General features: G+C 35.6%; 1 protein-coding gene across 1 annotated transcript; it reads left to right on the top strand.

Annotated features, from left to right (window-relative positions):
* The first annotated feature begins 41,731 nt into the window (after nucleotides 1–41,731).
* On the top strand, nucleotides 41,732–88,110 carry LOC131065698 (uncharacterized). Its single transcript, XM_058000286.2, has 4 exons — nucleotides 41,732–42,123; nucleotides 85,636–85,985; nucleotides 86,274–86,360; nucleotides 87,556–88,110. The coding sequence occupies exons 1-4, from the start codon at nucleotides 41,766–41,768 to the stop codon at nucleotides 87,763–87,765; spliced, it is 1,005 nt and encodes a 334-aa protein (XP_057856269.1). The 5' UTR covers nucleotides 41,732–41,765; the 3' UTR covers nucleotides 87,766–88,110.
* Nucleotides 88,111–144,179: the final 56,069 nt, after the last annotated feature.

Raw genomic sequence — 144,179 nt, 5'->3', positions numbered from 1 at the left:
GCACCTTCCCCAGATGATTGTGTATGAAGATTTCAGTGTGGGGAGTGAGACTCTTGAAAAGGTAAATAATTTCATGGTGAGCACCTATAGGCTTAAAGTGAGTTAGGTACAAAATTTTGATCCTAAGGGTTACATCAATGACATAAGGACTAAATAATTGAAAGCAAAGGGCTATTCCCATCATTTTGATGAGCATGAGGACTTGATTAGGAATGCTAGTACTCCTGAGGCTATACAAAGAAGGAAGAAATGGGAATATTTGAAGAAATTGGAAAGAGAAAGGAGAGAAAAGGACCTTGAATTTCATGGATTTTTCTAAAATATTCAAAATGATCTTGACAAAATGCTACATAAAATGAGAACTTTTGAGGCCATAGTCTCCACTGAGTTGAAAAGAAGAGAGGCGGAGTAGCCAATAAAGAAACTTCAAGAAAGGCTTGTGGAAATTCCCCCAATTTCTCCCAAGACAAAAGGGAAAAAAAATTGATTGAAGGATCTTCATAGGATAACCCCTCATAGCCTTCTCCGCAAGAAGAGAAACCTTCAGTGGGTATGATTAGAAAAATTGAGAAAGGGAAGGCCAAAATATATGATTTTGTAGAGGTTAATGATTATGAGGTAGATACAAGTGTTTGACCACCTTCCCTTCCAAGAGAGACCTTCAAGGATGGTGAAGCAGTAGAGGTGCTTATGGACTTGGATAGGGCAATTATTCCAAGTGTTGTCCTAGAGGAAGAGGCTAAAGATGAGAGAATAATTGCCTCAATGCAATTCATGTTTGATGACAATTTTGTCAATATTCAGGAATTAAAATTCTTTTGTCTAAGAGAAAATTTGACGACTATCAGAAGAAGAAATTCAAAATCTTGACAAAAGCAATATCAAATACACCCCCCAAGAAGCAAGTGAAATGGTAAAAAATAATGGCATGTTGCTTGTCCCAGGGTGGGATCTAGAAAAGATTTTTGTGCTTGATGAAGTAATGAAGCAACGAGACCCAATATATGCGTAGGAGTTTGGGGAGCATGGGTTGGGTTTTAATCCAAGTGTAGAAGCATTTGCACTTTGGGCAAAGTCCCCAAATACTGATAAGCCTATTATTTTGTATGGGATTGAACTAAAGGTAGGGGATGTAATTGTAAGGACCCTAGCTAATGCAAAAGTAGTGGAAGCTACCACAATCTCATTTCATATTGCTCATTTTGCAAAGGTGACAACTAAGGAAGAGGAAAAGAGTCATGAAGCTATCAAAGAAAGACATGTTGCTCTTACTGCTAATCATAATCAACTCTATATTGAAAATTTCAGAGTAAGGAAATAGTTGGTGAAAAGGGACTCAATGTTCTTAGCAGGGCCAAAGCCTAGAGAATTGGAGAAATTGAAGGAAGATTTGCTAAAGGTAAAGGAAGAAGCAGAGAAAAGATATATAGAGATAAGGAAATCTATAATTTTGCAAATTTCAAATAGGGTGCTAGGAAAATTGGATGAAGCACATATTTCTTATTCTTTGGTAGCACAACTGTGTAATCATTTAGATGATATTATTTCATTGTTTCAACCTTTAAGGGTCACATGGTTCCCTAAGGCCACAAATTTGAGATAAATTCTTTTAGCTATTAAAAATGTGCCTAATTCACCCCAAGTTGTGGAGATGACGTGGAAAAATTAAAATTTCTTTATCAAAGAGCTCCCCCACATAGAAGAAGAAAGGAAGGCATTGAAAGAGAAAATAGAGTCATTCAAGGGTCTTCAAAAGTGGGACATCCCTACTATTTTGACTAAAGATGAATAAGTGAAAGATTTGGATAGGTGGAGACAAGATTTTAGAGAAGTAATTAATGTAGTTTTGAATTTATTGGCTAAGGATCCCACCCAACAAGATACATTTCATTTGATTATTGATAAAATCATTGATGTTGATTCTTTGTACCATAAATTCACTTTGGAGGCTACAATTGTACTTGCCCACAAAACAAAAGAAGCTATGAACAAGTTGGAGGATTTGAAATCTTGTTTGGCCCACTGATGACATAGTCATTTGCCACAATAAATACTGCTCTCTTGAGGAGGATCAACCCGAGGAGGAGGATTAGTCAAAGTCTTCTTCCATTTTTGTATTTTCTTTTTCTTTTTGTGTAGGTTTCCATTTTTGGATGAGCTGATATGAACTCAACTCCCATGTATCAACCCCCAATGCACCAGAAATCTAGCACCAGAGTCCACATTTTGACTATGATAGGTACTACAACAAAAGGGCATCCCAACATCGCTCCCATTAGACATGTAACTATAGTATCCAGAAGCTGCCATTATAGCCGCTCACATTTAATGTCTCTAGAGTGATTGCGTGCAGTGCATGAGGACAAATGCCCTAGGACATATTCTAGTCTTTGGAAATCATATTTTGACAAGTGCCTTACTTGGCTTGAAGCTTTTTTTTTCTCCCTTGTCCTATAAAAGGGAATTCAGAGCCACTAAGAAAGGATTCTGAAATTTTTGATGTAGTATGTATGAGGAGTTGAAAGTAATAAAGAAGAGTTTTCTCTGCAAATTCTATTGTGAACAGTTTTATCTGATGTATCTCATATATTTTGAAGATCAATAGAAAATCATTCTTAGTTTGCTCCTATCTTTTATGTATTTATTGTATGAATCATTGTATTAATGATACTATGATTTGTCTTCTCTAATTGGGAATGTATGTTCTTAGTAATAGGTTTCATTTCAAGTAAATGGATTAAATTTTGTTATGAGAGCATTGCAACATGTGTATAAGACAATGTGAGTAAACTTGTGTTGATTTTTATTAAACATTGTATGCAAGTCATAAATGTTAAATAGCTAGTTAGAACACTAGGATTTCACACTGTTCTTCATGGTTGATTTGTAGTTGGACTCTATTCTCCATAGGATAAGCACTGGACATATCTTCACATCTATTTCTGAATCATTCTTCAAAGTATCATTTTATTTTCTATTTTAGGAGTAGGATTAGTATAGAAAAACCAGTCCCAATGGTTGCATGAATGCTTGTAAAACAAGGTTGTAGCCAAAACCAGGAGTTTACTTATGTTTCCTTGGTATATTTTCATTAGGAAATTTTCTATAGTGTATAATGTTTGAGTATAAAAGGTTGTAGATCATCAAGACATTGTTGAGGGAGACCCACCTAGGTTTTGCAGAGCCTGAAGTACATAAGAGTTCAGTCCCAAGACTGAATCTTATTCATTGGCCAAGTCCTATTCTAAGTATGTTGATAATTTAGTGGCTATTTCTTTAGGACTTAAAATCTATTAATTTGTGAACCAACAAAACCTCCCATGCATATGAATTGATGAAGGTCATGCTACAAATGTGCTAATATACATAGGCCCTAGGCAAAGCAATTATTGTCCATGATCATTTGCTATAGTGTGCAACCACATCCAATCCCAAATCCACGAGACTTCCTAACAGAGCATATGTAACCCTGAATAACCCCTGCTAGAACTGAAGGGAGTGGATCACTCAATGCTAACATATCCCTCTAACTGGTTGTCTCTGTTAGGATAACTGGTGAACAACTGAGAGGGGGGGTGAATCAGTTGTTAACAGATTATGTGAATTAAATCACTTAAAACCTTATACCGGTATAACTAATTAAGCATTAAAGCATACATGAAATCAGAGAATCAATACCATGCAACAATAACACATAACACCATGATTTGTACATGGAAAACACAGTAAAGGGAAAAACCACGATGGGAAACCCTACCCACAGTTAGATGATACTTCTACAACAAGTATATGATTACAATAGGGGCCTACACATGTAGGAAGGCACACTGCCTAGAGCGCACTGCTCATCATAATGGAGTCTCACTAACTATAGATATGTCAACCACCTCAAGATATTTGGACTACAATCCAGAGAGAAGAACTGTCGGTGATAGCATCAAACATGCCATATTACAGTTCCGGTTAAGCTCAATACTAGAGGTCTAAAACCTCTTACATAAACCCAACTCGATCACCTATGATTGACCAAATCCTCTACACAAAATTATTATTACATTATTTGCTCCTTTCCATTCCCATATATGATCTACAATGAGATCTTACATGTATTTATACCAACTCGGGACCTAACTAGTTAGGTTGGCCTCCCAAATGATAATTCAATAAATCCATTACATAATCTTGAAATAAAATCATAACACATGTCGGCCTAAGGCCAAACAAATATCATCCAATCAATAAAACATCCCGGAAGTGCATCTGAGGATCCACCAACACGTTACATGCAAACCGGTCCATAACCTAGATAGCACCAGACCTAAATTAGATCAACACATGCCAAAGAAATGACACCAATCAGTCAAGTAACGAACAAAATCACCATCAGCATCCTGAATCCCTTCTAGAAGCTGCACCAACACCACTTATGCATTACATCAAAGATCTTCAATAAAGCTCTATCGATGAAACCCTTACTGGACTAATAAAGCAAGCTTACTAGAACATACAACAACATCTGATCATTAAGTTAATAACAACTAACTTAAACATATATCAAAAGCATATGAACCATCCATACAAACTTATTCCATCAACCAGATCATACCGGTGACAATCAACTGATAGTCTTCCCAATCCAATCCTTCTACCGGAAGTCGGTAAACAACCATAAACAACATGTGTTGACATCAATGACAAAACATCAATGCAACACATAATCAATTCCATCATATGGCCAACAATCTTGTCTCTCCTAATTGGAAGGTCCTCATCAACAAATACTTGATGCAGAGAATTTGCATCACCATTTTTATTGTAGACAAACAGCTCACCTGCTATTAATATCCTTGTTATCCTCTAGATGTCCTCCAATGTAACTAACACATCCCTAGTCTAGAGACAAAATGAGCTATGCTTGTTCTACCATCTCTCAACCAACATAGACAACATGCCTAGGTTCTCCCTAATCTCAAGCATAAAGGCATCGTGCCATAATTCAACTGAACCCAACACCTTGTGGTCACCCTTGGTCAAGGATGGCTACATTTGTTACGTGTAAGAAAATATTTCTCATGAAATCAATGGTCTTGAATCAACCTACAATCTATTAGTCATCAAATTAACAAAACCCTAATCAACTAGCTAATTGTCAATTCTATCAATCATATAGTTCATCTTATCAACTATGCTATTTCTATCAAATACATAACATCATCTAGCAAATATGCATCATTATTGCAAATACATCCTTTTATCAAGCATTTACACATCAAAAAGCAAATATGCACCAACAAATTGACACATACGCATTAGGATTTTATATACACAACAAAATAATATATACGTGTTTCTACCTTGCATATACGTGTCATCAAGTAGATACGTAGCAACACACAACTAAATACGCGTTTTCATGTCAAATATGCAATTTTAAGCAACACATGCGCATCTCTAGCCTCAACGCATTTTTGAAAACCTAGGTTTTGACCTTATTAATGACACATTAATGCACAAACTTGACAAGAGGGATAGGTACATACCAGCTCTCTTGCATCCTCTGACCTCTCATGCCATTGCACTTGCTCGAGTCGGTGACCATGAGTGTAAGTTCCTACCATTTCCTCTACTCTAGGCTCAAATTATTAAAAGTGATGGGTGTGAATGAGGATAAATGACCCTCCTAGATCCTATTTATAGATGTTGTAACCCTAATTTCTTGTCCTAACCCACCTCACTCTCGCCATAACCTTTGTGACCTAATCTTGGTCTTTTTTTCCAACATAACTAGTGTTTTTTGCTATTTTCTGTTGGCATTCTACATTCTTATGAGAATAGTGGTGTTGTCATTGATGGCAACCATCTGGAACTCATCTAGTAAAGCCACTGATAGGCATCGACACCAGCATAGACATCTACATACACCGACAGACACTTCACCGACAGAGGCAACAATGCATACCGGCACCCCAGCCGATAGAGAATAAAATTGTGTTTATTGTATTTAATTGTAATTATCTTTTGTAAAGCCGACATGGCATATTGTGAAAGACTCATGTATATGTATGAGATCTTATAGGTCATTTTAAGGAGTAGATAGATGCATGGAGAGAATATATGGATGATATTTTTTATGATGAGATATAGTTGACAGTGAAGGTTTTGGTTATAGAATGAGCTTAAACCGGTACTGAACCTGGCATAGTTGATGCTGATTTGAAGTAGTACATTGTATTGGATTTCATAATCCACTTTTGTAGTCAGTGTGACTCTTATTGAGCAGTGAGCTCTAGGCAGTTGGCCTTCCTACATGTGTAGGCCCCTCATTGTAAGTAATATTTATTCATTGGCCAGTGAGTGAATATTGTGGGTCACAAATCCCACCAAGGTTTTTCCCACACCGAGTTTCCTTGTTAAAAATCTTGTGTTATGGTGTGTTTTCTATGTTGTTCTTATTGTTCATGTTCATTGCATTAATTCTTATTTACCGATACATTGTTTTAAGATGCAAAGTTCTTAATAAGTCTAAATATTCTACTAACCAGTTAGATATTGATTCACCACCCCCCCCCCCCCTCCCTCTCAATATCTTTGGGACTATCATTAATCCTAACAATTGGTATCAAAGCCTCATCCTCTATTTTCAAAATCCTAACAGCTTGAGGAAAATTTTGACACCGATACAGATGGAGAATTTAAGAAAACAATTGGAAGGAGCTCTTGTAGACTATGATGCAGAGAAATTAAAGAATGTCAAACTTGAAGATGATCTAAGGACTCCACAGGAATTCATTCAAGGACTTTAGGAGAATCTTACTATAGCTCGAAATAAAAGAAAAGAACTTCATGAGAAGATGCAAAATGATAATGATGAAAAGGAAACTCTTAATGAACTTGTGAACAAATTGAGACAAGAAAACAATAATATGAAGAATGAAATGCAAGATATGACTATGAGGTTTTGTAAAGACATTGAAGATAGAAAGAAGAATGAAGATGACTTGACTAGGAGACTCAATGATGTTGGAAATGAAAATCTAAGACTCAGTCATGAAAATGATATGTTGAAGACAAATCTGATTCACATGCAACATGATAAAACTAAACTTATGAGACAAAAAGGAATTTTGGAAAATGAGTTGGTTGTTGCAAATCAACACAAAGAGAAATTCAAGAAAAGTTCAGAGGAATTTGATAATATGCTGAAAAGTCATAAACCTAATGGAGATACTAATGGACTTGGATTTGAAGTTGGAGAAAGTTCTGGTACTACAAACAATCATGATCACAGTAAATCGGTAAGACAACCTAGTGCTTATAAATTTAATGGGAAATGCTTTAATTGTAACAAGTATGGTCATAGAGCAAATCAGTGTAGATTTAGAAACAATCAGAACATCAATGCACCCACCGGTCAATGTTCCAAATGCAACAAAGTTGGTCATAATTCAGAAAACTGTTGAATGAATGTGAGATGTTATGTTTGTGGAAGACTTGGGCACTTATCTAATCAATGCAGAACACAAACCGACATAGGACATGGAAAAGCTATTTAGAGGAATAATGTGACTTGTTATGCTTGTAACAAAATTGGACATATTGCAAAATTTTGTAGAAGCAAGACTTCACTGACAAATAATAAAGGACCTAGTTTGAAAGGCAAAGAAAAGGTAGATGAGGTAAAGAAAGAATTTTCAAAACAATGGATTAGGAAGACAGATCAGAATGTTTATGAGACCATCTCTTCACCGATAGAACAGAGTATTACTCCACTGACAGGAGATTCTTCATCCAACTGAGAAGTAACCCTTTGGGGGTATTGCAACAAATTGAATATCATGCAGATTACCCTCGGTTGATGGTGATAAGATAGATTTCTTCTTTACCGACAGATGTGTTAAGTTTTCACTTAACCAACGAGCATTTAATATGGTTGTTGAGAGAAATTTCATTATAAATAATCAATTTTCCCTAATTTTTGATTCACTAAGCATTCAAATTAGCAGAGAGCACGAAATCTAAGTGAAGGCATTCAAAGCGAAGGAGTGAAGCGATTTATTTCAAGCATTCAGACATTATCAGGCAGCTAAAGGTATTTTTCAAATGGCTTCTTCTTCTACTCCCGAATTTATTGTGAACCCTACTATTATGGAAAACATAAAACACCCTAGGCCCGTGTTCAAAATTATTCCCCAAGTAGCTAAGCAAGATGATTCCATAGGAGCATTTTTTAAGATTCCTAAAGGTGTAGCTTATGTTGAAGACCCTAGGATATATATTCATTCCAACATTGAAGAATTAGGTTCTAAGGAATTGTAAAAAATGTTTTGAACCATAATTTGTGATGAAAATGGCATTGTTAAACCCGAGCACAAGATTATGGAGACTTTACGTTTTGTTGAGATATTGAATATCCCTGAATTTTTGGAAGAAGTAGTGAGAATTGTCCTAAGTAGGGCACATGGAGAATTTCTATGGTTAGACTATGTCTGCAAATTTACTCGGCAAGCAATTAGGGTAGTAACAAGTTTACCCTCAATTGACAGTAGACCAGATAAGACAAAGAAAGTCCCTAACAAAAAAGTAATGACCCTAACTGGAGCAACATCTGATAGTAGAACTCTAAGAGTGAATGACATTAAAGACATCAATGTGAGATTCATAAGTATGGTTTTAGGTTACACGACTACTCATGCAAACAGACTTAATTTATTTTCTAGTCTTTGCATTAATAGTGCTTATGAAATGGTGAACAACAATGCAAAAATAGATGTGTGTGAATGGTTGAAAGATGAACTCATATATAATTTGAAAAAGATTAAAGGTGACAAGAAAGGGACATTTCGTTTTGGTAATCTCTTAGTATGCTTAATGTTGTATTTCACAAAGGAAATTCCCGGTATAGGACATAAAGACTTTGGATATGACATATCGGTAGGAAAACAATTACAGGAAGCTTTCACCGGCATGGGTACTGCAAAGGACAGCAACATCACTGAATACTTTAAAGTTTTTCAAACCAAAATGAAAACTAGAGAAAGACTACCATAGAGTGTAGTGGATAAATATGATAAAGAAATCTATTTTGTAATCAAGAAGGATGAGACATGGATGGAAGCTGTACTTCCTAGAACTGTATGGGTAACATAAATGGGCTATGAGGTAGATCTCAACATAGTTGAGACTTATGCAAAAGCTTTGTTAGATGCACCAAGAGAACCAACAAAAGAAGTTTTTGGTAGTGTTGAAACAATTGAAAGTAATGTGAAAACAATGAAGCAAAGGAAGAAAAGAGAGAAATATATAAGAGATGCATCAAAGCAGGTAAAGGAAACCAAAGAAAATGTTATGAACATTACTGGTATAATGGCTAGTGAGCTAGAAGGACTACAACCAGAGGCACACATTTCACTGGTTGGCACATCTTCTGACAGTGAGATACCAACTGAATTCAAAAGAGTTGAAAGGAAGAGAAAACCTTCACCGGTACCCTCTCCTCCACCCAAAAGAACAAGGACCTTAAGGAAGAAACAACAGGCAGTAAGGCAACCGGCTAAGAAACTGACTCCCAAGAAGAAACAAAAATTGATCATACCCTCATTAGATTATTTGCTAATGAAATAACTGATGATGGTAATTTGGCTAATGTGAGTAAATTGTATAACACATTCAATGATTCAGAAAAGGAAAGCATTGAAAACAATATAATTTTACATTTGGATATATACAAGAAAGTTTTAATTGAAGTAGTGGATGACTTGCCTAATGAACTATATAGAAGATTAAATGCAAAGAGGATTACAGTGATGGAATTGGACAAGAAACTTAAAGTTGAAAAACTTCTAGCTGTACACCCGGTTAACTCAAAAGAGGAGATTGATGACCTGATTTGTGAGGCTAACAGATCCATTTTTGCTAGTGGTCACTGGCAAGTAAGTTTGATGGCTAGTAGAGTAAATGAGATTGCAAAGGAAACTGCTGATAAATGGGATATCTTCTTTGTGGAAAAAGAAAAACAAGAGGAATTGAACATACCAAAGAAAACATTCAAAGTTTATCAGAAGGATAAAGACAAAGGGAAAGGTAAAGTTGGTGGAATACCGAACATCAAGATAACTAATAAGTTGCCACCACCTTTGGATACTGCACCAGTACATACTGATGATCCACTGGTTACTGAAAGTGAAGGTGTCACACATGACAACACTAATCCTAAATCTGCAATACTATTCACCATGAATGTAGACACTTAGGAAGTGAATATTGTTATGGATAAGGATGGTACAAAGGCTAAGGATAATAATATTGACAGTGGCAACATTTCTGATAAACCGGTAGAGACTGTTGAGGTTGAGATCCCAATTGAGCAAACATTACAAACAGAGCAACCATTGGATACTGGAATGAATACTGAAGGTATAGATGCTGGCACAGAGAAACCCACTGAGACTGAGACACCGACAGAGAAACCTACAGAGGCACAGGTACATATTGAGGTAGTCAAACCGGTAATCACTGAGAAACCCAAACCTTTACTGGTTGAAATGCAAACTTAGACTGAACCACTGGAAGTTAACACAAGCAAAATGGTTACAAATGTTGGAAGCATAGAGGTAATTAAGGTAGTTGGTCAAACATTCGGTATTTGATCAAGTGAATTAAGGCCTACTAATGTAACAGAGGTACTCCTGGACTCTATCAAGAAGATAATTGACCGTAACGCATTGGCTTACAAGGCAATTGATGACACCATACCAATTCTTTAATTAATTGCACCAAAATGTAACATAGATCATGTAAAGGATTCTTTAGGTAAATTGGACACATTGTCCAAATTTATTACTGACAATGTAATAATGGTTGATAAGGTGAATGAGGACACCTTCAAAGAGAAAGTTGAAAAGGAAAAGGATAAATTCTTTGAGGATACAATAAAGAAGCGCACAAAACACATAAATACACTATTACTGGCACTGAACACTACAATTTTGAAATACAAAGAGTTGTACAGAGAAACATGCAAACCCCATCTTTTGACATAGGACATAGAAAAGGAAATAAACAGAGTACAAAAAGAAATAGATGACATAGTTGATAAGATAATTGGTTCATCTGAACCTATATCAGTTATTGAGCAGGAAATAGCAGGTTTTGAGGTGAAATTGGAGAAATTTGAGAAAGAGAAGGCAAGGATTAAGGCTAATGCTAGAGAACTTAAGTATAAACTTGGTCCCAAGTTGGACAACCTTATCTCTTTGACAAATGAGATCTCCAAGGCATTACTTCAAGGAGAAAGATCACCGGAAGGGCACATGCATCATCTCACCGACACGATCCAACAGACTGAGGCAACCTTAAACGACATCAACATATTCATGCAGAGTTTAAATTTGGTTTTAGCAGACATATTCGAAATTGTAACCAACCGGTTACAAACTTTGAGGTGAAATTTTTGCACTCGTTTGACAATTTTTGACAACCTTTGTCATTGATGTCAAAGGGGGAGTAGTGGACAGAGAAAAATGATTAATCAGAGGAGATCATCTGCTCAGGGGGAGCACATATTTTTGGTATATTTTATGTCGCTTCCACCTAACCTTTCTTTTCTCTTACTATTGAGAGATTATTTGAACCTTTTTCCTGATTTTTCACCCAATCTCTCGAGGGGGCATATACCACCTTCCAAACTGAGGTATGTATCAGTTGAAATTTTATTCTTTGAAATAACACGATAAAATGCATTGTCTCAAAGAGGGGCAAAATGTAGACACTAAAATTGTCCTTTAATTAAATAAATATTTTAATTTATTTAATTAATTCACCTAGCCTCTTCTTTCTAATTTAAATAAGTATTTTATTTATTTAATTTATCTAGCCTTTCCTCTATTAATTAAATAAATAATTTAATTTATTTAATTAATTCATTTACCTTTTTCTTCTCATGCAAATGACAACACATCTCCCTAAATTACCTACTCTTTAATCTTAGCCCTTAATTTTAAATCAACCTCTTAATCCTATTCATTCTTATCCTTCACCCTTCCACCTCTTAATCTCCTTCCTTCATCTTTACCTACCCTCAAATCCTATTCATTCTTTTTCACCTATGTGTTTCTAGCCATTCATAATCCCACCTCTTAATCTAAACCCTTGATTATATTTGAGATTTATATAGAAGAGGATTCTTCCTTCATTTTTTTATGAATTAGAAAATCATACCTACATTATGCCAAAATCATTCTAGCATACTTCATCACACTTTTAGCATACATCATCACAACCATATTGTTCTTCCTTGAGCTCTTGTGCAAGTGCAAGCAAATCTCAGGGCAATATTATCTAACACAAGATCATGGAGGATAGGAGAACAATAGAGACAAGATTATTGAAGAAGTGAAAGGTATACTTTGTTTGATTTCATTAGTATTTGCATGTTTGATAGATTATTCATTGATGTTGTATTGAATTAATTTGTAGATCTAGGTTTAGTGGTTGGCTTTATTAGAGTTTACAAATAGGTTCAAATTCAGCATAAACATTACTTATCTCATGCACCTTTTTCCTCAAAGATTGGGTGGACAAGCTATTAAGTGGTTTTCATACTTACCTCATGGGATTGGGCCCTTTCATAAGTTGGTAGAAAAAATAATTTCACTTTCCTTAAAACATTGAAGATCAAGTTTCTATGAATTACCTATACAAGATAAAACAAAGAAATGGAGACATTTGCTTCTTTCCTACAATAATGGAGAAATCTAGTAAGTAAATGTTCTTAACATCTCCTCATGAAACAACTTGTCAACATATTTGTTCAAAAATTAAATTCAAATCCATCCTTTCACTTTAAGATCTAATGTTTTAAAACTTGGATGCAATTACAGAAAAAGACATCACCATTGAAAAGGCCCTCATTGCTAAACATCTTGTGCATATTCACAAAGATGATAAGGATAACCCTTCTACATCTAATGATAAACCTCACCTTTAGGTTATAAATAAGAATGATGTCAATGATGGTTAGTGTACACTAAAGCTATTCAAACCCCATCCAATGCTAGTGCAAACCCCAAAAGATACAGTGCAAGAAAAAAACAAGTCCTCTCAACTAGATAACTGCAAATTACCCTAAAATCCAACATAATGTAGCACCAAGGAGATCAACCGACATCATGGGAACTACATAGAGATATTCCTAGAACATCCACCAATAATTCCAGATACATCTTTCAATTGTCAAGCCAAGATAAGCTGACAAAACCAATTTGAAATATGAACTGAGACACTACATAAACATTATAAGCATGTCCTCCAAGATGCAACAATAGAAACATCAATGCAAAGCATTCTCTGAACTAGAGAAACCACCAAACTGCCAACTTACAACATTTACCAAAAATAATAACTCCAACAATAGGGACCTAAAAAGACAAGAGTGTAATGTCCATAGATAATACACATTACATCTAGAATCACAAGACCATATCACCACATGTAGCGGAATGTGGAGCATTCTTCCAAATTGTCTTCAACATACTTTCGTGCATTCACACACTTCATAAAATTTCGAAGACCAGAACACCTTGTAGCACCAATTTCTCATTCAAGAGAAACACGAAAGGCATTACAATAGCTTGTAGCAAGTACAAGGCCATTAACACTATCAAGAATATATCCACTCTATCATCACGCTTCTAATCCTCATCTTAATACTTCTATTCCTCAACTTAATGCTTCTAATCATCATCTCAATATGATATCATCATGGTAACATCTCGGCAACCACCTTCACTCTTTATCACCATCATAACACATCATCACATCAATAGCAACATTATACCAAGTATAGATATCTATGACATCGAACACCTTCAACCATCAACTATCTACACACTCATACGAATCCACAACACCTTATCAACATATCAACAACATACCATAAATCTCATCATCATCATATCATTAATAAAAAAACCTTGTCATTAATGACAACACTTCCAACAATCTCCATCATAATAATGCACACAACTGCACCATGTAACAACAATCACCATATCATCAATGACACCACACAAGCTAAGGGTTGACATCAATGACAACACTAAACATCAATGACAACAACTACCAACAGAGCACTACTATAATTTTGAGAAAACATCTATCATTATAATTATCAAGCGTCAATCAAGCAAGCTAGAATCTATCAATATTCCATTACCAAGCATCAAGCCTTCATACTATTATGATGATATTAAAGTCATGCAAAAAATTCTAAGAGCAAATCTACATCAAGCATTTAATTATTCATTAAGAAATAATGAAGCAATCTTAGGTATTTTCTATGGTATTATTGTTTACTATTTGATTTTAGCATAGATCTTAGGCTTTATTGTGTGATTTTGTGAATGTGAGTTTGGATCTTGTTTTACATTTTTTTTGTTATTTCAATTCACATTTTCATTATTCATACCTATTAGTGCACTTTGTTTAGCCATTAACTTGAGGATAATAGTTAGATGAAGTATTCACATAAACATAATTTCTAATGGCCCAACCAATTATCTTTGTCCCTCAAAAAAAGCCAAAGCATTGTCTAAAATAATTAAATAATTTTAATTATTTAATTAACCCACCAATTTATTCTTCTCATGCACATTAATTAAATTTCTTTATTTAAATAATTCATCTATTATTTATTTTAGTCCATTATAATTAAATAAATTTAATTAATTTATTAGCTAATATTTATTCCATAGTCATTAAGCATTCATCATTATTGTGAGGCTAAATCACATTGCTATGTCGCACTTGAGGCCAACCAAATAAGTTCGATCGAACTTAGTTCGGTCAAATAAGTTCGATCGAACTTAGTTCGGTCGAATAAGTTCGATCGAACTTAGTTCGGTCGAATAAGTTCGATCGAACTTAGTTCGGTCGAATAAGTTCGGTCGAATTAGTTCGGTCGGTCGAACTTAGTTCGGTCGAATAAGTTAGTTCGGTCGAACTTAGTTCGGTCGAATAAGTTAGTTCGGTCGAATAAGTTAGTTCGATCGAACTTAGTTTGGTCGAATAAGTTAGTTCGATCGAACTTAGTTCGGTCGAATAAGTTAGTTCGATCGAACTTAGTTCGGTCGAATAAGTTAGTTCGGTCGAATAAGTTAGTTCGATCGAACTTAGTTCGGTCGAATAAGTTAGTTCGATCGAACTTAGTTCGGTCGAATAAGTTCGATCGAACTTAGTTCGACCAAAATAGGTTTGACCAAACCTATGTGGCGGTTGCATGGCACCTAAATGGCACAATAGGTTCGACTGAACCTATTTTTTGCACAAAAAAATTAGTCAAAATTAGTTCAGCCAAATCTATTTCCGCCAAACATGTCTATGTGTCATGTGATGTGGCAACCAAATCACCATTTTCTGCATTTCTAAAACTTTCCACTTTTGCTATATTTTTCTTCAAGCATAATATTTTTTTACAAAAATTAAAAAATACGCTTTTGTAGAGCTCGAAATCACAAACTGGACATATAATTTTTTTAATGTTTTGATTAATTTTAATATGTTTTATTTTTTTAACATTGCAAGTAGGTTTTTTAAGTTCGAGAAGAGGTTGATTTGAGATTAAAAATATATATATTAAATGATATTAAAAAAATTTACAAAATATTTTTTTCACTAGTTGAGAGAATCTTCTCCAAAAGGGTATAATTTTTTTTTTTGATAATGATAAATTTAATAGACAAAAGGTGACACTGAATGAAAACTACCAAATTCAACTATGTTGGATTTTAAAATGTTATTACGAGAAAAATATACATCAAAATTTTAATTTTCTTTTTTTTTAGCACTACATATATATGTCATCTATTTAAAAAATTAAAATCAAGAAAAAATAATTTTATTTTAATTTTTTGGGTGATGCCAACTAGAATCCCTGATTTTCAACATTTTCCAATAATAAAAAATCTCTTTGAATATATAAATAAAATATCAAACTTTAAAAAGATAAAATAAAAAATAACAGACATAAATTTCATTAATATTTTTACATTTCATGAGTTTACATCAATTTGAAATTCAATTTAGAAATGTCACTTTTATACGTTCAAAGTTAAACAATTTTAGTTGTGTTGGCCACTTCCTTTATAAAAGTGTGACACAAGTTTGTGCTTTTACCCAGTGAACATGCAATCATACCATTATCATTGTGCAATCAAGGTTATGCTATTGTGAGAGAAATCCACATATCCACCATTTCAAATGCATATGATGGAGTAATACTAAGGTTTTTTTGTGTGAAAGGTATAATTGTTTATTATTTTTGTTTTCATAAACTAATCTTATGTTTTTTCTAGTGATTATTGAGTGTGAATTAGATTCTTTCATTGAAATTTTTCTTATTTTTTAATTCACATTTTCATCATCCATAGTGATCATTTTTATTCAAATTCTAAATCAAGATTTGTATCTAGAATTGATTTGAATAGTTGAGCTTTGAGGAAGATCTTAGGTTCAACATCTCCAGAACTAAAGATTTATTGGATTCCTAGAGGTATCACCTTTGGATGTTGATTGCGAAGATTATTGCAGACAAATGTGAATGATCATCACATGTCCTTGTAGTGAAGCACATTGTAGGAAACTGTAGTCTTCATATCAAGGTCTAATGGGGTCAAGTAGGTTATCTTAAATTTGAATGGAGTTAAAACCAAATTTAGGGTCTAATATAGGGATGAAGTTGATATTCAATTAAACATGGTTGACTATTTTGTAAGGTGTACAAATAAAAAATTAGAAGAGTAAAAAGACCTCAGGGAAGAATGCAAATGTCATGAGTGTCACCCATTCACACCTCCTAATGTCTTAAAGGCCTTTACAACTAAACAAGGATCTTTGAGAGTGCAACAATTACATAGGCCCAAGAAGAAAACATGTGTCATCATTCTGGTAGTCAACATTTTATGATAAGTGGGACAATTCATTCCTTAAGAGACTTAATAAAAACATGGAATATATTTTAAAACCCATTTTAGTAGTATTCAACTATAGACTAGATTTGATATCCATTCATTCCAAGATTTGGGTGTATAAGGGAAATTTAGATGTAAAAGTAAATTAGAGGTAAGGATAATATGGATTCTAATTATATGTCTCATTATGTTTGGAGTTTGGAAATAAGAATATTAAACCTAATGTAATGTTTAACTTTTTAAACCCAACAAATATTAATAATTAAGATCATCAAGTGTATTAACATGATAAAATAAGATGTTTTAAAAAGAAATAATTTCACTATAATTTTGCATGAAGTTTAAATAGCTTTTGAGGATGTTAGAGTAATCATGACATACTTGTGATAATGCAAAAATATAATAAGAGCTCTTGATTTTAGATTCTAACTTTTTTTCCATATATTCTAGTTGTGTTAAAATGAACTAGCATACTTATATTAAAAAAAATCTCAGTAAAATATGTTGAGATATATCATTCTCGAGAAGACTTAACTATTATTGTAACTAAACCCTTACCCTAATCATTACCCTAATTGACCAGTAAACCTAATTTTGATGTAAAACTAAGCCTAACCTTACTTGATCCATTATTGTGAGTTTCTAGAAAATATGAAAAAGACATATCTTTATAGGACATCCCATCAAAACACAAGCTATGAAATAGTTATTACCACAAGCCAAAGGATGCATATATTAGAGCACATTGCATAATCAAATCTATTTCCATCCACCTTCTACTATGTAAGAATGGATTCCCTCATTAATGAAATATTTTAGTATGACCATTTTTTAAATTAACATGATAGTAGAAGATGTTTTATAAAGAAATAATTTTACTCTAATTTTACACAAAGTTGAAGTAGCTTGTGAGGATGTTAGAATAATGATGATGCTCTTGTGACAATGCAAAAATATACTTAGAGCTCTTGAATTTATATTCCAACTTTTTTTTATTTGTACTAATTGTGTTAAAATTAATTATAGATTGTTATTTAATACAATATCTTACAAATAATTTGAAATGTTTCATATTTCAAACAAATACACAAAAATTAATTAAAAAAAGACAACAAATACCCATTTAAAATAACTAGCAATTGCACCTTTGTGTGCAATGGGTATGTCGAACAGGCATGGAAGGCCAAATAGGGAAAAATTGGGTCTATTTTTTGCATAAATTTGTGTAGTACATGAGATCAATTGGTAGACCATTTAGAAAATGATGTTGATTGTGGAACAAAGAGAAGTGATAACTTCAAATCCACTTTACATCCACTTACAATGATCCAATCATAACTAAAGCAAAATCTTTGAAGTAGATAGATAATCATGTTCCATTACCAATAAACTCATGTTGTGTTTGCAATAGGGTGAGAGGGAGAGAGAGGTAGTGATAGGGATATAAAGAGGGATATAAAGAGGGGGGAAGATCAAGAGAGAGAGGGGTAAAGAGATAAAAATAGAGATAGAGTTGGAGATGGAGAAAGAGGAGAGGAAGATGGAGAAAAGTAGAGAGATGTGGAGAGATAAAAAGAGAGAGGAGAGAGGATTACATAGATGTGGATGAGAAATAAATAGAAGAGAGAGAGGGAGAGATAGAAAGATAAAGATATAGATAGGAAGTGATATATATAGAGAGGGATAGATATATTTGTAGAGAGAGATAGCAAGATAACTAGATAGAGATAGAGGGATAAATGAAAGAAGAAATATAGAGAGACGGATATAGAGAAGAAAAGAGATGTGAGTATAGAGTTCTAAAAAGTGGGAGATGGATGGATATAGGGAGACATATCTAGAGATAGAGGGGGAGAGAGGAAGAGGGAAACAATAAATAGAGAGATAGAGATATGTAGAGGGAGATATAAAGATAGAAAGATAGGGGGATGCCAAGGGAGAGATAGAGAGGTCTATAGAGGAAGAGGGAGAGATAGAGAGATATATAGATGGTGAGATAGAGTGATAGAAAGATAGAGAGGTATATAGATGGTGAGATAGAGTGATATAGAGATAGAAATAAACAAATAGAGAGAAATAGAGATAGAAAAATAGAAAGAACTAGAGGTGGAGAGAGGGTGAGAGAAATAGGGGGAGATAGAGGAAGAGATAAACATAAATTGGAAGAGAAAGATATAGAGATAAATATATACAAGAAGAGAGAGAGAGAGAGAGAGAGAGAGAGAGAGAGAGAGAGAGAGAGAGAGAGAGAGAGAGAGAGAGAGAGAGAGAGAGAGAGAGAGAGAGAGAGAGAGAGAGAGAGAGAGAGAGAGAGGGCATAGAGATATATGGATATAGAGATGAAAGGGTCAAGAGTGAGAGAGAAAAAAAGGTGACAAAGACAAGTAATAGAGAAAGGTTTTGAGAGGGGAAGATAGATAAATAGAGATAGAGATAGGGATAGGGAGGGAGAAACAAGGATTGTGCTTGTGTGTATAAGTTAGAAAGTGAGGATAAGTCGATAGATATAAAAGAAGAGAGTAATGGGGAGAGATGGAGCACTAGGGATAGGAAGAGGGAGAGATACAGAGAGATAGTAATAGAAAGAGGTAGAGATAGGGATAAAAAGGAGAGATAGAGTAGATATAACTTGTGAAATATAGAGGGGTGAGAGAGAGGGAGAAATATATATAAATATATAAATATATATATATATATATATATATATATATATATATATATATATATATATATATAGAGAGAGAGAGAGAGAGAGAGAGAGAGAGAGAGAGATATTAAAAAATAGATAGAGAGGGGGAGAGAGGGGAAGAAATAAAGAGAGGCTAGAGAAGTAGATAGATATAAAAAGAGCAAGCGATAAGAGAGAGGGTCATAGAGAGGGATAAAAAGAGGGAGATATAAAAATAGATACAATGGGAAGGATGGATGTGGAAGAGAGGAGATACATGGAGAGGTAAGGTGATGTAGATAGGAGAGAGAGAGAGATGTAGACAATAATCAAATGACATGCTACCCTAAGCATAACTCCCCAAGGACACATGATATCCTTAAATTGTTGACATGAAACGAGTATTCAAAAGTTGGTTTCTCTCTCTTGCTCTCTCGCTCTAAACTTTTAATTTAGGTTTTAAATTGAAATTTATTTTTTATCATATAAATAGAAATAAAAACTTATATATAATTATTCTACAATAAATTAAATTTTAAGAAGATGAAAAATATACATTAAGTTAATTTTAATATATTATAATTATTATTTTTAATTCTATAAAAAAGACAAATAATTAAAATAAAATTATATTTTAATGAAAATTAGTCCTCAAAAGAAAAATAAGATGAGAAAAATAAATTTAAAAATAAATAAAATATCCTTAGAAAACAAGATAACATTAAAATATATTCTTAACAAAAGAAAATAGTAACAAAATACAATTAACATTTTAACAAGACAAATAATTATAAATTAAAATAATTCTAACAACTTTTAATTATTATTAGTAGTTCCATAAAAAGACATAAATAATTAAAACAAAATTTAAACATAAAAAAAGTTAATCTTTAAAAGAAGAAAAAGCTAATTATTTCTTATTCATTTTTGAAACCTAGGAAAAAAACAAAAATCGTAATAAAAGAAGATAATATTAAAAGATATTCTTCTTAAAAAAAAGTAAAACATAGATTTTTCTTTAATGAACATTATTTTTCTAATCAATCTTCTTCCATCCTTAATTCTAAACCATTGATTTTTAAAAGTAGATTATATGACATAATTACAATAAAATTAAATCTAATCATTTCACATTATAAAAACAAAATAATTAAAAAACCACAATTAATTTATAATTATATGAAAATCTTATAAAATTAGAAATCCATGCCGACTTTTATTATTAGTTCATGCTGATAGGCAGGATGACTAATGCATTCATTCAATGCATTTCTTTTTTCAAGAAAGCCAATCATATGGCTGTATTGTTTATATTTTTCAAGCACTTGTATAGTCAAATTTAAGGCGCCTTTTTTTAAAATTCTTTAAATACTTTTTTCCTCTGTTCCTATTGGTCCTTTCTGCAAACAGTCATTGCAAAAAATGTATTTTTGCATTTAATTTATTTAGTTATTAGGCAATATTGTATTGACAATAATTTTTTTTGTCTCCTCCATAATGTAAAAAGGTCGTTGAATTCTATAAAAATCTTCTCAAATCTTATTTCATTGAATGAAATCCACTAAAAAATAATTAAATATTATATGATGGGATGTATTTCATTGACAAATAGAATGCATATTTAATGTTTTTTTGACAATTGTGTGTATATTGAATGCATTCCACTATTCGTAGAAGTACAATACACATATTTTATCTTCTGCCATATCCACATTCAATGTATATTTAATTGATTTTTTTGACAAATTTCTATATATTAATTGCATTCTACTATTTGAAGTGTACAAAACTGTAATAAAATATACCAAAAATATAAGATATTATATTGTAAGATTTGTTCATTGACAAATGAGATTTAATTCAGTGGAGATTTAATTGTATTTTTGACAAAAGTGGCATGTCTTTAATGCATTGAACTGTTTCAATAGTATAATGTACATAAAACTTCCCTCTCGCATTTTTCTTTGGACAGTACAAGTTGAATACTACTATTTTTTTAATTAATGCAATGGCTGTGCAGTTGGTCATCGTATTAATTATGGTTTGTCCAGTCTAGAATGTTCATTCATCTACCTCTATCAGCTTCTATGGCCTTTGTATTTGAGCACAACCATAGGTTGTTCTTTTTGTCTTCCCACTTCAGAAACCATCGAGTAGCAAACCTTGCTGTGTGGTTTTTGCTCCAGATTTAGGTAAAATGATTTTCTTCTGAAGTTGTTCCTCTATGTATACCTCTGATTCATATGTGCTTGATAGGCTAAAGTAATATTGTCACATTTGCAGGCTTGTTGAGGACCCTGGGTATTGAGGACAGAGATATCAGTATTTGAAGATCAAAAAAGGTATGCTTTCAAAGTACTATGAAACCATATAGCAGATTTGTCTATATTTTGTTAGTTGTCCAACCTGTATATCGTGTCAATTTCCATGGCTATGCTCTGCTGCCCAAATGCTTAGGGGTGGGATAATGAGCTTGTTGTGTGCTTGTTTTTGTTGCTAAATTCGATTAAGTTTGTTAATTTATGCAAAAATCAAACCCACGACCTCCTAGATGTTCTTTATCACTTGTTCTTTAGGGTCAAAAGTCTGATTTGTTTCTCCAACAACTTTCCTATTTGGTTAAATTTTCGTAGTAAAAAATTACATTTTAACAATGGTGTGGTGCTTTAGGACTGAGAGGGTAACGTTGAAGCTCCAGGTCTGCAATTCTAGTGACATGAATAAGAATACAAAAGAGCAGCACCATCTGTTGAACTTTATTTTGCATTTTGCAATTATAGGGTTCTGCTTGCTATCGACAGTCAAGATTGCAGCAAGTTTCTCTTGTAAAAGTAGAAATTGCATCCATAGATTCTGTCTTTTTTAATTCAAGGTGAGCTAGCACTCAAAAAAAGAGGGTTCTATCAAACTTTTAGATTTTAGCATCTCCAAAAGTTTTATAACTAAATGCTAGTTCTAATTTTTAGATTATGTGAGTATGAGGATCAGAGCACAACAAGTGTAGGATCTCTAGGGCAGGAAACCATCATAAAAAGTCCTTGACTTGCTCTCACATTAGAGTATGTTTGTGGGATTTTATCCCTTGCTAATTCATGGATTATTTTGGGTATTAAAAATGATTTGATATTTTTGTTCTGTCTAAAATGGTATGTCCTTCTGATGGGTTATGAAGTCTGACTAGAAACATCCATTTGGAAATCTTTGTACTATCTTTTTTTGAGAAATAATTGTTGTATCTCAAAACCTTTGAACACTTTTTGTCTAAGAAGATCTGTTGATTTCACTAATTGTAGGCTCTGGAAATTTCAAGTCATTAATCATACTCTTTTTATATGCAAAATGGTGGAAAATGAACATAGATGAGAAACTATAAGAAAGCATCTGTGTACTTTATAATAGAATTTTTGTCAAGCTTAGGAATTCAGAAGTCAAATATTGGTAGGTTTGTCATAAAAATCTGCTGATTGTTTCCTTAAGTTCTAGGGTTAGTTTTGTTTTAAGTTACTAGTGTGCTTCTTCATCTAATTTAGCTAACTGGCACTGAGCTACCAAAAATTACTCGAAAGCCCACCTCTGAATACAGGTAAAACGCATTTGGGTTTATGAGTAATATGGAATGAACCGAAGAAAATTAGTTAAACCTTAAACCCACCTCTGAATCCAAGTTAAAAACATAGAGAATCACGACTCAATAGCTTATATCTACAATAACATGCTATCAGTCAAGGAAATCTCATCCTCACAAAGGAAAGGGAGAAAAAATGCAGACTCTCATGCATAAGCTCCCTTTGAACAGACCCAAAAAAAGCCCAAACCATAATACCCAGAACCATGCAATGATTTCTTGTAAGCATGTACTCTTAATCAGTGGTTGAATTCAAGCATTAGCACTGTGCTGAATGAAAAATCTACAGAAGTTCAGAGACCACAATTCAAAATACAGACCTTGAATGAAGAAGAATCGTCAATGCCTATTGAAGAAGTCACATATTCTGCTCATTGCACATCCCATAATATAGGCCTCTCGATTTTGATCTCATTGGTGGCCAACATAGATTTAATGGGCAAATAATATTAAATAAATATTAAAAATAATTAAACTTAGATTTGGGATTAAACATGCAATAGGAGCTTAATTTTGATTAGAAAAATTGAGGGGATAAACATAATAGAATGTAGAAATCTGATGTCATTAATAGGTGATCAATTGAAAACCCTGGATTGGAGTTCAATTTAGTTTTTATTTTGATTTTTTTAATCAGTTTTTGTCTAGGTAGTTATTTTGTGTGGATTTGAAGCAGCGAGGCCCACATCGAACACTTGGATGTGCGAATGTTATGACAAGACAATGATAGGCTATGGCTATTGCTAGTGCAACAAAATTAGAACTAATAACATAGATTTCCTTGTAATTATGTCCAAGAAATTTGAGGCCACGTGTCCAAGTTATGTTGTTATAATTATTCTTACTTTTAATTGTGTGTTAAAACGATCAGTTTGTTCATTATTGATATTTAAATTAGGACTTAAGTCCCTGTTTTTCTTCTTCAATCTCAGTAAGCAAGAAAAGACAAATTTTGATCTGTTTCCAATTTTCAATATGGAGATCAAATTAATATCTTTTCACAAAAATGAGGGTACTGCTTAGATCTCCGGTACCAATATCTAAATACAAAGATTAAATATCCATGTCCTTGTCATTATAAAAAGGATTTCCAAGATTAAATAATGCATACTGCAAATTTGTTTGTTTACAAAGCAGTAGTGTTCACATTCTTACTCTTTATCTTCGCATTTTTATTAAAGCATACAAGGCGAAATTCTGGGTGTATCGAATAGTGAGCCAAAAAGGTGTATAGGTTATAAACATTATATATTGAATAGGTATGAAGGTGGTCTTCGAGCATTCACATCAAGTGACCGGATACAAGAAGGTTATGACCCTCATACAGACAATATGTAAAACGGATAAGCAATCCACGGCTTCTGTTCGTACCTCCGTAAGGTAATCACAACAATTGTGAACTATGAACATAATGAATTGTGGAAATGCGATGTCACTAAAAATATATTTATATTTCTCAATAATATTAAATTTTTAATAAATAGGATTATTTTTAATAGTAAATATTAATAAGTTTTTAATAAATATAATTATATTTGGCATTATATATTTATACTTTTTTATATATTTATTTTTAATTACTTTTTATAATTATATTACTTTTCTATAGTTCATGTGATTGTCCATTATATATTGATTTAATTAATTAACATATTTCACATTAATTATATATAATTTTGTATAGTTTTAATTTTATAGATTATGTAATTTACAATAATAAATTATGTGCTTGAATTTTTAATTTTTTATCTTTTTATAGTTTAATAATTATTATATTATATCATCTATAATATATAGTTAACTGAATCTAAGATATATATTATATTAAAATTTTAATAATATTATTATTGAACTCTTACAAATAGACATATATAAGTAAATAATAGTAGGTTTTTAATAAATATAATTACTGTTGATATGTTTTTATAATAAATTATATGTTTACCTATCATCAGTCTCAGATTAAATGCTAAAGCATATAATTATCAGTATTTTATTTCTTGGTTATTATGCACGCAAATTTTAACGAACCTAAAAATAAACAAGTGATACTAGCCTAGCATTAATTTCTTTTCTCTTTGAAAAGTTTAGGATACTGACATAGACTTTGAGCGAATTAGCTGCTTGAGTGAAACAATTTTACAAGGTTGTCCACCTTTTACTCATGTATGGAATTTAACTAATGTTATATATTCTATTGTTGATTACAATTTCCACTTCTTTTTCATTATATCATCTAATGGTACTTAACTAGTGCGACTCTATTATATCCTTGTTCAAATTTTGTAACAACATTAGTTGTTGACAAATTGATTGTTTTGAATTTAACTTATTCATTTATAATTGTTTCCAAGCAATAAAGTAATATATATTGTTTGAACTTCTCATTAATATTTCTTACATACGAAATCAAAATTTATAGACACATTTGTTTAATTGAGATAAAGATTTCTGAAGAATTTAATTTCTTTTGAAAATGATGGTACTTCAATTATTCTTATGGTATCTCTAATTACATATTATCACATAATGTACACTGTGAGAAGCAATAAGAGAATATATATTCCACCACCAAAATGGGATTGTCCAATTATTGGGCCAATTGATACGACTACAATGGCACACATCTTTCGTTTTCATTCTCCCTCCATTAAAGAGTGTTTGAGGACGATATTAGGTGAAGAATTCCTGCAGAATGCTTTTAGTTCAGTCTACTACAGTGATGTGGTGTCCTGTTTCCTGTCAAATTGCATGGATTTGGTCCAAGACCCAGAGTTTGTGGAAAAGTTTGCAAATTGATATATTCAAGACTATTTCACTCCATCAATTGGTTACAATGTAGCTATCAATGCTTATGATGCAAGTAACCATAATGGTCTTCTGGGGGGTATATTTTCGCCCGACACAATAGCACTATGTGATGCAGCTTCTTGTGTTTACAATGTTGTAAAAGTTGTTGTGAACAATAATTGTGAGTTGGTTTTTACACATGCCTTGAAAGAACACAGTGAGCACTTGGGCCATGATCTGACAAGAAAGCTTTCAAATGTCTTCAAGGCACTAATGTTCTTATACACACATCTTCCTCCTTATCCAGCTATTACAACTGCACTCCCCACACTTGCTTCACAAGTGTCTTCTTAATTTGCATGCACATCTTTGTCATGCACCTATGTTTATGCTTTACTAGTCTACTATAAAAGTTATATGTGTTCGAATGTTTACTACTATCAATATATTTCAGCCATAAACATACAACATTGTCACAAGGAAGTGTATATTTAAAGGTGTCATTGTAATTGCTATTTGAGATGTATGTGTGTGAAAATGTGATTTTGGTAACTGCAATCATGAATTGTGCATGTCCTAATCTTAATATGTCAGATCTGTAATCAGTAGACAAAGGAAAAACAACAACAATGCACAAAAATATCACTACCCAATCACTTGAAACAATGCAATATTCAATAAGAAACCAATACTTAATTACAACACATTAATTTTTGGTTGAAAAAAATGAAATTAATGTAACTATCTATTTTTACATATAACTAACATGTAAGAAATAATTTATTTGTCTATGTAAAAAGTAACAAATTTATGAGTTACCAGAAATTCCTTTACTATTCTCTTCTCTTATATTGAGTTGAAAATACCTCGTATATAATTTGAATATCATAATCAGCTTAAGTGAAATTGTGGGATTTTGCCAAGATCAAGAGGCAATGGAAAGCACAAATAGAGAGACAATAGAATGATAAGAACAAAACTGTATTCTCATCAATATGCAAAAATGATCAACTGGATTCACCAATACAATGAATAGAGCCCTGCATATATAGGCAAGGCCAAATGGATGTATGAGCACACAATTATGACATGTGGCTCAATGAGAAACAAAGGTAGGTAAGAAATACTAAGGGTAGGTAGGAGAAATAATATAATATTCCACAAGAGGTGGATAACCCATTGAATGTGGAGTGTAACAGCAAAATAAGACCACAAAAGGTGGAATTTCTCCTACAAGCTCTATCCCTATGTGCACACTTCCCTAAGTGTCTCAAATCCAAACTACGAAGAGATGCATTATCCTAAGTTAACTTAAGTAAGTGTAATAATATCCAAAATGAATATTTATTTACACCAACCCCCCCCTTAAGTGCAACTTAGGGGAATGAAGACTCAAGTCAACAGTGCAACTAAGCAATGCAAGATGGGTCCCAGCTACGAGGCCATGTTAGGTACCCATGTACAAATGCAAATGCAATCTCCCATAAAGCAGGGAAAGAGAGAAAAACCCAATGGGAAAAAACCCTCCCCCAAAAGAGAGATGATGAAAGCACACAATGCTCTTAATGATGAATGAGAAGAACAAACTATGTCCCCCCCATAAGAGAGAAGAAGAGACCATGAAGCCCACCCTCAATGTCAAATCTCTTGCAAAGATGGTCCAATGATGATGACCAAAATACCTCCCCATAAGGAAGAAAGAGAGCCAATGCTACATAAATAATGTCAAAGTGTGACAAAACCAGGTACCAAGTTGATGACGATGAATCACTCGCTGCAACAAAAAGAAGATCAGGCATGGAGACAACCTGCTGTGAGCATCATCTAGATACTCAGAAATAGCAGAAATACCGATACAATCCAAGTCTCACGGGAGCCATGCACAAATGTGTACAATCTAAGTCTCAACTGGAGCCATGCACCAAGTCTCACAAGATATTCCTAATCTACGTGTACAAGAGGATTACATCAAATATGTCAACAATGACAAGATACAAAGAGGTGTGGCACTTTATGATAGTGCGAGTACAACATTGCTCATGCAAGAGCATACAACATGATAGTACAAATCTGGAAACAGGAAGAAGATGCCACCAAGAAGCCCTGTAGAATACTGCAAAAAAAGACGCCTCCGATTGGGATGTGGCCAAGAGATATAAAGGAGCAAATCAACCCCCCCCCTTGACTGCCGGTTGGAAGCACTGCAAGACAGGTGTGAAGTGACAAGAAAAAGTGTTCCCAATTTGACTTATTAAATGATGTTTGTGTTTTTAAAAGATTTTAAAAATCTAAATAAAAACAATTATTATGCCCATGCAAAAAAAACTTTATTAAAAAATAAAGAAAAAAAATGCAAAAAAAAGGCGATAGTCATTTTTTTGATTAAAAAATGATATTAAAAAAAACTTTAATAATAATTTATTAAAGAAAAAAAACTTCTTAAAAAAAGTTTATTTTTTAATTATTAAAAAAAACTTATTTTAAACAAATAAGAAAAAATGATTTTTTTTGATTTATTAAAAAAATTAAAAAAAATAAAAGTACCCCCCCCCATGCGGGGAGGGGCCCGCAGGTACACTGCGGGGCCGCAAAGCCTGCGGTTACCCGCAGGTACACTGCGGGGCCGCAGTGCCTGCGGTTACCCACAGTGATTGCGGGGCCGCAGGTACATTGTGGTGTACCCGCAGTACCTGCAGCACGCAGCCCACCCCCCCCATTTTTTTTTCTTTTTTTGCGATTTAAAAACAAAGAAAAAAACACCCCCCCCCCTAATATTTAATTTTTTTGATTTTTAATTTCCGAAAATTAAAAAAAAGGGAAAAAATTTAAAAAATAATTTTCAGACCTATACCTGCAAGTCTGTACGGCGGGTTGGGAGGGGAGATTTTTTCAACTCGGGGTGACGGAGGCCGATTTCGACGAATTGACAGTCGATCTTGGGGTTTTTGGGCCTTCTGAGCGCAATGGTGATGATGGATTTGACCAAAAATGCTCCAAAATTGCAGATCGCTGCCGGGACAAGTCACCACCCTCCACCTTCAAACGACTCTAGATTTGGCCTCGGATGTCGGAATTGGATGAAATAAAAGGCGATTCTTACTTTCTCGAACCTCCTCAATCCAATGGTGACCTCAAATCTGACCCAACAAGCTCCAATAATAACCTGCAATAGAAAGCTCCAAAATGCAAACCCCAAAATTCTCTCAATTGGCAAACCAATGGCACTCTAATAGCTCTGATACCATGTGGGATTTTGCCAAGATCAAGAGGCAATGGAAAGCACAAATAGAGAGACAATAGAATGATAAGAACAAAACTGTATTCTCATCAATATGCAAAAATGATCAACTGGATTCACCAATACAATGAATAGAGCCCTGCATATATAGGCAAGGCCAAATGGATGTATGAGCACACAATTATGACATGTGGCTCAATGAGAAACAAAGGTAGGTAAGAAATACTAAGGGTAGGTAGGAGAAATAATATAATATTCCACAAGAGGTGGATGACCCACCGAATGTGGAGTGTAATAGCAAAATAAGACTACAAAAGGTGGAATTTCTCCTACAAGCTCTATCCCTATGTGCACACTTCCCTAAGTGTCTCAAATCCAAACTACGAAGAGATGCATTATCTTAAGTTAACTTAAGTAAGTGTAATAATATCCAAAATGAATATTTATTTACACCAACAGAAATAATGTTTGCGGGAGTTACTTAGCCCTTATGTGTACAAATTTTTAATTAATTTAATAGTTCCTTTATATAGTAATAAATTGAACGATGACTTACAAATATTCTTTTAATTGCAAATTTTAAGAAAATCAAAATAGTTAACATGACAATGAAGTAGGTTCTGACACATTATGTTCATTAGTTTTGTAGCAGGGTTCAAATAAGCCCAATTTTGCAAAATTCAAGGGAAATCAACGAAAATAGTACCTTGAGATTTGAGCAATATAGGTACAATTCACTTGTTTATTTTTTATGTACAAATTTCATATTACTGTGAACTCAACCTAGCATTGTAGAGATAATGTAGTTCCATTGAGAGGGAAAAAAATCTTGAGAATAATAAATGATCTTGGCATATTGTCACTGTTGTTTACATAAATGTACTTACTATTGTACATACAATGTAGTTCCACTGACAAAACAAAAAAATTATCAAAACACTCTTGATTTATATTTTGTACATGAAAATTTATTGTCATTGATATTCAATATGATATTGTTATAGAAGACACATTCAAATTACTAAACTCCTATACATTTTGTACAGGTCATGAAATTACATTGTGCACACGGTAGTAGAGAACTGAAAAATTTAAAACAATGATTCCCCCTGTCTACAATAGTAACTTCCCATTAGAACTAGGTGCTCTCTTTGTAGAGATGTGCATCGTATTTGTCATGCTTATGACAATACACGACACTCCTCTATTCATTACTTTATTGGCATGCAATGTCATAATATTCTACTACTTCTTTGCATTTTTCATTGTTTAATGGTTTTCTACCAAGGGGTTCCAGAAAGCTAATAAAAATACGGAGAGATTGCTAAAAAACACAAGACCTTTCTCATCTCTACCAAAAAAAATTAGTTAGATAGAGCAAGGAAAGTATAATACTTGTACATCTCGATGCTTATTTTCATATTTTGATTGTCCTCCTCATATTAACCATCTCAATAGCCCAATGTCTAGAGCAACTATTTACAATAAACCAGTCCTGTATCGTAATTCCATTGTACATAGTACCATAGACATTGACAATCTTAGTCAAATAACTCAAGAAGGTGATTGCATGTTGTCAACTACTTTACAACTGTTTCCATCAAATCCATTTACCCCAACACTGGAAAAGGCAAGCACAATAACTGCTTCCCCAGGTAGTGGATTGTTGAATGATATTGTCCACAAATACATTTTCCAGCCAACTGTTTGTGACATTATTAAAGGCAAAGGAGACAATTATATAGGTCTAATTACCTGTAATTGTTTCGAAAATTATAATGCTACACCTCATTTGTCAGCTCCAGCCTTGGAAAAAGAAGGACGCACAACTTCAAAGTGTGCACACCTACATCAAATAACTGGTATAAACCTTATTTGTAAATGATTTTTCCAATTTTTGGCATTGTTATCCAGTAATTGAATTCACTGACAATTTCTTCTGCTCATATATTGTAGAGAACAGTCAAGTTTGGCTTCAACAAAATAGTGTATGCCACAAAGCTGACAATTTGTCCACAGAGCTTCAGATTAAAGCTGACAATGTTTTAAATGTGGAAGGCATGTCAAAGAGTGAACAACCCAATAATGGCATATCAATTGAACATCAATGCAATGTCTACTATTCGTTGACACATAAAGGTTCGAGCCTGCCAAAGAAAAGAAAACATTGTTGTCAGCTATGTTCAAAAGTTCAAACTATGCACATATTTGCAAGACATTGTTAAGCATTCAATGTGAAGAGTTGTCCAAAAATATTATTACAGTTTGAACTATAACAAATTTTCACAGAATGTGCAAACTCTTTGCCAAGCCCCTTCTTTGCAAACATATTGAAAGATCAAATATGAAGGGTGTAAACTATTTCCACCCAAATATTTGTTCTAATAGTAAGCTTTATATGTTTGTATTATTTACAAATGCTATGCTTAAAGTTTGACTTTGTAAGATAATTACTAAAATAAAGATGATTTTTCACCACCATGTATATATAGTTAGAACAATATATACTTGTGGGATTTGTCACCATATTCAAGAGCCTATTAAAAACCCAACTTATATAAATAATTTATTTATTTATTTTGTAAACTAGAAGTGGCATAATAGATTCTAATCTTCAGTCTCTATAAATTTATCCTATTCAATTTGAATAGAAGAGTTTCTGTGTAAATGATCTGGTTGGCATATCAATTTTATTTGTGCTAACTGCATTATTTGCACCATTGAACGATGTAAGCCCTACAAGGTTCTTCTCAAGCATTGCATTGAAGGTTGTCTGTCTTATGGAAAGCTGTGTTGGCAGAAAATTGGATTTAATTATCTTTGTTTCACCAATGCACCTATGAAGAATTAGCGTCACCTTCTTCTTCAATGCATTTGAAAAATATTTGAAACTATGAAATGCTACCTTAGGTGGGGTTGGTGATGAATTTGTAAACAAGCTTTCTGCCAATAAACATAATTTGTAGTGCTCCCTTATCATCAAAATCTATAGAAAAATGCATAGTAGCATTTGAAATGGTTTATGCCTTACTTGTCGTTCATGTAGAAATTACATATACTTTTAACGACTATACAATATAACTAGTACAATCATATACACCTTGTATTCATTGTTCTCTTGCTTGTATGTATTTTGAAATACGCAATGAAAACCCATAATTTAATACACGAAATAATTTAGAGAAAAGTAATTTATACAAATGCAACTACTATGAATTATGAAATGTTATATAAACATTTCAAAATTAAAAAAATTAATTCATGGTTTATTGAATGCATTTGAAAATACATATATTGGCATAAGTTAATAATAATTATAGCTTTTGAATAGTGCAATTAATTAGGTACATTAAAAAAAAATTATATATATATATATACAAGAAAAGCATATTGTACTCACATTGTCTACTTTTCTCGCAGATATCGACACATGTATTGACAAACAAGAGATATGCCACATAATTAAACTTCACAAGCTAAGTGAAATACAATCTACAATAGCCAATTATTATTCTCCAAAACAGACCAAAATATTTAAATAATTAAAATAAACTGACAACGAAGAAATGGAGATAGTAGATGTTGATAGTTGCAAGTGTTCTGCTCCATAACAAATACAAAACATTGACAATGTGCTAAACTGTCATGGACTATACAGGGCACGTAATTTCAAGTACAATGTAGGTGATTGTCTATTTGACTCCTTTGAACTACTTTTGGAAGGAAAATACACATCAATTCAACTGCGAAATGGCACAATCAACTACTTTGAAACATGTCTTGCAAGAGGTGAAATAGAAGCAATCAATTCATACAACCTTGAACTCTATCCACCTACTCTTCTTGAACTACACAATGTCCCAGATCAAGAAACATATCTACGTAAGATGAGATTGTCTGCAAAACCATTTGCACCACCCACTGAAGTTGGATTATGGGGAGACATATTTTGTATACATTGGCTATCAAACTGGTTAAAAATACAAATATGTGTTTGGTCAACGACAACAGGGAAGATGTACTTGCACTACAACAAAACATTGCAAAGTCAACAATATTACATCTTGTTCCATGATGCTAATACTCGTAGTGGTCATTTCGAACCGCTATTAAGAGTTGAAAATGAACATGCAATATATCACCAAAATACACAATTATCCGAACTTAAAAGAATCATTAGAAACAAAAGAGAAGATGAAAATATAGACAGGGGAAAAAGGCAAAAGCTTGAAATTAACAATAGCAATTCAAAACAAGAATCTGCAAAAGAAATTACCAATAATAAAAGGAAAATAACATTACATGAACATAAGAAAATGATAAGAAACAAAACAGATGAAAAAATTATAGACCATGGCAAAAGACAAAAGATTGAAATTAACAATATCTGTTCAGAACAGGAAACTCGAGAACAAAATAGCAATCATAAAAAAAAAATAACATTTCACCAATTGAAGAATATGATTAGAAATAATCAACAACATGAAAACATCCAACAAATAGTGCAACAAATGTTTCAAACTAAGAATACAACTTCAAATGAGAATAAGAAATCACAACACAGGTAGAGTAGAATGATAAAATCAACAAAGTCAACAAGGACAAAATCATATTGTCCAATTGAGATTTACCAGAGAACAATTGAAGACACCCCTAAACATACATGTACAATATGCCACGTATTGCATTTCAGAAAAGATATGAGAACCATGAAAGGAAAACTCAAACAAATATATTATAAGTTAGTAAAATGGGATAATACTATATTGTTAGATTCCATATGTCGAATATGCTTTACTGCTTTGAAGCAATCGAAGTTGTCTAAGTATGCTACACCAAGTAATATACGAACAAACAAACCATTGAACTATGTACAAAATCTGTCGCTACTAGAAGAATGACTTGTTTCACTTAGAATTGCATTCGCTCAAATATGGGAGCTAGGCTATAAAAGATTCCAAATAGGACTTACAGGCTCTATTATTAATGTTCCTGTCAACATGAACATAATACAAAAAGCACTACCACAACCAATCAATAGTACAATGACAATAGCTGTATATCTCAAAAGACGCTTACAGTATAAAAATGCCTTCCAAAAGGGGATGATATGACCAAACATTGTCATGCAAGCTCTAACCCAATTGGTTGAAACAAAACTATACAAATGGAAAAATGTCCAAATTAATGACAACTGGAAAGACTGTTTACAAACTAAAAATGAAGATGAAAACAACAGTGAACTTAGTACAACTGATAATGAGACAGATAGTGAGAAAGAACAAGAACATCCATTTGAAACATTGATACATGGATTCACTGAATCTACATCTATACAAAAAATGGATGATAAAGTCATTGAAATTGTACCTGCACAAGATTTCTATCCAATTGGAATCTTCAAGGACACATACGCTGAAGAAATGAATTTTCCGACATTATTCTTTGGTAATCCACGTGATGAAGACATTGTTAAAAGATTTAGCCTCCAAAAGATTGCACAATGGGAACTGACAAATTCGCATAGACAATTTGCATACTACACAACAAACTTATTCTTTAAAACCATCAAAGTACTTATACGACAAGTTTTGTCCACAATGTGGATACGAATTCGAAAAGGGCAGCTAAAGGGAAGAAAGCTATATGCAAAGGATGTTAAGGAAAAGCCAAACCTAGAGAGATTGTTGAAATCATATATAGGTTACACCAATTTCAAAAGAATAAGAATATCACCAGATTACACACAACAACTTAAAAAGAACATATTTGCAATGATACGACAACTTGGACCTCCAACGTTTTTTGTTACTTTCACTAGTGCAGAACAAAATTGGGATCCCCTGACAAATACACTGCAATAGTTACAAACTTTACACCAATCAAGGCTACAAAACCATGAATCTTATCAAACAAAGGAAATTGATAAATTCCAATTGATTGAGAATGATCCAATAAGTTGTGCGCGATACTATAGGCAAAGGATAAATGCATTAAAAAAATTGATATTTACAGATTCCACCTTCTTTGGAAATGTCATAGATTATTTCTCTGTAACTGAATTTCAAAATCGAGGAAATGAACATGACCATTTCTTGTTATGGATTGACAATGCACCGATCTATGGGAAAGACAACTATACGGACATAATACAATTTGTTGACAAGTATATCACTTGTAACACAAAACACTTGACTCCTGATTTAGCTATACTACACAAACATCACCACACAAGGCAATGCAAGACATCTAGAAGATGAGTTTGCAGATACAATTTCCCCATTCCACCAATGCAAAATACTACGATAATGCAACCACTGCCAGAAAAAAATGAAACTCTAACTACAATTGCAAGAAATATAAATTCAAAATTGCAAAAAGCAAACTATGATAGTTCATATACCTTCCACATGTTCATAAATGAAATGCAATTAACAGAGGAAGATTACATATTAGCTCTTCGATCTACATTACTTAGATCGACACTACTCCTACAAAGAAAGCCATCACAGATCTGGAACAATAGTTTCTAAAAAAAAAACCCCCCTATGGAAGGCTAATACAGATGCACAATATGTCCTAAATGTATATGCTGCACAATGTATTGTAGTTCATACATGGCAAAAGTTGACAAATCAATGACATGTGCTTTCCAAAAAATTCGAAAAGATCACCAACAAGACAATATTGATGCAATCAAGATGATAAGTAAACTTGGAAATGCTTTGCTAAACCTCCAACAAATGTCATCACAGCAAGCTGCGCACATTGTTCTATCACTACCACTAAACTATAGCTCAAGAAAACGTGTATTCATAGATACACGATCTGATAATGACCGCACATTCATACTTAAATCTATGAAACAGATCAAGAAGGAACCAGATGAATCTGATAACATAATTTGCAAATCCATTATCGACTATTATATAAATCGACCCAAATCTATTGCAAACATTTGCCTTGCACAATTCGTCTTAGAATATCACAAAACTGGTAGACATATCGAATGTAAAAAAAAACCAAATATTATACGTTATATCAATTTCAACAAACATATAGATGAAGAAAACCACTGCAGAGAGCAATTAGTACTGTACGTGCCATTTACGACACATGAAAATACTTTGAAAGATAATTTCAATTCATGGGTAAGTGCATATGTACATCATGAAAGAACAATACAAATGAATCATTCAAAGTTTACGTACAACACTACTTTTGCATGGGGTGACATTGACGAAGCTATCAATGATGTAAACTTAGAAAATCAAAACACACAAGACGAGGCCTCTTCATTTACAAATTCTAAAGACAAGGAATTCTATGACATACAATTAGACATGAACAACAGAGCCCACCCAAAAATTTCAAGCAAATTTTTAACATCCTTTGAAATCGGACAACACCCACAAATAATGGATAACAACGAGTACTTCAAATTAAGGCAAATGCTTAATAAAAAACAACAACAAATTGTCAAGGACATTGTCATTAAAAAATTGAAAAATATGAAAACCCCATTGCACTTGTTTCTAACAAGAGGAGCTGGAACTGGAAAGACTTTCACTGCAAATGCGATATACGAAGCACTTATACGTATTTATAACACCTCTTTGGAAAACGATCCAGACAAACCAAAGGGTCTTAAAACAACATTCACTGGAAAAACAACATATAACATAGGTGGAATCACATTACATTCAATATTTCACATTTCATTTAACAAATCTGAATATCTTCCACTCAATACTGAAACACTAGACAAAATGTCAAAGCATTACAAACAACTCCGTGTACTTCTTATAGATAAAATATCACTTGTGGGCTCTACATTCTTACGGTACATTGACAAAAGGTTACGTGATATAATGCAAATGCCCACTGCACATTTTGGGAACCTTGACACAATCTTTGTTGGAGATCTATATCAAGCACAACCTGTACTTGACTCTAATGTGTTTGAAAATAAACCAACTCAAAAAGAATTGATGCCCTACAACTTTTGGAAAGAGAAAATAAGGTGTTACTCACTAAATTGTACAATGAGACAAAAAGATGACATTTTTATATCAATCCTCAATAGAATTCGCATTGGGTTACAAACAAACAATGATTTGCATTATCTGAATCAACATTGCTCATGGCCACCACCCATTGACCCAACATTTCCTTACCTATTTTATAGGAAAAAGGATGTTGACGAACACAACAATAAAATGCTATCTACCATTTCAGACAATGCCATTGTCATAGATGCAATAGATGAATATGAAGAAAATAATTTTACAATAAGATTGTACAATCATACGACTATGTTACCCACACAGATAAAATTGAAATGAAACATTCTTGTGGAAATCTATGCAGACAACTATAACAGAAAAGATGGTCTAGTCAATGGAACGGATGGAATATTTAAAGCATACACAAAATACAATGACATTGACATTGTATGGCTCAAAATAAACAACCCTACAATAGGACAACAAGAAAGGAAAAAACTAGCTGAATGCTACACAAATGACATCGATAAACAATGGGTACCTATACTTCGGATTGCTAGACCCATTCAAAAAATATCAATGAACAACAAAATAACGATTAGAAAACAATTTCCTATACAAGTAGCATGTGCAAGAACCATACATCGGTCACAAGGACTAACAATGGAAGGTTTAGCATTTGATCCCACAGCTATCCGACAACATGGTCTCACATATACCACACTTTCACGTACCAAATCAATGCAATCATTATTCTTGCTTAAACCTCTAACTACAAACAATTTCAAAATAAAGAAAAAAGTACATCTTGAAATGTCACGCCTTCAAACCAATGCAATATGGCAATTTGAAAACATTAATGTATGTTCCCACAATATGGCATAACTCTTGGTCTGCACATTAAACACTCGTAGTTTACAAGCACACACAAATGATATTCTAAATGACTATGACATAATGTCATTTGACATCATTTGTCTACAAGAGGTTCATACTGATCCTCATCAAAGTAACACTCTACTAAACCTTTACAATTTTGTTGCTATACATAACATTCATGGCATTATGACTTGAACTAAGAAACATCTACAAATATCAAAAACAAAAGAACACAAATCACAAAATGTAGAAGCAATCACAATAACAACACCACTCCCAAACAATGATCTCAATGTTTGTAATGTTTATGCAAGACCAAATGCTCCTATACTTGAAATTTTAACAATCATGAACAAAGTATTGTCCCACATTCCCCCAAAACAAATTCTATACATTGTGGGAGATTTCAATATTGACATGGCCATATAAAGCAAATGTCAAAAAATACTTGTGAGTTATATGAAAAAATACAATATACATTTCTTGTTAGACGAATCACACACTGTAAACAAACCACTAATTGATCACATCTGGTCTAATGCTTATAAAAACATATGCTTCATTTATAAAACAGAGGCATACTGGACTGATCATCTTGCTACTTTTATGAACATGCACATCACTGAATTTAGAAACTAAACTTCAAAATACTAAAAAAATATAACAAATAGAATCACAAATACATAGTGTTCAAATATAATAGAAATGCAATTCCTACAACACATATAAAATTTGGCTTCTACAATTCACAAACAATTCATCCATACATGCAAACAAAACACAATAATAATAAAATTTATTCCAATACTACAGATCTTTTTTTGCAAGAGAACAATGGAGCCGACAAAAAGATCAGGAAAACAAACACAAATCAATCAAGAACAGATCACAAAAAGGTATTGAACTTATCTTATATCAAATTAATAAATATTATGTAAAGTTAACAATATTAATGCACTAGTCTTATGATTCTTGCAGAACAAAAGTGAAAGGACAAAATGCCATATCTATTGAAAACTTGAATGCAAGGAAAACAGGCAACATCTTTGAAGGGGATGTGCTCGTTGTCTATAAAGCCACACTTGACAAAGTGAACAAATCAAGGCCTGTCCTCCGTGTAGATCTAACTGATTTGAAAGCTGAAATGACAATTACAGTTAATGTTACTGGTGACCTTGTAGAAAAATATGAAGAAAAAATAGTGCCAAATTCTGCAATTTGCATCTCAAGATTTGATATTGCCCCAAAGACAGACTACGATCGTGGTGACAGTGACTGTATTCTAATCCTCAAAGACTCAACAACAATTGAAACAATGCCATGCATGTGTGAAGAATACAATTTCATACCAAGCACCACAATAAAACAACTACGCTTCAGTACAAATGAGTACCCCATTGGAACAATTGGTGCCTTGGTAACAAGGACAGACAAACAAGGTTCACAATACACACTTGACATCAAAGATGGTGACAATGAAACAAACAAAGCATAGGTAAAAAACTTGTAAATTGTTTCCAAATAACCTGTTCCAAACTTCTGTTCAGTAGAACAAAATGCTTTGCATTCTAAAAGTTTTTACACAACATAACTAACAATGTTACTCTCCATAGTTGTACCTGCACCAAAGTTTTGGCCAGCAATGCCTCACAATAGAAGACCATCTACAAAGGAATGAAATCTCTGCAATGTTGTTCATAAATGTTGTAAAAAAAGTGGACCAAAGAATAACATTCCGCACAAGCCTTTCTACATTCATATGCAAACTCAACGACAAAAGAACATTGGAAAGGCTCAATGGCTTACTGAATACAACTTATGAGGTAACCATTTTCACAACATGCATGTCTTTATTTTTCAAATGCACTGTTTGCACACCACAGTAACATTTACCCATCTCTTACAGGTTGATGGTATCTTAAAAGTGGCAAATCCATTCTCAGTTCCATTCCATGCATTTTGCCCACAATGCAATTATAAATTTGAGAACTATGGCATGCTTGAAGACAACAGTGCTCACTGCACCAGGTGTCACAAAAAAGTAAACTATGTATACTCACTTCAGCTGAATACAATACTTACAGTAGAAAATAAAGAAACTATACAATGCTTTCTTGATAAGTCCACAATTGAACAATTGTTGCTAGCACTTCAAAATACTACATATGAAGATTATAAAGAAGACAAATCAAGAGTTATCTTCATTCTATGTGATTTTACAACAAAAGGCCACTTCACTCTCAACCAAAACAACCTCATTACTCATGCCTTTGTTCTTCACGAATGATTTCTACAAAAAGGTAAACATGATACATTACATTAACCTTTATACATTTCAAACATTTTTATTACCTCTATATTATAACAAATACTAATTTACAAACAATAAAACCAAATTTTGTTCTGCAGGAAGGAGATAATCTCTAAGGCATAAATCATGGATACCTGTCAAATGGAAGAACTCCTCTCAAATAGACTACTACTGGTTAACAAATAAAAGCAAATTAGATACAAATTTGCTTTCTCTGTTAAAACTTTATATTTATCTTGCACTCTACAAACTGTTGCTTACTGCACTCTAAGACTCAACAACTTTTTTAAAATATTGCTAATGCTGATAAGACAAATTTATTATATTATGCATTGTCCAATAAGACAAAATTTATTATACTCAGTTGTCCTTTTGGAAGACTGGATCTACTAATATGTGATTTAGGAAAAAAATTATATGCTCTATAAGAGTATATTTAATTGTTTGAAGAATTATTTTTATAGGCATTTCTTTTTATGACTTAGTACAGGCCCTATCAAAAGATGTTTGCATATTTGGAACACTGTTTCTGTATATTTATATTTATGCCAACAATATGTATGTTAATATCAGATTTCAATGCTTGCTTCACATGTTAGAAGATTGTTTCTCTATTTGTCTAACAATAACCCTGAACGAAGGTATGTCGAGCTTGTATGTATTCTTTCATGGAGATTAATCTATGAATCAAATTCTTACTATTATTCTCATGGACTTTAATTTAGACATACACAAATTGGTTCCACTAAAGTAATTACAATTGAACTGCTATAATGGTGAACAAGACCTGTTGTGACCAGTAAATGTAATGTTGGAAATGTTTTTTATTTGCATCTATCATATTTGTAAATGTAACAAGTTTCTAATTTCTATCATATTTATGTCTCATTTTTGAAAATTATGCTTTCAAACTTAGTTACATGTTTTTGTGCATGCTCATTTTTTCATATGTTATTTGTTTACTTATTCAATTCTATTATACTCTCTTTTATATTCAATTCTCATAATTGCCAATCGTTCCAAATCACAAAAGTTAAAACAGGCAGCGACTATGTTGGCAATGCTCATCGAATTTCGATTTACCATGGCAATGCCATTTCCTTCAAAATGTCAAATGCACTTCCAACAATTTTTATACTAATCAATAAACAACTCGACAGGAACTTGACGCTTTGCGTCTTTTGTTAAACACACGCAACTTGTACCATAATAATTAAAATAAAATAATAGATAAACGCTTAACCCTATCGAAGTGAGTTGAAAGCGAAGGGAAATCTGAATGGCATGAAATTTGAAGCAATACAAATTTGTTTAGTGAGTTTCGTAGCAGTAAAAAATTGGGAATTTGGCGAGGGGAGAATCGAGATGCCAAAGCGGAAGACAGGGGCGAGGAAGAAGGCAGAGAAGCAGAAAGCGAGGCAGAAGGGCATAAGCGAACAGCAATTTCACATAGAGCTGGGGAAGCATCCCTGCAACTCCCTTTACACGTGCGATGTGTGCTCGCGTGTGCAGAAGAATAGGGCCTTCTGCTACTTTTGCGCCTCCGTCACCAAAATCCCCTCTTGCGCCAACTGTGGGAAGACCAAATGCATGGCCTCCTCCTCCGACTGCCTTCTCCTCCACCCCGCTCGCAACGTTTCTGGTATTCATTTTTTTCACATTCTCATTTTTCATCCTTTTAAAATTAAAACCAGTGAAAAGGAAAACATATACTGATGATAGAAAAATTACATCTTGGAGTACAACCGTGATTTGACATTTCTGGATCAGGATCGCCATTCTCAAGTTTCATATAAAATAAATTCAATTGTAATGTAAACATAAACTACAAGCAGTGCGGAATTAGTCATCAATAACTGAAGAAAATGTAGAGTAATGAATAAGCCAATTAATTTGTTCCAGTAGGAATATTAGAGATGCCCCAGTTAAATGGTTAGATGTAAAATAAATCATTTTGTTGTCATATTTGGGTCCATAATTATTTGAATCTTCCTTTGCTGAATCAATGTTGTGATTTCTTTACTTGAATAATGTTTCTTGCTGTAATTTTCTAAGTTTTATAATGATATCAGAGCGGGATTGAGTGTGACTCATCGTTGGAGTGCCCAAGAATATGAGAGCATATTGAGTTCTGATTCTCATAGAATTAGAGTAGAGTATGATAGATAGAGTTTGTTGTAGAGTGAGTAGCATAGGCATAGGTGGTTGGTTTAGGAGCTCAAGGGTGTTGAATATATCAAAAGAAGAAGAGAGATCAGCTCAAAAAATGCATGTTTTCTATCATTTTCCAACAACAAGACATCCACATTTGGGGCAGACGAACAACTGAGGACACTTGTAATGCCCCCTTTATGTTAATACTCAAGAATAAGGGAACAATTAACTTGAAAGTCAATTGCAAGGGAATTCTTTCTTATCCAAACCCTAAAATTCCCTATGAACCTTGATAATCAATGCTTAATAGAATGATAACTGGTACCACTAAATGCAAGAATAATACCACTTATAATATATACTACTAATCAATAGGATAGATTATCACTGCTATCTCTGATATAACACTCAGATATATGCAAAGATGATCTTACATCGGATCTGCTATGATTAGCACAATGTAATTGTTGTCATTTTTATGACATCCTTGGTCCATTAGTGAGAATCGATCAGAGATATGTTCTATGGACCAGTGCTGCCTCAGTTGATCAAGGAAAGAACTAATGGAATCATGAAATATGAAGTGTTGTCTTCCTAGGTTTCCCAATTCTTCCCTTAATGAACCCGAAAACCCAAAATCCCAGGTTTCCCAATTCTTCCCTTCATGAACCCAAAAACTCGGAATCCAGGTTTCCCAATTCTTTCCTTCATGAACTTGGAAACCCAGGTTTCCCAATTCTTCCCTTCATGAACTTGGAAACTCGGAATACCAGGTTTCCAACTTTTGACTTTTGACTTGCGACACTTCTAGATGGCGTGATCAACACTCAAAGCTCTTTATGCTCCACCAACTCTTGCGACTTGTACACTTTCATTCATAGAGCTACAGGGGCGCATTTAATGTTTTTGCAGGATGGCCATCAAGTGGAGTACAGGGCCATGCATATTTATGGTTACTTGATGGCCGTCATGTCAAGCTTGCATGCTTTGACTTTTGTTAGGCCTGCATGCTCTGACTTTGGAATGTTAGGCAATCCACCTTTTAGAACTGCTTTTCTTCTTGGGATTGCAATGTCAAGGTATGGTCGGGTTGCTTGCATGTACACCATGGCAGGTTTGTGCACTTCCCTGCCTTCCCTGATTGGCATTCCTCTATGCACGCCAGGGTCAAGGTTTCTCTCCTTAACCATTGGTCTCTCCTTTGCAACCAGTTTGGTATATAAAGGCTGTTATGCCTCATTGTAAAGAGTTCTCTCCCTACTGGCTTGAGTTATTCTTTGCTCTTTCACTTCTCTTGAAGACTTGCATATTTTCTTGCATTTCTGCAATTGTAAGTTTGGCCATTGGTCTTATAATGAATTGAAATTATCGTTCTTGCCTTCCTTTAACTTATGCATGTCGTGTATGTTTTCCTTACCTTCATTATAAGTGTATGTTTTGCAACTTTTCTCTCATGTATATGCCGTGTTAACTTGTTTTTGAGTGTGACTTGTGGGAAACCTTCTCCTCTCTTGACATTCAACAAATTCTAACCTCCATACATGTGTTTGAGGCAATGAATCAGGACTTGGACTTGGCGAGTCCGAATGGACTCGGGACTCGGACTCGAGAGTCAAAACTCAGCTCGGACTCGGCAAAGTGAAAAACTTGAAAAATTTAGAGATTTTTAAAGATTTAAAACTTGTTTCATGCACTCTTTATTTAATACACCTTAAAGACACAATAACATCATCAAATAGAAGCTAATTTGATTACATACACAAGTATACATCAATCACATAATTATAAATGCAAATTGTAGCTGAAGGAAATAATAACATAGATATATAAATATTGTCAAATGCATACAATATTACAAAACTCATGGAATAAAAAATCCATGTCATCATATGATCAAATGAGATGCAAACTCTTCCTTTCCAACTCTTGATGCACCAAATGAAAGTATATGCTGTTCTATGGAATTGGAGCCTAATTAGACTCTGAGGTTAAAATTTTCCTACTTTTATCAGTGCAATTGTCCCCTTAATTTTATGATGGGGGTTTGGGGGTAGTGCCCCCAAGTTGGGGTCAATGCCCCTTGCGGGGTCCAGAGGCAGCGCCCTTGGCGCGCTCCCTATTGTGATACAAGGCGGGGTCGAGGGCAGCGCCCCGCAAGGCCAAAAGACTTATTATTTTATACAGGTGTCGGGTGTTATTTTTCTATTGTTTCTCCTCACAACTCACCTTTCTCCTCCTATTTTGCCAAATGAATGAAATGAAGTTCACTTTTAGGCTCAAAGCATAATATAAACAAAAAAAAATCAATTCAAAACATATTAGAAGTTGTGTTTTTTTTTAAAGTTAAAGTTAGATGCTGCCGATCGAGTTTGGGAGTTGGGACTCGTCAAAATCGGCGATTTTGGGCAATTTTTTGACCCAGACTCGTCTGAGTCTGAGCTCGAGCCCACTGGACTCGGCGAGCATGAGGCGAATCGGAGATTGCCCAAACTTGCCGAGCATGAGGTGAATCGGAGATCGCCCAAACTCGCCGAGCATGAGGCGACTCGGAAATTGCCCAAACTCGGCGATTTTGGGCGATTCTCATTTCTCTAGTTTGGGGTAATTCATGCAAATGAAGTTTGTGCATCTACTGGGTATTTTGATTGATTCTTTGTGTCACTTCTAGGTGGGGCGAGAAACATCTCTTATCTTGGTGCATCACCTCGTTTCTTTTTTGCATTTCCTTCTTCCCTTTTCCTCTGCAAGCTGTTAGGATAGGTTTAGAAGTAGAATTTGCAGTGTTGAGTTGCTTCAACACTTGCACTTGGATTGAGAAGGAAGCCGACCTTCTCCAAATATTTAACCCCTTGCGCAAGGTCCCACAATTCAGAGTTGTTTCCATTTTTCACAAGGTTGTTGAGTTGATAGCTTAGCAAGGGTGCAAACTTTTGTGACAATAGTTTTTGGCACGACCGGTGGGACTCAACCTTCATCAAGTTGAAAATTTGGTGTGTTCTTCAGTGTATTTTGCCTTGGCGGCAACATTTCACACACCAGGCGACTCTAAGAAGAAATCTAGTGGTCAAGCAATCCTAAGCCCAAACCAACTGAAGATTTGGTGTGTGTTCTTCAGTTCATCAAGCCTTTGGAGACAACATCTTTTAAGCACCTGGCAACTTTGCAATCATTTGGCGAATTTGTGGTATGTTATCAATCTCTGGTTGAATACATCTGTTTGCACTTTAAAATGAGTTCATATCATGGGTGTAACTTCTATTCACCCCCATTCTATGAGAATGCAAGCCATTTCGCCCCTCCTTACCAACTAGACCAAACTAGGACCGCTCCTAGTTTCAACCCAAAGAACTTCACTTCAGCAGTAGGTGGGTACTTTCCTAATGCTTGCCACCCACCCACGCTTGCTCGACCTTCTTGGCAGCCCAATCAACTCCAAAATGATGAGAAGGTGGAAATTACAGACTTGAAAAACATGTTGCTAAACTTGAGAGAGCAACTAGATGAGATCAAGAGGCAACAAGAGTGGGATTTGCAGCAAAAGGAGTTGGCCTATCAGGCTCGACTTTGGCTACAACATGAAGATTTCCTTGCAAGGCAGCTTGCCTCTACTAGGAAAGAGGAAATTAAGCAATTGGCAGCTATTGAAATGCAACCAATGTAGGAGGAGAGTTTTGCCCCTAAAGTACCCAAGTTTGAAGTCCCAAGCTTCAGGCAGGGTAAACCTCCCAAGCCTTCAGATGAGCCTCCTAGGTTTGAAATCCCAAGTTTCAAAGGAGCTCAAGCTGTTGTTTTACAAGAGCCTTCTCCTTTACAACCTCCCTTACAACATCCCCTATTAGATCAATCTCCTTTTCCTGACACTATTTCTCTCTTCAAAGGTGGACTTGTTGTCTAGAAAGCTGATTGGATTCATCATCAAGGAGGAGGGGAGGTGTTGTCTGCTAGTTATGAGCTTCCTTGTACTCAACAAGATCAAGCTTTAGACCTGTCGCAAAGGAAATTCGAAGATAATCTACAACAACAGGGCATTAAGCGAGGATGTGAGGACAACATGGAGGAGTCAATTAGATCAAGTCATGATGTTGATCATTTAGAACATAAGTCATCCTATGATGAGAATGGTGAAGAAGAAAATATCTTTGATGTCTTACCTACTTTGTTCCATTTTCGGAGGATAGGATGTGTTGACGTGCGTTTTGTGACTACGCCGCAACACAGAATAAAGTTTTTCAACTGTCACTTTACTCTCTCTTGATCAAAGTTCAATTGTATGCTAAGATTGTGATAAGTTCAAACAATTGACTCCAAGGTTTCGATTATGCAATGGACGTGACTCAGTTGGCTTTGATGTTTGCTGGTAATCCAAGGGGACTTACGTTTGGATCATTTTTTCACTTCTTTGCAGTGGTTGGAACTTCATCATCGAATATAGCAATTCTGTGATGCTTCTGCTTCAAATGAACTGGACTCGAATGGATTGAAATTAAAGGGGAAAGGGTTAGAAGGATCTAAATCTACTCCTAAGGGTAGTGATACCAATAGATAATGCTCTAATGGACGAATTCCAAATAAACCAAGTTCTGCTTTGCCAAGATCAACTACAACTCCACAAGAACTGGTGTAATCTTGCAAGGATGTTGAAGGATTTTCATATCGGGAAAGTGCATTTGAATACCCAAAATGGCGCAATCCAAACGACTATCCACAATCAAACTTAGCACAAATTTAGTGGCTCAGACTAACTTTACATGACAACTTATAATCAATAAGATGCAAAAAGTATGAACTTTGGAAATTCATCAAACACCATTACATTCTCCATTGAAATCAAAGCACTACTATACTTCTATTTTAAGTGAGGAAGGTGAAACCATGCAAGTTCTGAAAAATAACTTAAGTGGACACCATCTGTGAACAATTTTTCATTGTTATTATCGCAACAATTTCATACAAATCTGCTTGCTTTACAAATGAAGGGGTCACCCCCTTATATAGGCCTCCAACCTTGATTACATGCAAACCCTAATTAGGGTTTGACCCAAAAGATTCCACACACATGATGCAACAAGGTGGGAATAAACATTAAATGCCCATAATGCCTGCTTACAATTAATTACATTCCTGCCAAAACTGGCATCCATTGTGCATTAAATGCACCACTTCTTTCAAATTCGCCTAATACATCATAAATGCAATAGATATTCCTCCATGCAAAATCGCCCATGGTGCCATAAATGCACCATCATCTCTCGAATGCGACGGCTACATGCAAGTGATGCTCCACCACCTCGCCATGCATTGATTCAGCTGTCATTTGGTTAAATATTAAGGCAATGAATGCCACCATGCTGCCATGCATTCAATAGATTCTTGCCATGCAAATAGACCCCACTGTCATTTATAATTTTCCTGGTTGTGCTTCATTAATATGAAATATTCTCTTTGCATGTTGCTAACTCATCTTTTACAAGAATCTTTCTATTTCAGGTTGACAAAAGACGTTTTGGAAGATTTTCCTGCCTTGGAAGAATTTTGACAATCTTTTCTTTTGAATGATTCATGTACATCTAAAATTCTTGGAGAGAGAAAATTCTTAAAGAGAGAATTTTGTCCTTAAGGAAATTTTTTTTGCACGCTGTCCTGAACGAAGATTTTCCTGACCATTGACCATTTTCCATGCTTAAGGAATTTTGTCTTGTTCTGAGATTTGGAGAGAGAAAATCTTCTTACTTAGCCGATTTTCTTGGTGCCTTGAAATTCTTCACCTTGGGCACATTTCTTCCCTGAGGAAGGAATTTTTTCAATCCTTAGCCAAATTTCACATTTTCCAAGAATTTTGTCTTGAAGGAAGGAAATTCCAACTCCTAGTCAATTTTTCACTTTCTTGGAATTTTGTCCTGAAAGAAGGAATTTCCAACACTTCAATTTTTCACTTTCTTGGAATTTTGTCCTGAAGGTAGGAATTTCCAAGATTTTGAGCTTCAGAATTCACTTTCTTGGAATTTCCAACACTTAGTCAAGGAATTTCCAATATTTTGAGCTCCGGAATTTAGGAGAGAGAAAATTCTCTTCCTTGATCAATTTTTTTCCTTTCGTCTTGAAATTTCTTCATCCTTTGACAAATTTCCACACCTGAGAGAGGAATTTTGATTTTATTCCTTGACTGGGATTTCCATGCCCCTCTTCCAATGCCAATTTCATCACGTGGAGGAATTCCTCATCTGGAAGGAAATTCCTTCCTTGTCTTGTTTTGGCGCTATGCTTCATGTCTTGGGTGCTGTTTAGACCTCATGGAGGAATTCTATGCCTTGGACAAAATTCCGTCACCCCTTCTGTCTAGTGCTTTGAAGTGGCTTTGGGAGCCAATTCACCCCCATGGAGGAATTTCATGTCTTGGAAAGAATTCCTTTACCCCCCTTGTCTAGTGCTCTACCCTTTGATTGGGCTTGGAAATCATATGATGCAGAAATTCTGGTCATGGAGGAAAATTCCTCTTGACCCTCAATTTAGCGCTCATCACCTGACTTGGGCGTTGATTTGGGATGGTGCAGGGATTTTTGGGGGTGGAGGAAAATTCCTCCACACCCCCATTTTGGTGCCCAACTTTCTACATGGGCGTGAATTTGGCAAGGTGAAGGAAAAAGTGGTGTGGAGAAAAATTCCTCCACACCCTCAATTTGGCTCCCACCCCCTTGAAAGTCATTTTGCCTTGGCAAGGATTTATCATTGATTGCTCATCAGACAACCAATTTTTTGCTCATTTCTGGATCAGGATGTCATATTTGGAATTGAAGTGATTTCTTGCCTTAGGAGGATTTTCAATGCCTTTCCACTTTTGGAATGATTTCCACACAGCCATTTTTCGATCAATTGCCTGCTTTTTGATTTTTCGGATTTAGACAATCTTCAGGAATGTTCAGTCTTTAGTGTTAGGACCCCTGCTTGTGAAGAACCTGCCAAGAATAGACTTACTATAAATAGTAAGTACTTCAAAATGTTAAGATTAGGGCAAAATAGGATGAGACAACACTTACTAAAAATAGTAAGAATGATTTTCAATGAAATAAATACAATCCAGGAGGCAATGAAATCCCTAAAAAATAGGAACTTTCTAAAAATAGAAAGTTGCTCAAAATTCGCTAAAATTTCATTGGCAAGTTCCTTGGAGGGCTCCGATTCCAATGCAATGTTTAGTTTTTCCAAAACCCTAAAGGAAATGCCTCAAATACAAGTCTGAAGGGCAAAACCCTAAAATGGACAAAACAGGTTCTAGACTTAGCCAAATTTATTCAAACGACTCACATACTTGATCAAATTCACCCCAAAACACTTGCAAACCAAGGAGATCGAAGGACTACTGCGAAAAGACCCTTATAACCAAAACCAAATGACCAAGAGGACCTAAAAAGTAGAGGGTCCCTATCTGCAATGGGGCGATGTGTGAAAACGTCACAACAGGATGGAGATTGATGCTCCTTTATGTTCAAAGGATGTGGTTGTTGCTACACATGTTGGGTTGGCCACAAAAAATGATGCTATTGCTACAGGCAGTATGGGGAACGGATCATGCCATGAGCCTGAGGTCATTGCAACTGGTTGCCAAGATGAAGAAACAAAAACATAGAGACAATTTGAAGATTTGAGATCTTCCCATGAAGTGCCTCATAAATCTGAGGTTGGTGTTGATGAACTAAGTATTGACACATGTGATTATGATGTATGCTAGTTCTCCCATGTCCCGAAATGTGATGATGTTGAATATGAGGTCTTCATTCATGTTGAAGATGTTGCGTTTAGCATTAAGGACAATGTGCCCTAGCTTGAATGTTTCACTTGGGACTAGCGTATCATGGATGGTGATGTTGAGCAACAACATATATGTCAAAAAAGTATTCCCCTTGTTGCTCAAAATGATAGCATACCAGAGTTTCAAAGTTTTCTAGTTGATGTGCACGAGGAGCCCCCATGTGTAGGTCAAGACAGAGATATGGTATACTTTTCACCACCATGTGAGTTTGAAGCCTTTTCTTTTGGTTTCAACTCATGCTTGGAGGAGGTCGGCTATTGTGGGGAAAATACTCCCCCCTTGTATGAAGAAGGTGCCTTCTCTTTTGCAAGGGGTAGTTTTGTTGAGGCTAGCATACTCCAAAAATACTCCCCCTTGCTACTATATGTGTGCTTGACGCATCCCCAGATGTCTTAGGTGGCTATATTCTATGGCTTCCATATGGTGGCAAGGTGAATGGTGAAGTGTTATTTCACCATGAAAGCAATATGCATGATCAGATGCACACATATAAGAGACTTCAACTATTGCAATTAAGTGGTGAATGCAACAATGGTATGAAGGAGATAAGCTCCTTCTTTGATAGAGGCACATGCACCAATTGCCTTTTGTTGTAAATCAATATAAATATTAGATTAGAGGTTGTTTTGCTTTCATAAGTGCTTTTGCACTTGCTACATCCTCCTTAGGAGGGTGTGTGCCCTAGTTTTCGGTTTCCCTCTAGGTGTTGGCACACACATGTTTTGGGTTCTTCCAATGACTTAGTGCCCAATGGATGCTCAAGGCTTTTGGATTCCATGCTTAGAAGGCAAGCATCCTGCAAAGGTCGCCAAAATGTAGTCATTTTTATGACATCCTTGGTCCATCAGTGAGAACCGATTAGAGATATGTTCCATGGACCAACGCTGCCCTAGTTGATTAAGGAAAGAACCAATGTAATAATGAAATATGAAGTGTTGTTTTGTCGGGAGGCAAGTCTTCATGAAATTGGAAACTCGGAATCTCGAGTTTCCCAATTCTTCCCTTCATGAACTTGGAAACTCGGAATCCCAGGTTTCCCATATCTTCCCTTCATGAACTCGGAAACCCGAAATCCCAGGTTTCCCAATTTTTCCCTTCATGAAACCGGAAACCCGGAATCCTAGGCTTCCCAATTCTTCCCTTTATGAACCCAGAAAATCAGAATCCCTGGTTTCCCAATTCTTCCCTTCATGAACCCAAAAACCCAGAATCCCAGGTTTCCCAATTTTTCCCTTCATGAAACCGAAAACCTGGAATCCCAGGTTTTTGACTTTTGACTTGCGACACTTCCAGATGGCATGATCAACACTCAAAGCTCTTAAGGCTCCACTGACTCTTGCGACTTGTACACTTTCATCCATAGAGCTACAAGGGCACAATTAATGTTTTTGCAAGATGGCCATCAAGTGGAGTACAGGGTCATGCTTATTTATGGTTACTTGATGGCCTTCATGTCAGGCCTGCATGCTCTAACTTTAAAATGATAGACAATCCACCTTTTAGAAGTACTTTTTTTCTTGGGATTGTCTTGTCAAGGTATGTCTGGGTTGCTTGCATGTACACCATGGCAGGTTTGTGCACTTCCCTGCCTTCCCCGACTAACATTCCTCTGTGCATGCCAGGGTGAAGGTTTCTCTCCTTGATCATTGGTCTCTCATTTGCAACCAGTTTGATATATAAAGGCTGTTAAGTCTCATTGTAAAGGGTTCTCTACCTGCTGGCTTAAGCTATTCTTTGCTCTTTCACTTCTCTTGAAGACTTGTATATTTCTTGCATTTTTGCAACTGTAAGTCTGGCCATTGGCCTTATAATGAATTGAAATTATCATTCTTGCCTTCCTTCAACTTATGCATGTTGTGTATGTTTTCCTTACCTTCATTATAAGTGTATGCTTTGCAACGTTTCTCTCATGTATATGCTATGTTAACTTGTTTCTGAGTGTGACTTGTGGGAAACCTTCTCCCCTCTTGACATTCAACAAATTCTAACCTCCATACATGTGTTTGGGGTCATTCATGCAACTGAAGTTTGTGCATCTGTTGGGTATTTTGATTGATTCTTTGTGTCACTTCTGGGTGGGGAGAGAAACATCTCTTATCTTGGTGCATCACCTCCTTTCTTTTTTGCATTTCCTTCTTGCCTTTTCCTTTGTAGCTGTTAGGATAGGTTTAGAAGTAGAATTCAGAGTGTTGAGTTGGTTGAACACCTGCATTTGGATTGAGAAGGAAGCTGACCTTTTTTGGAGATTCAACCCCTTGCGCAAGGTCCCACACTTCGGGGTTGTTTCCATGTTTCACAAGGTTGCTGAGTTGATAGCTCAGCAAGGGTGCAAACTTTTGTGACAACAGTAATCAATGTTGAGTATGGATAGAGAATCTTGTTGTCTTTGATATGACAGCGTAGACTATGTTGCTTAGTTTGCTGTTTCTGATTAAGATTGTTAATGTATTCAATAGTATACTATATTGGTCTGCTAAGACCTTTAATCTATGAATGCTTGCTTGATATGTATGATGATGTAGTGATTCTATACGATCTTCAGATATGGATGGTTGCACGTTTTATCTCGTGGCTTATGGCAAATCTAATAGGCGATGCGTTTGATATAAATGTGCATCCAAAGGTTAAAGGCTGCTTGCTCCAAGTGAGCAAATCCACAAAGGATGAATAAGAAATAAAGATGTTTGATGATCTTTTGGAATGATTGGTGGATGTCCCTTTAATAAGTCTAGAAGAGACATGAATGAAGGGGTTGCAACACAGGGTCACATCGCACCTTTTTACTAACATTAACTAATAATTTAGTTAGTTCCTGATCTAACTTAGTTCTCCCAGCTATCAACGACTTCCATTTGTTATTTGACTAATTATTTTATGTTGAATCGATGCCCTCTCATTAATTGATAGAAGATTGCTAATAATCGCTGATGTTCAGGGAATGGCACCGTCTTCAATATTTCTAATAGATTAATTCCAAACCCCATACGATCGCATCCTTCCTTCCTTATCGGCTTATTCCTCATGTTTTGGTTTGTCAATCATTGTCTTAAGATCTTCGATGTCTTTTTTAGAGATCAATTGTTGCTTGCATATTTTCGTGTTCGGTGAAGAGATGCATCCTTTAGTGACATTGTATGTTTGTTCTCCATTGACATAGTAGCAGAGGTTTATGTGCCTGTCATCGGGAAGGATGGTTATCGTTTGTTTGGAGATTACCAATACTAGTGACAATAATATTGATCTCGATTACTACCTAGGAGGCTCAAAACATCAAATCGCCTCTAAGTCTAGCGTTTGAATCTTATTACCACGGTGCTTGAATACAAAGATATTATATTGGAAGATATAAACATTGTTTGCATTAATATTTCACAAGATAATCGTCATCTTTCTTCATAGACTGCATCACTGTCACATATAATCTTGTTTAGTCTAATCGCTATCTAAGTAAATAGATGTTTTGACTTGGTTGATTTGTCTCAATGATGGAGATGCTCTCGAAACTTAGTATGATGATCTTTATTTTTGGAATCTATCTTAGGAAATAGTCTCATTTATAATATTTCATGGTGTCCTCAATATATTTCAATCGCTATCTCCTTCCTTTTAATTGTCTTATTGAATATTATATTTTATTATTACTTATTTATTTATATTATTATTATTATTATTATTTTCTATATTCTAATTTTATTATTATTTATTATCCAATATTAGTTCAAGAATGGGACATTACAACATTGGTGCCCCAGGTGAACTAGGGCGCCCACCTTGGACACTAGTGCAATGCGTTGGTGTCCTCTAGGCACGCTAGTGTCCAGTGTCCTAGGTGGGCACCCTAGTCCACTTGGGGCACCAGTGTTTTCAGCTGTTCGTCGACGGGCTTTTTTGGTCCTCAAAGGGGGTTATCTCGTTCCTAAAAGTTGTCCATTGGGTCTTGGAGAGTCTAGGGAACCTTTGAGGTGGTCCATTTGTGTTGTTAGTGAGTTATTGTGTAGTTGACTGCATCGGTTTGTGTGATCGTGTTTGTAGGAAGCCAATCATTTTAACTAGGACCGAGGAGAAAGCCTAGTTTGCCGAGTTAAGTCTTGTAAGGGTTGAAACTCCATGTTGACCTTTCCTAAGGTGTTTAGAGTCTTCCACAATGCTTGGTTGATGTTTTGGAATCTGAGTCTTCCGCTTGTGCATTGTTGAGTTGCGACAAGATGTCGTAAGTTAGTGGCTTGAGCTAGTGAACTTTTGTAAGTTGTTAATGATTATCTCATTTGTTTGAAAAAAATTTATTCTACGTTTACTTATGTTTTCTTGGCTTATTCCTTTAGGGGTTCCTTTACATCTGGTATCAAAGCCTGTTACGATCTTGGGACCTATGGGTTACAGCCTTACAGGCTTCAAATTGCCAAAGTTTTGCAAGGTGAAAGTGCCCCATTTGCAGAGATGGCAGATATTTTAGTGCTGCAAATAAATAAATAAGGGCTGAATTTGTTGATTGCCAAAATAATGGATTCCTTTAAATTTTGTGGGAGGAAAATGTTTTTACAGCCATGTATTTTGTTTGGAAGAGAATAAAGAGGGAGTTGTTTGTGTTGTTGCTGTTAATGTTGACTTGTTGGGTTTGCAAGGTATGATGAAGAAGAAGAAATCATCCAACTATTTGAATGGCTGTAGATGTTATGATCATCAAAGCACATACAAAAAGGTTGTAAGAGGGAATATTCAAATATAGATTGCTCAACAGGCCTCCATTTGGATTTTGGAGGGGAGAATTGCTTGAGGTTTTAAAAGGGTGGCACTTATTTGATAGTTTAGTGGATGTTTGGCTTTAGGAAAAATGTTGGAGATATCTTAAGATGAATTAATAAAGTTTATAATATGTGGGAATATGTTAGGTGTCCAAGAAAATTTAGTTCTTATTAAGGAGTGTTGTTAGAATAATGAATAATCAAATTAAATGTATGTGAATTTTGTTGGAAATCTATCGAAGAGTTGGTGGTGCTAGAAGTTTGTTAAAGTAGGAGTTTTAGAGGTGTCCAAGTTAAAGTTTTTAGGTATTAATTAGTTTGTTGTCATGTTCATATCAAAGTTACTGGGAGACGGGGTACTTGGAGACTGGTATTATTGGTACTTGTACGGCTAAATTTTATAAAAATAGGAGACGGGTACTTTAAGACGCCAATTTTTTTAATATAATTTAATAATTTCTTATAATACTGATACCATAGCCAATCTAAGTGGCCCGTGCATCGGGAAGTTTTTGGTACCGGAGACGCATCTCAGGGGGTAGGAGATGGGTCTCCTAGTAACGTAGGTTTAGATCTATATTTATAGGAATCTATTGTTTGTTTGTTGTGCTTCTTTTAAGCTATAAAGTGTGATGGTGCTACTACTAAAAATATCAGGGAAAGACCAGCAGACACATATTTTCAGCACATACACCTGCTTGTTCAAAATATTGCATAGACCATTAGCTTTCTCCCTTTGCAAAGACATTCTTAATGTGTGGTAAGTCCCCCACCTCAATGATGGCTTGGGGGCTTGTGAATTGTCTTGGCTTGCATCAAGGCACAAACATGAAATCCTTTATCCCTTCATGTATTTTTTTAGACATCTTAAGTTAGACAAAATTTTCCTAGATTTTAAGAGGGATGGCTATTTTATTTTTCTGAGGGTAAGTAGGGACATTATTGAGCTGTAGCTCAGTCGTGGCACCCTTCCAAGCATAGGTGTTTAAGCATTTCAATATGCCCACATATTTAATTGTATTATTATGGTTCCCCTGTAATTTCCCCTTTTTGGATTGTCTTGTAATCAGGCCTAATTTCACAATATCCATATAAAGAGAATACAATGTAGTTAGAAATATAATCCTTACCCAAAATTAGGATGAGATAAACTTGTCTTGGAAACCTGCAATCAGATTATATGATAATATAGACATTATACGCATAATATAGCCACTTTAGGGTTAAGGAGAAATGCTCTTATACAAATGAATCTATTTGATCTTAAGGGCTCAATCAAAATAAGGTGGAGATAGGGGATGATGTGGTGATGCAGAGGACCCAAGGAAGATCAGAATAACAAAATCTAACAAATGAAAACAGGTTACAAGGCACCAAGACACATTTCTCACTTCCACTCAATTTTTCATTCACTAGGCATGATAACCCTTAACCCGGTTTACACCCAATTTAACTCAACTTCACAAGATGACCATGGAACCAAGGGGCAGGAATCTAGCATGCTTAGAGATGTCAAGAACAAGTCCCAAATGCAAAGGTGTGACCCCAAAACACTTCCTTGTATTGGCTCATACACCCTACTAGCCCTACTCAGAGAGTTTTTTTTTGCAATAACTCACAAACCACTGATCACAGACACAAAACGTAAACCTTTTCAGATACCCTTTTCAGAGTTACACAACATATATCAAAACCCCTATAGGTTTCTTTGGAACATAGGGCTCAATTATTGACTGGTAATTCTGTCCTAAGGCCTAATTAGAGCAGCAACGTGTGTATTTTGGCCATAACTTTCAAATAAGAATCGACCTCCCAAAAAGGAAACTTGATTCAGATACCCATTTGGACTTTATAAAAATATGTCAAAAGGGGGTAGGGTTTCTTTGGAAGGTATGTCTCAAAAATGGACTGGTCCTAGTCCCAAATAGGCCTAATTAGGCCACTTTTACAAACCAAGTGCCTCAAAAACAACTCACCCACACACAACTCCACTTTCAGTGGCAGGGGCATGTCCCAAATGAATAGATTTCACAGGTTTTTGCATCACCTTGCATTGTTTGGTCACCAAACTCCAAACCCTTCACCATACCAATGCTCCCACAGCCTAACACATGAAGATGTTAGGCATTCAACGCCTCAAAAGTGCCTCAAACTTGAACCCTGCAAAAAATGGACAAAAACCCATATGGAGGACTCCCTTATCTATCATTCCACTGATTCTTATAATTTTCCAACGGTGGAATGCATAGATATTGTCAAAACCCTATTCAAACCCTTTAAACTAGGGTTTTTGGGCAGATTTTAGAAAATTGCTCACCAATGCTCAAAACTTGATGAAAATAAACTAACTTGGTATCAATGGAAAGAGGATTCATAGATCTTTCAAATGGCACCGATCTCACATCCTAATTCATCCGCACTAGAAAGTTATGAACATTTTTGCAGCACTTTTTCAGAAAATTGCAGACCTTGTCTCCGTACAAAAACCATCAACAACTTTCCTCATACCAAAATGAGGCTATTTATCATCAACTCAACCTCTCCCAACAGCCTCCAACTGATTTGGGTCGTTGGGATTCAAAAATGAACTTGTTACATAAGAAAATTGCTAAAAGTTGACAAGCAACTTTTAGCAACTTTTGCCGTACTTGACCAAATGACTCAAAACTTGATGCCTACCCCTAATACATGCTAAAATAGACAATATAAGACCAATTACATCATTTCCACTCATTTGAAACACATTTTGAGTGGTTTGACCATAGTTGACCCAATCAGGACCTTATAGGTCTATGTGACATATATGGCATCAATGACCTTACAAATTTGTATGGAAATGATTGGAAATGACTACAAATGACTAAAAAGGTCCTTAGGACCTTATTACACCTTGACATAACACAAAAACCAAAAAACATAACAAAAGCCTTTTCAAGGCATCAGAGTGACCAAGGTGCTCTTGCACCATGTGGTGCCCTAGTTATCCCTAGCCCTAGGCCCAAAGGCAGAATTCTATCCCCCTTGGCCTCATGTGGGTACACTCATGTCATGAGGTGGTGTACGTAGCAGAGCTCGTACGCCGTTCTCCTCTATCATACCAGTCTTCTCTCCTCTTGTGTTTGGGTACCCTTAGCTAGTTTCCCTCCAACAACTAACCCCTATGGGGTATGTAGGGAAGAGTTGCAATAGGGTGCGCTAACTTGACCCTAGGCCCAAGAGTGGAACCTTTGTCCCCCTTGGCCTTATGTGGTCCTTAATCGTCCATGAGGTGGCATGCCTATTGAGCCCTTGCCATTCTCCCTTATTGCTCTTCCTCTCTGTCCCAATATGTTTAATTATTGTAAGTTTGTTCACTATCAATATATAGATATAGATACACAACCATTCTTTATATAATCATTGTGAATATCCAAACATATAAAATCTGTCTATTATGTATTTGTGTTTATTATATCATTATGGATATCTAAATATATAAAATCTGCAATCTGTCTATTATGTATTTGTGTTTATTATATCATTATGGATATCTAAATATATAAAATCTGCATATCTATCTTATTATGGATTTGTATTTAGTATATCACTATAAATATCCAGAACATATAAATCTGCATATTAATCTATTTATATTTATTTCATATGTGCACAAGAAATCCACTATACATATATACCAAGATGCTGTACTTATTGAACAATCTGCCTTTATTGCTGATGTAATTTTATGAGGATCTCTTCTCTAAGTCTGATTGATGCCTTAATCTAGTGCTGGGAGGCTCTCTTATATCACCTGCTAGGCATTGAAGGGTCATGATCCTTCCCCACTGGTTGCAATGTTCATGGAGGAGGTTTCCTTTCATAGTTTGACCGCTGCTTTTCTGTGTAAACTAATCAACGCGATCACACCTTTTAACTAATCCTTTTGATGAGTGTAACTGCTGCATGGTAGGAGAGAGTCGATCGTAGATTTAATTTTGTGCCATATCAACTTGATTTTATGATAGGTGATTTATAGTATGCTGTTCCAACTTTTGAAATTGTGAAGTCTTACATCTGTAAGACAATTTCATCTTCAGGTTCGTCATACATAGAATATCAGATCGGGGGCATGACAGCCCCATTAATGGCGAGTCTACTGGGTGCTAGGCCCTGCTTAACATCACATTGGTCTTTCACTTTTAAAAGCATCCCATTACCATTACACCACAGCCCAATGGACAAGAGGGATGACTACTAATTTTATATATAAACATTAATATTTTAATTTAAAATGCAAATAAACTGAAAAAATAACTTAATAAAATAAAAAAAAGTGTAAATTAAAAAAAAATACATACAAAGCAATAAAATTGCAACGCCAATCCATTGATCCATTTGACTTTTGTTTTCCATTTCATCAATTCATGCTACTAATTGTAAAGTTACAATTTCAAAAGAGAGTTGAAAATAAGAATTATGAATGAAATCAAAATACCAAAACAAGAAATCCATAGTTGCATTGAGCAACAAGCTTAGTAATCAAGTAATTATCAAATGGAAATTTCAAGAACAACTCTTAATTACTAGAACCGTTGGACTCAAGTGGCTCTTTTGATAGGATTCTAACCAACCTTGGGTGCAGATCGTGGTCCTCTCCAATCTCTGCAGCTTTTAAGAATAATCAACCACTCTAATGAACTAAGGGCCTTCATTACAAGCAACTATCTACATGGCTACACGCATACATGCAACATTGATGTGCGGACAGTGTCTAATGTTTGTACACATCCATTCTTTTGTTGCAATTCTGCTATATCTATGTGGTATTGATCTCTTAATCAGTAAATCAACCTTGGAATACCTTCTTTTCAATATTTTGATTCTCAAATTTGTTTCACTAGGATGCACATATGATGGACTTGCTGTGCATACCTTGGCAAAAGCCTCCTTTAAATAAGGAGAAGATTGAGCAATATGCACAATATATCATCAACAAAAAAGAACTTGCTAATGACATCATTTGCCTTGTCTATAGCTCACACATTGAACATATCCATAGCGAGGTTTGAAGTTGATTCTAAATCACAACATTTCATGTATCCCATGGTTCCAGTAGTCACCTCAAAGGTAGGAATTGCCATAGGTGAAGAGTGGAGAGCAGACGTGTTGGGAGAATGATGGATTTGATTGTAAATACTTGTCCTACTTTCTCTTTTTACCTTTACTTGCTCTTTGTTTGCTGCAAATGTAAAATTCAACAGGTTTAGGGTTTTAGAGACATTTAAAGTTTGGTTTGGGTGGGTCCACTGTTTAGTTTTTAAGTGTTTGTTTTTGGAACAAATTGTTTTTTTATAGTGACTTCTTGATGAATGATTTGTGGGGAACATATTATGTCCCCAAGACAGTCAAAGGACATCAAGGATGCCAGGGTGTGCTGGTTATTTTTCTGAATATTACATGAGGGAGGTGATGTTTTGTGAGTATGCAATACGCCCCTGTTTCCAGGAATTACTTAAAAACATGTTGGAGTTTTCCACTCAATAATTTACTAGTCCATATGATGATATATTTAGCTGCTTTGTGGATCATGGTAGCCTTCATAAAAACAATATTTCTAGCTTTTTTCTCAAATTTTCCATTTGGATCCTCTTCTGAATCACTATTCCTTGATCAACATTAGAATAGCTATGTTTACTAGATCAACCATGGTTCGCTATGTCAATATGAGCAGAGTAGCAGACAACATTAGATATGAGTTGTATTGAGATTTGAAAGCCCAAGTTCGTAAAAGATTTAGAAGAACAAAGCACCTTACATAAAATGGAAGGAATGAGGAGTGGGAATGTGCTGCAAGAGTTGTTAATCACTACCATGTAGAGTGGGAAGAGGTAGCATGCTTGCTTTCTCTCACACATTGAAGAGTAAAGGGGAAAGTGTGAGCTGACCACCTCTTTCTCCTTTGAAATTTGGATCAAATGACAAGCCTTGGGATCTGAGGACTACAGTATATAGGCATTAAAAATCCTTACCTCAGACCTGAAATCTCATATTCAAGGTAAAAAGCTATAGAATTTTCCTGCAACTTATATGTTATATAAAAGCATGTCTTCAATTAGTGGGCTCCATTCAGATTATGTTCTTTTTGTGTATCTTGTGGGCTGATTAGGACAAAATTTCTGGGTCCATTAGAAATTGTCCAATGTGCATGAGGCAAAACTAAAAGAGCTTAAGAAGGGAATTTAATATGTTAATCAAAATTTTGCACTTCAATTACTGGACCCCATTAGTATTTTTTTCTAAGTTACCGGTTCAGGTTTGGGCACGGGTTCGGGTTCGAAGAACCCGGTATGCCGGTACGGAAAAATTTTGAAAAGGGGTTTGGGTTCGTTTGTACAAAAACATGTAAATTTTATATATATATATATATTGATATTTGTGAAGCCTATAAGCATGAATTAAAATTTGCATGTCACATAGCATCATATAAACAACAAAACAAACATAATTTTGTTCACCCTTTCTTCAACTTGCTCTCATAAAACTTTTGTTTGCAACACAAATGAGGTGAAATGAGTCAATAAAATGTTTTAGAAGTCAATTTTAGGTTATAACTTTCACTTTTTACAAGGCGGAATTGAAAAAAAAATTAAATTTGCATTGTTTTTTGACTTTACGGGCCGCCCAGCCACCTGGGTTCGACTGGGTCTGCCCGGGTTCGACTGGGTCTGCCCGGGTTCGACTGGGTTCGACTGGGTCTGCCCGGGTTCGACTAGGTTTGACCAGGGTCGAATCCACTCTGGGTTTTTCGAACCCTGGTCGAACCTAGGTTGAACTGGACCCGTACCACGGACCCGGTCAAACCCGGACCCGTACCAAGGGGGCCCAGAGGCGAACCCGGTAACCTAGATTTTTTTTGTAAGTGAATCTTTTGGTCTGTTTGGGACCAGTTTTGTGTCCATTGGAAACTATCCCAAATGCAAGAGGCAAAAGAGCTTGTTGATTAGGTGAGTCTGATGTTGCACCTGTGGGGTCTCAAATTCACAGTTCAATAGCTTGAACAAAATTTGTTTAAGTTCAAGCAACCATTGAAGTGGGTTGGCTCCCATATCCTAACACACTATTAATTTTACTTGCCTGCTAATGAAAAGACTTAGAGACTACTAAAATGGAAAGGAAAAGGGGCATGCTTGATCTGAAAGGTATCAAAGTGTTTTAATGAACAAGATAATGTTTTGAAAATTCAGAAGTACCATCTATTTTATGACAGACAAATTCACTGCTTGGAAAAAGCATTTGATGAATTTGTGGTCACCCCGACAATTGCCATTATATGTAGGTGATTGGCCAGAACTGCACAATGAACAGTATAATAAATCAGTGACTGCAGAAATATTGCGGTGATGTTGCAAGTAATGGATTTGCTATGGCATAGACAACAGTAAGGGAATTTGAAAGGACATGACTTTAGACGCTTCATTTCCAATTTTGGAGTCTTCCAGTGCATAGGAGGACCATGCCACCAGGTGAGGATTACATTCAAGTTTCTTTGAAATTTTCCAGTTCACAGTGAACAATTGGTGTCTTTAGTTCCTCCAATTCATATAAATTTACAACGATTGGCACCTACTAAGCTGTTATTTCTCCTCTACACTTGGGTTTCAAAGGTGAAAATAGAGGTGTTAAGTGCATATGGTTATGTTTACGTTAGTTTCCGATTTATGTGAATATGGTCCTGCATCGAAGGAGTAGTAAATGACAGTTATAAAACAAGAGTATATTAAGTTTTAGTGATTTGTAATCCAGAAAGCATGGTTTTGTAGATGATTACAGATCATTCTGGTGTCAAACCAGAATAAATTAGTGGCAAAATAAATCAAAGGTGAATTTGTATGACAGTCACAAGGTCTTATAATGGAAAAGAGTTAATCCTAGCAAATTTATAGATTGGAACACATTGTAGAATTGAGAAATAAGAATGGGTGACTAAGTCATAACATTAATTAGAGAGTTGTATCTTAGAGAGTCACATAGAATAAGTAATGAAACACCAATAGTGGATCGCTCAACAACAAGAGCACATGGCCATACAACAAGCTCAAATGACTCAGGAGCAGTAATCTACCAAATACAGAGCATGAGCTCTAGCGAAGAAATATGGTATTACAGAGGAGTGACTATGACCGTCGATGTGAAGAAAGAAAAGTAAAACCTGAAGGAAAATATGGAACAACTCCATTCAAGATTTAAACCAAGGTTGATATCAAAACTTAAGAGACAAGTTAATGCAGAGATACTAGACACTTGGATCAAGCAAATGGAGATGTATTGTAGTGTCCATAGTGTGAGTGAAGCTTAGAAGATTTCTTTTTCTAGCTTGACAATGAGTTGACATGCTTTTGAATGGTGGGAGAGCCATCTTTCTTATCCTGTGAGAAGAAAAAGAAGCTAACAATGTACAATTGGGACTGTTTCAATGATTTGCTAAGGAAGAATTCCTATTGAATTGGCCATGATACCTGTCAAAAGATAAAGTGGCTCTACTAAAGGCAAGGAAGTGGTCAAAATGCTAAAATTACACAATTGAATTATGTAGGCAGTCCATGTTGCTTAGCATGGACTTGGAAGAAGAAGATATTCTTACCAAATATCCAGGTTGCATTTAAACCTTAGAAGGAAGGCACCACTACTAGGACAGCTGATTTGGATAAGGCTTGTGTATTGACATATTACATCAATGAAGAAAATAAAGAAAGATAAGGGAGAATCTAGCAAAAAGAGACAACAAGAAGATATGGAACAAATCTAGGAAAAGAAAGGCAAACCCTTCAACAAATAATAAGGGAAGGAGATCAATGCAAAGGTCTAAAAATAATTGTTCACATTGCAATATTGATGGTGAAATAAATTTGCTGGGAAATTTTTACTAATTACAGATATAAATTAGAAGCCAGTCCAAGAGATAATCTATTTCATGAAATTCTTTCGATTACAGACAGTTTCCTGTTATGTCTAGGGACATGCAACGAGGGTTCTCCAATACAATTTCCATTTATCAAAACTATAGCCAGGGACTGTATTAAGTTCCTATGATTAATCAATACAAGTATTGAGCATATGGCATACCAAATATTGCTCTAAAATCTGGTTACAAATCCCTGACATGTGTTGATCAAATGAGGCCCTGAGAATGGCTGAACACAATATGATTCGGTGATGCTGTTGATGTCTGATCTGTGAATCTGAATCCTTGTTCTGAGCGCTGCAAACCCTCCTAACAGGCTGCGATAACAAACATACTGATTTTGTTGCCTTCCAAACGCCAAATAAACACCTTCAGCCCTAGTGATAAAGCTTTGAACAGATATTTACTGCTTCCAGAATGAATTTTAATGCTGTTGCAGACCTGGGGCTACGTCCAGAACTGCTGGTAACAGGGGTTTCGTCCTGCTTGATTACTAAATTGCAGAGAACACATGAATGGAAAAAAGAAAACCATAATTATCATCAATGGTTCCAAATGTGGCAGCATCGACCTCCTTTTATAATGACAACTGAAGCTTCTTGAATCTTCCAATCTTATCCTCTAGGATCGACCTAGGTGAATAATGCATTAATTAATAATTATTACTTGTACCCCTATAACGCCCACCTAGGTAATATAACGTTGTTTTAAAAAGTGGCCCCCCTTTTATGACCCTCAATGAAAGATTAAAATAATTATAATCACAGCTATAGCTTTTTGGGGTGCACATTAAATAATTACTCATTCCCTTATTTAATTTATTAATTCTAGCCTGGGGAATGCTGCAGGCCAGAATTTGACTCCTTGTAGCCTGTCATCGAAGAGGGGACATTACAGATGGCCATAAAAAAACAAGTGTTGGAGGTTGCAACTTATGTTGCATCCAAAAACAAGCTCAAGGAGGATTCCAATAAGTCCATGTTTACTATCAAAGAAGAGGTGAAAATAGAGGACATCTTTGATTTTGATGGAAAATTAGATGCATGGCTACAAGGACCATCTTTAGATAACAACTACTAGAGGCAATGAATCAGCTATTCACTTTAAAACTTCAAATGAATAAAACAAAAGTAAGAGAAAGTGTGTTTTTTGGGAAACTTATGATCATCCTCAAGCTTATCCATAATATTGTGTCAAGATGAGTGTGCAGATTCAAGTAAAGAAAAAGTGTTGATTTCAGTTTGCTATTAGTGCTCAATACATATATGAAGTAGACGTGGATGTGATGTCACTTGATGCATTGGATATCGTGCTTAAGAGTCCCACAAAAACCAAAGGATGTTTCCTAAATTTTTTGTGAAGTAGGGACAGTTTGGGGATGTATTCAACCCATCCTCGCCTCTTTAGAATGTTCCTTATAGGAGACAAGGTTGGAAAAATAGAGGATGCATCCCCAAGGCACATATTGTGAAACCTTGATGTGAGTAGATCTAGAGGAGGCTTTAATACCAGTCAGTATCATTTCATGTACTCTTTCCAAAATAGTAAGTTCAGATTGATTATTAATCGATTTTATTTTCCCATGGGTTACTAGTAATCACGGAAAATAATTTATTTATTATAGAATTTAGTCTTAATATTTCATATTTTTTGAGAAGATTTCAATAATAAATTTAATATTATTAACAAGTGGGGGTGTTAGAAGTCTTCAAGTACAGTTGGCATTTATTCTAAATTTAAATGGTGTAACAACCAGTAACTAATAATAAAGGAAAACAGTGAACTAACTAATCATTTCATAAATAAGTTAGCAGCAAACTTCAACTTCAGCTGAAAATAATAATAACTAACTGCTCTTCATTGGAAAATGAAACTAGCTAATTCAACTGAAAAAATAGTTAAACTCTAAATGAGTGGTTAAAGAATTATACTTGATTTGTTTGAAATGAGAAAGAGATTTCAATAAATAATTTTACTTTATCAAGGAAAAAGATAAAGTCCAGAGATTACAATTCGTTAAGCTTCATTCTGGTAACTTGTAACAAGCCTCGACATAGTCTAAAAGAGGGAGAGCATCATCAAGGGCTTTTCCACTCAATCATAGACCTAACAGTCTCCTGCACATTTTCCATCTGGAAGCAGCCCTACCCTTTGCGAGGGTAGCAAACTAAGGACTAAACCTAGTTCCAATCTTGCCATCTAAGCTTGGTGTTTAGAAGCTACACGAACCTAGTCGACCGCACACTATAGGTGTTGTTTATCTATGGGTATTGCACTGCTATAGAATGTCTTCGGTTTGCTGAGTTTTGACCTTTTTTTTTATTAATTATTCGTTCACCTGATTTTTTTTTTCTTCCTCTATATATATATTGGTGGTGCCCCTTCACCAAGGGTCACCACTCTTGGCCCAATTAATTCAATTAATTATATTATATTATTATATACTATAATTATATTTATAATTATAATGTCTCAATAATATAATAACTATATTGTTAAAGATTACTCATCCACATATGGAAGTAATAAAATAATAAAATAATAAAATATCAATGTATGACCAAACACGCAATCGCATTATTCTGTCATGTCCCCTCCCAAATCGTTATATATATAAAAGCTGAATTAAATAATATTATTAATTTAATATTTATTAATGAAAGATTAATTGAAATTATTAAATACTTGTTTATTTATTAGATATTATTATTTAATTAGTATTCATTAATAATAATATTCTGAAAATATTCAAATAGAGTAAAACAATAGTATCATTATAAGCATTACATATTAATAAAAATATTATTATTAGAACAATGTTATAATATTATATTATTAATAATATTATTGTTTCATTTCATAATTCTACTGTTGTTCTTAAAATACTCTTGGCATAGTAATTAGTAATAGGCAGTGGACCAATTATATGAGGCGACGATTAAGAAGTGGATAATACGTTTCAAAAAGACTATAACCATTGTTAGACTATCCAAAAGGGGGTGATCTTTGCTATTCGTATATGTTAGTGAAATGGCAACCAAACACTATGCGGAGGGATGCATTACGAAACCCATAAGATAGCGATCTCTAATTAACGAGAGAGAGGTGTAATGAAGAGTTTTGTTTGAGAAGAGGTATGTCTTGTAAAGGAACAAATACCTCTCTTGGAAGGTATAAGAGAGGGATAAAAAAAGAGAAAGGGGGGAGGATGGAATGAGATAAGATATTAGCATTTATAAGAGATTAAATATACAGCAGTTCGATTCAATTCTGTAGTTGTGGTATGAGTTCCCCATACATGACATAATGATTACTATTTATATCTGTATACTACTGACTAGTAACGTATTGCCGTTTATGATTGTTAAATATAGCATAATGAATGTTATTTCTATCTGTTCATTGCTGATACTCATTGTATTATTGCTTATGACTGTTTAACATATAAAGGTATAGGATACGCAATACGAATGCACCAGAAATCATAAAATAAAGAATGAAGTGTTGTTTCAGATTTATATAAAGAATTTACGACAGACTTGTGAGAAGTCAGTGATTTGGTTTATGATAGATTTAAGAGGAGAAATAATGGATAAGGAAATAAGAAAAGACAAAGGTCTCTGTTATTATATTGTCTGGGAATCACATTGAGTATGAATCTGAGAATAGAATACTATTAACATAATATAGTATGATGCTGTTAACATAAAGTAATACTAATATGGTATGATGCAATTCAATACTATTAATATGACAAGGAAGTCACATAATCTAATACTATACTATAATATAATATAATATAATATAATGATGCCAATATAACATAATGGTGGTAATATAATATAAAACTGTAATATAATATAATTATGTTATTACATAATACAGATAACATAATACAATGTTGTTAATGAAATATAATATAATAATGTCATAATGATAGTTTAATAAATGCTTTCCTATAACTATAGTGTCCCTCTATTGTAATCACTATATATTAAAATTGTGATTCTAGGACACAATATTAGAGGGTCCCATTAAGGGACATTACATATTCAAAAAATAAAATCATTGTAGAAAGAGGGATATAACATATCCTCCCCCTTGTGAATCATCGTCTTTGATGATTGATTTATTATCATCCAAAGATAAAATATTAATTGTTCATTTCAAAATCTCAAATAGTTCGATTATTTTTGAAAGGATAAGATAATTTCTAAAGGATTTCTTCACAATCCTCCCAAGTGGCACTATCCTTGACATACTTGTCCCACTCGACCTTGTATTGTGTAACCTCACGGTTATGTAAGTGAAGCTTACGTACCTCAAGCACTTTGAGTGTTCGATCATAACCACCCTTGGATCCTACATCTGTAAGGTATTCCAGTTAATCATATGATCAAAATCTGCAATATAATTTTTAAGATAAGAATTATGAAAAACATTGTTCAATCAGGCAAGAGCTAGAGGTAGAGCAATTCTATAGGCTATTGGGTTGATAACCTCTAGGACTTCAAAGGGTCCCACATATCTTGGGGCTAGTTTGGAGGCTTTTCCAAATTTGATAGAACTCTTTTGTGGTTTAACTCTTAAGAGAACTTTCTCTCCCACCACAAGTTGCCTTGGAACACGCTTTGCATCCACATAGCTTTCTTGCCGATCATTAGCTTTTGCTAACCTTTGTCTGATCAGCTTAACTTGTTCTTCCATCTCAAGGAGCATCTTGGGACCGACGATTATCCTATTTTCTAGCTTGTCCTAGCTTATAGGATTTTTGCACCTCCTTCTGTACAGTGCTTCGAACGGCGCTACCTTTATGACTGATAGATATGAATTGTTGTAAGCAAATTCCACTAGAAGATGATAATTTTCCCATTTTTATTGCTGGTTCATACAATACATTCTTAAGAGATCCTCTAAGACTTGGTTCACTCTTTCTGCTTGTCCATCTATCTTAGGATGGTAGGTTGAACTAATATTTAATGGAGTTCCCAAAGAAGAGAACAAGATTTGCCAAAACTTTGATGTGATTCTGGCATCCCTATCAGATATAATATTCTCAAGTACCCTATGCAAGCAAAAAATCTGTTGAACAAATTTTCGAGCAATTATAGGTGCTCCATCAGTTAAATTTCCTGATATAAAATGTGCTAGCTTGGTGAGTCTATCCACTGCCACTAAGATTGCATTATGTTTGTTTCTTGCCATGGGTAAACCTTGAACAAAATGCAAATTGATGATCTACCATTTCCAATCTGGAATGGCATGTGGCTGCAGTAATCTCGCTGGATGTTGGTGTTCTGCCTTCACCTTCTGACATTCGAAACATCCCGCCACAAATCTTGTAGCATCTTTGTGACACCAGGATTTTCGAAATATGGTGCCGAATGAACCTCCTTCCAAACTACTTTCCTTAATTCAAGAGAGTTTGGAACATACATTCTTCCTTGGTATCTCAAAAGTCCATTTGACTCGATGCTGAACCCTTTATATCTAAGATTTTGAGGGTTGGCTTGTAGAGCCTCTTGAACTTGGTTGTAATAATCATCTCCTTTAAGATTTTGTGGAACTTGAGCTCTAAAATCTGTGTTCATAGTTATTATAGATGACAAATGTCTTCGACGATCCAAGGCATTTGCTACTTTGTTTTGGTTACCCTTGATATAACTGATCCCAAAATCATAATTAGAGATTAGCTCCAATCATCTTTTTTGGCAAACATTTAAATTAGGCTGGGTGAAATTGTATTTTAATATTTTGGTGATTTCACCTAAGCTCAAATGTTTCCCCCATTAAATAATGCTGCCACATTTGAAGAGCATGTACAATGGTTGCCAAATCTACATCATGAGGTACGTAGTTTTGTTTATAATTCTTTAATTCCCTAGGCTCATAAGCTATCACCTTCTCATCTTGCATAAGGACACTGCTTAGCCCTTCTTTGGATGCAATTGTAATAACCACATAATGACCTTCAGGATGTGGCACTTTCAAAATCAGTGCAGTATTTAACTTATCTTTCAGATATTCAAAAAGCGTTTTGACATTTTTCCGTCCATTCAAATCTTTTCCCTTTCGCTAAAGGGTAGTGATAGGCGTTGGATATTAGAATTGTTGGAATGTGTTGTTGTCATTGATGTCAACATATTCCTGTGTTTTTGTGCTTTGGTTTTGCAGAGAGTTGGTTTGATTGCAGATATGCTGATGCGGATTAATGGGTTTGAGATACTTATCTCTAGTTGATTCAGTAATTCATTATGCTGTGCAGATTTTGGAGAGTGTTTGGGACGTTCATGTGTGTCCTAAGTTTGGGCGGTTCATGATTTGGAACTTCACAAGCGTATCTTTCAGTTTGTTGTTGGTGTTCTTGAGCTTTGGTGATGAAATGATGATGATTCTAGTTATCCAAATTGTTGCGGTTGTTGCGGAGGAATTCACATTGCTTGATGTTCTTCGATCGTGTGCTATGCGTTTTGGTGGCCGGCATTGATCATGGTGTGTATTATTGAAGATTTTATTGGTCCGGAAGTATTCTTCTTGTTATACGACTTTCTGGCCGACCCGATGGTTGTTGCATGTTGCGAATGATCTTGGCGAAATATTTGGTGGTGTTGCGTGTTTGAGGATTTGATTTGGGTCCATGCTATGTCCTTGCCGACATTGTATTGGTCCGTAGATGGATTGATTTAATTTTGTAATTAGGTCTTATGAGTTGAGCCGACCTTGAAATATAGGCTGATGAATTGTATTAATGCATGTAATATTGTTTTGATCTTGAGAGAGGCATCTGCATGTGCGAATATTGTTTTGATCTTTTAGTAGCAGAGTAGAAAAGAGAAGAAGTGCAAAAGATTGTGCAGAAGTGCGAAGAGCAGAGTTTGAGTATATGCGCTTAACTAGAACTGTGATCATGCATTTGGAGATGCTATTCCTTTAGTTCATGTAATTCGGATTGTTGTTCGATCTTTGTAAGACAGTGAGCCTTCCCAGGTTGTAGCCCTTTGTTGTTTCTGAGTAGTGAGCTCAAGGCAGTGTGCCTGAATGCATGTGCATTCCCCATTGTAATATTTACACATACTACTGTAGAGTATCATATTGTGGGTAGGTTCCCACCATGTTTTTTCCCTTAACTGGGTTTTCTACGTCAAAAATCTATGTGTTATGTGTGTTGTTGATGTGGTGTTTATCTTTGTTATTGCTGTTATTGATCAGATTTGAAGTTGAGATTAATTTGTTTAAGTTTGGTGAAAACTGATTCACCCCCCCTCTTAGTTTTCCTACATTATTGTTGCCAACAATTGGTATCAGAGCTAGATCTTGTGGAAGGAGCTTGACCGTTTGAGGAGATCCGGGATGGCAACTGTTGTTTTCTAGGAGAGTCTGAGATTTGATGGAACTGATTACACTATATGGAAGGATCAGATGGAGTGTCACTTGAAGTGTCTTGGAGAAGATTATTGGAAGATCACAAAGAATGCCTACAATGTTCCTCAGAATGGTCCTATTACAGCAACTGAGATCAAGGATGTAGAACATAATATAAGAGCTAAAGAAGCATTGCTGAGTGCCCTGACTGATGCAGAAATGGCTAATGTGATGGGATTGCAGACTGCGCATGAGATTTGGGAGAAGCTAGAAACCTTGTATGAAGGAGATAAACATGTGAGAGTTGCTAAATTGCAAAGCTTGAAAGGAAAGTATGAGTTGCTGAGAATGGGAGAAGATGAGAATATTTCATCCATTATGGCTAAAGTGAATGATCTTGTGCTGAACATCAGATGTGCCAATGGAATCCTTGAAGAAGATGAGATTGTAGCTAAGGTGCTGAGATCCTTGCCTTCTGCTTACAAACACAAATTTGCTGCTATTGATGAGATCCAGATCGTGACAACTCTGACAAGAGATATGCTGGTTGGTAAGCTTGCTGCTTTTGAATTGAGCGAACTTGGTGAAGTAGTCATCGGCTAGGAGGGACCTCAAAGAGATCTGTCCTGACCGGTCAGCAAGAGTAAACGCAACGGAAACACAGGGACATGATGGAGGCAATGCAAAACAAATTGAATTATATCATGAAAACTGATTACAACCAACTGGTAACAACCGGGTCACAGAAATAGGCTCACAGGCCTGCTAAAACATGCTCAAAATACAGAACATGTCACAACCGGGACCTCCAATCTTAAGATCTATCTTCTATGCTCAGTCTAACTTCTTGATTACATTCTAATGCTCTATTACAATGATTTATACGATCCAAGGGGATCCGGTCGGCCCAAAAAAGGATCAAAACTTGAAGAACAAGACCTAACATGCAAAACCAACAAGGTCGGCCTCCGCCAAAGAAATTCCTCCGGAAAATCCAAAGGATGAAGTGTAGATCACGGGAAAAGGTCGGTCACACGCCAAGGAACATCGAAATCAACACTCAGGGCTCCGCAAGCCATGGAAGGGATCCGGTAGATCACCAATGCAAATAGGTCTAAGCAACTAGTAACAAAAAAATTGTCTCGGAAACTAGTAGCGATAAGTTGCAGGAAAATGATCCAAATGCTCCACGGTTTAGAAATAAGGAAGATAATCAGGTCTTCAAGCAAAATCCAACTCGACAAGTTCCAGTGAGCCAAATCTGAAACACATAGAAAGAAATGCTGAAACTGCAAACAAAAAGCAAAACAAAAAGGAAATATTTTTGGTTGATGCAAGATTGCTGTGAACTGGGGATGCTCCTGCATCACATGGGAAAGCTGAGTTTGCATTTAAAGCTACTGTATTCGGGAAGCAGAAGAATGATCTGGGAGAGAGTTCAAATAGGGTTTCCATATATGAAAGGGAAATGAGAGAGATGGAAGAACAAGAAAGAGAATTGGAAGAGCTTGAAATACTTATTGCCAGAAGATTGCCAAAGGAAGCCGGTAAGTATGAAGGGAAGTTACCTTTGAAATGTTTTTCATGCAATAAAATAGGTCATTTTGCTTCTAGATGTCCTGAAAGAGTAGAAAGAGTGTCAAAGTATGATAAGCCTTACAAGCCTAATCACAAGTATAGATATTAGAAGAAATTCCGATGAAGGTGTGACAGATGATGAGTCTAAGAAAAGGAATTCAGAAGATGAATTTGTGTTCATTGCTATGAAGAAAAATTCAGTACTTGCTGATTTTACAAGCAACATTGTTGAAGAGAAAGATGATTGGGTGATGAATGGGTGATTGACAGTGGTTGACAGTGGTTGTTCACATCACATGATAGGTGATAAAGGTAAAATTGTGAATATGGAGAAGTATGATGGCGGTGCAGTAAGATTTGGAGACAACAAAGCTTGTGTAATCCATGGTAGAGGTTCTATTTCTCTTGATGGTAAGCATAATACTGATGATGTTTAATATGTTGAAGCTTTGAAGCATAATCTTTTGAGTGTTGGACAGATGGTTAATAAGGGATATGATTTACAATTCAAGAATGGGAAATGTAAGATCTTGAATAGCTTCGGTATAGAAATTGCATCAGGAACTAAAACTAAAGGTAATATCTTTCATCTGAATGTTGGTGAGAAAAACTGTTTTAATTGCTCAGATTGATGAAAGTTGGTTGTGGCATAGAAGGATGTGTCATGTTAACTTTGATTGCATGATCAAGATACGTTCTACTCAAGCTGTTAGAGATCTGCCTAAGATAGTGAAGTCTACTAATCCGGTGTGTAAAGAATGTCAATTGGGAAGCAAACAAGAATTTCATTCAAGAGCAAACTATATACATCTAATGGGTTATTAGATCTTGTGCATACTGATTTATGTGGACCTTCTAGGGTGAGAAGCTTGCTGGGTGACAGATACTTTATGTTGCTGATTGATGACTATTCCAGGATGATGTGGGTTACTTTTCTAAGGGAGAAATCTGGAGCACTGGAGAAATTCAAAATATTCAAAGCTATAGTGGAGACAGAGACAGGATTGAAGCTGAAGTGTATAAGGTCTGATAGGGGAGAAGAATTCACATCCGGTGAGTTTAATTCCTTTTGTGAAGAGCATGGAATCAGGAGACAGTTATCTGCTCCGCGAACCCCTTAGCAGAATGGAGTTGTTGAAATGAAGAACATAATTGTTCTGGATGCTGCTAGAACTATGATGATTGAAGGAAATGTTTCGCATATCTATTGGAGAGAAGCTGTTAGCATTGCTGTGTACACATTCAACTGGGTGCATATAAAAGGTGATTCCGGTAAGACTCTGTATGAGTCATGGTTTGGTCATGTTCCCACAGTTAGATATTTTAGAATCTTTGGAAGCAAATGTTATATCAAAAGAGATGAGGATATAGGAAAATTTGATGCAAGATGTGATGAAGGAATCTTTTGGGGATATTCTACTAAGAGCAAAGCCTACTAGTGTTGCAACAAAAGACTGAGAAAAATAGTAGAAAGTGCGAATGTGAAGGTTGATGAGAGTCATGAAAAGCAAATTAAAGCATGCGGATATGAATTTGATGATCAGGATGTTACTTCAAAGCAAGTGCAAACTCCGGGCATGAAGTAGAGTGATTCAGAAGAGATAGTAAATCTAGATGTTGCTGGCAGTGAAGAAGTTCAAGAGCCTGAAAATCAGAACAATAATAAGATCCCAAGTATGTAGAAGACATGGGATGTAGATTGATGAAAGCATTGTATGGACTTAAACAAGCTCGTAGAGTTTGGTACGCTAGATTGGACAGGTATTTGGTGAAGTTGGGATTCTGTAAAGGTACTGCTGATAATAATAATATTTTGATTGTTGAAGTCCTTTGTTGATGACATTATTTTTGGAGGAGATGATAACCTGAGTAAGAAGTTTGCTGATGATATGCAAAAATAGTTTGAGATGTTTATGACAGGAGAGATGAAATTCTTTTTGGGATTGCAAATGATACAGACTGATAGAGGCATTTTCATATCTCAATCAAAGTATATGAACGAATTGCTGAGGAAGTTTGGGTTAGATGATTCCAAACCTGTTGGAACTCCTGTGGTAACTGGATGCAAGATGACAAAAGATGATGAATCTCCGAAGGATAATCAGACTTTGTATAGATCTATGATTGGTGGTTTGTTATATTTGACTCAGACTAGACCTGACATTATGAATGTTGTATGTCTTGTTGCAAGATTCCAAGCTGATCCTAAGGAAAGTCATGTTACTGCTATGAAGAGGATATTCAGATATTTGAAGGGAACAGTTGATTATGGTTTGTGGTATCCGAAGAATGATGATTTCATTTTGAGTGCTTATATAGATGCTGATTGGGCAGGTGATGTTGATGACCGGAAGAGCACTACTGGTGGAGCATTCTTTTTGGGAAAGAAGTTGATTTCTTGGGAAAGTAAGAAGCAAGATGCTATTTCTTTATCTACTGCAGAAGCTAAATGCATTGTTGTTGCTAGCAATTGTACTCAAGTAATTTGGATGAAGCAGATGTTGCAGGATATTGTGAGCCTACTGTTATATATTGTGACAATTCAAGTGCTACCAATGTTTCGAAGAATCTGGTGTTGCATTCTAAGACAAAACATATATCAATCAAATTTCATTTCTTGAGAGAGAAAATGAATGAGAAAGAAGTCAGATTGGAGTATGTATCTACAAAGGAACATATTGCAGATATCTTCACGAAGCCTTTGCCTGCAGATACATTTGTATATTTGAAAGAGAAGTTAGGGGTGATTGCCCCTCCTGGTGTGAACTAGATGCATTAAGTTGCATCAATTCGGTGGACTTCATAGTCTTATCCCGATGTTCGGATTGATGAGTGGGTGTTGTTGCTCCGAGGGAGTAGTCAGTGTGTGATTCAGTTGTTTAGATTTGTCAGTTTGTTCTTAGGGAGAGATTATCTGGTAAGAGAGAGAATAATGACTTGTATGTGTCTTTGGCATTGCTGTCAAAGGGGGAGAGACGCATGTGAAAAACTGTCTTATCTATCTGAGGTAGAGAGCTATTTGTGCATGGTCTTAGGGGGAGATTGCTGGAGTTGATTTGTTTCTTTGCATTGATCGTTTTTCACATTCATATGTTGCCATCAATGCCAAAGGGGGAGATTGTTGGATATTAGAGTTGTTGGAATGTGTTGTCATTAATGTCAACATATTCCTGTGTTCTTGTGCTTCGGTTTTTAAGAGAGTTGGTTTGATTGCAGATATGCTGATGTGGATTAATGGGTTTTGAGATACTTATCTCTAGTTGATTCAGTTTTAGTTTCAGTGTTCTAGAAGGTGATTTGATCGAGTTATGTGATCCGGTGTGATGATTGGTTTTTCTGTTGGTTTTGTATTGCAGAGTTGTGATTTCAGGTTTGTATTGCTCCAGAATTAATTCATTATGTTGTGCGGATTTTGGAGAGTGTTTGGGACATTCATGTGTGTCCTTAGTTCGGGTGGTTCATGATTTGGAACTTCACAAGCGTATTTTTCAGTTGTTGTTGGTGTTCTTGAGCTCTGGTGATGAAATGATGATGAATCTAGTCATTTGAGTTGTTGCGGAGGAATTCACGTTGCTTGTTGATGTTCTTCGATTGTGTGCTATGCGTTTTGGTGGTCCGCATTGATTGTGGTCTGTATTATTGAAGATTTTATTGGTCTGGTGGTATTCTTAGTGTTATACGATTTTCTGGCCAACTTGATGGTTGTTGCGTGTTGCGGACGATCTTGGCAAAATTTTGGTGGTGTTGCGTGTTCGAGGATTTGATTTGGGTCCATGTTATGTCCTTGTCGACATTGTATTGGTCCACATATGGATTTATGTATCGTGTGATGCAATTTTGTAATTAGGTCTTATGAGTTGAGCCGACCTTGAAATATAGGTTGATGAATTGTATAAATGCATGTAATATTCATTTGAGAGAGGCATTTGCATGTGCGAATATTGTTTTGATCTTGCAGTAGCAGAAGAGAAAAGCGAAGAAGTGTGAAAGAGTGTGCATAAGTGCGAAGAGCAGAGTTTGAGTATATGTGCTTAACCGGAACTGTGATCAGGCATTTGGTGATGCTATTCTTTCAGTTCATGTAATCCGGCATTTGGAGATCAACGGTCACCTTTTGAAATTCTTTTGGAGACCGTTGGGATTTGGTGGAAATATGTTTAAATAGCCTCACACACATCGAGGCAAGGTTGTTTAAACTTTGTATGCACAAAGAAGCAATAAGAACTTCAGATTTATGAGATTTCTGCGTGTTTTCTCATAAAATTTTCTTCTATAGGTCGTGGTACTGTTCCGTATAGATTGCCATTGTCATGACATGAATTGGATGTGGTAGTCTAATGAGTTAAGAGCATTTTGGCATTGGTTTGGTAGATTTTTATTCAATTTGCAGCATTTGGGAGCCATTTTGGTGTAACCGGGTTGAGAAACCCGAGTGGTGAGGGTTTTGTTGTGAAATATGCCAAAATTAACCAATCTAGTGGTCTAACCTGTAATGTCCCCATTTTAGCAGACATGGATTTTGTGAGATTAGCCTATCATCCCGACCCTCGTAGGCTAATGTGTTGGATAGAGGGTCTTTTGAGGATTGGTATCATCTCCAGTGTTCAGAGTGCTTCTGTTTGGTCTTCGTTTGGCATCATTCGGACATCATTTGCTCTACTTCCTATTTTTAGTAAGTCTTGGGATGTTAGAGATGGACCCCTGCTATTTTTAGTAAAGGGGGTATGGTCATATGCAGCTTCATCATGTCAGCTCCCAGTTCAGACAACATTCAAAAATGTTGAATATTAATGGAGATATTAATGTTTATTTAGTTTAAATAAACATTAATGTTTTGAGCTTATATTATTGAGTTATAATATAATTTTATATTATAACTTAAGTAAGGGTCCAAGTATCATTAAAGGGGACCATTTAATTAATTAATTGTGGCTTTTTTACCAAGGTGAAATATTAAATGATAGTGTGAAAATATTATATCATTAAATGTCATTTAATATCATTAATTGATTTAATGCCTTATTGGAGAAAATCAAACCTTCATGGGAAATATATATAAGGCTTTTGAAAAGAAGAGAAGGGGGATTGATTATGTGATTGGAGTTTTTGATTGAAGTTTCTCTGGAGCATTGAAGTGTAGAATACCAAGGGTTTCTGCAGGATTCAAGGCTTGTCGGCATTGGAGAGCGTGGCTTCTTCATTGTAACAACATATAGAGGGTGTGCAATATCATCTGATTATGCTTGTGAGAGTTGGCTTCATTCAGAAGTCAATATTGAGCTGATTGGAGGGTTTATTTCAGAGTTTGTTTGCAAATTGAAAGAGACTACAGTGCGCTACAGTGCCGTGAACAGTGCGCATGAACAGTATGCTACAGTAGTTTGAATTCTATAGAAGGGGATTTAGAAAGGTGAACAGCTATATATATTTGACAAGGGCTTTGCGTATGAGGAGAATCAAACCAATATATCAAGGCAGCCATTGAAATTCCAGGTTTTCTATCTATGGTCATTGTATTAGAAAATCATTACTTCATTGCATCATTTTCTATTATGATTATATCATGAAATACTTGGAGGTTGCATATGTTTAATGGAGATATAAGTTGCATATTCCACATTCATGGTAACATTCAACATTGATCAGCCACTTAGCTTTCATGCCAATTGTTTGCTTAAATGCCTAATGGCTGTAGGTATACATTGGGATGCATGACAAGTGTTTGTCTTAATGTCAACTAGCTGTACTAGTTAATTTCAGTCATTACATGTGTGTGTAAAGGTCTAAAACAGCTAGTATATCATTTCTATAACAACTTTGCATTGTTAGAAGCTTTCCATAACTTCATTTGCAGCCTACAAACCCAAAGAAGACAAATAAAGAATTCACTACAGCGGCTTCAAACATTGTATGCCAAGTGTTTGACAATATTCCTTGGGGTTCAAATAAGCGAAACAGGGTCAGATTAGCCAAGGGATATTAAATAACCTCTGCAAGTTAGTGGACTGGGTGTAAATGGGGTGTTAGACATGTTAATAGGGTTAGAAGTGTAGGGTTTGGAGTTTGGGGCAAGTTGGTGCATGTAGAGGCCTAATGTCCTCATGTATTAGGCTAGTGAAGGTAGGTAAGAAGAGGGTTTTGTGATTGACTGGATTAATGATGCGAACCAGTGTGGTAGGTTGCATATTAGGACCCCATATGACATGCTTGTAGGCCTGAACGGAAGGTTTGGTGGTTGGGAAAACAATAGCACACACTTTCTTTGGAAAATAGGCCTAATTAGGCATTGTTGCAGCATACCAGTCAATTTTAGGTGATACTGTTCCAAAGTAACCCCTAGCCAATTTGAGATATGTGGTAATATGTCCAAATGGGTATCTGAAAAGGTAAACCTTTTTGGTGGATTCTGTCCGTACTGTTGGTTATGCTCAAAAAGCCGCTTTGGTAGGGCTACAAGGGAATAGGTCTAAATATAGGCAAGGAGACCTAAAACTGAGTTAGGGGTTGAACCTATGGCCAAAGGAAGCCCAATGATGTGAATGGTAAGAGGAGATAGGTCTTTTCTAAAAGATATTGAATGTTAGTGGGAGAAAGCTCATGATATGGGAGCAAGACCTTAGGAAGGAATGAAGGCACCAAATCCAATATTGAAGACTCATTCAAACAAGATTGTTGAGCACACTCTCCATCCCTGTACTGCCTCATTCAATCTTAGCTCATGATATCTTGACCACAAATCAATTTTGAAAACATTTGCAGCCCCTCTCATCTAGTCAAATAAGTCATCAATTCTTGGTAAGGGCTACTTGTTTCTAATGGTGACCTTATTCAACATACGGTAATCAATGCATAGACGTAAAGTCCCATCTTCTTCTTAACAAATATCACTAGGGCTCCCCAAGGTGATACACTTGGTCGGATTAATCTCTTGCTAATAAGTTCTTGCAATTGAGCCTTTAACTCCATCAACTCTACGGTTGTTATGCGATACGGGACCTTGGACATAGGCTCAAGTCTTGGTACCAAGTCTATGGAAAGTCAAACACTCTTAGGTAGTAATCCTGACAACTCTTTTGGAAAAACATCTTGATAGTCTTGGAGGTGAGTATTTTTCACCAAAAGTCTCCTCCTTCCTTTCCATTTTCACACCCTGTTCTTCATTATGCATGTCCATTTCATACATCATCAATCTCTTCCATTTTGAGCGCAAACATCAGACGCCCTTTCTTTTTGCTTTGTTTCAACTGCATGACAGAGATTTGCCGCACCTTAATTTTGATGTCCTCATCAAATCCCAATCCACAAACATTCTAAGATTAGTTACCATAAGCATTACATGCTGAGATCATTCAAATTCAGGAAATGTGTAAGATTCTAATGATAGAAGGGAGATAAAGCAATCTTTTAGCAAGGATTCAGAACGATCATTACATCAACCATATAGTCTCCCACGAGTAGCGAAGACAATCAGCAATGTCCTCACCATGTAAAGGTAGCTAACTATTGAATGGAGCAATCCTTAAAATCATGTAACCCACCTATGTAGAAGAACATCTGAAACTATTGCGTGGTATTACGGAAGTCAGCAAGAGTAATATTATAAGGCAGCGATATTAATACGAACATTAGAGAAGGAGTGAAGTATATAACACCGCTTTGGAAATATAGTTATTGGGCCATATGTCCGTAATCATCATGCGAAAGAGGAAAGGTAGATATGGTTAACAGATATGATTAATGGAGGTGTTTGGCTGAGGAGCTTATCATAAGATATCAAGAATATCTATTAAGATTAAGAGCAGGACACATGATCGTGGCATAAGGGGAATCAAAGCAAAGAGATTACTTAATGACGATTAAGTCTATGTGCATTACAAACTGTAACTAATCACAGATTAGTTAATTGATAAGGTGCGATTGAAATAAATATCCTAGGTGGATAACCACGTTGGCGACTAGCTGTTCTCCTCTACACATAAGTCTTCAATGGGAAAGCCATGCAATATCGAAACTCATAAGATCCAAACTTCATCTTATTCGCAAGTATCATTCAATAAAGCTGCTAATGAAATAATTAGAGTTATTGGTGCTGAAGAAAATAAAGATCAACACCAATAGATAACAGCAACCAGGATAATGGCAAGCGATTAAGATAAGGACAACTATTATTATGATAATGTAAATCAATTGTCAAGGAGAGGTGCGATTTGCTTTAGGGGAGGTATAAGTATATAAAGATGTATCTCTTAGAAGGAAACCCTTTCATTGTGTGTGTGTGTGCGTGTATATATATGTATATACATACATACATACATACATACATACATATATATATATTCAAGGAGACATCGATTTTGGAACTTATTTCTTCTTTATCCAGTTTTGGATCGCTCCTTGAGAGCAATTGCCGTAGGCACATAATTGGTTGCATAAGGAACCATCTATACCAGAGATGACACCTTGTTGCAAGCATCAAATGACTTCATCAGACACAGCAGCATCTTCAGATTTGCATGAAACATACAACACATCAGACATAGCAGAAGACAACAAGTATTCATTGCATATTTTATCACCATACCGGGAAAAGCAATTGAATCAAGTTGTAGATTATCACCAGACTATTACAGTTGATCATCAATAGCATATACTTCAAAAGATCAGATGAGAAACAGCTTCTATCCAATCAGTAACCCTCATCACCCTTGGTGAATGGGAGAGTTTATTAATGTACCATTCACTTTGCATTCATTTACTACATCAATTAGGGAGAGCGAGTGATATTGGAAATATCAATATTTGTGTATATTTGTATTCAAATTACTGATTATATAATTCATAATTTTAATCTAAAATTATAATCAATGGTAAGATTAAGATTTGAAGTAACTGTCTCTTACTAGCCTATGAACCTAGAAGGGACATTACAAGTGGGATCAGAGCTAATGAACTTGCCAGCCTGTGGAGGTTAGGAGTAAATAAATGTTGTTATTAAGCAAAAGATACAAAAAGATCCTTATAAAGATGGTATTAATTGTAGTTCTTCCAAATTCAACTTTGGTAAAAGAGTAGAGATAAGGTGACAGCAGAAGCTTCATCAAAGAATGGTGGAACAAAAGAACACCCAATAGAAACTCTCTCAATTATTGGGCATGTTTACTATGAAAAACAATGGAGGCAATGACCATCAAACTCCAAATGGGCATATACCTACAATAAGTTCGAAATCACTTACACCGACATTCCCATCTAGAGTTGAATGTCAAAGCTATGAAACAACGTGGGTGGATCTACATGAGTAATTTCGACAAGATTGGATAAAAGGAGGATTGCATCATGATGTCTCTAGAAGACCATATGGAGCTAAGAATAAGTATTTACCTAGAGAAAACAAAGGTCATCACCTTGACCTAAGGAGAAGGATTGAAAAGCATGAACACTTGGATGAACAAGGGAAGAATAATTGCAATATTACATCAATAGTTTCACACATAATCATCTAATCAGAAATTACAGCAAATGACATTGAAGTCCTTAAAGGTTATTTCATTTAAGAGAGATGAAGATATTGATATCTGCAAATCATGAAACCTTGGAAAAAGCTAAACCTCTAAATAATCAAACCTTACAAGAAGCAAAAGTTTAGGAGCTAGTAATTCTTATACTGTTATACTTATTTTCACAACTAGTTATTCAAGTACTATAAGTATATGTATAATTATATCAGCACCACCACCCTGCCACCCCCCCGCCGCAGTCCCCCCGTCGTCCCCAAAGTTAGGCCCTTTGTCCCCCCATCCCCGAAACCTGTCCCCGCGTCCCCCAGTCCCCAACGGCCGTGGAACACTGGGATTTTCTAACATTGTACAGGTTTATTTTATTTTCTACTAGGCTCAGACAATAACACACGTGGGGTTTCCTCTAGATCACCCTATTATTTTTGTTTCTGTAGTTCTTTTTTATATCATTGCAGACTCCTCACAAATTCAGCATTGTAAAACCTATTGTTTATAATGTAACCAAAATTTGTAATATCTTGATACATTTGCATAAAGCCCAACTCATCCTCAACTTTCTATTGTGTGTTTAATTAAATTAATTTAACATAACATGTTTCATTAGTTTAATTGATACACTAGACTATTATTAAAATTTAATATACCTTTAGGATTGCTGAAGATATAAATTTTATATTACAGATGACTTCCTTCACTCTCTACTAAGTCCAAGATGTAGGTGACATATGAATTAGGAAATATTTGATCACCAACTTTCTAAAGCTAAGACAGGAGAGTGTGCATTCAAGTAAACAAAAAGAGAAACAATCGTTTTACTAGTCTATTACCTCCAATGCCATTTAAATATAATTCTTTCTTCCAAGGTCAACCTTTGACACAAATTAAGATTGTTATCGTACATAACATAGGGAAACTTTGTTCAATGTGGGGACTTTTTGGCATCCCTAAGATGGTTAAGGGATGCCCCTTGGCTGCCATACACACCCAGAATCTCCATTGCATTGGAGAGAATATCTCAGGGATGTTCCCCATATTAGCAAGGGGGAGTAGGGTGGGGGTGATATGGTGTCATTGTGTCTCCTTTCTTGAAATGACGCATTTTTTTGGTTGGGGGTATGTTTTCTTGTGGAGCATTGTACAAATTGTTTCAATGAAATATGCCAAGAGATGTAAGGTAGGAAAATGAGAGTTTACAATATTGACAATATTGTGGAGGATGCATGCCCTATCAAAGCTGATAATTTCTGTTGCTAAGGGAAGTTTCTCTCGACCTTTTTTAAAATTCAAGGAATGGGTGGGCCATTTAGGTGTTGGTGAAAGATTGTATGCACGACTTAATATATCTGAAATAAATATTTTATGAGACCTATACATGGCGACCAGCATGAGTAATGTTACCATTTGCTACAATATAATACAAGTTTTGGAGGCATATACCTAGCTGTACCATAAAACAGGGGCAGCAACTGAGTTATTATTCTTTTGGGCCTGCTGAAGAACGACATGGTGGTTTTGCTGTTGCTGAGGTGTTGAGAGGAAGTCATGGGACCTATTTTTACCAACCACGCATTTGGGTGAAAGTATTTCAGAAGACACCAGGCCATAAGGTTTAATAGGGTCTTGGAACCCCTTAACACCGTGCCTTCCCTCATAAAAAGGGAGAACTTATAAAAAAGGGAGTCACAACTGTTCAACATTGAGTGCAAGAAGAAATGGATTGACTTACATCTTGGAGTGGGACATATGAAGAAAGAGGGCAGTGACTCATGTTTGAGAAGATTTAGGAGTCCAAAACACCTAGCCAGAGCCTATTGCACCTCCTTCTATGAGCTGTTCAATGCTGGTTGCAGCAGTTGCTAAGGCCAAATCAGAGGTTGACCATCTTCATTTTCAGGAGCATTGTGGTATATCAGAAGCTATTTAAAATACTACCATTTCCAGCCAATATTTGTGTATGAATTGCAATTTATTTCAGATTGCAATATTTGTATTAGAATTCATTCCAACACTACAATTTAAAATACTACTGTATTTGTGTTAGAATTCATTCCAGATTGCAATGTTTGTGTATGAATTGTTTTGCTGATGTAATTCAAAGACTTGTTCAATGTTATGTAGTGCCTTTTATTATCCAAACCTTGAATTTTTATTAGAAGAGTGCTGTTTATGTGCATTGTTATATTGTCAAACATTTGTAAGAAATGTATATATACATACAGCGTAAAAAATGAGTACTGGTATTTTGTCAAAAATAAAAAAATTAGTCATGCACTTTACGAATGCTGTTCAGTATGGATTGCCAATTTCGGTGTTTGCATTCTTGGCTTGTTAGATTTTCATTCATTTTATTTCCTTGATTTAGAAGGCCTAGGGTTCCATGGGCAACTTCCATTTTCCTATTTAAAAGAAGAAAAATAAGAGCTTGCAAGATACCTAATAACAAATTGAATTCTCCCAGGTTTATAGAAAATATAGAGTCCAATTATCTTCTTTCTCAGGTTTTCCAAAATATAATGTCTTGGAGAGCATTGGAAATGATTCCTTTTATAGTCCACAATACTGGGCGATCTGTTTTTGGGTCTATAGATGTCTTATAGTAATATGGGACTACCCCATTGTCCATGCAGGAGGCACCTAACAGTGCCACAAATGAGGCGTACATACTCTTACCACTTGCAGGATTGAATTTGTCAGAAAAAGCAACTAAGACTATACTGCAATTTATGGCTACTTTTTATGATAAAGCCAAAACTGTTATTACAATCTTTAATCTAATTGTCAATTTTGACAGTCCAAGGTTTGTTTGATGTTCTCTCTTGGTATAGAGCTTTGTTATATATTTTGTTGTCGTTCCCTTAGTTAAACTGTTGCTGAATAACAGATTGTTGGATTTGCTTCATTGCAGAAGCAATGTTATTTTGGTGCTTTCATTTCATGTGAAGTACTAATTTTTGTTGAAAAGCATAAACATGTTTTGAGGACATGTTCATTATCTTATGCTTACACATCTAAGATTTCTAGTGTCATTTACATTGGATGATCTGATTTACAGGGATGAACATGGTGGGTTGTATATGTGATTTTTGTGAAGCATTCTTGTGCCATTCAAAACGTTGCCTCACAACTCATTGCTGTACATGTCCACTAACTGATGCAACATGCATTGAATGTGAGAGGACTGTTTGGGAGCACGGTGGAAGAATGTTCCGATGTTTTTCATGTGATCAGTGGTTATGTGAGGATGATCAGTTTGAGCATCAAGCTTCCTGCCAACAGCTTGAGAGTGAGACTTTCCATTGTCTGTCTTGCAACCGACTTGGGATATATACATGTTTACGTTGCAAGATTTGCTTCTGTGATGACCATGTAAAAAGTGTGAATAATGTGGTCAAGAAAGGGGAGGTATGGTTGCCAATTTTTATTTTCCATACAACCCTCTAGCTAGCCCATTTTGTTTATAGATTGGTAGTTATGTACTGAAAATGGACAGTATTGGACTATATGCTAGCTACTTGTGGTATTTCTTTTATTTTACTTATCAGGTCCTTTCCATATAAATTTAACTGAATTTATTAATATTTATGGGTAATGGTAAAAGAGTAAAATGGATAACTAAATTGTTCTTATTTTGAAAGTTAGTGAATGTCAAAGATCTTAATCAAATTTTTTCCTTTTCCTGTCTTTTGTTAGGGACTCTCATGTAAAAAGTGTGGTTATGCTTTGAGAGAAACAAAAGATCTGAGTGTCTCTGTTCGGCAACATAAGTTTGGACGCCAGGTAACCTTGCTTATCTTGAATGTAATACTTTAGTGTAAATACTGTGTCACTTCTGGCTCTCTTCAATCTTTTGTGAACTCCATGTGTGAACTATCGTTTCTCTTCATTCTTGGAATGCTGTTCTTTAGAGCTTGTGAGATGCAGTGAAATTGTTTTTATGCTTTCAGTTTCATGCAATCTATACTAAATTACATTTCTAAGATGCTGTCTTTACAAACATCCTTAGACATGGATTTGAAAAGCTAAAATTTGAATTGAATTTAGTGAAAAAAATGAGTACTCTTGTAAAAACAGTATAGAAGAGAATTATATGGATTTTTTTTTTGCATCTCATATCAAATCAACTGAAAATACACAAAGTAGTCATATACATTTTAAAGACATAAGTACACACCAAGAAGTGCCAATCTTTTACTGTGGTCTTTTTATGTCTAATTTCCTACCAGTGTGATTTTTTTTCATGTAGGAACAATAACACTCTAGTCTTTTTTTTCCTATTAGTGTGGCAAATGAATTATAATATAAATTAGCTTGTACTCCTTCATAGCATTTAGCACTTCTCTTCCTGTCTGTGATTTGTTACAAAACAGTCCATTTTTTCTTCTATATATTTGCAGGACAATTGTATACAAACGAAAAAATGTTATTAAAATTTTTTTATTTTGTTATCTACATACATATTCTAGAGAAATAGAAATTCATATAAAGCAGGGGGGCAGATTGGTTCGCAAAATAATATTGTAGCTATAGAAAAAGATGGTAACAAAAGCTGAAAACTGGAGAGGCTGTCTTAAGTTTGTATAAGATATACTGTATAGTAATTCTATAACATGACTCCCAATCCGGGGAACTTCAGTTACCTCTTTCTCGTTTACCTCTTTTCTTGCTTTAGCATATTTGCCCTCGTCTTTCTTAAGGTAGGGATGGGATTCTTTGTCGAAATAATCTTTTACTTAATTGCAAAGTGAAAAATGGTTTACTTATTTCTTTTGTAAATTCTGAAAGATGTTATAACCTGAGCTCATCGTTACCAATGTTGAAATATAAAGTAATCTCAACTTTGTTCTTTTAGAATGCCATATATTTGGTTTTTTTTCATGTGGTCAATTTACTTATTCCAATAAGCCTGCAACTAGCTGCAGGCTATGCCTTCTAAAATAGTATTGACTCTGTTGACTGTTTTATCTTGGAACAGACTACGAATGAAATGGATTATTATGGAGAGTCATCTTTTGGTAGTGGATATCATAATGATAATGATTACCTTCAAAATGTTTCTGAAGAAGATGGAACTGATGAAGACGAGGATGAAAATGAAGTTTCAGAAGAGGAAGATCCTGACAATTATGATGAATATGAAGAGAAAAATGCACTTGTTGGAATGGCTAGTTTAAAGTTGAAATAGTAATCATCATTCATTAATCATGGTTCTGGTGGATTCTGTATTTCACGAGTTGAAGGAGATCCCATGATGTCTACATTTTATTTTTGTGGCTCCAAAATACAAGTTTTGTTTTTACTGTGTTGAGCCCTTTCAATGTATTTTGATTGATATTTCTGGCTATTGTAATGGCATGTCTTTGTTATGCAAGGTGTCCTTGTTTCCGAGATTTTTCTTTTCTCCAAGTTACGGGCCCAGAGGGCATGTGCCTATTCTTTATGAATGTTCTCTTTTAGAAATGAGTTTCTCCCAGCCAACTCTTCCTTTGTGTTAATCTTTGAAGGGAAATAGAAGAGTCTGGTTCTTCCATAGTGATTGTTATCTTGAATTGCTGCAGCACCATCAACGTCCTGCTAAGTTGTATTGTAGACATAATATTCAGGTGAAATATCCCTTAGATTCTACTCATGTTTTGATGAAATAATTGTGCCTATAGAATCAATTCTCAAACCTGCATTTGATATCTGGTTCATAGCACTCGTAATTAATTATAATTATTTTATATATTTTCTTTTATGCAGTTGTTCTGCCACCATCGAGACCCTGCCTAAATTATTATTATTTTTTCTTTTATGCAGTTCTGATACTATCGAGACCCTGCCTAAAGATGCATCAAATTTTTGGTTCAAATTTGTTTTATGTTATGTAAATCTGGATAAAGGCCAACAAAATAAAATCAGATAGAAACTTCTTACCTTAACCTGCCTTTTTAATATTTGATATCAAGTTCCAAAAGTAAGTGAATCGCAGTTTGTCAATCAGTATTAATTTCTAAAGCATTTATGAACACTAGTTGCACCTATGTTGGACCACCACTTGTTTTTTCCCAAATTGGGCTGAATGGTCTTCTCCTATATGAATGTTCAATTGATGGAATTTTCAGTAATGGATTATTGTTTGCAGAAGATTTTTGGCCTATGTAAAATAAATTTGATGACTAAACTGATATTGTGCGGACAAGATTTTTCCAATTATTTATTTTCTAAGAAAAACTCAAGATTATAGGGTTTATATTAATCTAGAGTAGCATCTATATTCTTCTGAGGTCAATGAAAATTCGAAAATAAAAGTCACAAGGTTTATATCAAATCTAGATTTTCATAATTAACAAGGGATGTTTGTCGTCAAGTTCCTCCCATCAGATTAGATAAAAGTAGAGATGAAGATAGAGGGGGAGAGGAAGAGAGATAAATAGATAGAGATATAGAGAGAGGTAGAGAGAGATGTTTAAGTAAAAAGGAAGAGGTAGGGGGAGAGATAAAGGTAGAGAGAGATAGAAAAAGAGATAGAGATAGATCAATATAGAGGGAGAAGGGGAAGGATTAATAGAGATACATGTGACACTATCATAGAGTGATATAAAGAGATAAGTATATATATTGTTTGTTTTTATTTTAACAATAGCGTGTGAAGAAGGCCATTTGGTAAGCACATTTTTATACGAACTACACTTTTTTAATAAGTAGAATTTATATATTATTTTAAGTATGTGAAAGGTGGTTAGATATGATGAGATGTATAATATGTGTGAGGAGTTATATTTATGTTGAACTATTTTAAGGAAAATTCAATTGTATATTTTAAAAAATATTTTATGGATATGAATAGGTTTACATGGTAATAGAATCAATGATGGATAGATGATGTAGTTGCTGATTGAAATAGAGAAAAACATGACTTTCAACAATTAAATAAGTAAGCCTAAGGGTATATGTTAATTGATAAGGCTTGGAGGAACATAATTATAATATACATATTCAATGACATGTCTTTTGCAATTTAAAAAAAAAAAAATGAAGATAAAAAACCATATGGATAGAATCAAGTTTTAGTTGTTATAGCTCCATAGAAGTGATATTGTATGTTCCAAAAAGCTGCAATAAATGTTGAAGTTTAGAATTTGATGGTTTTGTTTTGTGATGGTTTTATGCGATAGCTCCATAGAAGTGATACTTTATGTTGCAAAAAGCTACAATGAATGCTGAAATTTAGAATTTGATGGTTTTGTTTTGTAATGGTTTTATACTCCCTTACAGTTGCTCTTGTTTTAGTCCTTTTCTTAGTTGTTATGGATAATTGTATTTTAATGGTCTTATGATCCTCTGGAGTTGTTCTTGTTTCCATCATCTTCTGGGATGTTATACACTATTGTATTATTGATGCACGTTGGTAGTTGTTTGGTTGCCTCTTATATGGTATTTTTTTCCTTTGCTCGATTCAATATAAAAAGGCACGACATTAGAGCATGATTATAGTAGATATATTCTAAAATCTAAATATTTTATTGATTTATAAATCTAAAATATTTATTGTTTCAAAGTGAAAATGGAGGAATAGCTAATATTAGATGAGGACATTATTGCATACATTTTAAATTGTAATCCCCATAAAAACAATTTGATATTAGTAATGCAAAGTTTGAAATTTTAAAATCCACAAATATGTCTTATATTTTTATTTTAGCAATGAAAATGATGAAAGAAAAACATGTATGCAATCTTAGATTAGATAAGTTAGAGGAGGATTTTCTAAAAAAAACTAGCTACAATAAATTTTGAAAAATATAAGCGTTTAAGTTTCACTTTAAAATGATTTTAAATTTTATAATCCAACTTTAGCTATGAATTTAGAAATAATTTTTCTTGAATTTTGCAATTTATAGATGATTTGGTAATTTAATATCTAGATAAGCAAAAATAATTATTTTTTCAAAAGGTCTTTAGGTTTCTAATAAAATTGAATGGTTCTAAATGAGTTTACTAAGAATTAAATTTTAAGGCTAGAATCACAGCTCAAATGACTTTGATTGAATAAATATTTTTTAATTTCAAACTCTTAAAACAAAAGTATTAGCTTAAACTTATCTTCTTAAATTAAATGTAAAAATAATTTAAATTAATAGGTCGTAGCCGAATAATTTTATTAATTTAAAAAATGTTTTTTACATCCCAGTTCAATGTGGGCATCGATAGGAAAAAACCGGGTAAAGAAAACCTTCGATCTTGCCCAAGGAAATTTTTCCTAGTAAGACTATTTACAGATGATACATGAGCTGCTCTAGGCTTTATTCCCTAACACTAGCACAGATAATACATGGTTTTACTGAGGAGTTTTCTCCCCTAGTACAACATTAGAAATACATATATTACATTGCATTTTTCCATAAATACTTCTCTTATTACATAAGTAGATGCTTCTCTGCCAGCCTTTAATTTCCATTCCTCCGACTTCACCTATCATATTCCCTCGACCATCCCCAAGTAAACACCCAGACGACTTATACTTGTTAGATCTTGTTAAACCACTACATTGCTCTAGATCTTGTTAGATAAGAATGAAATAAATAGTAAATAGTGCCCTCTTTTCTATTACATAACTTAAGGACTATCTACAAATAAACTCATAATTCAAAAGAATGCTACTTACAAGAATTTAACTTAAGAAAGAGCTGATCATCTGCCCTTTACTGGTGCATTAGAAAAGTAGAAGGAAGATAGATCCAATTATGGAGATAGTGAGAGACTATGTTTCAACCCAAGATTGAAATCTGCAGTCTTAAAATACTCAAAAGAAAGAGAAGCTCAATAAAAAGAGCTACTTATCCTCATCCTAAGGCCGAATTACATGAGGGCACTAAATACTCATTTAAGCAGAACTTAAATTTCCCAACATTATCAAACAAGAGCAAGAATAATTGTCACATCAACATTTCATAAACCATGCATCAAAATATTAATGAATAAAAGTAATAGAACTTTCTGAAAAGGAACCCTTCTCTGTCCCTGTGATAAAATAACCAGAGCAGAAGGAAATCTACCAAACTATCCATGCCTAACAACCATTGCATGTAATCAGACCATATGCAGTGTTTCTGTGACCATATATATTCGAAAAAGAGAATACATTCTAAATAAATAAATATAATTGAGAATATATATATATATATATATATATATATAATATAGCATAATATATACCAGATTGATAGATTAACATATCTGCAGGATTATAATTCCAAAAATGCTCATTAACTTTCTTAGAGCTTTGTTTGAAGTCCTATTTTGCAGAAAGACTGATAGACTAGAAGTCTTTAAACAACACATAGGTCCAAAATAAACTAGGAGTTCATACCCTAATCACCATCATTGTAAGATACTAGGAGTATCACCAGACTTAACAAAATGTATACTACTACAGAAGCAAAGGATTACTATATTCTAAAGAGGAGACCTCAATTAGGTTCTAAACCATGGAACTGGGGAGTCATCATGCTTCCACTTTCGTCTTCACTCGCCTTCCTTTTCTGCTCTGCCCTTGCATTCCTCCTAGCAATCTGAAGGTGAGAAGCCCTGATAATTACAAGGGCAAAACCTGAAAGTTGCCCAGCTTTGGCTCTGGAAATTCCGGTGGGGGCTCAAATCCTTCAGCTCTTATGTATTCTACCCACCATTGGGTGCCCTCCACTGGCTTCAGATGTAACCACTTATGGAGGAAATCAATATTGCGCTCCATAATTGATTTCCTCTCTATGAATTGTTTCCTATCCTTTATTACCAGAACAGGGCGACAAACAATGTCTTCTTTTCAGAGTTCGACCTTCTTGCCCTTTTCCAACTCGTAGTCTTCCGGAAAGGGGATCCTCAAATGTTCACCCACTGTCGAAATGTGGCGACTGATCAGCAAAGTACTGTACACTCAGCATGTATCCTCGCCGTTTTTCGTTGATGAAAACCGACATTGTAATAAAACCCTAAAAAGGATGACTTTGTTTGTTGCCCTAAAAACACATGTTATAAGCAACTGGGATGCTTAAGGCATTGTAAGGTTGATGTACTGTTTTTGCTGGATAATAAGAAAGATTGAACGGCCGTGTATGGTGGACGTAACCCATTTTGGGTGAACCACGTTAAATCTCTGTGTTATCTGTGTCCTGTTTTATTTCTTTATCTTTTGTATTTAAATTTGCATATAATTGTTAGTTCATATTTGCTTCAGATCTGCTTGAAACCCTAACAATTGGTATCAGAGCAAGGTTTTCTGTAAATTGGCAAGACTTTCAGATTTGAGTGGGAGCAATGGAGGATTCCAAATTCAAGGTCGAAAAGTTTAACAGCCAGAATTATCAGTTATGGAAAATGCAGATGGAGGATTACCTGTATCAAAAGGATTTGTGGCGGCCATTGGAAGGAAAGGCAAAGAAACCGACCACAATGTCAGATGAAGAGTGGGACATTTTAGATAGAAAGGCACTGGGATCCATTCGATTGTGCCTTGCGCTGTCTGTAGCATTCAATATAACAGAAGCAAAAACGGCTGTAGATTTGATGGCAACATTGGCTAAGTTATATGAGAAACCCTTGGCTTCGAATAAGGTATTTCTTATGAAGCGTTTGTTTAATTTGAAAATGAGTGAGGGAGGATCTGTAGCGGAGCACTTAAATGAATTTAATACAATTACCAGTCAATTGTCTTCGGTAAAAAATACCTTTGTAGAAGAGGTTAGGGCTCTCTTGATTTTATGTTCTTTGCCAAAAAGCTGGAATAGCTTGGTTATGGCTGTAAGTAACTCTGTCTCTGGTAAAAATACTTTGGTATTTGATGATATTGTTGGTGTTATCTTAAGTGAGGAAATGCGAAGGAAAAGCACAAGTGAGACTTCAACATCATCGGGTAGTGTTTTGAATGTGGAGAACAGAGGAAGATCAAAGGAAAGAGGAAAAGGCCCTGGGAATGAGAAGTCACGAGGGAAGTCAAAGAAAGGATGCTCTCAATCTAGAGGAAAGAAAGATTGCTGGTATTGCGGAAAGCCTGGTCATCTAAAGAAAGACTGTTGGTCTCGAAAAAACAAAGAAGGAGACAAAAATGAAAATGACAGTAAGGAAGCTAATATTACAAGTAATACTTTACAAGATGCTTTAATCTTATGTTTGAATAATGTTAATGATTCCTGGATAATAGATTCTGGGGCTTCATTTCATGCTACACCCCATAGAAAATATTTTCTAGATTATGTTTAAGGTGATTTTGGACAGGTATATTTGGGTGATGATGAGCCCTGTCAAATTGTTGGAAAAGGAAAGATAAAGATCAAGTTGCAGAATGGTAATGACTGGTTTCTGCAGGAGGTAAGACATGTTCCTAATTTAAGAAGAAATTTAATTTCTGCAGGGCAACTAGGTAGTGAAGGTTGCATAGTTACCTTCTCAGACAATATGTGGAAGGTCATTAAAGGATCATTAGTAGTAGCTAAAGGTGTGAAGGTAGGCACATTATATCTGTATACTGGTAACACTTACTCTACCTTAGCTGCTACAGATAAAGTTACTGCAGGGACAACAACAATAAATGTTGCAAGAACAGATTCGATAATGTGGCACCATAGGCTTGGGCACATGAGTGAGAAAGGGATGAAAATCCTTCACTCCAAAAATCTATTGCCAGGACTAAAGAAGATTGATTTAGAGTTCTGTGAAAACTGTGCTTATGGTAAACAGAAAAGAGTCAGATTTCTCAAGGTTGGGAAAGAGAAGAAGAGTGAGAAGTTAGAGCTTGTACATTCAGATGTATGGGGACCGGCTCAGGTATCATCTCTTGGTGGCTCTTGTTATTATGTTATTTTTATTGATGACTCAACCAGAAAAATATGGGTATATTTCCTAAAACAAAAATCAGATGTTTTTGAAACTTTTAAGAAATGGAAAGCTTTGGTTAAGAATGAGACAGGAAAAAAGTTGAAGTGTCTCAGATCGGATAATGGAGGTGAGTATTGCAACAAAGCATTTGAAGATTATTGTTCCTTAAATGGGATTCGAAAGCAGAAGATAGTTCCAGGAACTCCACAAGAAAATGGTGTGTCAGAGAGAATGAATAGGACTATCATGGAACGCGCGAGGAGCATGAGATTGCATGCTGGATTGCCCTTACATTTTTGGGCAGATGCTATACATACTGCTGTCTATTTGATAAATAGAGGACCTTCAACCCCTTTGGATGGTGGTATTCTAGAGGAGGCATGGACTGGTAAAAAGGTAAATTATTCTTTTCTAAAAACTTTTGGTTGCGAAGCTTTTGTCCATGTTGATAAAGAAAACAGAACCAAGCTTGATGCTAAATCTCATAAATGTACCTTCATTGGATATGGGATAGATGAATATGGCTATCGGTTATGGGATTTTGAAAATAAGAAAATAATTAGAAGTAGAGATGTTATATTCAATGAGAAGGTTATGTATAAAGAACAGATGCAGGAAAAGAAGCATGAACAGGACAAACAAGAATATGTGGTGTTGGATGAGATTCCTGAAAATAAAATGCCACAGGTACCTGATGCTCAGCAACAACAGATTGTCCCACAAACTCCTGCAAGTGTTAGACGTTCTACGAAGAAAAGTAGACCCCCTGAAAGATTTTCTCCTTTTCTGTATTCTATTTTATTAACGGATTCTGGTGAACCAGAAGAATATGAAGAAGCAATGCAGGTAGATGCCAAACAACAGTGGGAGCTAGGCATGAAAGAGGAGATGGACTCCTTGATGAAAAATAAGAATTGGGACTTAGTCCCTTTACTTGCAGGAAAAAGAGCCTTGCCTAACAAATGGGTTTATCGGCTGAAGGAGGAGGAAGGAGGTCAGAAAAGATATAAGGCTAGACTTGTGGTAAAAGGTTTTGCACAGAAAAAGGGTATAGATTATGATGAAATATTTTCTCCAGTTGTAAAAATGACTTCAATTAGAACTGTACTTAGTCTTGTGGCTGCAGCTGATTTACATCTTGAACAATTAGATGTCAAAACAACTTTTCTCCATGGAGATTTGGAGGAGGAAATTTACATGTTGCAACCACAGGGATATGAGGTCAAAGGTAAGGAGAACTTGGTGTGCAGGTTGAAGAAAAGTCTTTATGGCCTAAAGCAAGCACCCCGACAATGGTATTTAAAATTTGATAGTTTCATGGCTGAACACGGTTATCATAGATGTCATTTTAATCATTGTGTATATTTTAAGAGATTTGATAATGGCAGTTATATTATCCTGTTGCTTTATGTTGATGACATGCTTGTTGCTGGGTCCAACATGCAACATATAAATGATCTTAAACAGAAATTAGCTAGGTCATTTGCTATGAAGGATTTGGGTGCAGCTAAGCCAATTCTCGGTATGAGGATTACACGGAACAGGAAAAATAGAACCTTGAATTTGTCTCAAAGTGAGTATATAAAGGTGTTGAAAAGATTTAACATGCAGGATGCAAAAACAGTTAGTACACCTTTGGCTAGTCATTTCAAATTGACTAAGGAGATGTGCCCAAAGGCACAAGAAGAGGTTAATAAAATGTCTAACATCCCGTATTCATCAGCTGTTGGTAGTCTGATGTATGCAATGGTATGCACAAGGCCAAATATTGCACATGCAGTGGGAGTTGTGAGCAGATTTATGAGTAATCCGGGTATGGAACATTGGAATGCTGTGAAATGGATTCTTTGGTATTTGAAAGGAACTAGTACGAAGGCATTATGTTTCAAAGGATCTAATGCTGCTCTAAGTGGATTTGTTGACTCTGATCTGGCGGGTGATATTGATTCACGGAGGAGTACTACAGGGTATGTTTTTACTATAGGGGAAACTGCAATCAGTTGGTTTCTAGGCTGCAAAAGGTTGTTGCACTTTCAACCACTGAAGCTGAGTATGTTGCTGCTACAGAAGCCAGCAAGGAGATGATTTGGTTACAATGTTTTCTGGAGGAATTGGGTCAGACACAGCAAGATCGCCCATTGTATACTGATAGCCAGAGTGCCATTCATCTTGCGAAGAACTTTGCTTTTCATTCAAGGACAAAGCACATTCAACTCAGGTACCACTTCATCCAGACTGTTTTGGAGGAGGGTCAGTTACGGCTTGAGAAGATTCACACAAGTGAGAATCCTGCCGATATGTTCACAAAGGCAGTTCCACAGGAGAAGCTGATTTCTTCATCAGTTTCTATTGGTCTTCTTGATTGATAATTGTGGAATTTATACCAGTCAAGTCCTAGTGTTTTATCCAGTGGATGTTGCATGTACAGTGGTGTTGTGTAGTATCAGTCTCCAAGTGGGGATTGTTCGGTGTGGAGCCTGATCAATCTCCAAGTGGGAGATTGTTGAAATGTGGCGACTGATCAGCAAAGCACTGTACACTTAGCATGTATCCTCGCCGGGGTTTGGGGGCGGTAGCCCCCGAGAATTTTTTTTTTGCCATTTTTCGTTGATGAAAACTGACATTGTAATAAAACCCTAAAAAGGCCGACTTTGTTTGTTGCCCTAAAAACGCATGTTATAAGTAGCTGGGATGCTTAAGGCATTGTAAGGTTGATGTACTGTTTTTGCTAGATAATAAGAAAGATTGGACGACTGTGTATGGTGGACGTAACCCATTCTAGGTGAACCACGTTAAATCTCTGTGTTATCTGTGTCCTGTTTTATTTCTTTATCTTTTGTATTTAAATTTGCATATAATTGTTAGTTCATATTTGCTTCAGATCTGCTTGAAACCCTAACACCCACATTGTCTACCACAATTTCCAAGCCCCTGAGGAGTTCTGTCCTGAAAATTGCTTTGCAGAGGTATATTACATCTACCTTCGACAATTTTAACACCAGATGGATTGTCGCAAATATCGCTGGAATGTCAGGATTTACCCCAAATCTATGGTCATAGTTGATAATATCCTCCCCCATAATTTCATGAATTTCCCTAACTGATAAATCATCTAAGTCATTTAAGACCCTATGCCACCTTTCTGGTTTAACCTTACCCCTAAACACCATCATCCTATGCTCTGCCTTAGGAAAAAGCACAATATGCGACTCCATTGATATCAGACACTACAGTTCAAGGAAATTTTGCAAAAAAAAAAGGCAACCCATCTTGTTTAATAGCCAAAGATGGTGCAAATTATTAATGGCGACAAATTCTTGCATTAAGTGAGTAGTCCCTCAAGAAGTACGGGTGATGATGAAGATCTACTTAATCTAGCCACCTTGCAAAGACATCATAAGTTGCCAGCTACACATGTTAATACTATTATCAAGGGCACTCATTATCAAGACCATTACTTGTAAGGCTGGGTATAATATACAACTTACTTTATTAATTAAAAGGGCCATTGCATATTATAGTTAGATCATCCCTATAGGTGTCTCTTTTCTTCCAATATTTCTACCCAATTCTAACCATCCCCTAGGTTTGCAAGAATATCGACCTTACTGATGCCATCACTTTATATACGATTTAGAGTCTTATCATTTAAAGCCTTTGAGAGGGACAATAGCCCTTCCTATGTGGCCATTTAAATATTTATTAGGTGTAAACTCATTCCATAAAACCATAAATAATGATTGTCTGATCTTCATCCATTTCCCATTCTCTGATTATAAGTTTTTTTTTTCAGAGGAGACCTTCATTGAGTGCTTGAATTTATGCCATATTATTAGTTTCTAATCTAATAGGTTTACTTAAAGATGACAATTATCGATCCATCCTGTCTATATAAATATATATGTATATATATACCCACCATAAGAACAGAGCCATAGATAATAAAATCAACCTATAATCCAATAAGGATTAGCTAAGTTGCTAATAATAGTTAGAATGACTAGTTATATAAGGAGGTTGTGTCATCCCTTGTTAATACGAACGACAATCCTCTATACCCTTGTTTGAATATTTGTCTATATTTCTCTCAGTTTTACTAGTTTTACTAGTTTTTCTATGACTACACTACTATCCCAATTCTTGATCTTGCCAAGGATTTGGGATTCCCACCAGGCTCCCTCATTACATAATGGTGTTCATGTATATGGTTAAAATGGATGATGAAAACAACAATATTGAAAGACTAACAATGATCAACCACAAAACCCTAGCCTAACAATGAAAAACATCCACCATAAACAAATAAAGATACTTAAGACCATGCAAATAAACAATAACAAAACAAGATATACCATTCACATGTCTAGTAGGGTTTCAATCTCCATTTATTCCCATCTCCATTGATCTTGTTTGATATATTTACTCTCAGATTTTATGTGTGCACAAAAGCTCAACAAAGAACGAAAATGTGGTTAATAGCTTGATCACGAGAAGGTTTCATTGCATAATATTGATTAGACGCATTAGGGTTGATAATGAAGGAGAGTATCCTCATATATAGAGAACACTGGAAGAAATGAAGGGATAAGATTAAGAGGTGTAAAGATAAATGGTCGGCTAGGATTAAAGGGTAGGTAGAAGAAATAAATAAATGATAAAGGGGGCAGGTAAGAGAAGAATTAAGAGATGAGTGACATGTGTCATGGGTAGAAAAGGCTAATGAATTAATTAAATAAATAAAGATTTCTTTAATTAATAGAAGAAGTGGGATCAATTAAATAAATAAAATATTTATTTAATTTAGGAAAAAAGACAATTTAAATAAATAAAAGTATTTATTTAAATGAGGAAAGGCTTAGAAGAGGATTAATGAATTAATTAAATAAATAAAAATTTATTTAATTAATAGAAGACTTAAGATAAAATAATTAAATAAATAAAAATATTTATTTAATTAGACAAGACAATTTTAGGTGTCTACATTTTGCCCCTCTTTGAGACAATGCAGCTTGTCGCGTTGGCTCAAAGAAATAAGATAAATTGATACAAAGTTGCCCCATGATGGGAATGATATGCCCCCTCGAGAGATTGGATGAAAATGTTTGAAAAGATCACAGACAATCTCTCAATAATAAAGAAAGACTAGGAAGGACTAACAAGATAGGGTGACAAGGTCCTGCAGGAAAAAGACTGACACGGGAAACTAGGGTTAAGGAGACTATAAGATAGGGCCACAAGGAAAACATCCTCATTTGCATCCACACATCTAAGAGATCTGAGTATAGAGAGAGCTTAGAGAAGTCAGAGCAATGAGCGACGATGGATAGAGTTGACAAGTTCGATCGAGTCTGACGATATCAGAGACCAGATGACATGGGTGAGCCGGTAAGTACCTTGAAGCCTCTTTGTACATTTTTACATTTATTGCTGTCAATAATGCATTTTAGGGTAGATAAGCAAAAACGCGAAAACAATATTTGCACTAGGAACGCTTCTAGGTTTGTGCCAAGCACGTCTAGGTAGGATAGGTGTGTTTAGGTTAGTTTGGTCGTGTCTGTGAATGTAATCGCGTTTGGTAGGGAGGAGTCTATGTGAAAAGGGGCACGTCTGTGTCATAAAGGCGCGTTTGTGAAAGAAAAATGCGTCTATGTAGGACAACAACGCGTCTGAGATGTACAAGTGCGTCTAGGGCAAGCAAATAGGTTTGGGTTGATGAAAATCACGTTTGCATTGTAAAAACGCGTTTGTGTCAAAGTAGGCTCAAATCGACAATTCTGTGATGAACATACGCTGTCGATTAGATAAGTTGTTGAGAGGATACACTCAAGCAGGTGCCCTAGGGAGACAATATGAGAGATAGGCTAGAATTGACAATTCTGTGATAAACATATGTTGCCAATTGGATAAGCTGCCAAGAGAATACACTCAAGCAAGGCCTCTAAATAGGATCAAGTGCAATGTGATGAACATATTCACTAGGATGCAGTGCCATGTGATAGACATAAGCACTGGAATAGAAGAAGCACTATGAGATAGACATGAGTACCACTAGGATTGACATGATTGGTTTGCTTAGATACATGAGTACTTGCCCCATATAGAGTCGCGAGAGAGATTCCCTGTGATACAAAGGTTACGATAAGAGTTGACATTTGAGGAGCGGGCAACTGTCGAGGCTATGGGATTGAGACATATCATGTATCTGCCTAAGATTTAGGCGAAAAGAGGATTACTGACTGCTTTAGCAAAGAGATGGCGCTTTGAGACCTGTTTGTTTCATTTGTCGACTGGTGAGATGTCAGTCATGTTAAGGGATGCATATAGGATCTTAAGGATACTGATCCATGACGAGTTGGTGCCACATGACAGAGAGGATGACATGATGCACTGAGACGAGTCTTTGGTGACTTGGAGATAGAGATGAGATCAAGTCATGTTAGCTGGGATGTTATGCTAGCTACTAGACATAGACTATCGACAGTAGTTGGAGGAGTGATTACGCTTGTCCAGACAGGGCGACACGAGGTATGGCTATTGGTTGGGGTAGGACTCTAGAGACATTAGTGACACAACACACTAGGTATGGATGGGGTCCGTGTGTACTTGCACATTTGTATCATGAGATGCACTAGTTTGTGTATCTCAATGGCTGCGGGTTAGGATGCAGGGTGACTTTATTATAGGTGGGGTCATATGAGCATATTGCAGTGACTAGACTGATTCACTTTATAGGGAGAGGGCATGGACATTTCTACACACACTTGTGTAGTATGATCACTTCCCAGCCATGGATTGGGAAGGTGGACTATTGGCGACGAGTGATTGACAACATAGATAGTGTCATATGGAGACCCTATCTTGATTGTGAGGAGGATGCCACAAAGCTACCATATGTTTTTAGGAGTAGGTATTTGATCAGGTGAACACCCTATATACTAGACATGCATCTCATTGACAAGGTATGCAGGCAGTTTGGGCGGCAACAACAGATGCCCCGGGGATCAGGAGAGTTTGCATGAACAATGCGGGAACAAGCTCATTGGGGGCCAATCTTGTCCTATGATGCTGTAGTGACACAGTTTGAGCAGATGGTTCCGATGCCATGGGATCCATTGAGTGATGTGGTTGGCGCAGGTCCAGATACAAAGTATGATGTCTATTTTGCAACACATCCAGAAACAAGGTTGACAGATCCAGATGAGCCTGTGGTAGCGGAGGATGATGATGAAAGGGATGGAGGGAGACAAAGGAGGCAGAGGAGAGGAGAAACTTGGAGGGTGGTGAGGGGAAGCAATGGATAGAGGGATGCTAGAGAGAGGGCTGAGGAGAGATAAGATCCACAGGTAGGGAGGCCATAGAGACTGCTGAGAGGTAGAGGAGGACAGGTACTATAGGTTGGTGGATAGGTACCAGGGAGAGATGCACATGGATAGCTTAGATAGGAGGAGGGTATTCATGGTGGAGATGAGGAGGAGGATGAGCTACTAGCACTGTGAGAGATTGCAGCAAGACAGGTTGATGAGATCGAGGATCTCAAGAGAGACGTGACTCGATTGAGGTGACAGTAAGAAGAGATGTAGAGAGAGAGATCAGGCCATCCAAAGATATACTAAGGTTGAGGAGGCACTAAGGATAGGCAAGAGAGAAGCTGAGGACATAGGGGCTGGATATGCATGTCCTACGAGCAAAAGAGGAAATAGCCTACTAGAGAGATCTATACTACATAGTTGTTCCTCCAAAGTTGAGGGCTAGGAGCTTCAGGAGAGCTTCCAGGATGACTACGACAGGAGGGAGAGACATACAACATGCATCTAGTGGTGGGCTAATGGTTCCACCTGCACCACCAAGAGTAGGAGATAGGGGTGGTGATCTTAGAGCAGGGACTTCGAGAGCTCAGATTCCTTCAAGGCTAGCTAACTCCGAGGGAGGGAGTTCATCATAGCTCTCTTAGATCCATTTTGTATCAATATTTTGTATGATTATGTAGACACCTTCGAGTGATTTTGTAGCCTTATGAGATATTGAAATCATTGTATCATGACACATATTATTTTTCATATATATATGAGATGATCCATCCTTGCGGCAGCTATATGCATGTGTTCCTATATGATGTTTCTATATGTTTTATGATGATTTTATGATGCTTATGATATAGATGAAAATATGTACCTAATGAAATACAATATATTTTTATTCTTTTTCTGAGTTTATATGCAGTTGAGTATATGGTAATGATATGATATGATTATTTACAGGATAAGATGCATGATGTGTAATTGTTTAGGCATTTTATGTTTTATATGAGAATGTAGATACTAACCAATGATATATGCAAGATGTGATACGATTGTGTTATCTATATGTATGTATATAATGCTAATATGTGGTGATGCAGGTGCAAACCACATGAAATGCCAATATTTTTGGTGTGTCATTATACTCAGTCATGTGATAGCAGGCTACACGAACTCAGGGAAGGATGATGAAGGTCAATCAAGAAAGGGGGATGGAAGGTAGAAGATATGGAAGTGAAAGAGCTTCTTGTGCTTTAACATCATTGAGCTTTATTATGGAAAATAGGTTATGACAATCAAGATATAGGTTTGACCCAGAAAGTCATTATACCTGTTTGCATGGAGATCAGATAGTCGCAAACATGGAATTCCCCAGTTCATACTAGACTCACAATGTCCTCATATCCTTGGACAAGTTATAGCATTACTAAGAGACAATCCACAAACAACAAAACAATAGGTGAACATATCCCATCCTCGCCTTTGTAGTCAAAGACATCCTAGAGATATAATCTCTAGTCAGAGACATCTTAGAAAAGCTAAAAGACATGTCACCAAAAGATAAAATCAATAGAAAACCAAGACCTGACACCAACACACAATGAAATCTTCAAGTTATTTGTGTTTCTTGCCACATATGTTAACATATTTGATTTGGTCACAATGTTGTCATCTTGATAAAGGACATATCATGCTGAAAACCATGTTGTTGTCAAAGTCTCTTGGAAGATTTGATTTGTTGAAAGCCCACTATTGCTTGTGTCTCATCTGAAACTGACTGAATCCATGAAACTGATACTTTATTGTGAAGAAGAACAAAACTTTATTGCGGATTGGCGATGCAAGTGATCTTTTTTATTGCAGATTGTGCGTGAAAAGGAGGAACGAAAAGATGATGCTCCTCAAAACATTTGATGCTTAGGGTACCACTTCCATCACTAGATTTAGGATTTTGCCCCAGATATAGATTGGACCTGATTTATTATGGAAGGAAAGGATGAAAAGGGAGGATTTATTATGAATTGCTAACCAATCCTAGGTAGATCAATAACAAGCCATGATGGGAATAGGTAAATTTATTATGGATGGATAGGTTGTGAGTGTGTGCAAAGTGAAAGGATGAGAGATCGAATCCTAAAGAAGGGAGGAGCAATGTCTCTAGACATGGCGTTGGTAACTCGGTTTTCACCACGATACTTTTCCAGGGCGCCACTGAAGTGGTTTTCACCGTTGGAGAAATTTATTTCTTTTTTTTTGTGTCACAAGGCGCCTGTTTGCTAGGTTTTCACCAAGTAACGATTTTTTTATTTTTATGATTTTTTTGTATTTTTGATATTTTTTAATATTTTTTTTGTATTTTTGACATGGGATATTCTGAAAAACTATGTGTAAAACTTGTGAAGGTGCATTCTATTGATAGGATCTTCCATAGGTTATCCATCTGGTGTTGAGAGCTGATATGCACGTGATCCATAGACTGTTGTAATGACCAAGCCAATTCGGCTCAAACTTTCCTTTCTTTTCTTGGTCCTGTTGATTCTTAAGATTCTCTCTCAATACTAAGTCACCCACCTCAAATTGTTGTGGCTTTACCTTATGATTGTAGATGCAACTCATTCTCTATTGATAAGCTTTAAGATGATTAAAAGCAGTTTGTCGCCGCTCATCCAATAGTTCTAGTTTTTGTAAGCGAGAGAACCTGTAGTCTTTGTCACTAATTATATCACACAAAGAGACTCGTAAGGATGGTAACTCAACCTCAATAGAAAAGATGGATTCGACACCATAGAAAAGTGAATAAGGGGTAGCTCCAGTAGATGTGCGAACACTTGTGTGATAAGCCCAAAGTGCGGGGTTGAGTTGGATGTGCCAATTTTGGCCAGTGTCATCGACTATCGTTTTGAGGATTCTGAGAATGGTTTTGTTAGGCGCCTTAGATTGACCATTACCTTGGGGGTAGTATGGAGTGGAGAAGTGGTGGTTAATATGAAAGTGATCACAAAGCTCATGAACATCTTGATTCTTGAAGGGACGTTTGTTATCAGTGATAATGGAAAGAGGAACACTATAGCGACAAATGATGTAGTTAAGGATGAATGTAGCAATCTATTTTCCACTGACTTGGGTGAGATGAACGACTTCAATCCATTTTGTGAAATATTCTATGGTAGTGATAATGAATTTATCATGGCCATTGGAAGGAGGATGAATCTTGCCTACGAGATCAAGACCCCACTAACAAAAGGGCCAAGGAGTCATGATCGGTTGAAGTTCTTGAGCTAGCCCATGAATGGGGTCTCCATGAATCTAACATTGCTTACATTTCTTGACAAACTGATATGAGTCTTTTTCCATAGTGGGCCAGTAGTATCCAGTCCTGATAAGTTTCTTGGCTAAGGTTGGATCACTAGAATGGGCACCACATATACCTTCATGAACTTCTCGTAACACAATCTGAGCTTCATCACTTTCTAAACATCTAAGAAGAGTTCCATCTAGACCTCGACGGTAAAGGGTATCAGCTAAAATAACATAGCAAGAAGATTGGCAGATTAAAGTACGATGCTGTTTGTTGGATAGGTCATGAGGAAGGGTATTATTGCGAAGGTATGTAAAAATGACTCCTTACCAAGGGGAATCTGGACCAACCACACATATCATCTTAGCAGGAGTGATCTCATATGAGGGAAACAAAAGGTTGTCCACCAAGAACTCATAGCGGGTCTCATTCTGCGGTAGATCAATCAATGAAGCAATAGTAGCCATGGCATCTGCAACTATGTTATTAGTGCAAGGAAATGACAACCGATAGGATTTAGGAATGGAATCCACTTGAGGTGTAATAAAGAGGATACCAACTCCTACGCCATGCTACGTGTATGATCCATCAAAGTATAATTGCCAAGGCTTTGTGTGTGTTACTGTCAGAATGGATTCATCTGAAAACTCTGAAGTTATAGGGGTATCATCAATCATGGGTGCATCTGCCAATTGATCTATGATAACTTGTCCTTTGATTGCTTTTCTATCCACATATTCAATGTTGAATTCACTTAGAATCATAACCCATTTAGCTAATCTACCAATGAGTGCTGCCTTATTGAGAAGATATTTTAGTGGATCTATCCTTGCAACGAGCTTGGTTTTGAGTTAGTATGTAATGTCATAATTTCTGTGAGGCAAAAACCATAGCAAGACATGCACGCTCAATCGATTTATAGTTAATTTCACAGCCAACCAAAGTACGACTGATGTAATATACTTCTCTTTCTTTGCCTTCATTGTCTTGTTGTGCCAAGAGTGCCCCTAGTGCTATTTGTGTAGCTGATATGTAGAGTAAGAGTGGTTTTCCTCAGATTGGCAACATCAAAACTGGTGGATTTAGGAGATAATCTTTGAGTATCTAAAAATCCTACTAATATTTATCATCCCATTTGAATTTTATGTTTTGTGGAGTAGATGTTGAAAAGGATGACATTTATTTGCAAGTTGAGCGATGAAGCTTCGTATAGACTGGAGTCTTCCCTGTAAAGATCGAAGTTGACTGATATTCTTTGGTGGTGGCATTTCTATTATAGCTCTTACTTTTTCTGGATCAACTTCAATCCCTCTCTTTGAGATAGTTTATCCAAGGAGCTTCCTGGAGGTTACTCCAAGGATACACTTCTTAGGGTTTAATCTAACTTTGTATTTTTCTAACCGATCGAAGATCATTGAAAGGATGGCCAAATGTGTTTCTCTTTCTAATGATTTACCCAAGAGGTCGTCGACATAATATTCCACAGTAACATGCATAAGATCATGAAAAATGGTAGTTATAGCTCTTTGGTATGTGGCACTTGCGTTCTTTCATCCAAAAGGCATGATATTCCAACATAAAGTTCCCCAAGGACAAGTAATTGTTGTTTTGTGCTGAACTTCAGGTGTGTTTTTATCTAGTTATAGTTGGAGAATCCATCCATCATAGATAACATTGCATGAACAACTGTAAGATCCACTATCAAATCAATATTTGGCAGAGAAAAATCATCTTTAGGACAAGGTTTAATGATGTCTCTGAAATCTGTACATATTCTCATACTTCAATCTGGCTTGTTGATAGGTACTAAGTTAAAAATCCACTCAGTGTAATCAATTGGTCTTATGAATTTGCGTCCAATAGTTTCTCAAGTTCTACTTCTACTAATAATGCCACCTGCAGATGCATTTTTCTCAATTTCTATTTCACTGGCTTTGCTCCTGGTGTAACTGTTAAATGATGCATTACTAGATCAGGGTCTAATCCAGACATATCCACATATGACCATGTAAAATTGATTTGTCTTTCTGTGAAGAAACTTATGAATTTTGGTCTTTCTTTTTCTGTAAGGGATTGTGCTAAAAATGTGTTGTACAAAATTTCTTCTGTGCCAATGTTTGTCTTGATAGTTTCCTCGACCAACATGGATGATTTCTCTTCATATGATGTCATCGGAAGGATATCAATCGTTCCATCTTCAGGTGCCTTAGAGAGGTTTTCAACCTCAGATACGTCCTTGCTTTTTATTTTTTTAGAGTCAAACAATGCCACAATGTGGTTTTCACCATAAGACCCATAATTTGTTTTTATTTTTCATTTTTATGACTAGAAGGCCCAACACCCTCACCGAAGTATGCCACGCTATTGAGTTCTATAGTGTACCCCACTTTATGGTCCCGAAGTGGAAGAACATCTCGTATACCCAAGTAGTCTATGAAAGTCTCATCATTTTCAAATGTGTCTAGTTGTAAAGGTCCTTGGTCCCAATCAATGAGTTGTGAGTGAATAAGGGGAAGGCCATCACTGTTTTCAAAGTCAACGAAAGTAAGGGTAAAGACATAAGAGTCTTCAGTTATATCAAGGTAATTGTCGAGGTAATCACTAGCACTCTCCCCATATTTCTCAATCATAAATGAATCCAAATTGACATCACTAGAAGCGCATTCAGTAATGGGGGTCCTCAGTCTACATGATTTTGATCTAGAACCTAGGAACAAAGACTGTTTGGGATCCTCAAAAGTTTTATCATCCTCTTCTTGTGATATAGACTCTGCTTCTTTTGTCATGTTTGTTTGACCAAATTTGAATTTTCTATTGAACTCCTCTTCTTCTATGGGTTCACCTGGTTCTCTGAATGTTTTAGTGAGCTCATAATCACTAGATGACTTATCTGAACCCCGTTCCCATTCATTAGAGTCTATGGAATAACATTTCTCTTTTTGTTGGCCATTAGAGTCTATGATTTGTAATGCTTCTTTAGATTTGTGAGCACCTAATCTGAAGGGTATAAAACCAATTCCTTTGGAGAGCTACTTTTTGAATGTTAACTCTTGTTGCAATGGTTCAATTCTTCCCTTCTTTTGTAATCCAAGAGGGCTCTTTCCATCATATCCAAATTTTTGCAATAACTTGAATCCTTTACCATACTTTTCACATGGTATCTTGATGCGATCTTGTGTATCCTTTTTAGGTTCTTTATAAAGAATTTTGTATAAGTCCTCTTATTCCATCTCACCCCACTTTTGGAGTATAGTAGGATCCCATTTTAGTGTAATAATAGATACCTTTTTAGATGGATGTGGTCCTCCATATTCTTTAGGAGAATCCATTACTTGTCTTAGGTACATACTTTGATTTAGAGTGTACTCGCCCATGCCTTGGTCGTGATATTTCCCTTTTATCTCACCTTGTTTTGATGTTGAAGGTTTTAATGATTCAGGATCAAAATATGCAGATGATGGAGTTTCTTCTCTATTGATTGGTATTATTGTTTCCAATTTTGGGCGTAGATTATTGCAATATATGAACGGATTTAGATTGCCATTAATAGTCACTTCAACTCCATTGTGTGGGAACTTGATACATTGATGATATGTAGAAGGAACAACTCTCATTTCATGGATCCATGAGCGTCCCAAGAGTATATTGCACGTGAGCTCTAAATAAAGGACTTGGCATACCACATCCTTTGTAACTAGCCCAACTTCGAGAGGTAAGGTGACTGTACCCTTGGATGAGTGCTCTTCGTCATCATACACTTTAATAGTGATTGCATTTGTAGGATTTATGATATTTTCAAAATATCCCAATTGTTTAATAGTATTCAATGTACAAATGTTCAGACCTGGTCCTCCATCTATCAAGACTCATTTTATTCGGTTTTTATAGATTAAGGCTTCAATATGTAAAGGTGATTCATGAGGCTATGTTACAGATGCATCATCAACTTCTGTAAATGTAAGGGTATGCGAAAGAGAAAGGTATCCCACCATGGCTTGAAACTTGTCCACGTTCAAATTAGTGGGTACAAAGGTTTCTCTCAAAGTCTTGTCAAGAATGGCCTTATGTGTGGGGGATATGCGTAAAAGCTCAAGGATGGAAATGAGGGTGATTGTCTTCCCTAACTGATCTACAAGGTCATACTCATTTTTGGTAGATGATGAGGCTGTGGTCTTAGGTAGAACTCCTTGCAAGGTGACTTTACCTCGACAGGTTGTGACATTACATTCAAAGGTTTCATTTTTGGAAGATAGTCCAATGCCTTTTAAAACAACTTTACTCCTTTGGGTGGAACCTTTGGGAGTCTTGTCCTTTATGATGATGGTAGAAACATAATTATCTAGTAGAATCATAATCATAGGACACCTTGGTATAATTAGCATCATTATCTATAGTTTTGGCTTTTCCTTTATCATGTTTAGGAGATGGCTCCTTAAACATCGCATGCTCTTCATTGGAGCTATGACCATCAACTTCTATGTCGCTTCTATCAATAAGATCTTGTATGACATTCTTAAATCTATTACAATTGCTAGTTAAATACCATTTACTCTTGTGATACTCATAATATTAATCATCATTCCACCAATTTGGTTTTACTTCTGGCTCATATGGTGGGTTATCTGGTAGTGTTATGAGCTTGTTTGCCACTAACTTCTTGAATGTTGTTTCAATCAATTCTCCCAATGAAGTTCATTTCCTTTGAGGTTTTGATTGCCTTTGATTGTTCACTTGATTGTTCGTATTAGAAGAACTTGCACCAAGGAAAGTTAGCTTAGGTTTCACCACATTTACATCTACAACCCCATCATTAAATGTGTTCTTATTCTTGTTCCAAAAGTAGGGTTTGTCTTTCCCATTTGATTCTTCTTTGTTCTCTTTAAATATCTTGATGACACATTGTTCAATAAGGAATTTTTATAGTTGCCATTCCTTTCTCAATGACCTCTTTGAAGGTAGACAAACAAAATTTTCTTAGCTCATATCCAATATATTTGTTGACGTTTTGAGTGAACATTTCTACCATTTGTTTTTGTGGTATATCACAAGAGCATCGACTAGCAAGATCTCTCCATCATTGTAAGAATGAATCAAAAGATCCCTCATTTTTTTGCTTAGTATTACATAAAGCAACCACTGACACATCTGTTTCAATGTTGTATGAGAAGTGTTGTATGAAAGCTTCTGCAAGATCACTCCATGATTTAATTCCAGGTGGAAGTTGGGAGAACCATTCCATTGCTTCTTCAATTAAGCTTTGTGGAAACAAGCTCATCAAGTATGTTTCACTCCTGCTACCTCAATGCAAGTTGTGAAAAACTGTCTTATGTGTGCCTTAGGATCCCCTTTTCCTTTGTACTTATCAAATTTTGGTGTCACAAAATGTGGAGGAAGGAGGCATTGGAATGCTTTTATCAAATGGGTAAGGAAATATATCCTTCATTATATACTGTTGCTTTGGTGTATTCATGTTGTAGATGAGCAAAATGTCTGAGATCTCACTGAATTAAAATTCAGATTTATTCCAACATCCTCAATAGTGTACCTACAAGAAAACACACATGCAAAACTAAATTAAACAAAACACACACATGCAATAACAAGGATTTGCCTCCATTGTTCTCCTACCAATCAAGATCTTGTGTTCAACTTATGGGTCCTCTCAGAAAGCACATACACATGAAGTTATGATGGATGGATTTTGAGTATGAGTGCGAGATGATTGAAAGATATGAGATGGATGTAGAAGTAAACTAACTAGAATGAAAAAGAAAGAAAAGATGCAAGATATGGATTGATTTTCCAGATTGCTAGATAGCCTCAAATGAGAGAGGGGTTGGGCTTAAATAGAAGTCCTCAAGGGTGGATCTAGGTTGTAGGGCGAATGTGGGATAAAAGGTTGGATTGGAGATTTTAGTGTTTATCCCACATGCATAGGTGAGTGTAATAGATGGATATTAAAAATGATAAATAGAGGATGAAATAGATATGTAGGAGATTTAAGAAGTGGATGAAAAATAGATTTAATGAATAATAATATTATTAAATATATTTATTTAATATATTATATAATATGAATATTATGATATAGTGAAAAATGATGAAATAATGAAAAAATGAATATTATAAGATAATGGAGAATAATAGTATTATACTATATGGATCCACTTTTGATTGGAAAAATTGAGATTAAATAAGAGGACACTTTTAATAGAACTTTTTATGTGTCTACATTTTGCTCCTCTTTGAGACAATGCAACCCGTTGCATTGTTTCAAAGAAAATAATCAATTGATACATGCCCCAGAGATATCTTGGTAAGGATGATGATTGATTGGTTATGCCCCCTTGAGAGATTGATCGAACAAATTGATGGGATGATTGATCTCTTGATAGATTATGAAAAGGAGTTTGGATGATTGATATTGCGCAAGTGATTAAGTTGAGGTGTACATTTGATGGAAATGCACAGTTGACGAGGCGTAACTGAACAATTAATGGAAATGAATAATATAGCCGAGTTGATAAGTTGATTAAGCTGATAGGGATTGATGCTAGTGCAATGTAAGGTGATCCAAGGATTGATTGATTGATTGATCTAGGGACATTTAGATTTCAAGAAGCAAGTTGATTGATTTGATAAAGCGATTAAAGATTTAGAGACATGCATCAATTGGATAAAGCATTGATTGATCTCGCTGTAATGAGAAGAATGGAGAAGGTGATGAAAAGAGAGAAAAAAGGTGATGAAAGGAGAAAAGTGATGAGAAAGAAGAATGAGTGAGAAAGAGGATATGAAAGGTGATAATAACTCTTGTGCTTTTTTAAGTGCTTGCATCATCATTGAGCTTATTATGGCAAATGGAAAAACTCATCTGGATTTAGATCAAGCCCAAATGAATTGACATACCAATTGTGAGTAGGAAAACACATCAGACAGTCAAGGAATGTCCTAGTTCACATGAGACCCATATGTCCTTGATGATCTTATATGATCATGTCCTAAGATGAGTCATCATATTACTAAGGACAATCCACAAGCAACAAACAAGTGAACATGCCCCATCCTCGCCTTTCTAGTCAAAGACATCCTGGAGATAAAATCTCCAGTCAGAGACATCCCAGAAAAGATAAAAGACATGTCACCAAAAAAAAATCAGAAACAATCAAAAGAAAATAAGCAAACAAGAAAACAATATGTTTCATGCCGAATGATTTTTGTTCACAATTAATGTGTTTGGTTTTAATAAGTCGATCAGATGTTGTTATGTTTGCTCAATCATAATCTCATCATGTCATGAATTCATTGAAGTGCAAAGCTGCGTGCTTGTCCGAAGTGTTTGTGTCATCACAATGTTTATTACATATTTTGTTTTTAGATTTTTATGATTTTTAGGGTTCTTTTAGGACATTTTATGGTTTTTTTATGATTTTTTCTGGACATTTTATGATTTTTAGAGTTTTTTAAGGACATTTTATGTTTTTTATAATTTTTTCAGGACATTTTATGATTTTTATGACTTTTTCAAGACATTTTATATTTTTTAGGATTTTTTGAATGTTTGCCCGTAGTGTCTAGCAAGGAAAAAGGGATTTTTGAGCAGATGAATGAACAAATAGGATAGGAATGGATAAGTGAATTATGGAAAAGGCTAATGTGATGCTAAAGGATAATCTCATAATAGGATAACATGTTAATCCAAGCACAAGGACCGGATATAGTAATATAAAGCAAGGATATAGTGGAACGAATGTCATGTGATCCAAAGGAATGGACATGTCATTTTTTTTTTTGTCCTTTGTTTTGATAAAGATCTAGGGATAGATTTGGATAGGAGATAGTTCGGATAAGCAAGATCAAAAGTGGTAATGAAGGATGGAAGCAAGAAATGGACAAAATAATGGATAGGAGTTTGAAGGGTGTGGATTAGGTGTAATAGACAGGACACAAAATCTGCGAAAGGTCCTTAACCTTGTCAAGATCAAGGGTGGAAAAAGGGAAATGTATGGATATAGAGATAACGAGGGATAATGGAGGAGGAGGGGTAATAGAGGATATGGAAAATAAGACAACATGGATGGAACTTGCCCCTAGTTAATAGTGCAAGATGATAATGGATTACACATGATGTCTGTTTGCTAGGTTTTCATCATGGTACTTGCCCAAGGTGCCACAAGAATTGGTTTTCACACATGGACGAAAATATTTTTTCTCTTTTTCATTTATTTATTTTTTCTTTTCTTTTTATCTTTCGGAAGACTCAGGAATCAAGTTATTCTTTGGATAGTATCCCTGGAAGATATTCTATAACGATCCATGGCTATTGAAGATATGGTCGATAGGGTGATGGTAAAGGGAGATGAAATGGATGAAAGATGGAAAGGTTATAAGGATTTATGAAAAGGATTGGATAAGAGGGATGGCAGGATAGAACATAGGTGCTGGATAATGGATGGGATGTTGGAATATTTGTGAAGGAGTGGATGGAAATATTGGCAAGGTCAACATTGGCACACACCTTGAAGGGTGATGGAATTAGGGAGGAATAGTGGATTTTGGAGTTTGTGCTTTTAATGGAAAGGTTGATGTGGATTTTAGGACATAAGGAGCTAAAATGGATGAAGGATGTGACTGTTGGCCATTTGGAGGAATTGATTATGAGTTGTATTGATGTTTTGTCATTGTTTTCAACACTAGCTATTTTGGATGCTTTACCGACACCCTTTTGGTCCCGATAGGATGTTTGATTTCTGGTTGGTTTAGATCTAGTATGATCCGTTATGCTTCGATATGTTTGGGTTATAGAATTGGCTTATTCATGCTACTCATATTTATGTTTAGTCAATTGGTTTTGTTCTGGTGGTTGGATGCTATCTTGTTTGCTTGGAAGCTTGGCTTGTTGTTTCGACGAGGGTTTCACCGACAGAGCTTTGATGAATTGTATAAGTGGTGTTGGTGCGACTTCTGGTGGAGATTCAGGATGTTGATGGTGATCATGTTCAAAAATTAGTTGATTGGGATTATTGCTCTGGCGTGTACGGACCTATATTGGGTTTCAGTGTATCTAGGTTATGGACCGACTTAATGTAATGTGTGTATTGGACCTCTCAATGTGTTTCCGGGATGTCTTAGGGGTTGGATATTATTTGTTTGGTCTTAGGCCAACATGTTTTATAATTATGTAATTGTTTTATTGTCTAGTGGCCGACCTGATTGTTTATGGTCGAGGGTTTGTATATATATGATGTAAGATCTCAGTGTAGATCATCATGGTATGGGATATGGATATATAAGGAGTGAATAATGTAATAATCATTTAGACAGAGGATTTGGTCGATCATTGGTGATCAAGTTGGAATTATGTAAGAGGATTTAGTCATCCAATATTGAGTTTAACTGGAACTATATTCAGGCATAGGAGATGCTATCTTTGCAGTTCATTCATTTCTTTGGATTGTAGTCTGGATTTCTATGTAGTCAGTGAGACTCCTTTTGTGATGAGAAGTGCGCTCTAGGCTATTGACCTTCCTGCAAGTGAAAGCCCTTAAATTGTAATTTACATACTTACTACAGAAGTATTATCTGATTTTGGGTAGGCTTCCCACAGTGGTTTTTCCCTTTACTAGGTTTTCCACATATAAATCTTGGTTTCATGTGGATGGTATTTATTCTTTGATTATTGCTTATGCTTAATTGGTTTATCTGCTATTTCAGTATTTGGTTTATGCATTCCGGTATTGATCTTTTGGGTTTTGGTATTAAAGTTTAAATTGCTTAAGGTTTCGGTAATCTGGTGAAAACTGATTCACCCCCCCTCTCAATTGTCTTTTGGTTATTTGAACTGTCTAACAATTGGTATCAGAGCTCTGGTGCTCTCTACAAAAAGATTAACCATTTGAGGAAGATCCTATGATGACTAAAAATTCAAGTTCATCTAGTTTATCTGGAGATATCTTTCAGAGAGATATTCCTAGGCTTGTTGGAACAAATTACACAGTATGGAAGATTCAGATGGAGACTCATCTAAGATGTCTTGGTAATGAGATTTGGGAATTCACACAAAATGGTGTTACACCTCATAATCTGACATCTGGCAATCCTCCTCCAACAAACTTGGATAAGGATCTTGATAATGATTGTAGAGAAAGAGAAGCCCTCTTGTGTGCACTTTCTGATCAACAAATAACGGAATTAACTGACAAATCATCTGCAAAGGCTATATGGGATAAGTTGGAGAATCTTAATGAAGGTGACCCTACTATGAAAATTGATAAACTTGATGGACTACTCAAAGGTCCACATGTGTGTTTGATAGTCATTTGAAGGGTGATTGTCACCAAGGTTGTTTGTTTTCACAAATTTGGCATATGAGCCCTTGTAACCCTAAAAATGGCATAAATTTGCATTATGATGTAAAATATCTTGTAAAGCCTCATTAGGCATTTAGGAATTTCATTTTGATGTTAGGGCATCCTAGGAGGTTTAGTTTGAGTAGAAAGGCATAAAATGCAAAAATGCACATTTGAGCAAAAGTTGTCATTGTTGCTTGACAACTTTTTGCAACTTTTTGAGAAACTCTGCATTTTTGAGAAAATTGGTGGTTAGGAAACCAATGAAGAGTTGGTTATGACCAAAATGAAATTTTAAATGCTTATAGAATTATTGTACACGGGTTGGAACATTTGTGAGAAATTTTGAATAGAATTTGAAGATAATTTCCATATTTTTACCTTGTATTTTCTCAACTTTTGGAGCAGCAGTTGTTGGTGTAAATAATTATTCATCATGGATATTATTACACCTTACTTAAGTTTACTTAGGAAATGCATTTCATAGTAGTTTGGGTATGAGACACTTGGGTGTTTGTGCTACATTGGGATAGTGTGTGTAGGAGAAATTCCACCTTTTATGGTGTTGATCTTGTTGTTACACTCCACATTCAGTGGGTGATCCACACTATTATATTATTTCTCCTACCTACCCACACCTATTTCCTACCTACCCTTGTTTCTTATTGAGCCACATGTCATGTTTGTGTGCTCACATATCCCTAGCCTTGCCTATATAAGCAAGCTCATCTACATTGTATGTAACATGTAATTTGATTATTGATCATTTTCTATTGATGAGAATACAGTTTATTCTTGTCCCATATTATGTCTCTATTTTGTACATTTCATTGAGCTCTTGATCTTGGCAAAATCTCACATGGTATCAAAGCCATTGGGGCTTCATTGATTCGTCTTGAAGAGGCATTATTGCGACGTCAAGAGGTAGATCTGAGGAGCGGCATCTTTTGGAGGCGTCCTAGACCAGATCCGACCCCGCCATTGCATCCAGAAGGCCGTTTCCATGAATTTTGGTTATAAAGTTGGCCTATTTTGGTGAGAAATTTTTTTTCGCCAATTTTGTTATAATCGTACGGATTTTCAAATTTTTTTATTATTTTTTCGAAAAAAAAATTCATTTTCTGAAAGTTATTTTTAGAAAAAAAAAAAAAAAATTGAAAAATCGAAAAAAAAAAAAATTCAAAAAAAAAATATCATCAAAAAAATAAAAAAAAGGTGTTTTTGGGGGGTCCGCAGACCCCCCCGTGACCTGCTATACCTGTAGGTCCGCGTGTTGCAGGTCTGCAGCTCCAGACGACGCGTACCTATCAGCCCACGCCTCGTTCTACACACCGCCGTCCCACAGATCGACGACGTCGCCGCCGCCGCCGTCGCCCCGACTCCTCCCAACACAGTCCGTCGCCGGCACCCAGGTTTCGTGCCGGCTCCTCCCGACACCGGCACCCGCTCCTCCTCTCTGACGCTCGCTCATCCATGCCACGCCGCCGGTCGCCTCGCTCCGCACGCCGTCCCGAGCTCCCTCCTGCGTAGCTCAGCTCCTTCCGTCGCCGACCCTCTTGGCACAGACTCCGCCGGCTTTTCGGCTCCGGCAGCCTCCTCCCGCCGGCAGTCAACCTGACAGGCGAACCCGCATCTGCCACTGGCCTGCGGGTACCTCCCGTACACACAGTTTGCAGCCACGTCAGCTTTTTTTTCGTACGCCACCGTAGAGTGACACGTCAGCATCCGTACTGCACAGTCACCTGCCACGTCATCTGTCCGTACAGTACGGATGCCCAGTCAGTAGGGGGCGAAGTTTTTGCGACGGTCATACGACCGTCAAATTTAACACAGTGACTTGCTAACATCAGCACCATGTCATCATTTTTCAAAATTTGGTAGGTCCCTCTCATTTGCATTTTTGATTTTGCAGTTCAACTTCAAATGGCCATAACTTGCTCATTTTTGCTCCTTTTTTCGAGTAATTTTTTTTGAAATGGGCTATAATTTCATGCTCTCCGTAGTGGTGAAGAATTTTTTTGATCTTGATGCATGGAGTTTTTAAAAAATGCAGTTTTTGGTGACTGTACCTGAGTAATCCCAGTTTTTGCAACTTCAGAGGCTTCGTTTGGGGTCATACGACCTCCTTTGCAGGTGCTGTTTTTTTTGAAAGTGCGTATTTTTTTGTCTACTTTCACATGATGCTATTAGATTGATGCCATTGTAAGTAGAAATTGTACTTTCAGATTTTGGCCATTTTTGGCTCTCTTGGTACTTGTATATTTGCTTGAATCTCAGTTAGATTCATTGCACTATTGATTGAAGTCTCTTGTATCTCATTTGAGACATTGTAAAATTTGCATCATAAGTCCACTTTTCCTTGTTTTGCAAGTGGCTCATTGTAATTGCACTAAGTATAAAGTGCCAAAATCATCACTTGGGGGGGGGGGGGGTACTTTGATTGAGTGAATTTGGGGGGGTGTCTCTTGTGCTTTTGTGCTCTTGTGTTCCTTCCTTTTTGCTGCTATGGGTTCTTCTAAGTTTCCTCTCTTAACTCCTCATAATTATGCTACTTGGAAAATTGATGCATGGAGTAAACTTATGGAAAAAGGACTCACTCATTACATTGATGGAACTATTGTTGCTCCCGCTGATCCTAAGGTTGATCCAGTTGGTCACTTGGATTGACTCACTAAAAATATCATGGCAATTGGTACCTTAAGAAAGTATGTATCAAAGGATCTCATTTTTCATATTGAGAAGTGTACTCTAATCAAGGATGCTTGGCAAAAGTTTCAAGACTTGTATGGTCAAGTTGATGAGATTAGGGGATATCAAATTGATAGTGATCTCACCATGTTAGATCCTAAGAACTTTGATACTATACAAGATTATGTCACTAAGGCAAATGAGTTGAGGGCACAACTCAAAGATTGTGGCATTGATAAAAAGGATACTCAATTGATATTCAACTTGATAGGCAAGCTTCCACAAGAATATGCAGCATTTGTTTCTAGTTGCCAAACCCATAGGATGACAATGGGTTCAAGCTACAAAATGCCTACATTTGATGCTTTCAATGAAATGTTGATGATGGAACAAACTAAGTTGATAAGCATGGGCATTCTTAAGGCTTCTAAGTCTCAAGCATTAGTGGCAAATCAAGGGAACAAAGGAAATCAAGGAAAGGACAACTCAAACAAGAAGAAATGGCAATCAAAGCCTAAGGACAAAGCACCATCTTCTCCAAAACAAGGAGATTCATCCTCTTCCAAGAGAGATAATTCACCAAAGAGGGAGAGACCTACTTGTGCTTATTGTAAAAAGATTGGTCATGAGGAGCATCGTTGCCATTCTAAGAAGATTGATGAGCTTACACATATCATCAAAAAGCATAGCATTGATTTACCTAAAGTCTACAAGAAGGATGATTCATCAACTTCCACTTCCTCACATTCAAAAGGAAAAGGGCAAGCATTCATGGCTTCTACAAGTGGAAAGACTCACTCTTTTGGAACAAGAAAAGGAAAAGCTCTATGTGCTACTATCAGTCATGATTCAGAGAGATGGCTTCTAGATACAGTGGCTTCTCATCATATGGCATCTTCACAGTCTATGTTCTCTACATTTGAGCCTTGCACCATGCCACATATTTTGATGGGCAATCATACATACATGGATGTGATTGGGAAAGGATCTATTGACATTGGGGATAACTCCTTCAATGATGTGTTGTGTGTACCCCACTTGACAAACAATCTCCTTTCTATCTATCAAATCACACATGGCGCAACTAAGAGAGTTGTGGAGTTCACACCTGACTCAGTTTTCATTAGAGACTTGGAGACTAGAGCTATCATTGTGACTGGGGTGGTTGATCATGCATCTCGATTATACTCCTTTTCAGATTTTGTTGATGATGATGATTTCACATTTGATGATTCTATACATGATGATCACACTTCTTGTGATGGTTCAGATTTTGAGGAGAACTTTGGGCACTTGAACATGGGGATTCTCACATGTGATCCCATTCTTGAGCCTTGTATTTCATCTCCTGATATTGATATCACATCACCTATTGCACCTGATGATGCCAATAGTGCGACAGTTTTGCCTTCATGTGATTCAGTGCAGTAGGATATTCATTGTCTTCCAGCTTCAGATTCATGGGATGATTACTTGACAGACATTGTAGGTTTGTTTGTGGAATCCTACATTGCAAATTTGGGAGACATCATTGATGATATTCATCTTCTCTTTGATGAAGGTGATCCTTCTTTGATTGTTGCGAGGGCACACTCTGACCCTCTTGTTCATTCTCTACATGATCATTCTTTCGAGGTTGACATGATTGTGGATACTTATGTACAACAATTGGAGGAGGTCTCTTTATGTTTTGAGGAGACATGTGAGTCTTTGGGACATGTTCTACATCCATCTCCACTAGATCTTGGAGTGCCTTTTTCAGCAGTGTGGCACAGTTTACGACCTTTGGAGGGGGTATCTTTCAGCATCGACATGGGGACATTTGAGTAGTTTTCAGAGATTCCATTCATCATGAGTTTTCTTCATACATCTTCCCTTCATGATTGGGTAGACTTCATGGATACACCTTTGGTTTTGTTTCTTCCTAAGGGGAGGAATGTTGTTCGACGTTCGTGGAGTAGTTTCTTCATACATCGAGCTTCTATCATTGGTGTAGATTCCACATTGAGGGGGGGCTTTCTAGCTTCTCTTCTTCTCTCATATGGGGGGGACTTTTTCCTCACATGGGGTTTTGTCCTTCACATTCTTCTATGAGAGCTCTCTTGTATGTTTTTCATCTCTCTTTTGGGGGAGGGTTTTTTCCCATTGGGTTTTTCTCTCTTTCCCCACTTTGTGAGAGATTTCATTGCATTTGTACATGGCCTCATAGCCGGGACCCATCTTGCATTGCTTAGTTGCATTGTAGACTTAAGTGCATTCCCCTAAGTTGCACTTAAGGGGGGGTGTTGGTGTAAATAATTATTCATCATGGATATTATTACACCTTACTTAAGTTTACTTAGGAAATGCATTTCATAGTAGTTTGGGTATGAGACACTTGGGTGTTTGTGCTACATTGGGATAGTGTGTGTAGGAGAAATTCCACCTTTTATGGTGTTGATCTTGTTGTTACACTCCACATTCAGTGGGTGATCCACACTATTATATTATTTCTCCTACCTACCCACACCTATTTCCTACCTACCCTTGTTTCTTATTGAGCCACATGTCATGTTTGTGTGCTCACATATCCCTAGCCTTGCCTATATAAGCAAGCTCATCTACATTGTATGTAACATGTAATTTGATTATTGATCATTTTCTATTGATGAGAATACAGTTTATTCTTGTCCCATATTATGTCTCCATTTTGTACATTTCATTGAGCTCTTGATCTTGGGAAAATCTCACAGTAGTTCGTACATAATGGATTGATTTTGCTAAGGTTATTTCATGGTGGTTTTGTATATGATATTTTATTTCTTAGAAGGTGTTTTTGTCTTTCCTTAGTACAATTTTGAAGTGTGTTTACAAATTTGTATTGCTCTCGGCCTGAGCAAGGGTTCAAGAGCCCAGTCATGGTTCCAACTTGAAATCCCTTGAGTTTTGCTCAATGACCCTTGGGATTAAAGTAATAGAACCCTTGTAAAGTGTAAATATGTTTTTTAATTGCCTAGAAGTTTTTGGAAGCAACTTGCCATCATTTCCTAGGCAAGCTCAGTCATAGCCCAGTTAGGAAAATAATTGAAAACATTGTATTTGTTTGCAGGGAAGAGGAGTTGTGAGTGTGCCAAGTGTTTGGCTTGAAAGTGTGATGTGTGGAAGAGCCTCTATGAAAAGGTGGAGGTGTGACAGGGTGGAGAGAGCAACAAAACCCATTGGAGAAGATTGCTAAGTCCTAAACCCTCTAAAAATGCCATTTTTGGGATCCGTACTAGTACGGAAAGACCAGACTACCTAACCTAGTGGATCATAAAGTGTGTACAAAAGGGTACTAAGATCACCGAAGGTGTTGGAAGGTTATTTGAGAGATTTTTGAGTAATTACCCAAAAACTAGTAAGGTAGGGCTAATTGGGGCTCTAGGGCTACTAGGCCTAGAATATAGGAGAAAGAGGGAGTGATGTGACAATTGTGAAAAACCCATTGAAGAATCATGTGATTGGAATTGAAACACCTACAAGACACCCCCTAAAACCCCTGCAAGTACATGTTGGAGAGTTGGATAGCATAATGGTTGGATTTACCCTTGTGAATCTCAATCATGCCTGAAGCAACTAAAGAGCACAAATTGATAGGGAGCACTCCAAGAGAGTTTGAGTGTTTGAATTATGAAAGGAAATGTGTAGAGTTATAGGAACCCACTAAAACATCATTCAACTACCTATTGAACCAGGCGTGACTCTCTTTGAGAACCCCTCCCCATCACTCACAACCCATTTTTTTGAACCTATTAGCTATTAGGATCTTGTTTTGTAAAGACAACAATGAAAACATGATAGCCTTAGGTGAACAATTCTTATCCCAACAAAATTCCAATGGGATACTAGTCTTGGGCCTTAACTATCTCCTAACAAGGTAGTATAGCCATCCTTAGTGTTGTAGTCTCTAGATTTCAAGCCATCCCAAAACAGTTTATCAACCCTAGAGTGAAAGGTAATATTCCTATTTCCAAGGATCTTAGTGATCTCTTCTTTTTCCCTGTGTGGGATGTTAATGTTGGATAAGGATTTCTATCTCCATCCTTTAGTGATTTCCCTATCTACTACTTCAATGTAATCCTTAACATGTTTGCCCCATAGAGTTTCCAAGAGGGTTTTAGAGGTTAGCTATATAACCACCCTACGAGTCTAACCAGAACAAGGAATGTTCTCCATTTCCAAGGTTCCAAGTTAATTTCTCAGTAATAGTGCTTCTGCATTCTAACATAAAGTTCCATATAATAAAAAATAATAATTTTACTATTTCAATATATAAATTAAATTTGATTTTAAATGAAATTTAAGTTCACCTAATATTTAATTTTAGTTATTCTTGTATTCTTTTACAATTAAAACTATTGTAAACATTTTCTTATTTTTCATATAATTAAAAAATTCTCTTCACTAATGTAAACTAGCATACCTATATTTTAAAAATTCCAAGTAAAGTACGTCAAGAGATATCAAGTTTTAAAATATACAATATTTATATATTCAATGATAAAGTATGAGGTGCAAACAAATTCAAAGATAGATGATGTTTTAATTTAATTTTGGTTAAATTTGGAATCATTTATCAAAATGATATCTGAAAAAAAATCACTTGGTTAATCATTCATGTAGTAGTAATAACTATTTAGCAACATCTATATTAAATTATAAGCATTGGATTTAGTCATAGACACAATGTGTAAATAGTTTTTTAAAATTTGTATGAAATTTTTACTTTGTTAACCATTTATGCACTGGTAATATATCTTCATTTTCAAAGAGAGCTTGTTTTTTTATTATTATGTTGGAATTCATGACATATAATGTAGGTATCCCATAGTGTGCATGTAACAACTTGAATGATGGCATGACTTGATGCACTCTGAATTTGATTGAATAATTAAATTTAAAAGTAGCAACCAACCATTCTTCAAGTGGTCTTGTGTGATAATTAATTTGTGATTGTCCCTTAAGAAATCTCATGAACTTCATACAAAGCTATTCAAATAGGTTGTGTTTTTTGATTGTCATTGTTGGCCTAATAGTGACATCTAAATACATCCAACAAGGTAAAGGTCTCGAAGCTTATGGTATTGATAAATTGACTAGTCACATAAATCTATAATCTCAATTTGTAGATAATAAAATTTTACATCTAAGTTCAATTTCACGTTGGAACCATAGAGGAAGTTAAAGTATAAAGAATAATTATCAAATTTTGTTTGACTATTCTTTGGTCCATTTTTTTCAATTCCATTGACATTTTTTCTCTCAACCAATAGCAGACACTTAATTCCTCTATACAAAGAATGACACTAAATGGAAGATGGAAGTGGTACTTTGTCAACCAATTGGACACCCATGCACATGCATTACATGACATCCTGCTCACCTACATGGAAATTGTTTTTAGCTTCTAAATCAATATTGAATAGTAGAAGATAAATATTTTAAACTTGAGGGCAATATATGTTAAGATGAGTTAATTATATAAATTTATAGAAACTTTTTTTATTTGAAGTAAATGTATGTTGTTAAATAAGAAATATAATAAAGTAACACATATGTAGCATTTCTCTTTATCATTACAAAAAAGATGCATGGTTGCATGATGTATATTTAGAAAATACTACATATTTGGAAATCATTTTTAGCTTTTAAATCAATATTAAATAGTAGAAGATAAATATTTTAAACTTAAAGGCAATATATGTTAAGGTGAGTTAATTAGATAATTTTAAAAAAAAATTTCTTCATTTGAAGTAAATGTATGCAGTTAAATGAGAAATAGAATAGAACAACATATATGTAGTATTTATCTTTATCATAACAAAGAAAATGATGCGAGGTTACATGAATTTTATTTATAAAATGATGTAAGTTGTGAAATAGAACTAATCAAATAAACTTGATTTTGGTCAATGTTAAACCATTTTTAGTTAAATTTTCTTTCACAGACATTGTGAAAGCATATGATTGTATATTAAATGCTAGAAATTATTATTGTGATAAAAATAAGACATTTATTAGTGATAATTTATTTCATACTAGTTTAAATTTTTTTGATATTAGAAAACTAAAAAGTCATGGAAACAAATTTGAAAAAAAATATATTACATTAATTTTTGAGATTTTTGAATTGTCATTTTATTTATACACAATGCAATGGATGATATTTTTATATATAATATTTTAAAAAGTGCTATTAGGTATGATATTTGTATTAAAAAACTTAAAAGTCATGGAGGAAATTTGGAGAAAAACATATTACAACAATTATGTTCTAAAAATTTCAATTTGTTTTCTCTATCTTTATGCTTGGCAAGTTGTCTACCAATTTCCATTTTTTCATAACGGTCATATGTAAATGTCAACATTATTCTCAAACCTTCTAGAGACTTTACATGAGATAATGCAACAAATGTAAATCTCGTTCTTTCTCTCAATCTTATATCAACTGTGGTTTTTGAAAGAGATTTATGTATTATCAATGCCCATGCCAATCTTAATTGCAATTGATGTGTTATACCCTTTGCATTTTTGTTATTGGAATTGTATTTGGATGGTTATCTTCAAATGGTATTCCTAAATAATGGTCAAACTCAACCATCACATATGTTGATGGTTTTGGTTTGTAGACAATATTTTGAATATATCAGAGCTCCATTTACAACTACTTTTATCCAAAGATTTGAAGTCAACATGACCCTTGAATTCTTAGTGATCCATATCTCTAGATCAAGTTCATCAATTGAGCAATATTTTGTTGGATGTGCACTTGCTACTTTTGTTGCAACAACATGTGCGATAGAATGCTTCAATGAATATAACATTTTCTTATTATGATTATGAACATTTTTATTTGTGGAGAACAAATGAATAGTATTGTTAAACTCAAAACTACTTGTAGCACCTATACTAAAATAGGTTCTTATCATAAGTAACCTTTAGTCATCAATGTTTGGGTTTGCATCTCTTAGACTTGTCAAAAGTTGATGAAATCTTTGTTTTTGTATGTTTTATCCTGTTGGCAATTGATACTCATCTGATGACTTTTGGCGATTTCCGGTGGATGATTATTGGTTTAGGGTTGTAATTGATGAAAAATATTCATAGAGATTCAATCCGGTGGTCGTAATTCCTCTTATTCGGAAGCAGGTGTTAACCGATAGTGTGTGAACTAGTATTCCAGGGAGAACAACACATTTTTGGGTCTGGAAGCTTTCTGGTGGTTGCGGTGCATTGAAGTGTGTTCGGATGATTGGGCCAGCTTAGAGACATCATTTTATTATCATTTTGGTTATCCACATTTATCTTTTTGGATTAGGTAAAGCCGACATGTGATTACACATTACACTTTTAGGCCGACATGATGTATGACCTATTTTGTGGTTAGCGGTATATAAGTTTGGTGTGGATGATCTTTTTGGTGTATGATGCGATTGGATGCGAATGAGAGGTGATCGAGAATCCGTTTTGGCATATTTTTGCATACGCATTCTTGATCCGGTAGCTGACTGAGACAAAGTGTAGGGAAAAACACAACTGAACAGAGAAGGTGATCCAGTTAGTATTTTAGTACTTAACCAGAACTCATCCAGACATAGTATATTCTATCTTAGAGTTCATATACTGTAATTCATCACTGTAATTGTCTTGTAAGTCAGTGAGACTTCCTTGAGGGTTGTAGCCTTTCAGGTTATTGTAATTGAGCAGTGAGCTCTAGGCAGTGTGCCTGGATGCTTGTGCATTCCCATTTGGTAATATTGTTTTTCTACTGACCATAGTGGAATAATATTATAGGTTCAAATATTGCCATGGTTTTTCCCATTTGGGTTTCCACATAAAAATACCAGTGTTATGATCTTGTGGTTGTTTGTTTCATGTTTCTGCATTTCAGTTTTAAGTGTTTGCTTCCAGTGGTTAAAAGTTAAGTTTGAAAATATGCTAACCGATAGATCATTGATTCACCCCCTTCTCAGTGATACCTGATTCCAACAATTGGTATTAGAGCTTAGTTCCTTTGAGAAAACTTAACCACTTGAGGAAGGTCTAGGAGATTGATTCAGTAGATTCTGATTTTTAGAGACAACTCAGTGTGGCACTTGAGGATCTTGATGAAGCTAGAAATGAGATCTATAACTTGAAGAAGAACCTGAATGCTAATGATGATTTCATCAATGACTTGAAGGATCAAGAAAACGTCTCTAGAGAGAAGAGGAAGGAATTGATGGGCAAGTTGAAGGAGAAAGAAGACCAGATCATGTAATTCTAAGATAAAGCTGATGAAGTTAACAAGCTTGAAAGAGAGAATGCTGCTTTGAAGAATGAGATGCAATCCATTGTGATGAGGTTGAATAAGGAGATTGAAGACTCAAAGTAGAATGAAGAGAATCTCACACAATCATTGAAGGAAAGAGTAGATGAATGCTTCAGGCTTACCTATGAGAATGAACAGTTGAAGCTTGAGCTGACACAATCAAGAAATATTCGTCAAGAACTTGAAAGACAGATTACTACTTTAAGTGATGAACTTTCTATTGCTAATGAATATAAAGACAAATTCAAAGATAGCTCAACAAGGCTTAATGAGATGTTGAATAATTAGAGGCATGGAAAGGACATGCAAGGTCTAGGATTTGAGAAAGGCGAATCCTTCGGATCTCAACAAGGCAATGCTAAACCTGATTAGAGGAAGAACAAGAATCCTCCAGTAAGACAACCTAATGCTCACAAACTCAATGGTAGATTTTTTACTTACAATAAGTTTGGTCATATGGTGAATTAATGTAGAAGTAGGATGAATAATAGAATGAACAACATGAATAATATTCCTACCTTTATCGGTCAGTGTTTCATATGCAATAATTTTGGACACAAGTCAAATATGTGTAGAGAAATGATGAGTAACTCCCAGAACAAAAGATGCTATGCATATGGAATGTTTGGACATATCTCTAACCAGTTCAGGACAAGTCCAAATTAGATGAACTTCAGACCTATGCAAAATAATGTTGTTTGCTGTGCATGCAACAAAACCAATCATATTGCAAAGTACTGCAAAAATAAGAACAATGCTCCGATAGACAAGAACAACTCAAATCAGAAGGGAAAAGTGAAAGTAGAAGAGATCAAGGACAAGAATGAGAAGATGTGGGTAAGAAAAGATAAATTCAGAGCTGACAATGGGCTTGCACCTGAATCCGGTGCAGGAGCTTCATCCGACAACTAGGGATTTGTGCCTTAGGGGGAGCTTTTCATGCAGATTCTAAGAACCCCCTCTTTTATGGACTGGAATCAATTCCAAAAGGTTGCAGAAGGATTGAATCATGTTTGCAGATAATATTTGAAAGTTTTAAAAAATATTTGATGCTCCGGTATGCGACTTCATGGAAATCATGGTAACCGGTTGCTACATTTATTATAGTGGGAAATTAGGTTTTCAAAGGATAAAAGTGTATTTCAAAGTTTCATTTTTCACAATGCGATCAAGTGAATAGAGCAAAGAGGAAGTGCAAAGCGATTTGACAATTTCAACAATGATTTGGTGATTTAAACAACAATTTTAGCGACTCCAAAGCAAATTTCAGTGTCTAGTTATGAAGAAAGGTATTTATCTATTCAGGCTTTTAGTTTTTGCAAACCCTAGCATTTGAAATGGTTTTAACTTCTGGTGTTGCTACCCCATTGGTGGTTGAGATTAAGGATAGGGACTGACCAACTTTCAAGAAACACCATTTCAATTTGGTCAAGGATGATCTGGAAGGTGCATTCTCATCGGTGCGCTACGGTGTTCTCCATAGTGGAGATATTAGGGCTTACATTCTTTGTGATCTCGAGGAGCTTGGAAAAGTATATATGCTGGACCTATACAACAAACATTTGGCTAATGGTTTGGGAAATCTCAAACCCAAATACAAGGTGCTTCAAGACAAGGGTTTCTCGCAGTTCATGCATTTTCCATTATTCGACGAAGCTGAGTGGATCTGGTACATTCAGAGCCATGTTCGTGATGAATATATATGGCTTGATAGGTCGCACAAGATCACCAAGCAGGGGATCCATGCTGTGACAGGCTTAGCAGAAATTGGTGATTTGCCCAATCTGAGGAAAGTGTCAAATGACACGGTCATAGCCACCACATGATCCAAATTTGACAGTAGAGCAATGAACATTAATGAAATTTTGGAGAATGATGTAAAATTTGCATCAATGGTAGTCAGTTACAAGGTTTACCAATCCAACAGGTACAACTCTCTCTGGTACTACTATTTACTCTGCATACCAGATGCTTAAGGATGATAAAAGGTATGACTTGTGCACTACCCTCCTGAATGAGTTGTTGAGAAATTTGAAGAAGATTAAGAAGGATAAGAAGCACACATTCAAATATGGTACACTTTTTATTTGCTTGGCTTTATTCTTTCTGAATGAGATACTCGGTGTAAAAGGTAAGGTCTAATGGGCCAATGATCGACCAGTGGCTATGCAGATCAAGAGAAGTATTATGGGGAATTGGTGATGCTACCATGAGAATATCTACTCTCTGGGGATACTTCAAAACCTTTCAAGCAACAATGAAGAGCAGGGAAAGGATCCCTAAAGAGATAGTTGAAAAATATGAGCAAACCATTTGCTTCATGGTCGACAAGGATCAATGTCTAATGGAAGCAGTGGAGCCCCAGATAGTACGGATCATGCCCATGGGATATGAAGTTGACTCCATTACACTTGAGGAATATTCCCAACACCTTTTGAGTCAACCGGTGGATCCCAAGGAAGGGAGATTTGGAACTTTTAAGGAGAAAGATCTTAGTTTACACATGCAATTCACTGCACTTGCCATGAAGAGAAAAGTTACTAAGATGGTAGAGGATGTGGTAGTTTTGATGGGTTTCACCTTGGAGGTGGTGAAGAAATCAAGGGAGAGTCATGCACAAAAAGATGCCAAAGTGGAAATCAAGAAACCTAAAGAGACTAAGTTTGACCCTTCTCTGGTGACACAATCTACAAAACCTAACCCATTCGAGAAAGGCGTATTGAAGCAGATGGAGAAGCCGAAAAGGACCTATGTTGCAGTATCTCTAGTGGCTTTTGAGATTGAGTTTGAGGAGGAAGTAGGAAAGGCAAAGAAGAAAGGAGAGTTTTTTAGAGTGGCAAGGAAGCCGCAGTCCGGTGGAGCCCAACAAAGCAAAAAGGCTAAATAAGATCTTGTTCCTTAAAATATCAATCAATAAGATCTACTAGGTGAACCTAAGTTTGGTGACCAACCAGGTAAATCTGAATCTGTTCCCTCACTACAAGCAAATCAGTTAGTTGATTAAATAATTGTAGATGGGAATTTGAAGAATCTTGTTGTATATTATGAGAATTTTGATGAAGGAGATAAGAGAAAAGTTGACAAAGCAGTTGTATTATATTTACATAATTTTAGCAAAACATTAATTGAATTGGAGAAGAGCATTCGAAAATATTTGTATAGCCTTATAGATGCCAGAAGGATGACTGCAAGCAAGATTGACAGAGAGATGAAGGAAAGAGTTAATAAATGTTTGCAGTTGTGTCTAACAAAGTGAAGCAAATAGGCTCATTGAAGAGGCAAACAAGAAAGAATTCCAGAGTAAGAATAGGATTAATAGATTGATGATTGGAAATTTTGAAGAGGCGAGGAAAGAAACAGGGGAGATATGGAGAAAGATAATTCAAAATGACCCTATGTAAAAAGATGGAGTGAAACCATCTCAGCTGGAAGAGAAGCAAGGTGTTTCCAGAAGTCAGAAGGATGAAACTCAGACCAAGGGACATCTAGAAGATCAAGGTAACACTACACTTGATGCTGAGACCAGTGATGCTCCTCTGGTGGTGGACAACTCTGCAACCCCTAAGATCCAACATGATGATACTGCACTAAGTGGCAACACCGGTGCAAGAGATAAAGGGGATAAGGGAGAGAAGAAGGATACTGAGACAATACAAGATAAGGTTGCTGAGGTTGACAAAGGAAAAGGAGTAGTTGATTCGACAATTGTCACTCCTCCGGTCACAGGGACCCTGCCTCAGATCCCTATTAATATGATGGTTCTGTAAATCTTGGAAATATGTCTCCTATAGAAAAGCTTATGCTCACAACTGTTGTTCAAGCCCAAGCCCACCAAGATTTGGTAAAGTTAGAGTATGAAAGTAGAAAGCTAATTTTGATGTCAATTGACATTTTGTAGAAGGTGGATCCAAATGTATAGATAGATTCCAATAATAGCCCCTCCAATAAATTGTCACAATTAATTAACAGTGCAAATACCAGTTTTGATTCTTTGGAGAAGACATCTACATAAAAAGTTTTGGATAAGTTCAAGGATGTTAGGAAGCAAACATTTTGAAAAATGATTGAGGATGATAGAGAGACTAAATAAAATATTGCATATATTTTCTGACACATTGTTAGAAGGCAGTAAATTGTATAAATCTTGCCTAATTTTGCCCAAATTCAATGTACATATTGATAAGAAGATAGGTATTTTCCAGGAGAAGCTTGCTGGTATTTCTCAGTACTTTGATCCAAATGTAACATTAACCAGAAGTATTGAAGGGCAGATTATAGCTCTACATGATCAAATCTCTAGCCTTCAAGAAGACAAGGACAAAATTTTGAGGAAAGTAGGTGAACTCTGAAATTTGATTGCCACCCGGTTGGAAACCATATTAAGTAATAAGGTGGATTGTATGAAGGAGATGGCCTGACCTGCGTCATCTGACCTAAGGGAGTTAGAGATTCATGCTAATGTATTTAATGCATTTATCACAGTTTTGGACAACTTGAAGAGGGTGGGATACTCACCTAGGATTTTTGAAGACTACTTATGCTGATATCTTCAAGTACTTATAAGTATCTCTGTATATATTTTGGAGAGTACCCCGTCTTTGCCATTGTTGTCAAAGGGGGATGAAGAACAATGAAAAATGTATAGTATAGGAGAGTGAAATTGTTTGTCTAAGGGGGAGCCTCAAAAATTATTTTGATTCTATTGAACCCGTGTACATTGCTCAACACTTAGCCATTTTTCATGAGTGTTGCCATCAATGCCAAAGGGGGAGATTGTTGGCAATTGATACTCATTCGATGACTTTTGGTTATTTCGGTGGATGATTATTGGTTTAGGGTTGTTATTGATGGAAAGTCTTCATAGAGAGTCGATCTGGTGGTCATAATTCCTCTTATCCAAAAGTGGGTGTTAACCGGTATTCCAAGAAGAACAGAGCATTTTTGGGTCCAAAAGCTTTCCGGTGATTGCGATGCATTGAAGCATGTTTGGGATGATTGGGCTGACTTAGACACATCATTTTATTATCATTTTGGTTATCCACATTTATCTTTTTGGATATGGTAAAGTCAACATGTGATTACATGTTACACTTTCAGGCTGACATGATGTATGACCTATTTTGTGGTTACTGGTATATAAGTTTGGTGTGGGTGATCTTTTTGGTGTATGATGTGATTGGATGTGAATGAGAGGTGTTTGAGAATCTATTTTGGAATATTTTCATGTGTGTATTCTTGATCTGGTAGCTGACTAAGATAGAGTGCAGGACAGAACATAGCAGAACAAAGAAGGTGATCCAGTCAATGTTTTAGAACTTAACCGAAACTTATCCAGGCATAGTAGATGCTATCTCATAGATCATATATTGTAATTCATCACTGTAATTATCTTGTAATTCAGTGAGACTTCCCTAAGGGTTGTAGCCTTCTGAGTTATTGTAATTGAGTAGTGAGCTCTAGGCAGTGTGCCTGAATGCCTGTGCATTCCCATTTTGTAATATTGTTTTTCTACTAGCCATAGTGGAATAATATTGTGGGTTCAAATCCCATTGTGTTTTTTCCCTTTTGGGTTTCCATGTAAAAATACCGGTGTTATGATCTTGTGGTTGTTTATTTCATGTTTCTACATTTTAGTTTTAAGTGTTTTCTTTTAGTGGTTAAAAGTTAAGTTTGAAAATCTGCTAACCGATAGATCACTGATTCACCCCCCTCTCAGTGATCCCTGATTCCAACATATCAATCGTGTCTAATTTCTTTTATCTAATGTAATCACGGTTCTAAATTTTCCCTACAATAACTTTGCATGTCTATTGCTATCATATGCCAATCTATCATTGGCTGGACACAACTGGCCTAGATCTCCAACCAAAATCATAGATATTCTTGAAAGATAATTGACATAAAATATTTTAAAACTATATAGTAAAATTATAGAAGTTTCATAGATATGAATTATATTAGATATTATATCAAATAGTTGTTTTCATTAGTCATAATAAAAGGTGTGCCTACAAAGCTTCTATGTGCATTTTGTAGGAATGTTTGTTAGAGTTGAGAATCTATGTTTTCTAGCATGTTTTGACCAATGAAACATTTCATCAGTCAAAAAATATTTGATGTGTTATCTCTTCTTAAAAACTTGTAAGTCTTGTTCCTTCTAGCTGAGCAAAATCTCATATTAGGATTTTCAATTTTGAATGAACTATATAGGCTCCTATATTGAATGTTTCAACTCCTATTTGTGCAAGTAATAGAAGGGGAGAACAACATGGGATTGTTGCATTTTGAAGAACTTGAATAATGGCAACGATTAAATATGACTTGTTCCTATTGTTCCTTGTATTATCATGAATAATGGCTCTCCATTTTGATTTGTATGGTTGTGTGTCATAATTATGTTGATTACTTTGTTTAGCATTGAGATTTGTGTAGTTGATGGATTGTGGTACATTTTCATGTGCGAGACATCCCTGATCTCTCATGTTGCTTATGTAATTAATTGCTCTAACAGTGTGCTCTTCACCTTGATATTCATGAGACCAATTTGTATGTCTATCAATGTCTCTTCTACCCAACATATCTATTTCAGAAAGTTGTATATTTTGAACCATAATGTAGTCCAGATATAATCTCCTATTCATGCTTTGTGGTATTTATTTGAACAGGTTCACCATCTTCAATTTCATAATCCCTAGTATTTTCAACATTTTCTATAACTATTGTTCATTCCACATGTCAAGGATTGTAATTGAATGATTACCACTTTTCTATTATGGATTCATTATCATGACCAATATCTCTTTTTATGTCATACAATGGTTTGTACAATAATAACTCTAATAGACAAAAGTCAATCCATTTATCCAATTCACATGGAGGAATGGATACAAACCTAGGGAAAACTCTGACAATAAATGCATTTTGTCTTGGTTCCCATTTATTGTCTCTTATTTGTTTAGGATTATATATCCATGATCTGGCTGCATCAATCAATGAGACATCTTCCATAGGAAAAGGCCTTGTTTTATATCCATGCATGAGAGATATCATTTGTTGCTCATTGTTCTCTCTAGTATGTATAGCTACAAGTTTGAATATTTCACACAAAATATTTAGATTAATAAATATTCTACCGCTTTCTACTAATGGAAGTTATAAAAACACATGACATGTTTCTTGAGCTCAAATGTATCTTTCTATAATTGTCTCTGTTAGAAGTCTTCTATATGCTCATGCAACCAAATCATCGGGATTTTCCATGTTTGATAGGTGCATCAACATTTGGTTGTATGTTTATGAGATTTTCTTTGCTTTTGTTTCAAACTTTGCAATATATTTGATTACTACATGTTTGGAAAGAATGGGTTGATAATCTATATTTTCTCTCTACAATTGTAGTATGTAGCAATTATGTGTATTCACTCTTTGATCATTTCTTACCGGCTAAATTTTTTTCTCTTGTTTCTATGTATTCATATAATCTGGACCCCCCCAGATTCAATGGCCAAGGAGCATTATATTTGTAATGAGTATGAACTCATATATTTTATTAATTTGCATAATTTTAATATATTTAAATATCATATTAATATTTTTACTAATAAAATACTTATGTGGAAACCATTCTTCCTCCTTTTCGTAGGCATGCACCCTCCCTACAAATTGTGTGTCATTCTACATAGTTTAGTATCTCTTCATAGTCACGTTCAATATCTATCTTTGCAAGTTGTGTTGTATTTTTTAGACATGGATGTTGAAGGAAACTTTGGAATGAATACAATAGGAAATACAAACGAATGTGTTAGTTATATTATGAAGTATAAGAATTTTATGTGATATATTAGACATATATGTTTGAATTTTTATGTACATGCATGTATATTTTGCTAATGTGGATTTGTTTGGGACTCCATGCATGAACAATGGAATGAAAATAAATTTCAGTATTTTTTCTTTGCTTCTCATTTGACCAATCAATGTTGTCCATATCTGGTGCTCCATTCATCCAAATGAACCCATGCACATGCAGTGACCCCTTATGTTGCCAGTCATATCTACTTTTATAATCTTTTATATTCATTCCTTTTTCTAGAATTTCTTTTCTAAATATTGAATGTCTTAATTGCATGTAGTGTGCAACTACATGAGGATAGTCTATGACATTTTTTTTCGTCAAATATGAGTTTCTCATGGATTACTTGGTGGTGTTCCTAGCATTAATACATTCAAATCAAACCAATACATATTTGTAGCACTCAATGTGAATAATATTGTAGGAGATCCTATTTGATGAAGCATGTCTATCAATTTTGCATGATATGTGGTCCAATATGACCTTGTACCCCTCAATTTGGTTCTAAACCGCATTAGTTTATCAGCTAGATGGGATTACAACATATTTTCCATATGTTGATGTAACTTATTAATGGTGATTGGCATGTCTTTCAAATCTTTTCATAAATACTAATGATTTTTGTGCACAACGTCTCATTATCATATTTATCATAAAATATCTAGATATCAAATGTCGACCAAAACGATGGTCCCTACATTGCAATAGATGCTTCACAAATTCATGTAGATGCACTTGCCTCATTTGAGGTTCTAACTGGTCATGCCTTCCATCATGAAATAATGTCATGAATTCCATATCAAGTAATCCTGATGTGACATGCTCATTAATGGGAGATGCACCAATCCCTAACCAATCAATTAATGTTGTTAGATTTGCATCATAGTTATTAACCCATGCATGAATCAATTCCATCTCTCTTTGAGAATTAGGAAGTTTGGAAGCCATTGATGTTGTGTGGTCAATTATATTAGTTTCATTTGTGTCCATCATTGGACCCACAAATATCATTTTGTTTACATCATAATCAAAGTCGATGTTCATTGTCTTCAATTTGTTAACTCGCCTCTTCGATGTCCCCAACTTGGAAGCAAAAAGTAAGACCAAGGTAAGGGCTAAGGAGATGTTGGGTTGAGTCACACGGCGGGTGAATAGAAAGATCTTGCCAAGGGATACCACAAGGTTACCAAATAAAAGAAAAAATTCCATGTTCATTGTCTTCAATTTGTTAAAAATATTTTCATTACAATTTTTTGATAGATTGTCCAGAGTATTTTTATCAATTCTAACATCAAAGTACACCTTGTCATGGTCTACTTTATACTTAATAAATTTTTACACATGATCTCTATTATCTGTAAAGTTATAATTGGTGTCGCATTGACCCCTTCTTTGAACAATAATGATTGGAAAATGCATTATTGTATGTGTCAAATTTTTTGAAACATGTTCAATATTTTGTGAGAAACTTATTATGCGTCCTTTGTAATTATATCAGCCACCTATTGCATGTGTTACTTGTAGTATTGGGTTGACATGTGCAATCAACATTTCTTCTACCCGAGACAAATTTGCAAGCTCCTCTAGCTATGACCCAATATCCATATGATTTGAAGCTGAAAATCTATGAAGACCTCTCTCTTGTTGACATCTATTAATACTCTGATTCATAAATAATATTGTTGACAAATATAACATATGTCAGTGATTGTAAAGTTGTTCAATTGATGATGAAACTGTAGTTGGAATGTTTTGAAATTGGCTTGAAGCATTCCATTTAGGTTTTGTATGTTCTTAACATTTCTTTCTATAGGTAAATTGATCCCAACTAGAGTTGCATGCTGAGGTGTTTCTTGTACAAGTTTTATTGTTCTTGAATTTTCATTTTTAATATTCAAATCGATATTTATGTCAAAAGGTTGATTGTAGCTCTCACTTGATTGTAGATTACATTGATGCCTTGTTTCTCTTTCAAAATGAGAGAGTTGTTCAAGGTTATTTCTAATTATATTTTGCTCTTCTCTATTTTGATATTATAATTCTTGTACGGTTACTTCTGCCCTTCTAGCATCTCTTTGTCTTTGAGCTTCATTTTCTCTTATTCTTCGTTCTTTCCTTCCAATTCTCATTTGTTCCCATTGTTGTCTTCGATACTACCATTGATATTCTCTTTGGTATTGTTGTTGATATTGTCTCCTTCACTTTTCTAATTCAAAATTCAATCGTGGGCGCATAATAGCTCTAACAAAAATGATATTTCACATAAATTAAATATATTATTTTGAGTGTTGTTGTATCCAAGAAGTTTGGACTTTGAAAATTAAAGTGGAAGAATGGTAAACCTATTTATATTTGATAGCAATTGAATTTTTCATAAAAAGTTTTGCAAAAGGAATATTCAAAACAAAAGTTAAAGGGGTTGACAACTATGCGGAGTTGCACATTAAAGGAAGCCATTGATAGATCGAGGGTTCTTTTTCAGCTAGTTTAATAGAAGCCAGCTAGGTCAAGGGTGCATTTACAGGAGCTTCAAAAGCTTAGGAGATCCACGCCCCACATCCCTAAATCTTAGATAAATTCCAGAGTAAATAAAAACATGTTCGGAGGCGGTGAAGAGTTGCAGTTACAGGAGGGTAGAAGAGCATTTGCAGGAGTTAGAGGTCCCATTTGTAGGCGGTAGACACAAGAAAACCTGTTTGCATGAGGATGCATTTGCAGGAGGCTATGAAAATGAAGCCTTCTACTGCTGCCTGGCTGTGATGCCATCTGTCGCTATGAGGCCGTCTGCCGCTACCCTGAGGCCAGCTGCTGCTACCGTCTAGCCCCCTTTTCGTTCCCCTAGTGAGGCTACTATGCCTAGTACTAGGATTGATGATTTTCGGGAAATGACAACACCGGTCCTTCCTCACAGGAAGATGCAATGGGCAGATGTGCTATTTGATGACCACAATTTGCCTCAGTTACAAACTTCTAATCATTCTCCTCAATGGGTTGTCAAGGATGGTCGCTGGCATGACTTGGATTATGACAAATTCTTGCCGGCTTCATCATATTTTTGCAAATTTACAAGTAGTTCTGTTCCAAAACCTTCACGTTCTTATTATAAATCTTCTGTTCCCAAGGCATTGATATTTTAGGGCATTCTGGGTCCTCCTCCTATTGATCACCCAAAGACTCCTTTTAAGCATTTTCATTCTTTTTTTCATTCTAAAAAACCTAGGAAGCGTAGATCTATTTCTCCTCAACCGCCATTCAATATTTGTGATGGCTCCTCATGTTATGATGGTTTTTCCCCCATTAGATCCTTCTGGATCTCCCTCCCAGGATTGTAATCCTTCCCTCCCATCTTATGTCACCTAGCCAAATAACACTTTGGTTTCTAACCCTCACTTCCTTTCTTCCCCAAATGACATTTGTGTTGCTAAACGAGCTCCCTTCCATCCAAATCCACTTCCCCATAACTCTCCCTCTGCATTTTCCAATATGATAAGGGGTAATCCACATTATTCTATGTAGTATAAGGTTATATTCCCCGATTACATGATTCAGGACTCTGTGAAGTTATTGCGTTCTACTACCCTCATTGGTAAGCTTCTTTCTCCTGTTTCTTTTGGTAAATTGTTAACATGGGCAAAGTCTAATTCGGATGGTATGAAGGATTTATTTTTGTTTAATAAAGATTCTCTATATTTCACTATGATTTTCAATTCTGAAAAAGTATAGGGATTGTTTGCATAGATTTAAAGGGTGGTTTTGTTTTGGGATAGGAATTTTTACCTATGCTTGGTCTCCTCATTTTGATATTCAATTGGTGAAGCCACATTTTATGCCCTTTTGGGTAACCTTCCCGGGTCTTCCTTTGGAGTATCATGATGTGTATATGGTTGAAATCCTCGCAAACAAATTGGGCATCTTTATTAAGCATGATTTAATTCCTTTCAAACGGCCTCATCTTCCGATTAGGGTTTGTTTGTTATTAAATTTGTCTAAACCCATTCCCTCTGAGATTACTATTTGCTCCAAATATGGTGCGTGGATTCAGCCTGTGGTAATTCAAGATTCAATCACTATTCATTCTTGTGCTCTGTTACTTGGCCATTTCACCTCTCAATGTTGTGGTGATTTTGATGCACCTTTACAAGTTTGTTTAGATTTTTCATCTGATTTTCGCCAATGTTCCTTTTTTAAAAGTAAGGATAGTCAATCTTTGAAGGATCATAATGTTAAGGATTCTTCTCCTTTACCTCTTTTTGTTACATCTCTCGTTCCTTTTTCTGGGTATATCATATGTGATGTGCCTTTGATGGATTTTACTTTTCTCTGCTCTATTGCCATGTTCTTCTTTGTTCTGTCTGCCATTCATCAGTTTTGTTCTGTTTCTTCAAACTCGGTTAAGTTTCTTCCTAGTCTTTTTAAGGATGATTGGTCTTCTGAATTTTGTTTTGAACCTTTTCTGTTCTCCTCTGTGAGTTTTTTTCAAATTTCTTGTCCTTCGGTTCTGTTTCCAAAATTGTTGTTACCTTCTAATGGTTGCACATATCATTGCTCTGTTAATTCTTCTCCTTGTTCTTCTTTTCTGGGTCTGGTGGATGATACCAAAATTATTCATAGTTTGATTTTTGATAGTGATTCTTTTTTGCCTATTCCAAGGTCTCCTTCTTCTCTTTCTGTTTCTGAAGAGAATATTCAGCTTATTGCTTCAGATATTTTATTTTTAGTTTCTTGTAATCTATTTGATGAGATTGTTGCAAAGGAATTTCCCAAATTTTCTTTTTCTTCTGCATCTGCCTCTTTGAGGCCTATCCATGATTGTTGTCATGTTTCCTCTTCTCAACCAAATTCAGTTGAAGGTGTGGATGCGGATCTTATTAATAGTCCTTCTTCAACTATTTCTAATTTGTATGGATTTGATTTCTCTCAAAAGTTAGCCTTAGAGTAATCTCCTTTTGTTTCCCCCCTATTGTTAAAACTCCTAAGAAGCGGGGTCGGAAAACCAAAATTGGCTAAAATCAAGGAGGAGATTGTGGCTGGTATTCAATCCACTATTGTAGAGAAATTTTCTTCCCAAGTCAAAACAAGGAGGGCATGTTTCTCTCCTTGTGATAAATGAGGATTTAATCTTGGAATGTCAGGGGCTTAAATGCCCTTGACAAAAGGGAAAGGATCAAGAAATTTCTTGATTCTTCAAAAGTGGATATCATCTTATTGCAAGAGTCTAAACTTTCTCAGGATTCTTTTGATAACATAATTTCCAAATGGGTCCCTTTGGAAATTTATTCATGTTCCTTCTTTGGGTGCTTCTGGTGGTCTTATAACTTTATGGAATCCTAAATCAATCAAAGTTGAGATGTTATCTTTTGCTTCTCATTGGCATTTGTTAAAGGTTGACTGGTTTGAAGTCTCTTTTGTTCTATTTAATATTTATGGTCCGACTTCTCCTTCAGATAAAACTGACTTATGGGATTCCTTATCTGAATTTATTTTACAATATGATGATTTTTTTATTGTGCTTGAGGGTGATTTTAATGCTCTCCTTTCCCCGAATGAAAAAAGAGGGGGTAATACTACAACTTAGAAGGTTATTGATGACTTTTCTTCCTTTGTACAAGACAATGCGTTATTCGATATTTTCCCTTCTAATGGTTCTTTCACTTGGACTAATAGGAGATCTAAATGTCAGATTGCCTCTCGCCTTGACAGATTTCTTATTTCCCTAAACCTACGTTTGAGCAACTTTTCCTTTTCTTTTGAGATTCTTACCTCCTCAAATTCTGACCATTTCCCAATTTTGCTCAATTTTGATAAATTGGATCATGTTTCCTCTGTTAGACCTTCTTTTAAGTTTGAGAAAATGTGGTTCACTCATCCTCATTTTCTTTCTTTATTAAAGTAATGGTGGATAAGTGCTCCATTTTGCAAAGGTACTAAGATGTTTCAATTTTATTCCAAACTGAAATTTGTGAAATCTCAAATTATGGCTTGGAATAAATTGGTCTTTAAGAATATTTTTCATGAAAAAGAGGCAGTTGCCAATGATTTGAAGGTTGTTAATGAGGAGATTATTAGACATGACACTAATTCCTCCACTAATGATGCTCAAAAGAAATTGCAAGATTACTGGGAGATCCTTTGCTCCTGGGTTGAAATCTATTGGCATCAAAAGTCTCGTGAGGTTTGGCTTAAAGAAGGTGACAGGAATACTACCTTCTTTAAAGCTGCAACCAAGCTTAAACAAGCTGCTTCTACAATTTTTAGTATTAAGGATTCTAAGTCTGGTTATGTCCTTAATTCAAATCAACAGATTAGAGAGGAGGGGGTGTCTTTTTTTAAGGAATTGTTATCTCCTTCTTTTTCTTCTTCCTCTATGGATCATCATGTGGATTTGATTTTAGATTCTATCCCCTCCCTTGTTTCTCATGAGGATAATGACTTTCTTATGAGGCCTTTTTCTTTAGATGAGCTTCATTCTGTTGTTTTTTCCATGGCCCCTGACAAAGCTCCAGGTCATGATGGGTTTACTATCTTGTTCTTTCAGAAATGTTGAGATTTTATTGGTTTTGACTTATTAATAGCTTTGGAAGAGTCTAGGAGGGGTGGGTATATCCTTAAAATTTTTAACATCACTTATATTGCCCTTATCCTGAAATCTAAGAATCCCCAAACTTTTGCTGAATTTAGACACATTTCTTTGTGCAACTCTATTTACAAAATCTTCACCTAGGCTATTTATTTAAGACTTAAAATTCTCCTTCCTCATATCATCTCTCCTCAACAAGGAGGTTTTGTTCCAGGTCGGGAAACTCATGAGGGAGCAATTGTTGCTCATGAAACTTTACATTCCATAAATTCGTCCAATATCCCAACTTTTGTGGTCAAAATTGATATGATGAAGGCTTATGATAAAGTTTGCTGGGCTTTTTTGCTCAAAGTTTGGAGAAAATTTGGTTTCTCTGAAAGCTGGTGTAAATGGATCAAGAGTTGTATTTCTACTACTTCATTTTCTATCATCATTAATGGAGTTCCCTTTGGATACTTTTCTTCAAGCCAGGGTGTTAGACAAGGAGATCCTTTATCTCCTTTCTTATTTATCATTATGGCAGAAGCTTTTAGTCGATTGGTTATTAAGAAAAAGGATCTGGGCTTTTGGCAAGGGGTGTTAATTCCTAATTCTAATATTTCGGTCACTCATAACCTTTTTGCTGATGATACACTTTTATTTGGGTCTTCTTCTATTCAAGAGGCTACTCATATTAAATTTATTCTGGATACTTATATTGCTAGATCTGGCCAACATATTAGCTCCCATAAATCCAGGATCTTCGTTTTAATACTCCTTAGTTGGTGGCTGATAGACTTGTGAATATCTTAGGTTTCCTAGTAGACTCTCTTCCTTCTACCCATTTGGGGATTCCTTTCTTTATGGGATCTGCTAAGTCTTTATTTTGGAATTCGGTTATTGAGAGACTTAAATCTCGTATTTTTGCTTGGAAGGCTAGGTGGTTGTCTCTTTTAGGTAGGATACTTCTCATTATAACAGTCCTATCTGCCATTCCTAATTACTATATCTCAGTTCTTCTAGCTCCCAGACCAGTCATCTCCCAAATTGAAAAGATTATTCGATCTTTTCTTTGGAAAAATAACATGACAGAAGATAAAAAGATTCCATAGATTTCTTTGACCAAGATATCTCTTTCCAAGCAATTTGGTGGTGCTGGGATTCAGGACTTATCTAAAAGAAATAGGGCTTTTGGGGGCAAACTATTTTGGTCTATGTATACTAAGCCCCAATCTTTGTGATGCCTAAGTATTTGGATTCCCAGAATCCTGCTAGGATCTTCACAATTTCTAATCCTCCACAGGGGTCTGCTATTTGGAACTTTATGATCTCATGTAGGGATGTGGTCTCTAATTTTCTCTCCTGGCAGGTCCATTTGGGGGAGGATATTATTTTTTGGAAAGACTCCTGGAATGGCTTTCCCCCTCTTTTGCAACAAGATTCTCTTGCTTCTATTTCAGTTGTTCTTTCTCAATCATGGGGAGTTATATTGGTTGATTATGTAGATAGTGTTGATCTATTTTCTCACAAGGTCTCATGGAAGGATCCCTCTACTCTTCCATTGTCCTTGCAGGAAATTCAAAATTTTAAATATGTTTTGCAAGATCAAGTGGCTTTCCTTTCTAACATCAAAGATCAACTTATTTGGTGCCCTTCTAAATCAGTAAACTACTTTGTTAAAGAAGGATATTTTGTTGTTCATCAAATGGCCAATCAAAATGCTCCTCATCGTGCCTTTTTGTTCTGTTGGAATAATTCAATATTACCTAAAGCTGGTGTTTTTTCCTGGCTTGCGCTGCAAAATAGAATTTTGACTAGTGATCGTTTAGTCAAATTTAATATTGAAGTCTCCTTTTCTTATGTCTTATGTGGTAAAGCTCTTGAAGATGTCAATCATCTTTTTCTTCATTGTGAGTTTGCGAGTAGTTTTTGGCATTTTGTCCTCCAAAAGTTATCTCTTTCATTCCCTTTGCCTTTATCTTTATGGGACATGTTTCAGTCTTGGCCAATTTTGTATTCATCTTCTCTATTTGCTTGTTTGTGGTTTATAATTCCCTCTTTAGTCATATGGGCCATTTGGTGGGAAAGAAACAAGCGCATTTTTAGATGTGACTCATCAGATTTATCTGTTGTTCTTGGGATTTTGGAAAGAAGTATTATCAAGAAAGTTAATGCTCATGTTCAGAAATATTTTAATATGAATTCATAGTTCTCTTCCTGGGATAATTTTATGATTTCTTCTTGGAAAAGTATCATTATTCCTGTATCACCCGCCTTTCCAAGGATTTGGAAAACACCTATAGACAAAAATTCCATAAAATGGCATCCTCCTAATGCCCCTTTTTGTAAATTGAATTTTGATGGATCCTCCCATGGAAATCTTGGTGATTCAGGAATAGGGATAGTTTTTCATGATCATTTGGGTTCTTTATTAGCATTAAAAGCCATGCCAATTTCTTCTGGCACAAATAATATGGCCAAGGCTTGTGCTCTTTTAGAAGGTCTTGTTATGGCTAAGGATTTAAATTTCAAATACCTTCATATTGAAGGTGATTTGGCTATTGTCATTAATGCTTGCAAGGCAAGAAAAGCTGATAATTGGCATTTCCGGTATATTATTGAACAAATATGGACTCTTCTTGATACATTTGAGCACCTCATCATCTCACATGTTTATTGTGAAGGTAATGCATTGGCTGATTACCTCGCTAATATGGGTTGTGACAAAACTGTTATTGATTCCTCTCGATTGGGGTGTGATTTCATGAGCTTCCCAAACCTATTAAGTATAGCATGTAGAGAGTCGAGTATTTAATCTTTCTTATTATATGATTGCTCATTTATACGAGTTAGTGTTTCTTGTAAATTCTCTACGTTTTGTAGTATATATATATTTTGGTTGTAGGTGTTTTTTGGTGTAGGGGCATGTCAATTTTGGTTGCAGAAGTTCTTTGTTGCAAGGCCTTCAAGATATCCCATCAAGATGGATCTGTCCTTCGATGTTGGTTTAGTCCTCTTGCTTTTTGGTAGCCTATGTTATTTCTTTTTCATGTCCTTATTTTGTAAATAAGCTTGCATGCTCCTATTCTGTAAAATGAGCTTTCATGCTCCTATTTGTAAATGAGCCTGCATGCTCCTTTGCTGATCTCTGTTTTGTAACTAGCTCTGGCTAGAGGATTGTTCACTACTTCTCTTCTATAGTCATGTTGATGAGCAATGACCGGAGTTTTTCTTGCTAGTTCTTTTCTCTGGGAGCTCAAATTGAACCAGTTTTTAATTATATTGTAAAAATTATATATTATTAATAAATTATATCAAGTAGCATTGCCACCTTGCCAAAAAAAATAAAAAAATAAATTTGATGATGTATACACGA

The sequence above is a fragment of the Cryptomeria japonica genome, chromosome 1, assembly GCF_030272615.1.
Source record: "Cryptomeria japonica chromosome 1, Sugi_1.0, whole genome shotgun sequence".
Lineage (NCBI taxonomy): Eukaryota > Viridiplantae > Streptophyta > Pinopsida > Cupressales > Cupressaceae > Cryptomeria > Cryptomeria japonica.
This window is presented reverse-complemented; position numbering and strand designations above follow the sequence as displayed.

Excerpts from the sequence above, each read along its gene's own strand:
- LOC131065698 (XM_058000286.2), top strand. The coding sequence starts at position 41,766 with ATGAAATTTGAAGCAATACAAATTTGTTTAGTGAGTTTCGTAGCAGTA. Across the intron at positions 85,986-86,273 it reads ATGTGGTCAAGAAAGGGGAG|GGACTCTCATGTAAAAAGTG; the intron begins GTATGGTTGCCA and ends GTCTTTTGTTAG. Across the intron at positions 86,361-87,555 it reads AACATAAGTTTGGACGCCAG|ACTACGAATGAAATGGATTA; the intron begins GTAACCTTGCTT and ends ATCTTGGAACAG.